The sequence below is a fragment of the Ahaetulla prasina genome, chromosome 4, assembly GCF_028640845.1.
Source record: "Ahaetulla prasina isolate Xishuangbanna chromosome 4, ASM2864084v1, whole genome shotgun sequence".
In the NCBI taxonomy this organism is placed as follows: Eukaryota; Metazoa; Chordata; class Lepidosauria; order Squamata; family Colubridae; genus Ahaetulla; species Ahaetulla prasina.
This window is the reverse complement of record NC_080542.1, coordinates 21,107,080-21,224,380: the sequence shown is the minus strand read 5'-3', so window position 1 is coordinate 21,224,380 and position 117,301 is coordinate 21,107,080. Positions and strand designations below refer to the sequence as shown.

The 117,301-nt window shown below is 41.6% G+C and overlaps 4 protein-coding genes across 13 annotated transcripts; 2 read left to right on the top strand and 2 right to left on the bottom strand.

The window, feature by feature from the left end:
* The first annotated feature begins 1,803 nt into the window (after positions 1-1,803).
* LOC131197536 (dual specificity protein phosphatase 14-like) lies at positions 1,804-15,177 on the top strand. 7 transcript variants are annotated; one of them, XR_009154977.1, is made up of 4 exons: positions 1,804-2,522; positions 4,232-4,406; positions 5,809-5,925; positions 6,279-6,293. XR_009154977.1 is itself a non-coding variant. In XM_058181723.1 (4 exons), exon 4 carries the CDS (start codon positions 6,795-6,797, stop codon positions 7,434-7,436), a length of 642 nt encoding a protein of 213 aa, XP_058037706.1. In that variant the 5' UTR covers positions 2,367-2,522; positions 4,232-4,406; positions 5,845-5,925; positions 6,790-6,794; the 3' UTR covers positions 7,437-11,548. The 7 variants fall into 7 exon arrangements, 5 of the variants coding, with proteins under 5 accessions (XP_058037706.1, XP_058037705.1, XP_058037704.1 ...); XM_058181723.1 differs by lacking the exon at positions 6,279-6,293 and adding an exon at positions 6,790-11,548 and having other exon boundaries at positions 2,367-2,522; positions 5,845-5,925; XM_058181722.1 differs by adding an exon at positions 6,790-11,548 and having other exon boundaries at positions 2,367-2,522; positions 4,232-5,925; positions 6,279-6,342.
* Positions 11,691-27,711, bottom strand: HIRIP3 (HIRA interacting protein 3). Its single transcript, XM_058181720.1, has 7 exons — positions 27,521-27,711; positions 24,686-24,806; positions 24,429-24,585; positions 18,614-20,568; positions 15,969-16,143; positions 15,186-15,284; positions 11,691-12,457 (listed from the first exon to the last, which is right to left on the bottom strand). Exons 1-7 carry the CDS (start codon positions 27,598-27,600, stop codon positions 12,312-12,314), a joined length of 2,733 nt encoding a protein of 910 aa, XP_058037703.1. The 5' UTR covers positions 27,601-27,711; the 3' UTR covers positions 11,691-12,311.
* Positions 27,712-31,429: 3,718 nt separating this feature from the next.
* Positions 31,430-52,118, top strand: INO80E (INO80 complex subunit E). 2 transcript variants are annotated; one of them, XM_058182095.1, is made up of 7 exons: positions 31,430-31,571; positions 34,560-34,630; positions 41,871-41,923; positions 45,396-45,471; positions 46,539-46,656; positions 50,512-50,640; positions 51,772-52,118. In XM_058182095.1, the coding sequence occupies exons 1-7, from the start codon at positions 31,482-31,484 to the stop codon at positions 51,973-51,975; spliced, it is 741 nt and encodes a 246-aa protein (XP_058038078.1). In that variant the 5' UTR covers positions 31,430-31,481; the 3' UTR covers positions 51,976-52,118. The 2 variants fall into 2 exon arrangements, with proteins under 2 accessions (XP_058038078.1, XP_058038079.1); XM_058182096.1 differs by lacking the exon at positions 50,512-50,640.
* A 123-nt stretch (positions 52,119-52,241) lies between these two features.
* DOC2A (double C2 domain alpha) lies at positions 52,242-84,230 on the bottom strand. Of its 3 annotated transcripts, XM_058182091.1 has the most exons (11): positions 83,967-84,230; positions 79,876-80,124; positions 73,443-73,522; positions 69,736-69,810; positions 60,690-60,799; positions 59,850-59,976; positions 58,876-58,935; positions 57,419-57,576; positions 56,863-56,944; positions 56,670-56,766; positions 52,242-55,713 (listed from the first exon to the last, which is right to left on the bottom strand). In XM_058182091.1, the coding sequence occupies exons 2-11, from the start codon at positions 80,102-80,104 to the stop codon at positions 55,574-55,576; spliced, it is 1,158 nt and encodes a 385-aa protein (XP_058038074.1). In that variant the 5' UTR covers positions 80,105-80,124; positions 83,967-84,230; the 3' UTR covers positions 52,242-55,573. The 3 variants fall into 3 exon arrangements, with proteins under 3 accessions (XP_058038074.1, XP_058038075.1, XP_058038076.1); XM_058182092.1 differs by lacking the exon at positions 58,876-58,935; XM_058182093.1 differs by lacking the exons at positions 79,876-80,124; positions 83,967-84,230 and adding an exon at positions 77,704-77,745.
* Between the last annotated feature and the right edge of the window lie 33,071 nt (positions 84,231-117,301).

The window sequence follows — 117,301 nt, the reverse complement described above, 5'->3', positions numbered from 1 at the left end:
TGTTCAGAAAGACTGGGTCAGACAGAAACTCCAGGTAAGCAACAAGCCAAAGGTTGACAAGCTTAGCTCAGACAAACACCTAGGATTTGCATTTCCCCTATTGCCTATATAGTCATGACCCCTACACAACCCCATAGAAATCAAAAAAGTATAAAAACCCACCCTACTGTCAATTCCATTTTGTCAGCTGTCCCAGAATTGCATGCTGTGTGTGTGTTCAATAAACAGAATCTTTCTTTCCAAACAGCTTCCATTTTATTCCTGGCTTGGAACTAGACTAGACTACTAGATATTTCTTCCAACACCATATTAAGGGAAGACCTTAATGGCACAGATTTTGAGCCCTCTAGATCTTTTCATCAGACATAAGGTAAAGGTTCCCCTTGCATATATGTGCTAGTTGTTCCCAACTCTAGGGGGCAGTGCTCATCTCCATTACAAAGCTGAAGAGCCAGTGCTGTCCGAAGATGTCTCTGTGATCATGTGGCCAGCATGACTCAATGCTAAAGGCACACGGAATGCTGTTACCTTCCCACCAAAGGTGGTCCCTATTTTTCTACTTGCATTTTTACATGTTTTCGAACTGCTAGATTGCCAGAAGCTGGGACAAGTAACAGGAGCTCACCCCGTCACGCGGCACTAGGGATTCAAACCACTGAACTGCTGACCTTTCTGATCAACAAGCTCAGTATATTAGCCACTGAGCCACCACGTCCTACTTTTTCATCCAACAAGATGTTGTTAAATAAGTTTCCAACAGCTAACTGCATGCTACTTTTTTAAGGGAGATTCCCCACTCTTCTTCATCCCTGAGGACGCAACTCTGAAATAGCACACTACAAAACAAGGTTATCTAGCTGTATTCACACATGGCAGTAAATCATTATGTGGTTTGTCTGGATGCAATTATGCATATCTATGCGTTATTGGTTTATTGACTAAACCAGGGGTGTCAAAGTCACGGCATTAGGGTGGCATCACATGAGATATTGTGACTTTCCCCCCTTCGCTAAACCGGGCATGGCCGTCGCCAGCGCGTGATGCATCCTGCCCCACAGCCTGTAAGTTTAACATCCCTGGACTAAACCAAAGCTCACACTATCCAAATATATTATCTTCCACCATCAGTTTAGCAAGCCAGTCTCCCCCTCACACTTTGTGATTATCTATCCAGTGATAGGTTGCTCCTGGTTCGCCCCACTTCGGATGAACTGGTAGTGAAGGCGGTGGGAGGCTCCGCCCACCCGCTCAGTCATCATCAAAAATGTTCTGCGCATGTGCAGAAGTGCTGTGCGCTCACAAAATGTGTGCGAGTGCCCGCACACTACCAATAGCAAACCGGTAGTGCCGGGATTTGAATCCCACTATTGATCCTATCCTTGTGAGTCTACATTTTAATACTTTTCATTTTATTCTCTGAAATACAGGACTGGTACTCTAGATCACACATTGCATTAAATAATTATGGTAATTCTTTGCCCCTACAGAGAATCAATTTACTTAGTTCTAGTCCAGCAAATTTTGAATCTTTCTCATGCCAGTGTTTTACAAATTATTTGCAAGGAGGCAGTTTATTTATTTATTTATTTATTCGTACTTTTATACCGCCCTATCTCCCTAGGGACTCAGGGCGGTGTACAGCCATATAAAAACACATAAATATACAAAGTAAAACATTCATCTAAAAAACTTATTATATAGGCCAAAATTTAAAATAGACATATAAACAATAAAACCCAATTTAAAACCAAATCTAAAATTTAGACATTTAAAATTTTAAAAATTTAAAAAAATCTAGTCCAGTCCTGCGCAAATAAATAGATGTGTCTTGAGCTCGCGGCGGAAGGTCCGAAGGTCAGGAAGTTGACGAAGTCCTGGGGGAAGCTCGTTCCAGAGGGTGGGAGCCCCCACAGAAAAGGCCCTTCCCCTGGGCGTCGCCAGTCGGCACTGCCTGGCCGACGGCACCCTGAGGAGTCCCTCCCTGTGAGAGCGCACGGGCCGGTTTATCCAAATAAATCTCAAATATTTTTAGGGGAGGGGATCTATGATCTGTAAAATATGGTAAAATTTTCTCCATGTAAGAAAGTGGGAGGAAAGAGGTGCTATACTCAGTCATGCTTATCATAATAAGCAAAGCTCATCTTAATTACTAACATGAGTAACATTGTACTCATGAAAACTCATCAGGCAAATTTTAAGATTTTTGAAAGGAAAACAAAAATGCAGGCAAGCTTTCTGGCTGCAGTTTTACCATATAGTATTTCTATTTATTGATAGAGTTGCAATCAGAATAGTTCAACTGCAGTTGCTTTTGGAGTTTAAGGGTGTTTACACAGTAATTACAAAGTTTGCTCAGAGAAGGTGGAGCTTAGAGACAGAAACCTAGCAGACCGTAAACAAGAAATCCACACAAGAACTAGTTGATAAACTGAGGTCTAGCTTCCTGTTTCCTGTAAAGACAGCGCGATATTTGCCTCCTCCAAGCCCACCAGCAAGGTACAAATGGAACAGTAAGCTGTCTGGTAAGCTGCCTCTAATCATAGAGGTTCAATTAAACTGTCATCTTTTTCTTGCAAAAAAAGAAAAAAGAGGAATTTATGGCTTGTGATAAGATAAACTTTAGGGCTCAGAACTACTGAATTCCCCTCCTCAGTCTTTGTTGCTTTAAACTCTGTATACACTGTTTAGTATCTTTTTAAAAATGGGTAGTTCTTACGATTCCTGTAGATAATTATGTTTCTCGGATATGGCAATTTAAGATGGCCAAACTCCTAGAATTCCAGAGCATGCTCTAGGTCATATCTTATTTATAGTATAGTACATATGGCAGTGTTTTTCAATCTTGGCAGCTTGAGGATATGTGGACTTCAATTCCCAGAATTCCCTAGCAAAGCTTACTTCTCACTGTAGCTTGCAACCCTGTGATTTCCTTTCCAGTGATTATTATTTAGAAATAATATCCACATTTATCCAGAATCAGTTTTCATTTTGAGTCCTACATTCTAGACTTGCTAGCTTTTCACTCCCATTGCATGGGGGCTGAAAAACAACTCAGCGGAAAGTGAGTGTTGGGAAGGGCCTTTTGGATAGTGTTGGGTGTTAGATTGGTTCGCTATCCTTCAGGCAGTGTTTTTCAACTTAGCAATTTGTAGATTCCCCAATCAAGGATTCTGGGAGTTGAAGTCCATACATTTTCAAGCTGGCAAGGCTGAAAAACACTGCTTCAAGGGCTGCAATCCTGTGCCTTTATTTAGGATGAGGCATAACTACTAACTTACACTTTCTTGGTGTGAGATGTGTGGGATCAAGAAGGGAGAGGTGGGTAGGTGATCACTGCCAGTGCAGGGAAGCAAAAGAGAACCTTTGGGTGTGTGTGTGTTTGAGAGGTGCTCCCAAAGGAGATCACACAGAAATTACATTCAGATGACAACCTGCCTCCTGGGATGAGGGACAGACGTGGTTTCTTTACTTTGGGGGATTCGCATCATGTGCTGGCCTAAAACGTGGTTGGTGCTGCAAAGCTAAGGATCAATTCAGTGTTGTCCATCCTGCCAGGGGATGCTTGCGCAGGAGAGCTGCAGTAGGACTGCGGTCTGGGGAAAGCCCCTATGCAGACTAGACTACCCTACGTCGTACAAAACAGAAAATGCATTGCAGATGGCTGGATGGGAGATTCCCCCTCTCCCGTTCCTCTAATGTTTCAGATATTTTCTGATGCTCCAGATTAAAACCCAGGTTTTTTTTCCTCCTATGTTTGGGCTATTTTCCTTTTTTCGTTCGTTCGTGTTTTTCTTTTGCAGCAGTCGTGCCTGCAGCTCACGCTCCCTTTTTTGCGGCCGGGGGAGGCGGAGAATCTGGGCCGGAAGCCGAGGAGGGAGGGGGAAATCCGTGGGCTTTTTTCAGTCCCGCCTGCAAAGTCGCCTCCTCCTCCTCCTCCTCCTCCTCCGCGAGCTCTGGCTTGTGTCACGGGCGCTGACGACAGCAGCCTCCTCCGCATCCCGTCGCCATGGCAACCCTTTGTTGCCTCCAACGCTCGAGTGGTCCAGCCGAGGAGGGGGGCAGCAGGGGTGGTATATAGGCAAGGCTCGGGTGGGGGGGAATCAGGGAAGGAAACTCCAGTTCCCCACCCAGAAAAGAGGAAGGCTGGAGAAATCGTGCGGGAAGGAGAGAAGCTGGGCGGGGAGGCCAGAAGAAAATAGATTTATTATATTGATTAATGTAAATTGTACAGACGCTGCTTGTACAGAGTGGTCTATTTGGAAAGAGGAGAGGAGGAAGAAAAGGCAAACCCATCTGGAAACGGAGAAATCCTCAGCCTTCTTCCCCGAGGAAGAGAGCAGATTTCTTGGCCCAGAAGAGTTGGGGGAACTGTCCTGAAAGTCTCCGTTGAAAAACAGCACTGACTGGTAATGTTTTTCATCTTTCTCCTGCAAAACTGGGCATTGAGGATTAACTGGAGTTGCTGTTTTTTTTTGTAAATTCAGAAATAATTACTTCTAAGGTGGAGCCTTGGGGAGGAGAAGGGGATATAAGGAGGGATGAGGAATTGAATATTTGGGAGTGGGGTGGCCTTTGAGACTGAAGAACATCCAATGAAGGAATTGGGGTGTGTGTGAGAGAGTGAGCTGCCCCCAAATGCTGGGAGAGGCTAAGAAGGGTGCATGCCATCATATATATATATATTTACATAAATGGGTACATCATATAAATTTAATAAACATGTTGTGATTAACTGATCAACTTGTTTTAAATTGTGACCCAACTATAATAGCTACCATGCCTTTACAAGACTTGTAGCCACGTACTGTACAAAATATGAGCAGAGAATTGCTCAGTTGCTGTTGGAGACAGCACGACAGCAGCACAACTCAATTAAATCTTGACTAGATGACTTCTGAAGGAATGAGAATTGGAGCTGAAGCATTATTTAAGGGCTATTAAAGAGAGCTCAGAACTGAAGCCAGATACAAAGATCCGTACCCTTTGAGAGGAATGGAAGGGGACTTGTGACTGGGCAAAAGTCAAAATGGAGTTGTAATGACTGCTCAAAAAGTTGTGGTAAACAAAGAAGATGGATTTTGGCAAGACTCTGTTGAGGTGAGGTTGTGTTTTCAAACTAGCATCTAGAGCACAAATCTGAAAGAGATGGGCAGTTGACATTGGGCAAGCTAACATTTATTTTGTTTTATTTCTTATAATGTTTATTGTTTGCCAGCATTGCAGGGATAGCTATATGTTAGAGAAATCATGTATAATTCAGGGGTTAAACTCAAGTATGTATATACAAGTGAGTACGGTCTGCATCTTTTAAAGTTTGCAAACTAGATAATTCAGCATCCTAGATGTATCTTTGGGGAAGAAAGTTTGAAACTGGGAGATTTTGAGGGAAATGGAAAACGAAGGAATAAAGTAGCTGGCAGCTGAAATCAGAATATCCAAAGAGTCTCTGCAGATGAAGCTAGGAGGCAAAACTAGATAAGGAAAACAAATAAGATTGGAAGTGAACATTTTAGAAGCAGCATATTTATTAGGTCACCTTATTCTACCCAAAATGCAAGCATACCTGAATTGAAAAGGGGAGACTATTTTTTAAAAATTTGGGCTGTGAGGTTTATGGTACAAGTTATAGGTTTCAATGTAAATGGGAGGACAAATTGGCTTGCTGCACTAGAGCCTACTCTTATGTAAAGAACTCATAAATAGTATCATATTCTTAAACCTACAATCCTATCCTCAAAGACCTTGGGACATTCATCTATATCCCACAAGCACACCAGATAGCAGTAGAAAACCCGATCTTCCTTTTAGGAAAGGAAGGGGTTTTTGTTTTTATTTTTAATTTAGATCTTCAATCGACAACTGGGGCAGAGAAGCAAAACCTATGGGGAACAGTGAATGCAAACTGGACTTTTCTTCTGATAAAAGGTGAGGAGAATCTCTGGTGCCAAAACTACCTCTCTTCCTTTGCACCAATCTTGAGGGAATATGAGTCACAATTTAGCATCAGAACTTTCTCCACCCTGATTTTTGAGCCCATGGCTGTGGTGGTGAAAGAGGGAGGAGTGAGAGAGGTGGCTGAGAAATGCGCATTAACAGTCCAAGCTGGGGCGAATCCTAAGGATAGTATAGAGTCCACTGCCCCTTTAAGAGGCTGTCTGCTCCCTCCCCCATTCCTCCATTTTCCCATCATCTCCATCATCCCCCCCCTCCTGCGCATTATTCCTGCAGCATCATAGTTTCTAGTTCCTTCCTCCCCCTCCCCTCCCCTCCCTGTCTAGCCTAAGAAGCGGGGTCCCCTCTGGATGTCAGCAGCTTCTGGAGAGCTCCAGAGGAATGATTGAGGTAAGATATGGAGAACTATTTAGCTTTGCGGAGAAGTAGAACTTGCTGATGTTTGTGGGTTGACCACTCTTATTTTAGGCCTTCGTGTACTTATTCCTGCCTGTTCTTTCTCCCTCCGTTCCTTCTGTTCCACTGCCAGTTTTGTCCTGCTTCAACATATCATTTGCTGACTGCAGCTGATTCATCCATTGGTTTTGTTGGCTCCAAAATCTATTTCTAACTCTCTCCCCTGCCTTATCCCGTATCTCTGCAGGTCTTATGAAAAATAACAGCAAAACAATTTGTTAGAATAAAAAAGAGAGTTAAAGTTTTGCATTTGTGGGGCAGGTCAAGTTTAAAACATGAGAAATCAGAATATTAACCTTTGATTATGAAAAGTGTACCAATTCTTAAGACTTTGCTTCTTTTCTCTCTTACTCTCTCTCACTCCCTTACCCCACCCCTTAGCTGTTATGTATGCTGAACCATCCACCATGAATTTCCGGAACCATGGGTTCTTTCGCCGTTCTCCGCCCACTTCGGTGGCGAAGCCAACTCCTGCTGCTGGGAACACATTGTCAGTCTTAGGAGGCATTGCTCAAATCTCTCCTTGTCTCTATCTCTGCTCTGGCAATGCTGCATCGAATAGACACATGGTGTACTCCCGGGCAGTGACCTGTGTGGTAAACGCTACCATGGAAATCCCCAACGCCAACTGGCCAGATATTGACTATGTGAAGGTGCCTGTTCCGGACCTCCCCCATGCTCCATTATCTTTGTACTTTGACTCCGTGGCTGATAGGATACACCAGACAGGGAAGAAGAACGGAAGAACTCTAGTCCACTGCGTGGCAGGTGTCAGCCGGTCTGCCTCCCTCTGTATTGCTTACCTAATGAAATATCATCGGTTGAGCCTCTTGGATGCTCACGAGTGGGTGAAGAGCAGGCGACCGGTTGTAAGGCCCAACGTAGGTTTCTGGAGACAGCTGATTGAATATGAACGCAAGCTGTTTGGGAAGAATACCGTCAAGATGGTGCCTTCACCCATTGGGTTGGTCCCAGATGTCTATGAAAAGGAGACCCGTGGGCTGGTCCCCTTGTGGAATTTGAGATAAAGACTATCATTGAAATGGGCTGTGGGCCACCTTGACTTAGAATGAAAAAGTTCCACCGTGTTAGGATGTTTTAACAGGATTGTTCAGTGTGGTGGATCTTAATAAGAAATTCTGTTAATGGTAGTCTTTTTCTAAGACTTGCAATATGAGTATAGTAGATCATGGAAAAGACATGAGTTGCTTGAACTTTTCAGTGTGATAGACAATGCTGTTCGTTATCATCCTATCAAACATTGCTAAGAACCTGTATCTTGCTTACAGTCTGAGAGGAGAATGGTTAAACACAAACATATAGGCAGTAAAGATTACTATCTAACGCAGAGACTCCAAGGTCTTTATAAATTAATCTTTGCATAATAAGGAGACATATCCTTCCCTTTTCTTCCCTCTTCTGCTTCAAGAGTTTCAGAAATCCTTCCTTGGGTTTGCTTTAATTTGAATAAGCACAGTACACTTTCTGAAGAATCAAGCCCTAAGGTGATGTGAAATAAAACAATGATTCATCCAAAGAGTCAGGATTTTGAGGAATGCACATACACTCTAAACAGCAGTAGCCAAGAAGCTGAGATAGCACAACTATAAACAATAGGCATAAGATGCCAACTCTACAAGGGAATGTTATTTCATACAGACATTCACTAAGCAGGTTGCAACTTGGCCATGGTATTCTACTTGTGGGGAAGATAGGAATTTTTTAACATTGGCTCAGGTTACACTCAAACAGGGTAGAGATGTAATTAGAAAGGAGTTGAAGAACAAAACGCCTGTCAAGCCTTCTTCATACCCCTTGTTAAGATTCAAGAGTATGTACCAGGAAAGCTTTCTCAACACACTGCACCTTAAAAAAGAGAGAAAAAGAAGATCTTGAAAGTTAACACTTTCACAGTCAGGTGAGAAGTGCAACTTCAAAAATGTTTAAAGCTGCACAGTGAACAATTAGTAGAGTCACAATTTGGTATGAGCAAGCAGTCCTTTAGTTTTGATTGTGTGATTTGTAGTATTTTATAACAAAGAGGATTCCTAAGTGAAGCCTTTCTAATACAAAGGTATAAAATTGGAAGGTGTATCCAGAGTTGAGCGAATATCAAGTGAGGTCTAAGTGTATTACAGTGTTTCTCAACCTTGGCAGGTTTAAGATATGTTGACTTCAATTCCCAGAATTCCTCATCCAGTATGGCTGGTTGGGGAACTCTGGGAGTTGAAGTCCACACATCTTAAGCCTGCCAAGGTTGAGAAATACTAGTGTAGTAGAGGATATCAAATAGGAGGTGGGGTGTCCAAACCGCTCAGCATATCAAAATGGTTTAAATTATTAAAGCATGTGTTTGAACAATACATCCATAATAATTATAGGAAGATATAATAAAAATGGTGAAAGAATGAATCGGATTCCCTTTAAATATGTTGAAATGGTAACTTCCAACTTTTATAGTCAGTATGGCCTTGATCAGTTGTTGTCATTCCAGCATACCGAGAGGAAGAACCATGTTTAAAGACAGCTGTCTATTAGGGACAAATTTTGGATGTCAGCCTAAATGGAAAAGGCCCAGATGTGTTTTTGTATAAACATCACATAAGCATAGTCAACTCTATAACCAACAAGTGGGTCTATGCTTATAAAAGGAATGGCTTAGCAACATTTCATAACTGTATTTCTCTGTCCAGAACAAAGAATATAGTTCATCCCCCATCTTGATTGTATTGACTTTTCAATACAATTGCTAACGGGGCTTTTCACAAAACAGTATCTTAAGTTTTATATGGAAGTTGAAGTCCACAATTTCACTGAGATTGAGAAACATTGGTATAGGCCATCTAAGCAAGCAATTCAGAAACCTATTTCATTTATGTAGATAGAAAATAGTCACTTCCCATATTTACAATAAAGAATCTGAAAGGATAGTACATTTTTTGGAAGCAAAGTTGTCTTTCTTATAGATCTTACTTTTTAATGGATATGTAACAGCTTGTATATCTGCCATGAAAAATGTCTCATTTTTCATGGGGACAGGGATATGATATATGATAATACAGGGGTGACTTTTTGTGAGGAAGAAAACTCAGGTGGATTATTTTAACTTTTTGTTTGTACACTGTTCTAGCACTTCCTGCACCATAATTATTAGTGCCTGCAAATTTGTCTAGTGAAGGACAATGGCATATAAATGCACACCGTTTTGCATAAAGTTAAAATTTTCATTTCCCCCTATATATATTTTTAGTTGTTCAAGCAGTGGTATTAACAGAAGGGTTTGGGACTGAAACCATGATTAGAAGTGATCCACCTCCCTATCAGAAGGAAACGTAAATCTCCCCAAAACTCAATCTACCTCCCTCCCTCTCATAGTATTTGCTTCATTTTATCAGAGTTTAAAGACTAAACAGGGTCAGATCTTTGTAATATTTGGATAGAAACCATTAGTGGTGTCTTAAGACATGTCGAGGAAGTCACCAGAAGACAAGCTCAACTCGAAAGAGATTACCTTTTTATCTTCCAAAATGTTCATGTCTGAATGGGTAGTTTTAAAACCCTTTTAAGACTGAATATGGCATTAGCAAATCTAAGAATTGTGCAGGTGTTCAGAGTATACCTTCCTTGCAAAGTAACTTTTGGGTTGGATCCACAAGTAGAACTTCAAGAGACTCCAAGAAAGAATTTGCTCCAGGGTTTTTCACACAAGCTGGTCTTCCTTTCAAATGGCAAATGTGTGTGTATATAATAAGTTATCTAAGGCTCTGCTTCTTAGCCTTGGCCACTTGAAGATGTATGAACTTCAATTCCCAGAATTTTGGGATTTGAAGTCCACACATCTTCAAGTTGCCATGGTTGGGAAACGTTGATCTAAGGTCTCTGTATACATTGTACATAGAAAAGAGCTGTTGATATAAAAGTTCTGATGTCTTTTGACTTCAGTGACAAAAAGGTCTATATATAAATAAAAAAAAAGAGAGAACCAGCAGCTTCTTGCAGCATTATTGCCAGTTTTACGGTGGGTGTATTATTTTATTATTTAAAACATTTATATAGGATATATAGAAAGATTTAAAGTACAGCTCAAGGGAGATAAGCTGCTTGTGCAGTAAGTTCCAGATTTAATCCTTGATCACTTCAGTTATCTCTTCCCGATTGTGGGTAGTCAGAATACATTCCTACACTGGATCACCAGTATTCTTTGAATGAGGAATAGAGATTTGCTTAACAATTGCAGTGATTCATGGCAAAAAAAAAGTTGTAAAATTAGGTTCAACTCACTTAGTAACTACCTTGCCTAGCAATGGAAATTCTGGTTCCAGTTGCGGGCATAAGTCGAGGACTACCTGTACACACTATCTTTCAGACCTAATTGAAATTGGTTAAGAATTGCCATACTCTTCTTCCTCTCTAAATATTGAGACTGTTAAGCAGAATCTGAATTAGCAAGGTCTATATAGTTCCAGCCAGAGCCCTGTAGAGATGTAACATGCATGAAAACACTGACGAAGTGGCAGCCATTTTCCTGTATGCCAACTTTTTCAAAGTTGGGACCATTAAGATGTGTGGACTCAGTTCCCAGAATTCCCCAGCCAGTATGCTAATCCCATACTATCCCATCCAGTTGCCTCTGATCATGTTTAGTGATGTTCTATTGCAACTCTGAAAATGGCTGTTACTGAGAAGACCATGAAAGTTCCATTTCCCAGGTTAGACAGCCTGCTGCATTAGACTTAGCAACTGAATCTATTTAAAATAAAACTATAGCAAGGCAGCCATTCCAGAGAGATAATTTGCTCATTATAAAGGAAATGATGCTGAATTAATCAGCAAACAGAATATAGAATAAGAGTTGGAAGAGATCTTAAAGGTCTTCTAGTCCAACCCCCTGCTCGAACAGGAGGTCCTATACCATTCCAGACAATTTCTTCTTGAAAACCTCCAGAAATGGAACATCCACAACTTCTGTAGGTAAGCTGTTTTCACTGACAGGAAATTTTTCCTTAGTTCCAGATTGGATCCTTTTTGATAAGTTTCCACCTGTTACTTCTTGTCCTGTCCTCAGATATTTTGGAGGCCGGCCCATTCTTCTTTGTGACAGCCCCTCAAGAACTTATATACAGCCATCATGTCACCCCTAGTCCTTCTCTTCATTAGACTAGAAATACCCATTTCCCTTAACCGTTCATTGTATGTTTTAGTTTCCAGTTGCCTAATCATTTTTGTTGTTTGTGTAAAAAATTTGGAAGTTAGTACATGCAGGTGAAAATACCTACTCTGAATTAGTCCAAAACATATTTTATTTAACAAATATAAACCTTTGTTTTCATAAAATGTTAAAAAAGTCACATTTAGAGATAGTGACTCAGATCACATAACAATAGGCACATGAAATCTAGCCCAGAAAAAGATTTAATCTTCAGAAAATGGGAATGCCTTATAAATGTATTAAGGAAGTGATACTCTACGTTTTTACATGGAATGAAAATGAAACAAGTCCCAATTCAAACCACAGCTTTTTATATTCCCGCTGAGGAATGTCTACACTTGAGGAAAGTGGTCACAATGTAAGTTCAAAAACGATGTAATGGCAATGTTGACAAAACTTGTTAAAAGGAGAAAAAAGAACCACCCAGATTTCCTTCTGTATCCATTTTCAGAAAATTTGCTTTCAGCTGAGGTATTTCTGTTCTTCCTTTGCTCAGGGAAAATGCAATAATGATAATAAAAAGTAAGGATAACGTATCAGAAATTTATTTTCTTTGCATTCTGAGCAGAAGAAGGGGGAAAAAAGATTAAGCATAAAAGAGGTTCCCTTGTGGCTGTTTGATTAATTAAACCCCTTTTTTCCTTCCCAAAGATCAATGAAATCAATGAATGTCGGACTCTCTTCCACCACAGAGTCAACTGCTTTCCCCATCTGAACTGATCACTCCTCGAAGCTGGGACCAGTCTGTTATGTGATGGCGAACGATCGACTCCTCTGGTGAACTGGGTGACTCCTGGGGCTTATTGTAAAGGCTCCAGACTTTGCGACGCTTTGGACGGCCTGCGTGGAGAGAAGAGAAGGGGAAAGTTTTCTAGATGTGCTAGGACATTGTCTCTATTGCATGGAAACTGCAATAGAATTAAACTCACTCACTCTCCCTCAAGCTCCAAAGGCCATGAAAGACAGATTGAGGTTCTTCTAAGCAGTTTCTTTTATTGCTTCTCACCCCTATAGAGGAATCTTGCCAATCTAAAGCAGGCTACTTGCACCACGAAGCACATACAGGTAGTCGTCAATTTAAAACAATTTATTTAATGGCCGTTCCAAGTTACGGCACAGAAAAAAGTGACATGACCAGTTTTCACACTTACATCTGCTGCAGCACATCTGTGGGTCACATGATCAAAATTTGGGCCCTTGGCAACTGGCATGTACTTATGACAGTTGCAATATTCCATGGCCATGTGATCACCCTTCCAGCCGGCTTCTGACAAATAAAGTCAATAGGGGAAGCCAGATTTGCTTTATGACACCATGATTCACCTAACTACAAGAATTCATTTTACCACTGGGGGAAAAAAGTTGTAAAATCAGGCCCAACTCAATAATGCCTTGCTTAATAATGGAAATTTTGAGCTCAACTGCGGTTGTAAACCAAGGACTGTCCATATTATTGTCTTCACCCTCTTTCTCCCACACACATATATAAACACTTCTGTCTTTTGTTCATCTTTTGCACTCCCCTCCCTCCCTCCCTCCCGGGCATCTGGACTACATTCTATCACTCTCTCCCAATGTGAAAGGCCTCAATTCAAAGTTCGCTCATGCTCTGCACCCAGGCAGAATCAGCCTCCTCTCATGTAGTCGAATGAGCCTGTTGCCTGGAGCCTGAGGGATGGTAAGAAGGCCCAGAGGAAGAAAGCTGCAGGCCATCTCCCTTTAAGATGGCCAGCTGCTTTCTGAGGCACAGCTAGCCCTCGACTGATGACCAAAATTGCTGTTGCTAAGCAAGACAGTTGTTAAGTGACCTTTGCCCATTTTACGACCTTTCTTGTCCCAGGGGCTAAGTGATTCACTACAGCTGTCGAGTTAGTAACATGGCTGTTAAGTGAATTTGGCTTCCTCATTTGACTGCTTGCCAGAAGGTTGCAAGAGGTGATCACATGACCCCAGGACACTGCAACAGTCATAAATATGAGTCAGTTGCCAAGCATCTGAATTTTGATTACGTGACCGTGGGGATGCTGCCTCGGTCATACGTATAAAAAACCGGTTATAATTCACTTTCTTCAGTGCTGTTATAATTTTAGTCCCTACACACAGGGGTCTCCAACCTTGGCAAGTTTAAGCCTGGCAGAGTTGAAGTCCGCCAGGCTTAAACTTGCCAAGTTTGGAGACTCCTGTCTAAATGAATGATGTTAAGTCAAGGATGACCTCTAATGGAAAATGCTGTTGTATCATTAGTGCCAAAAAAAACCTGAACTGTCAGTCCATTTAGTCATTTAATGACTATTCAAAGTAACAATGGCACTGAAAAAAGTGACTTATGACCCATCCCTGCACTTATGAACATTACAGCATCTCCGCAATTGCAGAATCTCAGGGTCACATGACCACCATTTGCGAACTTTTCAGGTGGCTTCTGACAAAATCAATGGGGGAAAGCCTGATTCACTTAACAATGCAATGATTCACTCAACAACTGAGGCAAAAAGCATTGTAAAATCAGATGTGACTCACTTATCAACTATCTTACTTAGCAGTGGAAGATCCCAATTGTGGTCATAAATCTGGGGCTACTTGTACATATAGGTACCCTGTTACCCCCAAAATAAGACCCAACCGGAAAATAAGGCCTAGCATGATTTTTCAGGATACTTGTAATATAAGCCCTACCCCAAAAATAAGCCCCAGCAGACAGAGGCGTTTAGTACATTTCCCCCCAAATAAGGCCTAACCAGAAAATAAGCTCTAATGTGTCTTTTGGAGCAAAAATTAATATAAGACCCAACTTTATTTTGGGGAAAACACAGTAGTCCTCGACTTACAACCACAACTGAGCCAAAATTTCTGTTAAGTGAGACATTTGTTAAGTGAATTTTTTCCCCATTTTAGAAGCTTTCTTGCCACAGTTGTTAAGTGTATCACTGCAATTGATAAGTTGGTAACATGGTTGTTAAGTGAATCTGGCTTCTCTGCTGATTTTCCTTCTCAAAAGGTTGCAAACAATGAGGACATGATGGCTTTGGGAAACAGCAACGGTCATAAGTATGAATCAGTTGCCAAGCATCTGAATTTTGATCCCATGATCATGGGGATGCTAAAAAGTCACAAGTTACATTTTTCAGTGCCCTTCTAACTTTGAACGGTCACTAAATGAACTATTGTAAGTTGAGGACTACCTATAGACCCCGCTTAACTTCTTATGCTCTTTCGATCTCCTCTCCAATTTTCTCTGAGAGAGGTTTAATAAAAGGGAATCTTTCATTAAACAAAGCAGGGTCTCAATAACAGCGTAATTATTCAAAAATGGGATGATTTGCACCTTTGGAGTTCAGAAATTGGGGGGGAAAAAAGAACAAAAGAAACACCCTGACTTCTGCATGAAAACAGAACCCAATCAATGCATTTGGATGGTGCGTGAAATTGTATTATTTGTCATTTCTCTGGGCTGTCATCTTGTGGGAGGGTATCTACCCAAACTTAGTTTCCCAGAAAGATTCCAGCATCCTAATGAAGCACCTGGACTTTTATACTAGCCAGCTCCTCCCCTCCATAGCCACTTTACCTTCTGTAGCAATAATATTGTTGATATCAAGAGAAGCTACTTCGGCTGCTTCTTCCCGCTTCTGCTTTAGTGCTTTACACTTGGCTAGAGTTGGAGTTCCTGAGGAAAGATCGGTTGGGGTGCTTTAACATGTAATTTGAAAAACCTACATTTCAATTCAAACCCAGATTGCCTTAGCACAAATATAATTTCTTTGATAACAGTTCAGTCTATTTTGTTAGCCACCCAGTGAGGCTTTCATTTATGCATTTATCGCTTAGTGTGCCATGGCAACTCAGTGAGCTGTAGCCTATTCCAGAAGCCAAGATTAAAAGAAACAATGGCTTAGCCATCTGTGATTCTAGTACCTTTTCTGATGCAGCTCCCCACAAAGAAATTCACATAGCTCAGCCTAATAGTAACGGTTGAATTATGTTATTTATTTTATTCCACCTTTACTATTTTTATAAATAATTCAAGGCAGCAAACATACCTCATACTCTTTTATCCTCCTACTGTATTTCCCCTCCGCAACAAACCTGTGAGGTGAGTTGTCTGAGAGTCAGTGACTAGCTCAGTCACCCAGCTGACTTTCATGCCTAAGGCAAGAATAGAATCCATTGTGATTGGTCCAAAATTACCCAACCGGCTTTCACGCCTAAGGTGGGACTAGAACCCATTATCTCCTGGTGATTGGTCCAAAGTCACCTGGCTAGCTTTCATGTCTAAAGTGGGACTAGAACTCGTCTCCCAGGTTCTAACTTGGTGCCTGGCTACGTCTTATATCAACTGTCATTAACTAACCTTTTATGCCAAGACTATCCAGCTCTTCTTTGAGAACCTTTATCTGAGCTTTGCGAGAGTGACAACCTGCCAGGAGCTTTTTGTAATTCTGACGCACACCACATTCCCGGATATAGCGTTTCAGACGTTGGATGGAGGGATGTTCCTCGTTCTTTCCAGAATGATGCTTTTTATCCTACAGCAGATGAGAAGATGTGTTAACAACCAAGCTCACAATAAGCTTTCCATGAACAATCTTGAACATATCAGAGAAGGGGAATCTTTATTTTTTAAAGCAATTCTGCGTTATTTCGCAACCTCGGCAGCTTTAAGATGGACAGACTTCAACTCCCAGAATTCCCCAGCCAGCTCTGCTAGCTGGGAAATTGTAGGTTCACCCATCTTAAAATTGTCAAGGTTGCAAAACACTGCTGTACAGGTAGTCCTTGACTTACAACGATTCGTATTGTGGCTTAAGTTACAAAAGTACGGGGGGAAAAGTGACTTATGAACATTTCTCACACTTATGACCATTGTACATCCCCATGGTCATGTGATCAAAACTTGGGTGCTTGACAACTGGCATGTATTTATAACAGCTGCAGTGTCCCGGGGAGTCATGAGATCACCTTTTGCAACCTTCTGACAAGCAAAGTCACTGGGGAAGCCTGGAGACGTGCTGCAACTACAATTGGAGAATTCCCTACCAGGAAGCAGCCATTCAGCAAACTTTCTTAGAATTCTGGAACCGGACATTGCATACATATGATAGGGCCCAGATTGAGTGGGACTGTACCAAGTTTGGTATGGGATTTTTTTCTCTCTCCCAGCAGTAAAGACCAGTTTGCACAACTTGTTTAAGAGGATATCAGAACGTGTGTGAATGGCTTGACGAGAAATGGCCTGGCTAACATGGTCTTTAGTGCAAAGAGATTCCCCAGTCTTCTTTTACTCTCAGTTGTGTTGCAGAGCAAATTGAAACAGAAAATGGGATACTAATGAGAAACCTCATCAAGTAGCAACAGGCCCTCAAGTACTCAGCAGCCAGGCCAATTTGACTCAGCGATATGGACTGTGTTGTCTGAAATGTTTGGAATTGCTACACAATACAAACTTTGTGGTAAAGGTAGCTCTCCACTTATGAACACAACTGAGCCGAAAACTTCTGTTGCTAAGTGAGACACTCATTAACTGAGTTTTGTCCCACTTTACGATCTTTCTTGCCACAGTTGTTAAGTGACTCACTGCAGTTGTTAAGTTAGTAACACACTTGTTAAGTCTTCCCTATTGACTTTGTCAGGTTACAAAAGGTGATCGCATGATCCTGGGACACTGCAACCATCATAAATATGAGTTGCCAAACCTCTGAATTTTTATCATGTGACTATGGGGTTGCTGCAGTGGTCGTAAGTGTGAAAAATGGGTAACTTGTATAGATAATCCTTGATTTAAAACCATAACAGGGACCAGAATTTCCATTGCTAAACATGTCATCATCATGTCCATGTGCAGGGGGTTGAAAATCAGGAAGTATCAACATCTGGGCAGGTGGGCGGAACCTTGTGCTGCTGCTAGCCAGACAGAACCAGCAAGATTTTACCACTGTTCAGTTCAGGGGTGAAATGCTACCGGAACGGACAAGTAGGTAACGGAGATTGGGGCTCGTTCAGAGAACTAGCAATCTCTGGCTGGCCACTGCAGCCCACTTGCCCCCCCCCCACATCCAGCCCATGATGGAGAACGCACCGCTTCTGTGCCGGGCCACCCACCATTGGGACCCTGAAGGTCAGGGTGTACTCTGCCGCTGCTGCCATTGGCACCACAGGAAAACTCCCTGGCGCAGCGCAGTTCCAGGATGGCGGGGGAGCCCAGGCAAGCTCTGTGCCGCGGCTGCCACCGCCATGGCTTCCGGGAGCATCCACATGGGAAAATTCCCCGGCACAGCACAGTTCCAGGATGGCAGGAGAGCCCAGGCAAGCTCTGCTGCCGCTTCCGCTGCCACTGTTGCTACTGCCAGGAGCGTCCTGGTAGGAATACTCTCCGGGAAGGGCTCTATTTATGTGCCCAGATCTGGTTATGTGTATGTGTGTGTGTGTGTTTGTTTGTTTGCGTGTGTGAGAGAGAGTGAGAGACAGAGAGAAAGAGGAAGGGGGACAGAGACAAGATAAAGAAAGAAAGGAAAGAAAGAAAGAAAGAAAGAAAGAAAGAAAGAAGCTTATGACAATTGTGCCCCAAATTTTGGTCGCTAAGCAAATTTTACCACATTTTACAAATTGGCCACACCCACCCTGTCACATGCCCACCAAGCCCTGAACCGGTAGCAAAAAAAAAAATTAGATTTCACCCCTAGTTCAGTTGTTATGTGAACACGGTTGTTATATGAATCTGGCTTCCCCCATTGACCTTTCTTGTCTAAAATCCCCTCAGAAATTTGCAAATGGCAACCTGATGACCACGGGACGTTGCAACCATTGTAAACACAAAGCAGATACCAAATGCCCTAATTTTGTTTACATGACTTTGGGGATGCTGCAACGGTTGTAACTGCGAGGACTGGTTATGTCACTTTTTTCAGTGCCTCTGTAATTTCAAATGGTCACTAAATGAATGGCTGTAAGTAACAAAACACATATTTTTTTAAGTCCTGGAGCGTGGATTTCCCTTACCTTTCCAAGATGTTGTTGTTGAGAAATAGTGGGCTCATCCTCTTCTGAGCTGGAGTCCTCTTCCTGTCTGGATTCCTCCCCTTGTTTCTCCTTGGTAGCACTCCTCCCTTGGAGCTTTTTCATTCTTCTCTGCTGCTGGTTTTGGACTTTTTTCTTTCCCTTAAACTCACTTCCCAGATCCTCAGAACCAAGCACGGAGATTTCTTTACCGATGCTCTTTCTCTGTGACTTCTGAGCTCCTCTGTTCTTCAACTTCTCCTCCCCTTGACTTGAGTCAGACCCAAAGATATCCTTGCTCTCCTTTCCCAGTGTTTTCTTTGGATCTCCATCCTCGCTTTCATCTGACTCGCTTTCTGACGGAGGCCTTATCAGAGCCTCCTTCATCAGTTGGCCTTGATTCGTCTCTCTTTGAGCTCCTCTGTTCTTCAACTTCTCCTCCCCTTGACTTGAATCAGACCCAAAGATATCTTTACTCTTCTTTCCCAGTGTCCTCCTTGGATCGCCATCCTCGCTTTCATCTGACTCACTTTCTGACGGGGGACTTATCAGAGCCTCCTTCATTGGCTGGTCTTGATTTGTCTCTCTTTGCACTCCTCTCTTCTTCAACTTCTCCTCCTCTTGACTTGAGTCAGACCCAAAGATATCCTTGCTCTCCTTTCCCAGTGTCCTTCTTGGATCGCCATCCTCGCTTTCAACTGACTCACTTTCTGACGAGGGACTTATCAGAGCCTCCTTCATTGGCTGGCCTTGATTCGTCTCTCTTTGAGCTCCTCTCTTCTTCAACTTCTCCTCCTCTTGACTTGAGTCAGACCCAAAGATATCCTTACTCTCCTTTCCCAGTGTCCTCCTTGGATCGCCATCCTCGCTTTCAACTGACTCACTTTCTGACGGGGGACTTAATAGAGCCTCCTTCATCGGCTGGCCTTGATTCGTCTCTCTTTGCGGTCCCCCTTCACTGCTAGCGGGATCCTGCGCCCATTTCTTTTCTGCCTCTGTGCTCTTATTCTCCCCTGACTCACTTTCAGATTCTTCACCGGTGGACTCCTGAATCCTTTGTGTCATCTTCACTTCCTCCAGTTTCTTCCTGCGCAAGTTCTCCCTTCCCCCTCTCTCTTTAGGCTGCCTCTTGGGTTTGGAGTGATTTCCAGTCTGCTGGCTCCCTCTTTCTCTCCTGGCCTTCTTTGCTCCCTCTTTCCTCATTGGAAGTTGACCTTCAGAATCCTCAGAACTGCTCCCCAAATCCTCTATAACTCTAGTCTTCCTTCTGCATTGGCTGTCTGCCATTTTCTTCTGCAAATTATATTTTTTATCAGAACCACTTCTTGAGGCATTCTCACTCTCATTCCCCTTCGAACCCTTCTGGGTTCCAGGCCCCATCCTCTGCTGTGCTTTATTAGTACTGAATGACTTCCTCTCTTCATTCTCACTCCATTCTCTTTCCCCCCCAGATATTTCTTCTACCACTAACAGATCAGTTCCTCCCTCTGATAGGCTCCTTTCCTCTCTTTGCTTATTCATCATCCTGTTTTTTGCTTTGCCTTTGGGATCAGTAGCTTTAGACACTTTGTCCACCTTTTTCTTGAAGTCTCTTTGCTTCAAGCTGTTCCCTTTTGTGATCTTCCTGTGTTCTTTGACCTCTTCTTCAAGGTCACTCTGTCCCGTGTTGGTGGTGGTCTCCTCAGATTCACTCACCCCCCTTTTCTGTGAGCCCCTGATCCCCTGGCCCTTTGTTGATTTCCTGCCTCGCCCTCTTGCCTCCTGAAGGGATGGTTTTCTTCTGCTCCTTGTAGTTTCCTCATCGCTTTCAGACTCAGCACTGTGATTTCCAGCTCCGGAGTCTCCTTGATCAGAAGAATCCGAGAACATCCTGAGAAGTTTTGGACTCTCGTGGTGGATCCAAGAAGACTTCCTCTTCTTGGAATCAATCCCAGAATCCTTTTCATCAGAACTGACTTCTGAGAGGCAAAAGAAAAAAAATGACAAGTGTTATTTTAAAGTTGAAGAGCCCAACCAGAAGTCCTGAATCTCAAAGCTTTGGGTGCAGCACCTGGAGAGCCCCCAAAGTTGCCATTTTAATGTGACAGATAAGGATATTGAGAACATGAGAATAAGTTCTTTTTTCTCTCAATTGTCCCAATTTTGAGTACTAGTTTGGTCTAGTGCAAAGGTGGGGAACTATGACCCCTTTATGACTTGTGGACTTCAACTCCAAGAATTCAGGAACGCAAGTCACAAAAGGGCCATAGATCCCTACCCCTGATCTAGTGGTTAAGGCACTAGGCTAGAAAGTGGAAACCATGAGCTCAGGTCCTACCTTAGCCTTGAAAGCTGGCTGGGTGACTTTGGGCCAATCACAAGATCTGAGAGTTCTAGTCCTGCCTTAATTTGAAAGCCAGCTGAGTGACTCTGGGCCAGCTACTTTCTCTCAGTGCAACTCACTTCACAGGGTTGTTATTATGGGGAAAATAGGGGGGAGAAAGAGGTTATATATGTTTACTGTACTATTTGTAAAAATAATAAAGGCAGGATACCAATAAATAATATAACAAAATACCCTCCCCTCTTTTTATCCTAGATTGGCCTACTTTTTATATTCAGTCCTTGGAATTCCAGCTAAGGCTGAAAAAGTTGCATATCCTTATGAATCTGTTGGGTTACTTGTGGCAAATAAGTTGTTGGTTGATAGGAATATATCTTCAATTTTGGAAGTTCAGCTTCAAGTTAAATATATGGCCTGCACAACGCTCTTTCTTATCATTATGCTTGGTCACTTATTTACCTACCTATAACAACTAGTGCCTAGTTTTCATTAGGCTATTTTTCCCTTTAATTTTTTCCAAACCATTTCTGTTTTACTCTTAAAATTGAAAAGCATGTACAAAAAACTTCTAAGAACAAAGAGGGATTGGAAAAACGTGCCTACCGTTCCTGTCCTATTGTTTTTCTTTTCTTCTTCCTATATATATATATATATATATATATATATATATATATATATATATATATATATATATATATATATATATATATATATATATATATATGCTTATACCTCTTTATATTTACTCATATATGTGTTTATATACTATATAATCTTTTTTGTATGATACCTACATATATTGTTGTGACAAAATAAATAAATAAATAAAATAAAATAAATAAAAGCAGGAGGTTAAAAAAATGAAAGAGTGCAATGGATTCAATAAAAGAATAGCAACATGGATAACACAAAAGCAGAGACAACAATTTATGAGAAAGGTGGAAGAAAGCAATGGCTATGATCTGGCTCCAGCAACCACTCCATCATCCAATCACCAGCCCTTCCCAGTCAGGTGCTTTGGGGTATATTGAAGTGAACTCCTGGAATGCAAGGCTCAGCCAGCGAAGAGTAGGATATTTATCCCCTCCAGATTTTCTTTAAATTCCAGAAAGCATAATCAAAGTTCAAGGCTTATAGGATTGTTGGTCCAACACATTTGAAGGACAACAGGTGGCCCATCTTTGGGTTCAATGCAGTCTGACATTTGCTGAATTGAAGTATGGCCAGAGGCTCACTAGGAGCAGATGGAGAAGGATGATAAAACAGTTAAGTGGATGGTATTATATTGATTCCAAATGCAAATGAAGATAGTTCAGCATTGCAGGATGAAATTTAGTCCACTTGCATCTCTCTGGCAATTCTGCATTCAAGGCAGAAATATTCTGCATAAATAAAGAGCAAAAAACGAACAAAACCCAAACAGAAAACAGACCCCTTTGCCCTCACATGATGTGAAGGATTTGGCGCATATATACTTAATTCACTCACTTTTCTATCTGTTGCACACTGTCATCAAGGCACAATTATGGCGTGATCCTCAAAGGAGATTAACTCTCATAGAGGGCAGGCAATTTTCAGGGAAATTATGAAAAACCAGTTTCTGATTTAATAAAAGATCTTCTCTCAGTCCAACCCACCTTACAGGGGTTATATTGTGGGGATAAAATTAGAAAAGCTCTCCATTTATGGCACCTGGGCTGTTAAGAGCTCAAACAGGCTATATATGCAATGAATACTTGATAATAATCCAATCTAGGGCTATACACTAGTCAATGAGTCTTTAGAAAAGCACGTAAGGCTGGTCTATTGCTACTTACCAGCAGTCAGAATTTTGCATGCTGGTGGTAATGCAGTAAGTATCATAGAGTTCCCAAAGCTAATAGTCTCATTCTCTATGAATCTATTTCTCCATTAAAATTATCTAAATTGGGACTTCCTGTGGTGCCGCGTCGTTGATGGCGGTCTTTTTTAGACCGCCAGCCCTGCGATCTGTAGAGCCGCTCAGACAGTGCAAATCAGCTGTCTGGCGACTCGGAAACCTCCCCCTGCCGCCCCGGGCGAAGAGGGAGGTGAGCAACCGAGCTGAGATAGAGCCCCCCGGAAAGCCTCAGGAATGATACTGGAGGCTTGAGGGCGAGGGCTCCCTCCCAAGCTTGGGGAAGCTCTGGATCCAGGACACCTCTGCAGAAAGCAGAGCAAAATGCCGTGTCCACAGCTGCTACCAATTTTAAACTTGGAATGGATTAATAAGCAGACAGAGCAAAATCAGGAGTACTGGCAGTTGCAAGTATCAATTTTTAACTCCCCAGTTATTTTATATAAATATTTTTTTTGGGGGGGTTGGAACGAGCTAAGAAGGAAGGAAGGAAATGACGTCTCCAGTGTTTGATTTGGGGTTAAATAAGGTAATGATAAAAATAGAATAAGAGATGGAGTAATAAGGATTGAAAAATGATATTATTTGTTAATAAGCGTGACAGAATTATAAATTTGGTGGATTACGTAAGACATTATTTTGAAGAATAACAAGGATTAAATTGACTTTAAATTTAATATTGGTAGTTGGACTTTTGTTATTGATATATTGGAAGATGCAGCACTGCTGATTGGACTAATTTTAATGGACTTAAGAAAGAAAACAGAAATTTTAATGTACTCAAAGAATCTACAAGAAAGATATACAAATGGAATGGAAAATTGGACTGATTACATTTAAATCAAATTTTAGATTGAAATGTTAAATAGTTTAAGAGTGATTGTAAGAATTGCATTGTATTAATGTACTTGTTAAAAAGGGAAAGGGGAGTTAAGGTTTCAAAGGGAGAGGAGAGATTATGGATTATGGTTTATTTGTGTAATTTAGTTTATGATTGATGGATGCAATAACTTGTATTCTGCTCTGGGAAGTCCTGAGGGGGGTGGGGGGAAGGGTGGAGGGGAGGGGAAAGTGAGAGGGAAGAGGATGGGGGGGGATGGGGGGGAATTAAGTGGTAATTTTTTTTGTAAAACTTTTTCAATAAAAAAAAATCATCTAAATTGAGGGTCATCACCATCTCTGATAGTAGTAAATTAATTATTCAATACAGTTTTTATTGGACCTAGATTCCCCTTGACTGAATTTTAGTGGATAACCTGAACTCTAGGTGAAGGAGGAATAAACAATATCTGCATGCCCCACACCATGCATGATACCATATATCTCTGGTGTTTTTCTTCATTTTACTTCAGTATAAGAAATCAAACCATCAACTGCTTTGGTCCTTCCTCATGGGGAAGTCCCTGCTGCCTGTTATCCTTCTGTTTCTTTTCTTTATACCACATATCATAAATTTCTTTACAGCTGCAGAAAAAGACAGGAAAACCAGTTTTCATGGACATTTACCAAAATTTGAAAATAACTGTAAACCTTAGTTTATATTTAGCTTCTACCAGTTCAAAAAACAGTGATATATTGGATAATACATGCTAAGCACCATCACATAAAAATACAATTACCTAACTTCTTTTCAATCTTTTGCCTTTTCTGCTCCTGTTCATTTTTAATCTCATCCTCCAAACTATGGGAAATATGAAGGGGTCTTTTGCAGTCTCCAGATTTGAAGGAATCCTGGGTTTCAGTCCTCAATTCTACATTGCTTGGGAATTGATCAATCTATGATGCATAACATTAAAGAAAGTTATAAACATATGGATCAATTTCATTCTTTACCAAGACATAACATGTATATTTTCTCCCCTCCTAAAATCAGCACCTTCATCTGGACCAGTTCTTCCTCTACCAGTTGTTTGAGCTGCTCCTTCTCCTGTTTGGATAGATTCTCCAGCCCAACATGGTCAAGATACTTCTTCCGAATGATGGCATGAGTGAGGATGCTGCAACAGACCATGAGTTATAACGTCAGACAGTATCTGCTAAGCAACCACGCAATATGCCTTTATATGGTACAGTAGTGGCCAAAATTGTGGAAACCTTTTGGGAAAAGTATATTTTTGAGGTTTGATGGCTAATAACACCACTTCTTTTGGAGTAGTACCATAAAATTATATATCAATGGAAAGATAATTTAATCAAGAATGTAATGGCTTTCAACCTTTATTTGAGAGATAAAAGTGTCTTTTTTCATGAAATTCTAGATTTTAGGCCAAATTCCTGCAGTTTGCGTCAAACAGTCCTTGCACTCAACTTCACATTGCATTACGCCATTTCATCTTGTATACACCCAGATGATTTTCTTCTGTCAGAGTCTGTTAATTCTTCTATCATCACTTACTATTGTGCACCTTTTCCTGGCTTTGTAGTGGCTGAGTCTCCTTATACCTCTTCAAAAACTTAGAAATGCCACCTTTGGTTAAGTTTCCACCAATTTTTCTTCTACTTTCTTTATAACTGTAGCCTTGGTCACTTAATATTATTTTGCATCACTTTCTGGGCGACTAGTCAACTCTTTGCATTATTACTTTAATTTTATTACGTTTTACAAGTTCACTAAATGAAAGAACACAAAAAAACCCAACCAACTTGATAGCAATCACATAAGACACTGACAAATGTCCTCCTATCAGCTTCAATACAGGACATCAATAACTGACTCCTCCTGTTATCTGATTGACTCATTACCAAAACAAGATGACACCTGATTGGCTCTCTAAACCAGGGGTCCCCAACCTTTCGGACCTCAGGGACCCCTAAATTCATAATTTTAAATCCCGTGGACCACTAATATGATCTGCTTAATGACCAGCTGGGTGGGTGTGGCTAGGTGGTCATGTGATTGGGTGGGCGCGACCAACTTGATGGCACTCACATTGAGGGGCACCTTGATGTCCTCTACTTGCCCTTCCCCTCCTACCCACTTCTCCCCTGCCTACCTGAGCAGCCACCACGAAAAAGAATCGGCAAAACAGCTGGCTCAGTTCAAATTGGATCTGACCAAGGAGGCTCAGCAGAAGCACCTCACTGAGGTTTACGAGCAGAGGCTTTACAAGCAGAGGCAAGACCTGCAGGAGTGCAAGGCCAGGTACCACGCCTGGAGGCTCAGCAGGCTGAGATGGTCAGCCAGTTCCAGGCCATGATGCAGTCCCACTGGAATAAGGTTCTCTGGCTCTTTGCCACCAGCAGCACTTCCCTCCAGCCTTCGCCAAAGCTCCACACCAAGAGGCTGAAGCAGACCCCAAGTTCGAATTTCTCCCCTCCCCAACCCACACAAAAAGACCCCAAAGGGGAAGACTCTCTGCAGCAACACAAATGTTCATTGCACATATCCGGTCCAGGGGCCATAGTTTGAGGATCCCTGATTTAGTGCAATATAAAAAAATGCAAATAATTTTTCTGGGGACCACCACAATTTTCTCGTGGACCACCAGTGGTCCATTGACCACCAGTTGATGACCGCTGTTCTAAACAGTTATGCTCACTGGCTACAATCAGATGAAGGAAAGCTACCTGATATCAACCTAAGCAAATTGTGCTTCCTTTTTCTGGTTATTTGGTTATAACTTTTCATAGAATACAGATAATTGAACAAACCTTGTTGCATTACATTCTTGATTAAATTATCTTTCCATTGATATATAATTTTATGGTGCTACTCAAAAAAAAAAAAGGGGGGGGGTTGTTATTAGCCATCAAACCTCAAAAATACACTTTCCCCAAAAGGTTTCCAAAATTTTAGCCACTATTGTATGTATGAAGAAGAGCAAGGATGGGGAATCTGTGATCCTCCAGATATTGCTTTATCCAGTTGTCCATAATATTGGATAGGGGGAGACTGAGTTCAGAATATCTATAGGCTACAATATGAGCCACATCCAAATCTGTCATCTAAATCCAGGATTTTTTAACCAGAATCTCCTACATCTGCTATTTAACATCTTCAGAGATGTAATTTCTTCGATTCTCTTTTTGTAAATTATCCAGAAAAACATGCTGAGAGAGAATCACAATTTCCATCCAGGAGGTTATGCTCAGTCAATATCTTCCAATTTAGGTCTTTTTTCTACCAGCACGCTGCTTTTTAATTGTTATGCCAAGGTGATACTCATCTTCCATCACTATTTGCCAAAAGGTTATTTTATTTTATTTTATTTATTTTGTATCCCTTTATTATTATTTTTACAAGCAGCTCAAGGAGGCAAATATATCCCACACGAAGTTCTTCCTCCCATTTCCCTCACAACAATAACCTGCGAAGTGGATTGGGGAGAGTGAGTGAGTGACTGGTGTAAAAAAAAGCCTAAGGCAGGATTTGAACTCGGGATCTCCTGCTTTCAAGCCTGGTGCCTTAATTATAGACCACCCCCACCCCCATTGGCTTTAGGGTGGTAGGGTCGAGACCCGAAAAAATCGCCTCCCCTCCCCGAGCTCCAAACACTACCGTACTTCCTTTTAGTCGGCATCCTCCAGCCATGCGGGACGCTACATCACCCATAATTCCCAGCCGTCAGGGAAATGATGGGCTTGCGGGCAAGCCTGCAGGGGCAAACGGTCCTGGAGGTATTGCATTCTGCACTGTAATCATCCATCTCGGCTAAGGATGCTTCAGTTCCCTCCCTTTGTCCCCAAGGACAACCCGGAGACTGAGCCGCACCTGAGATCGGGGCTTCCCTGGAATAGGCTGGAGACAAAATCCCGCATCTTTTGCCACTGTCCAGCAGCGCCTCCTGCCATCCTTTCCCGCCAAATGGCAGCTCCCGCCCAACGTAGCAGCCCTCCCCTCGGCAACGTCTCATAACAATTGTAATCCCAACGGCGCCTAAGGAGGCGAAGCCGACAACGGCAACGAACGGAACGCGCATGAGCGAGCGCTTTACCCCACGGCCTCATGGGAGATCATCTGTGAGCCAATGAGGGCGGAGGGCCTGACCTGCAGATTTCTTGGGAAATGTAGTTTTTTTTCCCCCTCCCCGGGGCAAGGCCGCAGCGGTCTCCTCCTCGCCTCGAAATAGAGCTATCTAGGTCCTTGCTGGGTCTTTCTGAGACTCGCCCCTTTGTGCGGTGGTGTGTGCAAATAAAAATTGATGTTAAAGAAAGGTTATTGGCCGAACTTTCATTTAATTGCGTGGTTTCATAACCATAGAATTAGGTCAGCCTAATTGTCTGCTACAACGTCCTACCTGTCAACGACTTCTTCAGCGTCAACCTCAGTAATACTCGGGCAAACAATAGATACAAACTCAAGATAAACCGCTCCAAACTCGATTGCAGAAAATACGACTTCAGCAACAGAGTGTCAATGCCTGGAATGCACTACCAGACTCTTTGTTACATCATCAAACCCCCATAACTTTAACCTTAGACTGCCTACTGTTGTTGTTATTCCTGAGGTCTGTAAAGGGGCCGTGCATAAGCGCACCAGCGTGCCTACCGTCCCTGTCCTACTGTCCCTATTTATTTGTACTCTTCCTATGTTCATGTCCATGTTTATACTTATACCTGTTACCTTGTACATAAATAAATTTATAAATTTAATAAATTGACAAGTAAACAAATAAACAAAAATAAATAAATAAATAATCTGTAATCCAAGTAGAACAAACTGGATTCCCCCCCCCCCAACGTGATTGTAGCGATCAAATTCTTGCATTAACTTCTTACCTGGATTCCAAAGGAAAATGAAAAATGCCTGTTTTTCTTGACCTCTCGGCAATGTATGATAACTGTCTGGAGAGGACTGCCCAAATAGACAACCTAATTGAACAGAATTAGATTGAACATGTAATTGAACAGAATTTGGTGTGAGCATTGGAAGAAATGCTTCTGCCATATATCAGTGAGGATGAAAAGATTGTTGTGGTCAGCCAGCAACCTGCAGAGCTGGCAACAGAGTTGGACAGTGATGAGGCTGAGGAAGAGTGTAGGCCAGTCCTGGAGGCTGGGGAAGGCCTGGATGAGGGCTCTGGGTCGGAGGCTGAGGTGGGGGCAGGGCCATTGGGGAGTGAGGTGCGGATTCCAGGGCTCCAGAGCCTGACAGTAGTGAGGCAGAGGAACAGGAGGAGCCTGTTCCTAATGCACACATTAGAAGAGCTGCCAGAAGGCAAGAACAGCTCAAGGAAAAAGGACAACTCGGGAGTAGGGCCAAGAGATGATTGGCCCCTCCCATAAGGCTTAAAAGACCAATAACGGCGTTTGTGCTCTTTGCCTGAAAAAAATGATTGCTTTGTCTTGTTGCATTTGCATCTGCGTCTTCTGAACTTTTGCCAAGAAAGGCCTTTGGCAGTTTGCCTAATTGGACTAAGGTTGGTGATAGGATTGAGGAATTGTGTTGGGAGGAATTTGCTTTAATTTAGTTGAACTACGCTGAGAATGAAGTAATTCTCAGCTGTTCGAATAAAGTTTGTTTTTACATTGACTGAGTTTCCTACTACCTACTTGGGCCTGGGTCACAACAAAGATTCTCCTTGTTGCAATTGTGTTGCTGCTATGCAAACTAATAAATATATTGTGCAAGATTGCCCATGATGTGCATTCTCTAGTCTAGAAAACCTACATGAAGCAATGCCAGAGGCGATTGCCCGGATAGTTGATTGGATATCCAGTTATGAGGCCACTGCCATATCCCTGTAAACGTTTTACTTATTTGGACTATGTATATATGTTTACTTCTCTTTTATCGTGTTCTCATTATACATTAAATATTAATTACTTGATAGTTGCTACCTGATTTAAAATAAGGTGATTTATTACTGCATTATTGTTGTGTTTGTATTTTACTGTGCCTGCCTGGTTTGATTTGGCTGAGCTTGTTGTTGTTGTTAGTTGCGAAGTCGTGTCCGACCCATCGCGACCCCATGGACAACGTTCCTCCAGGCCTTCCTGTCTCTACCATATTCTGGAGTCCATTTAAACTCATGCCTACTGCTTCAGTGACTCCATCCAGCCACCTCGTTCTCTGTTGTCCCTTTCTTCTTTTGCCCTCAATCTTTCCCAGCATTAGGGTCTTGTCCAGTGAGTCCTTCCTTCTCATTAGGTGGCCAAAGTATTTCAGTTTCATCTTCAGGATCTGGCCTTCTAAAGAAGGAAAAGACTCCTCCGAGTCCCTTGGACTGCAAGGCGAACAAACAAGTCAGTCCTAGAGGAGATCAACCCTCACTGCTCTTTAGAAGGCCAGATCCTGAAGATGGCTGAGCTACAAAAATGTAAAACAAATAAATGGTTACATAACAAATAAAGTGGACATCAATTCCCTTTGAGTTGGGACCAATAACACAAGCAAGATCACATCAGATACCTGTACAATTATCACAGGGGCCCCCCAAGGCTGTGTGCTCTCCCCACTTCTCTTCTCTCTGTATACCAATGACTGCATCTCCAATGATCCATCTGTTAAGCTACTGAAGTTTGCAGATGACACAACAGTGATTGGTCTCATTCGAGACAATGACGAATCCGCATATAGATGAGAGGTTGAACGACTAGCCTTGTGGTGCAACCAAAACAATCTGGAACTGAACACACTCAAAACTGTAGAAATGGTGCTAGACTTTAGGAGAAACCCTTCTATACTTCCACCTCTCACAATACTAGACAACACAATATCAACAGTAGAAACCTTTAAATTTCTAGGTTCTATCATATCGCAAGATCTAAAATGGACAGCTAACATCAAAAACATCATCAAAAAAGGACAACAAATGTTCTTTCTGCGCCAACACAGTAAGCTCAAACTGCCCAAGGAGCTGCTGATTCAGTTCTACAGAGGAATTATTGACTCTGTCATTTGCATCTCTGTAACTGTCTGGTTTTGTTCTGCAACCCAACAAGAAAGACACAGACTTCAGAGGATAATTAGAACTGCAGAAAAAATAATTGCTACCAACCTGCCTTCCATTGAGGACCTGTATACTGCACAAATCAAGAAGAGGGCCATGAAAATATTTACAGATCCCTCACATCCAGGACATAAACTGTTTCAACTCTTACCCTCAAAACGACGCTATAGAGCACTGCACAACAGAACAACTAGACATAAGAACAGTTTTTTCCCCGAAGGCCATCACTCTGCTAAACAACTAATTCCCTCAACACTATTTACTAAATCTGCACTACTATTAGTCTTCTCATAGTTCCCATCACCAATCTCTTTCCACTTATGACTGTATGACTGTAACTTTGTTGCTGGCAATCCTTATGATTTATATTGATATATTGACCATCAATTGTGTTGTAAATGTTGTACCTTGATGAAGGTATCTTTTTTTTAATGTACACTGAGAGCATATGCACCAAGACAAATTCCTTGTGTGTCCAATTTCACTTGGCCAATAAAAAATTCTATTCTATTCTATTCTATTCTATTCTATTCTATTCTATTCTATTCTATTCTATTCTATTCTATTCTATTCTATTCTAGGATAAAAAATAAAGCAGGAACGCTAAACATGCAGAAAAATGTCACTGCGACTCCTTAGTTCTTTTCCTCACAGGGCATGCTGGAAGATGTAGTTCTGAGCTCTCCACGTGCCCGCTTTCCAAAGCATGCCGGGAAATGTAGTTTTCCCACTCCAGCTTTGAACCGAGGTTCCTGTTCCACGTTACTTCTCCAGCTGGGCATGAACGGAGCAGGAGAGCCCGATCCGGGGGGTGGAGGCTACAAAAGACGTTATAGAGCCTTAAAGAGGAGGCTCAAATTCCTGATTTATGTAAGCGGCCGGGAATTTCGGGGGTAGAAGGGAATTGGTGCTGGTAGATCGAAAGGGGGTGGGTTGAAGGAGCAAAAATTTTAGGAAGATCTGGACATGGGGTGTGGGTGGGTGAGGATAATAAGGGGAGTTTTACCAGAAAGAATAAATGGTAAAAATCATATTGACCGCATGCCTCCCAAACATTTAAAGAGATTCTGACTTTTGGGGAGGAACAGAACACGTGTGGATATTGAATAAATTTAGGGGTGATGACAGGTGAGATGAGGGTGATCAGAGAGACAAGAGCTTCCATGTGAATGTTATAAAAGGATTATTGCAGAGAGGGCTGTAAAGTGGTATATAAGTCTAAGCATTATTGTTATTATTTTGCCCATGTGGCCCATAAGAAGGCATGTTACATGTTTAACTGTGAATATATATATATTGGTGTTTCTCAACCTTGAAAACTTAATGAGGGGATTTCAATTTCCAGAAGTCACATGGCTCCAGAAGCTCAGGTTCAAACTGACCTAGGTTGTTTTGTTGGGAGCAGCTCAGAAATAATTTGTCCTTGCCTTATTACAGGATGTGTTTGGAGTTGTCTGTCTCCAGACAGCCTTGGTGGTCCTCCATTCAGCAATTAGTCAGATCCAACTAATTTTAGTTTTTACAGGTCAGCGTGTAATATACACATCTACAATTTGTGACTGACTACTTTGCTGACCATACTGGTAAAACTATTACTGTTTGTTCAAGTGTCACATGTTAGGGGAACCCAGCAATTGTATTTTATTCACATCTTAAAAGTTCCTAAGGTTGAGAGACACTGAGCTAACAGGCTACAGAATTTGAGGAGACTGCAAAAAAGAGGCTTAGTCCCAGAGGATGCCCGTTTGGGCCCAGACCCTGCTTTCCAAACCACAATGACTGGATTCACATGATATGATAAGGCAACATTAAGCAAACAGTCCAGAAGAGCCTTGTCTATCAAATTCGCAGTATAAAAGGGACGATACTAATCTGCCTTGCAGGTTGCAGGGATTATCTGCTCCCCCCAAGACCCCCAAGATTTGGGGAGAATTTATCTCCATTTAATACAGCCAATTAGTACTGCCACACTAAAGAGCTATTTTCTTAAAGCAGCAATTCTGCCTATAGAGGAATAATTCACAAAACAATACAGTACTGTGAAAGATAACACAAATAATCATACTGATGATGCAATTTATGAGTGGTTGCTTAGTGACGGGTTGTCACATGAGAGTATGTTGGGGACTTGGCAATTAGCAGCACCCATGGTCATATGACCATGTTTTATTATATTTTTGCCTGACCGACATTTACTTCCAGTTTTTGGCAAAAAGTGGCCCATAATGAACAATGGATTTGCTTAATGACTGCTGCAAAAAAAGTTACAAAAACAGGCTAGTCACCTGGGTGACCTGCACTACGATTCACAATCATAGTGGGCAGGCTCCATTATTGTCATAAGTGGAGGACTACCAATAATGAACAAGGGAGCCAATTCAGGCAGGGATGCAAAATCTGATCAAGAACTGAAACTTAAACAATTAGCAATTGGCTGCTACTTGATGGCTCCGAAAAGCTGCAATTTTTCCTGTGCCTGTTTTCATGATTTTTATGGGTGGGGGGAGGATCAACCCCCAAAGAAGAAGAATGAACCAGGGGTGGCAACTGTCTGGAGTGATGCCTGGCATTCATTTAATCTTTCTAGATCCTAAAGACTCTGTGGACAAGTGAAATAAAACATATTGGAATGCTAATTGTATAGGTAATCCCCAACTTACAGCAGTTCAATTAGTGACTGTTCAAAGTTACAACAGTACAGAAAAAAGGGACTTATGACCGTTTTTCACACTTACGACCTCTGTAGTATTCCTGTGATCGTGTAATCAAAATTCAGATGCATGGCAACTGGTTCGGACTTATGACTGTTGCTGTGTCCCAAGGTCATGGGATCCCCATATGCGACCTTCTGACAAGGAAAGTCAAATGAGGAAGCCAAATTCACTTAAGAGCCATGTTACTAACTGATCAACTGCAGTGATTCACTTAACCACGGTGGCAAGAAAGGTCGTAAAATGGGGCAAAACTCACTTAACAGAAATTTTGGGCTCGATTGTGGTTGTAAGTCGAGGACTACCTGTATGTTAAACATTTATTGATCCCCATTACTTGATATGTTGGAAGTAAATGGAATTTTCTCCTACAAGCTACTATCCACTTTGTGACCCAGTGAGTTGCTTCTTTTGCAATTAAAGCAGCAAGGTTGAAAGGAGTACAGGTAGTCCTCGACTCACAACCACAACTGAGCCCAAAAAGTCTGTTGCTAAGCAACACAGTTGTTAAATGTGTTTTTCCTGTTTTACATCCTTCCTTGGCACAGTTGTTAAGTGAATCTATGCAGTTATATTGCCATAGTAACAAGGCTGTTAAGTGAATCTGGCTTCTCCATTGACTATGCTTGTCAGAACATCACAAAAGGTGATCACATGACCCTGGGACGCTGCAACCATCATAAATATGAGCCAGTTGCCAAGTGTCTGAATTTTGATCATGTGACCGTGGGGATGCTGCAACGGTCATATGCATGAAACACAGTCATCGGTCACTTTTTTCCAGTGCTGTTTTAACTTTTAATGGTCACTAAATGATTGAAAGTTGAGGACTACCTGTAGTAGATTCTTCCTGACATGAATAATTATGTCGTGCTTCTATTTCCTAGGAGTCTGACATGTTAAAAGTCCCTATTCTATTTATTTAACCATTTTAAAGTGTTATGTTACAAAGATTCAAAGATTTTAATGGTATTGTTTAGATTTTAGATTTAAATTTTAATGCTTGTAACATGTTCAGATTTTAATAATGTCTCATTTTAAAATACCTACATATTGTTATTACTCTTAGAGTATTTAAAATGATCTGGAGATTTATTTAATAAACTATTTCCTTACTTACACTTAGCCTTTTTAAATAAATTCTCAGGAGCAAGAATGTTTCCAAGAAGAACTGAGAAAAGCACAAAGAAAACTCTTGAAGGTTTCGCGGGATAAAAGGTAAGCTGATCTGATGAGGAAGGATAGGGGATATCTGAAATGTGGCAAACCAGATTGCCAAGAGTTCACTCAGAATCAGAATGTGGAGGCAGGAAGACAGAATTATCACCCTTTCTCACTTGAATCTGGAGTCTTTGATGGCTGTGTGGCAGACAGAAATCTAACTGGTCATTTTATTTTATCCAAACGTTTTTATCTTTTGGAATGTTTGCCCTTAAAATTGGCAGTTTAATATTTTAAATTAGAGGTTGAAATTGTTGGTTCAGTACAGGGGTGTCCAAACTGGACAACTCCAAGACCCATGGACTTCAACTCCCAGAATTCTCCTGCCAGCAACAAGTTTTAAAGTTGCCAAGATTGGATACCCCTGGAGGCAACGAAACGGTTGCTCACCCCGATAGCTCCGGGGTGAGTGCCGAAATCCCCCCCGAAATGGGGGTCCGTTGCGGACCATAGCTGCCTTGTAGTGGCAGCGAAGAATGGGGGAGCTGCCAGAGCGACCAGGGAGGCAGCAAACTCCCTGTAGTCCCGGTCTCCCCCCCCCCCCCCCCGACCCATCGGGAAGGAATGGCAGCTGCCATCAGCTGCTACAAAGTCAGAGACAGCCACAAGAATCGGGCAGGAAGAAGAAGCATTCTCACAGAACAGAATGTTGAAGTCGGTTGAATTGTCATCAGCTCACAGAGAAATAATGCTTTTAAAACATGCACAAGCATTGAAGAAATTTGGAACCAGCGGCTAAATTTAATGGAAATTGAAAACGGAAGGAAATAAATTAAAGGATACCCTAAATTCTGAAGGAGAGGGTTTGGAATGGAAGTCTAGAGCCCTAATTAATGGAAAGAATCAATTTAAATAATACCTAAACTTTGAAAAGAGAGGGCTTGGAACGGAAGTTAAGAGCCCTAATTAAACAAGAAAGGAAAATAAACACCCTTTAATTAAGCATGCTTTCAGAGCCCTGGAAGTTTTGATGGACTATTTAAGATAAAAAAGAAATAAGAAAAAGAAGTTAAAGGGAATCCTATTTTGACTTTAATGGAATACCTCAAATCCCTCTATCCCTCTGAAATTTGGGACTAGAGGAAAGTTAAAGAAACTATTAAAATGGGATAAGATTTGGAAAAAGGAAAACAAGTGGAGACAAAGGGAAAGCGTGGTTTATCTTTACAGAAATAAAATGGACACTGTGTTAATTGCGACTGTAATTCAAAAGATACTTAATAGAAGAAAAATGAAAGTAAGAAATTGTTTTTGAGATTTTAAGATAATTTCAGTGTGATTTTGAGATGCATTTAAGAAAAGATTCTGGACTAGAAAATTGATTTTTATGATTTAAAATACTTAAGAATAAGAAGAAACTTAATGTCACCTAAAATGGCTACTTAGTTATTTGTGGTCTGCATCTGTATTAAAGTGACATTTAGAGGCAGAGGAAGAAATGTAAGAGTCGAATAGCTTTTGTTTTAGGACTATTCCCATGAAGATTGATACATTGTTGTGATCGCATGACAGCTTTAAGAAAGGATTTTGGATGGCTGTCTTTAGATTGAAGAACTAAGCAGAGAACTTTATCATCTAAACAAGAATACAAGTGATAACAATGGAATAACAAGACTTTGGACAAGAAAGTTGGTTTCTATGATTTAAAATTTTTAAGAATATTGTTACTTATGATCTGCAACTGCATTAAACAGTGATTTCTAGAGGCAGAGGAAGAATGCAAGAATCGAATAGTCTTTGTGATTTCAGGACTATTCCTATGAAAATGGATAGGTTTATTTATTTATTTTATTTATTTATTGAATTTGTATACCGCCCTTCTCCCAAAGGACTCAGGGCGGTTCACAGCCAAGTAAAATAGACAATATATAAATACAATTAAAATGCAGCTAAAAAACTTATTAAAATTGGCCACGATTAAAATTTAGAGCTAAAACCCGTTTAAAAAACCCATAAATTTAAAAACTAACCCAGGCCAGCGCAGATGAATAAGTAGGTTTTAAGCTCGCGGCGAAAGGTTCGGAGGTCCGGAAGTTGGCGAAGTCCTGGGGGGAGTTCGTTCCAGAGGGCGGGAGCCCCCACAGAGAAGGCCCTTCCCCTGGGCGTCGCCAGACGACACTGTCGCGCCGACGGCACCCTGAGGAGTCCCTCTCTGTGAGAGCGCACGGGTCGGTGAGAGGTATTCGGTAGCAGCAGGCGGTCCCGTAAGTAACCCGGCCCTATGCCATGGAGCGCTTTAAAGACGTTCACCAAGACCTTGAAGCGCACCCGGAAGGCCACAGGCAGGTTGGTGTGATCACATGACCACTTCAAGAAAGGATCCTGAATGGCTGCTCTCAGATCTATTTTAAGGAATTTAACAGAAAATTGTATGTTTATGCAAGAATACAAGTGACAATTATAGAATAACTATTAATGATGTTTTGGGGAATGAGGGAAAGACTACAGATTAAAATGGGGAAAGAGGGAAATGAGTGTTAAAGAATTTATATCAAGGAATAGGCTATTTTTTTCCTTTTTTTAAAGAATATATAAGGGATTTAAAATGATTAGTGATAAAACTTCCACGGGAATAATCGAATATAATAAGAAACAAGAAGTACCTACCTCTTTTAATTCTAAGCTTTTTTTTTAAAATTGAGAATTGATGATATGGAAATTTTTTAAGCATATGTCATTTAGAGGCAGAGGACGTTGATAAGAGGGAATAGTCTTTGTAATTTCAGGACTAATCCTAAGTAAAATGGAAATGTCTATGTAATTGCAGGGCAGCTTTAAGAAAGGGTTTTTAGATCGTCTGACCTCTGATTAAAAGCAATACAGAAATATGTTTAAATTTGTGAAATTTAAGAAGTTAACAGAAGAATTATTAATGATGTTTTGGGGAATTAAATATGGGGACTAGACTTCACATAAACATTAGCGGGATGGAATACAATTTTTTTTTTTTTTTTTTTTTTTATTCAAAAAGTTTTTATTAGTCAAAAAAGGTTTATACAAATACATATCAGGTATGGTAAATTTTCATTTTTCTTATCTAAAATAAGAATTTTACTCAAATTTTTTAACACATACAACAGCCATAAGGCAAGCAGGTGACACGAAGTAGCTAAGTTTGCAAATTTTAAATACGTAATAAAGAAGAGTCAAGAATAAACAGAATATCGTACAAAAGAGAATAAGGAAAACCAACACAATCCCAAATATCTTTATCACTTCCTAGTTTTGGATCTCAGAACTCTGGGTTCAGCCTGACCCAACTCCAGGGCCGCAACAGCGGCAGCCGCTTCAGCCCCATGATCTATAACCTCCCCTTCTTCAATTCCTGGGTCATCTGATTCCAGGAAGGCTTTGTGTTCCTCCACATAGGCCGTAGCCTCCGCAATTGTACTGATTTTTTTCGTAATGCCCTCCCGCGAAATCATCAATCCCTCTGGCATCAGCCATCTGAAGCCCACTCCTTCTGGTACAATTTGCTTGACAAAAAATAATATTTCTTTCTTTTTTCACGTACCTGTCTGGGAATCTGCCTCAGAATGGCTATCTCCCTGCCCCTGTAAATCAGTGCCCCACTCCTATGTTTTCTAAGAATTTCATCTCTCGTCTCTCTTCTCACAAATTTGACATGAACCTCTCTGGGAACTGCATGCGTGCGTGCATATTGCGAATTAACTCTATAAACTCGATCCACATCCCAATTCATGAAATCAACACCTCTCCCAAGAAATTCTCCCAACAATTTAGTCACAACATCTCTCAAGTCTTCTTGGTCCACTTCTTCCAAATTTTGAAACCTAAGGAAATAAGACATTTTATCCATCTGTAGTCCAAGCACAGCATTGCCTGTCGTCTCCTCTCTTTTCTGCACTGCCCGCATCTCACCCTCCAAACCTTCCACTTTCTGCTTGTTTTCTGCTGAAACTTGTTGAGTATCCTTTAAATCCTTTTGGATAGTCACAATTTCTGCTCTTATTTCATCCAATTTCTTGTCCATATTAGATAACTTTTCCAAAATTCTCCATCTCTCCAGCAGTTGGTCTCTGACCTTTGCCATTAAGGAAAAAAAATACAAAATCCTCAGGCAGGCACAGTATCCTTGTAATTTCCTCCGGATCCACCAGGGGCACTCACAGGAGCAACGAGTCCAGAGTACAGTTAGTCAACCAGGAAGTCAAGGGAAGTGATGTCATCAAAATTCTCATAGTGAAGGCGGAAGCTGGACGCCACCACTGTTCCCCAGAAGGAGGGGCCTCAAACCTTCCCTCCTAAATTTCTCCATCACCTCTTCTCTCCAGAGCTCCACAAAACCGTAATCTTCTTATTTTAAGTTCTCCTCTCTCCAGAATAACTCGTGCTCCTTCCAACCGCAGGGGAGAAAACCCCCGCACCGGAGCACTCCACCACGCCACCGATATTCCCTTCCCTTCTCCTCCTCAATTCTTCTCCGTGCCCTGTTCACCACCAGGCTGCTGCAGTTATAAATCCAATGCCCCGGTGTCACCGGGCACAGCGGCCCAGGCGACGACCAAAATAATGGCCGCGGCCTGAGGCCTCCGAACCCCGCCGAGCCTAGGACGCGCCAGCATCGGTCCCCACAGTCCTGTATGTCGGCTGGGAGACCCCTGGCGAGCCGTCCGTGCGGCAGGTGTCCTTTTCGGAACACCTGGCCCCTGAGGGCCTCGGCGGCGGCCGGATTCGGGCGCTGGAGGCAGGAGAAGCCTTCCAGACGTCCGTTGCCGCTGGATACCGGAAGTCGTCTCTGAAATACAATTTTTTATTAGATATGTGCAAATAACTATTAATTTTAAGAAGGAGAAGAAAATACATTGTATAGAATACGATGGGAAATGAAATTTGAAATACGCTTAAGAATGTACCTGACTGATAATCTGTTCACAATGATTTTTTTTTACTATTATGTTTATAAAAAATAAAAAACTTTTTGTGCAAAAAAGAAGAAGATTGGACACCCCTGGTGTAGTAGTTAAACCCACCAGATTAGAAATGGGAAGGATGGGAGTTCTAGTCCAGCTTTACAGTGCAAAGCTATCTGGGTAGCCAGTCATTCAGATGACAGTTACAAACCACTTCTGAAAGATGCTGCCAAAAATCCCTTGCCTGGAGTGGTCCAGGTGGCTAGCAGGAGTCAAAACAGGCTTAAAAAGTAAAGGTAAAGGTTCCCCCTCGCACATATGTGCTAATTGTTCCCGACTCTAAGAGGCGGTGCTCATCTCCATTTCTAGGCCAGCCCTGTCCGAAGACATCATGTCATGTGGCTGGCATGACTAAATGCCAAAGGCGCACGGAACACTGTTACCTTCCCACCAAAGGTGGTCCCTATTTTTTGACTTGCATTTTTTACATGCTTTTGAACTGCTAGGTTGGCAGAACCTGGGACAAGTAACGGGAGCTCACCCTATTACAGGATAATAGAGATTCGAACTGCTGAACTGACAACTTTTCGACCGACAAGCTCAGCATCTTAGCCACTGAGCCACCACATCCCTATATAAAACAGGCTTACAGAGACTAAAAAAACGAAGTAAGAACATCTCAGTTGTAGGGACAACATCTCTTTGAGATATATGTGGCCACTTAGTCTGGGCTTGGAAACAAAGTATGATTAAATCTTGTTAATATTTGCAGCGTAGATTATAATGTCTTAGTAGCAAGCAAAGGGCCTGGGGCCAGATTGATCCATTACAGTATTACTGGACAGAGGTCAACTACTTCCTCTGTTGAGAAGTGAATGGTTCTCAGACTGTTGCGATGCCTGGATGGGGGTAAAAGTGGATTTGAACCTTGGATCTGCCATATAGAGCAGGGGTCCCCAACCCCTGGTCTATGGATTGGCACTGGGCCATGGCATGTCAGAAACTGGGCCACACAAACCAGTGAAGCCCCATCTGTGGGATGCAGGCAGCACTTGAAAACACTTCCCCTCCGATCCACGGAAAAACTTCTTGGAACCAGACCCTGATACTCAGAAGGTTGGGGGGTGCTGATATAGAGGGTATAACTTAAAATTTACAGATTGCAGTTGCTGGTTTTCTTCACATTAATGGCTTTGCTAGTGCAGGTAATCCTCGACTTTTAACCATTTGTTTAACGACTGTCAAATAGCACTGAAATAGTGATTGACAGCTGGCCTTCGCACTTATGACTAATGCAGCATCCCTACGATTACATTATCAAAATGTAGCTGCTTGGCAACCGGCAGGTGTTTATGATGGCTGCAGCATCCCTAGGTCAAGTGACCATCATTTGTGACCTTCTCAGCCTGCTTCTGACCAGCAAAGTCAGCAGAGAAAGTGGTGATTTCCCTTCAACCACCTTACAATTCATTTCACAGGTGCAATGATTTGCTTAACAACTGTGGTAAAATCGTTGCAAAATCAGTCATGAATCATTTAACAACGGCCTTGTTTGCAATGGAAATTCTGGACCCAGTTTGGGTTGTAAATCAAGAATTACCTGCATCTGTCAAAAACCTCTCTTTATCAAGAGGTGGGAAGCTGCCAATCTATAAGCCACTAGAGGTAGTCCTCGACTTATGACCACAAATTGAGCCCAACATTTTTGTTGTTAAGCAAGGCACTTGTTAAGTGAGCTTTGCCCCATTTTACGACCTTTCTTGCCTCAGTTGTTAAGTGAATCGCTGCAGTTGATAAGTTAGTAACTCGGATTTTAAGTGAATCTGGCTTCCCTGTTGACTTTGCTTGTCAGAAGGTCGCAAAAGAGAATCACGTGAGCCCAGGATGCTGCAATGTTCATAGATATAAAGCAGGGGTCTCCAACCTTGGCAACTTTAAGCCTGGAGGACTTCAACTCCCAGAATTCCCCAGCCAGCTTTGCTGGGAGTTGAAGTCCTCCAGGCTTAAAGTTGCCAAGGTTGGAGACCCCTGATATAAAGCAATTGCCGAGCATCTGAATTTTGATCATGTGACCATGGGGATGCTGCAATGGTTGTAAGTATGAAAAATGGTCCAAAATGTCTCATTTTTCAGTGCCATTGTAACTTTGAATAGTCACTAAACAAATTGTGGTAAATTGAGGACTATATGTGCAAAGATGTTTCTCTTGCCAAGGAATAATTGCAGCCCGATCCTGGAATAGAGGATGGCCCAGGAAAACGGCAAGTCTTTGGAGCCAACTTAAGGCCTCGGTCTCTTCCTAACATCAGGCCCTAACATCAGGTCTGAGCCATTGCTTTTTCCTACCTGTTTCCTCTTTCTAGTTTCCTGCTTGATCGCCTGCTCCAGTATGAAAATGTGGATGAAGACTCCTCAGGTAAAGTGAGGCTCACAACCTCCATTTGATGGTGCCCACTTTCTTTATAAAGGGGCTTAATAATATTAATTTAGCTGCTGTGAATATAACATCAAATATTCAGACTGGAAGGGAATAAAACAACGACATGGCAGGTTAAAGGATTTCTCATCAAATATATAAATCTTAACCGAATCTGACATCCTTCTAATCATTTGTAGTTTATCTTTTAAAGATAAAAGTGGCACATATTCCACAAAAGGTACCAAAGTACCTTTTATCTGCTGTTAAATATTATGGAATCAAACCAGGGCAAATCCACAGTGGTAGATTTTCTGATTCTGGCTGACGAGAATGGCCTTGGTTAATAGTTAGATATTGCAGAAAACATCCTTGAATATAGGTAGACCTCGGCTTACAACAACAATTGAGCTCAAAATTTCTTTTGCTAAGCGAGACAGTTGCTAAGTGAGTTTTGCCCTATTTTATGACTTTCTTGACGCAGTTGTTAATCATTGTAGTGCTTGACTTAGTAAGTGAATCTGGCTTCCCCATTGACTTTGCTTGTCAGAAGGTCACAAAAAGGTGATCATGTGATCCCAGGACACTGCAACCATCATAAATTTGAGACAGTTGCCAAGCATCCGAATTTCGATCCAACGGTCGTAAGTGAAAAGCTGTCATAAGTCACTCTTTTTAGTGTCATTACTTTGAACAGTCGCTGAATGAACTGTTGTAAGTTGAGGATTACTTGAGTAGTTATTATGAATGCTTGGCATTTAAAAATTGTCTCCAGGTGGACTAGAATCATTGTTCCAACAAGCACTTGTGTTTCTAAAAATTGTGCAAGTGTGTACAGGCAGTCCTCACTTAACAACATCAATTGTGATAAAAAACCTGGTCATTAAGTGACATAGCTGTAAATCAAAAATACCCATATGATTGTGCTGCTTAGTGATGGTAGTTTTAGCAGTCCTGGTTGCTGTCATAAAGTGAGGACCGCATAGGTCATTAAGCAAGGACCTCACGTGATGAGACTTCTTACCTCCTGCTGCCTTCCTCATCAACTTTGATTGTGAGAAGCTGCAGAGGAGGTTGCAAATCATGTGACTGGATGCCACAAAATTGTACTTGTGAATTGGCTACCAGGTGCCTGGATTGATCACAGGGACATGCAGTGGTTGTAAATATGAGGACCAGTCGTAACTACTTCTTGTTGTGCTTTTGTATATTTCGAATGGTTGTTGAACAAGTCGTCATTAAATGGCATATAAGCAAGCATACAAATCAGTATCCATTGTTGAGGTTTAATCCTGAGCCTTTCCCTAAACCAGTGGTTCTCAACCTTTATAGAGCTGCGACCCCTTTAATATAATTCCCCATGATGTGGCGACCCCTTTAATGCAATTCCCCACGATGTGGCGACCCCAACCATAAAATTATTTTCATTTTGAATTTATCGTGCCTGAAGTCGTATTGGCTAGCAATCTGAACTGCTTGCAATTGCCTTGAGGACGGAAGTATTAAAGCGGAGACTCCTCCCCTATTAAGTTTATTGTGCCTGAAGCCAGATTAGGCTAGCGATTGGGAGTGATTGCAGCTTGCTTGAGAGGGAGACATCAGAGCAAAGATTTCTCTCTTTTTTAATTCATTGCGCCTGAAGCTGAATTCGGCTAGCAATTTGAAGAGCCTGCAGCTGGCTTGTGGAGTCAATCATTGGAGCACGATTCTTCAACTCGCAAGTATACTTCCCATATTTCCGATGATCTTAGGCGACCCTTGGCAAATCGTCATTCGACCCCCAATGGGGTCCCGACCCACAGGTTGAGAACCACTGCCCTAAACTGATCCCTTCCCTACCGTATGGACTGCAACAGTGTTTCTCACCCTTACCAACTTTAAGAGGAAGGGACTGTAGTTCTGGGAGTTAAAGTCTCCTGCTCTTAAAGATAGAGAAACCCTGGACTACAGCTTCCAAAACTACTAGCCCTATTAACTAGGGAAAACTAAATTCTAGCCTAGGAGAGAACTTTGAAGCTGCTATCTCTCTTCATTCAGGAGGAAATTTATTTACCATATGTACAGATACATGAACATAGATTATGTTGTTAAATTTTCTGGCTTGTTTTCCTCTTCTTTGAGTTGGTGTGAGTGGTGCCCCTTTTCCAGTTCTCCTGCACATTAGCATCTTTTTATATTGGTGCTTGTAAAAATTAAAATTTAATTGCTATATTCCTTGAGGATCTGGGCTGCTGATTACTTGTTAATATTTGATTCCTCCAGGACATGTTATTCTTAAGCACTTTTATTTCTCTATTATATTTTATATTTGGCTGACATTGGCCTTTTATTTTAATATCCAATTGCCGGGGGAGTTTTTAGCTGCTCAGTGAAGCCTCCCTATTATACTAATTTATCTATATTTTTCTTGCTGCTCAGTCCCATTGGTGATTTTGACTAGATTGGATAAATGACCCATGACGTTCTTTATTTGAAATCTGTCTCTTTAAAGATGAATGGCTAGAAATTGAATGTTGATGTTGTTTTGGAGATGTCTTCATTTTGTTGGAAATGGGTCTGTTGCAGTATCTCTGATAACCTCAGTTAGGAGAGCAAGCTTGCTGGCAAAAAGTGAGATATAAATAAATTGGATGAGTGACTTCTTCCAAAACATACTTTGACTCTTCAGAATTATGCAAAATTAGAACTGTAACTAAATGCAGTTACAGGTATCCGAGAATTCAGCCAGTGTCATGGTATACTTAGGATGGTGTATAGTTCAGTAAACGTGGCTTATAGAAGTGTTTACTTCACAGGATAGTTTGCAGAGCCAAGCTGAGAAAAAATGGATTTCTATGCAAAGGGAGCTATATTTAGTGTCTGAAAAGGGAGTCAATGCAATATAATTGGTCCTCGACTTACAACTATTCATTTAGTGACCGTTCAAAAGTTACAATAGCAATGAAAAAGGTGACTTACAACCAACTAGTCCTTGCTCTTAAAACTGGCACAGCATTCCCTGTGGTCACCTGATCAAAATTTGGTTGCTTGGCATCTGACACATACAGCATGCTCAACAGTTGCAGCGTCCTGGGGTCCTGTGATCACCATTTATGAGCTTCCCAGATGGCATCCAGCAAACAAAGTCAATAGGGAAAGCCGGATTTGTTTAATGTCCTCATCATTCATTTAACAACAGCAGAGATTTCCTTAACCACTGTGACAAAAGTCATAAAATTGGGTGCAACTCATTTGCCTAACAATGGAACTTCTGGCTTCAATTGTTGTCGTAAATCGAGGACTACCTGTATTTTGACCTTGCAGCCAGAAAATTCGAGCGCTTCTCTCTCAGTCATGAAAATCGCTGGATGAGATCACCTAACAAACATCACCAGGAAATGATGCAAATGTACATGGCAGTGTTATGTGAAGTCTATAACGCTGGCAGAAGGAGGTGGAATGACTGTGTCTGATTTTATTTTTCCGGAATCAGATTCGGAAGCAACAGCCTCCTCCGACAACAGTGATGGAGAGATGCCGAAAGGGGCAGAGCCTCAGTCCCTCAAGAGGTGAGTATGTGGTGGGTTTCAGGATAGAGAGAATATGCAAAAATACAAGGTAATAAAGGACTACCTGAGGCTAACGGGGCTGTTCTCTTTAGCAGGGAAAAGAGATAGAATTCTTGGACATTTTCAACCCACGTCCACAGTGACTTTCATTAAATAATGTTCTAGTGGTGGGTGAAGGAGATGGTCTTGTGAGGCCAGACTAGGATCCTGGGAGTTGAAATCTGCCCATCTTCAAGTTGCCAAAGTTGAGAAAAACTGGGCTAGATAAGATTGTTGTCATATATACAGTGTGTGTATATATATATATATGTATGTATGTATGTATGTATGTATGTATGTATGTATGTATGTATGTATATATGTTTTCTGAGGTTTTCACGGGTGTTTGTATGTAGGTCTTTGGCCATTTGGGTTTTCTCCCGCGTAAAATTTTATGCGGGAGAAAACCCAAATGGCCAAAGACCTACATATATCGTAAAATTGGAAGTGTCTTGGCGACGTTTCGACGAAGTCTCATTCGTCATCTTCAGGCTTCAGCTTCATGCTTCTGGGACCAATGTGTGATTGCAGCTGTTTCTTCCTTTTTAACTGCTAGTGGGGGTTTGAACTGATTGGGTGGGAGCTTGGCTGTGCTCTGATTGGATGGGGGTTGTTTTGTGCTCTGATTGGATGGGTGTGTGTCCTGTTTGGGTGGGGGCTTGGTTGTGCTCAGATCTTACTCAATTTTACACGGGAGAAAACCCGAATAACCAAAGACCTACATATATATATATATATATATATATCCATATACTGTATATATATGTATACATATGTATGTGTGTGCGCACACACACACACACACTCTCATACATATGTAAAAATAAATATCATGGTCCATTTTGAAAACATCCGTGCAAAAAAGAGTCTTGAGAGTTCACAAGGTTAATACCATATGGAACAAAGCTGTGACTGAATCTAAATGTCTGTTCTGTTTCATGGGTCATTTCCATGTATTCAAGACAGGCTATTTCTATGGAGCACATTTTTGGCAGCTGTTCATCCATGACATCTCTTTCTACTCACAGAAAACACAGCCCCCAGCTTGGCAGTGCCTCATCACCATCCTCCTCAGGTCTTTCTCTGCAGCCAACATCTGGTTTTGGGCTTCCAGCTTCAGGGACATCATCGCCCTACTTAGCCTCAGTGAGTAATCCTGCCTCCATTTGGGAAATAAGGCTGAGTAGATAGTTATCCAAAATGGTCCCCATTGACTTTGCTTGTCAGAAGGTCACAAAAGGTGATCACATGACCCTGGGACACCGCAGCCATCATAAATACATGCCAATTTCCAGGTTTCTAGATTTTGACCACATGACCATGGGGGGGATGCTGCAACGGTCATAAATGTGAAATCCTGCCTCCATCTGGGTAATAAGGCTGAGTCGATAGTTGTCCAAAATGGACCCCGAAGCTGGGAAAAGACTTAACAGAGATGGATGGTTCCCCAGCCTGATTTCCTTCACATTTGTTGGGATCAGATCTCTTTTTGCTTTGACTCTGATGGTTTGAAATGTTGAAAGCTCTACTCTGTTACAGGTAGTCCACAACTTACAACCAAAATTGAGACCCAAATTTCCATTGCTAAGCGACACTAAATTTCTGTTGCTAAGTGAGATGGTTGTTAAATGAGTTTTGTCCCTTTTTACGACCTTTCTAGCCAAGAGCTGTTAAAGGAATCGTTGCAATTGTTAAGGTAGTAATAGTTGTTAAGTGAATCTGGCTTCTCCATTAACTTTGCTTGTCAGAAGGCTGCAAAATGTGATCGCATGACCTTGGGACACCAAAACTGTCATAAACACATGCCAGTTTCCAAGCTTCTAAATTTTGATCACATGACTATGGGGATGCTGCAAAGGTCGTAACTGTGAAAACAATAGTTAGTCACTTTTTTCAGTGCTGTTGTAACTTTGAATGGTAAGCCGAAGGCTACCTGTATAAGAAATCAACTCAGAAAACCTTGATTTTCAGTGACTTTAGACAAACTTCCAACCAAATTACCTCAGGAATAAGAGAGTATAGCCTGGAATCAGCAAGGAGAATTCTAAGCCATTATTTACTTCAATTTTCCTAAACTAAGATACCAAATTTGAAATAAAGGAGATTTTTGTGTGCGTACAATGCTCTCAGCATGGTTGTATTGGAGTGGAACTGTTGATTGCTGCTAAAAAAAACTAAACCCAAACACTACACACCTAATAGTCCTGGTCCATAATATATGTCCCCAAAGGGCACCTTAATATCAAAATTGAGTGAATGCTTGAGTTTGCCCAGTGTGCTTCCTTCCCTTAGCTATTTCATTAATTCATGTGTTGATTTGTACAAATCATTGAAATGGAAGAACTCCAACATGGATTGAGTTCACAAATAGCACTCTAAGCCAGAATCCCACTTCCCACAACCAAGATTAACATGTTTTACAACTGCGGGTGCTGGAACTCTATTAGTTCTACTTGTCCTGCTAACCCAACTAATATTTATATCACAAGGCTTTGGCTTCATCCCATTTTTTCCTCTTTAGCTTGGTTTCCATGTCACTTCCATTTCACCTTATTATTTCCAAGTGCTTAGCGCTGAACATAAGCATAAAAATTAGGCCTCCATTTATCTTAGTCAATGGTAATTGGATGCCTGGAAGAACATGGCACATGATTCTAATACGTTTGGATATAAACTGCTTTTTAAAAAAAAGCCTAAATGAAAAGCTGTAAATTTTTTCTGCATCCCTGGTTCCCTTCCCAAGCATTGGGAAGATTTAAATTTTGCATTTTTTTTGGACTGAGGGCATTTCATGTTTCTGCTGTCCCAGATTATCTGGAGGCTGCAGGGAGGCATCTAAGCTTAAATGGGGAGAATGACACAATGATGATTTTTCTCACACAAAAGACCTGAGATATGTTGCGGTGTTTCAATCATATTTTACCTGGTTTTTCAAATTTGGCAACCTTGTCATGCTGGCTGGGGAATTTTGGGAGTTGGAGTGCACACAATTTTTGCCACCTTGGGAATTCTAGGAATTGAAGTCCATACAACTTAAGTTGAAAAACACTGTTTTGCACTAAAGGGATGTCACAACTCTGCTACACCCAAGTATTCTGACAGGTTCTGGCGAACCGGTAGCGGAAATTTTGAGCAGTTCAGAGAACTGGTAAATGCCTCCTCTGGCTGGCCGCAGAGTGGGGTGGGAATGGAGATTTTGCAATATCCTTCCCCAGGAGTGGGGTGGGAATGGGGATTTTGCAGTATCCTTCTGCCACGCCCACCAAGCCATGCCCACAGAATCGGTAGTAAAAAAAATGGATTTCACCACTGCCAAGTATACTTAGAGCATAGTTGTTATATGATGTCCAGTTAGGCCCATGTAGTTCCTAAACTTCTTTAGAAAGAGTCCATATTAAATTTCTCAGAAACATTTTCCAAACTCCTTGCTGTGTCTCAAATGCAGTTCTTCCACTGTAGGCCAGCCTGAGTTAGATCAAGACCAATATTTGGCTGTATTTTTATACACACATATGATTTGCCCGTATATAGATTTTAGGAATAATTTTGTTTCATCCTGGCCCAAAGGAATAGATTAAAAAAAATGGAATTGTTTGGACTTTCTTTAACTCTCTGCACTTGATCAAATGTGTGCAACAAAGACTTTGATGGATTTACGATTTTAATATTTGGTTAGGCCTGGATCTCTTCCAAGGATCTATTTTGGATTAGCTCCTTCACCTTCCTTAACCAAATTAGAATCCTTAAATGTAGAAGGGCATTTAATCTCCCTGGTACAATTGAAAGTCCATCCTAAGTGGTCTTAGGTGAATACAAGGGCATTTCTTTTAAATTAAAAGTTTGCTCATGCACAGAAGGGGTCTTTTAAAACCATGAAATATATCCTCTTATATTCCCTATTTTATGCTGGTACATCTTGAGGCTGATAACCTCAAATCTCAGTAATTTTCCTGGTCAATCTGACTGGTTGTATTTACAGTTTTTAACTTTCAAATCCATATAATTCTGTTAAGTGTAGCTGATACGTCCAGTTAATTTTATGATCTGTTTTGACCCCTATTCATGTAGCCTGTTTTACATTGCTAAATTATATTATGTATTGGTCATTAGCTGAGATCCAGTCACTTCATCATCTTGGGTAGGGATTTGGAAGCCCTGGGTGGCCCACATAATATAAATCGGATGTAAACATGTAGAGAATGAATGTCTGACCAAGATGCTGGTGTTAATCTGTCTTGCGGGATATATTTGTGGATGTATAACTTCTCAGAAAAAAAAGATGATTCTGGAGAACTATTTCCACAAGTGGTTAAAAAGAGGGCGCTAAAGAACCCAAGCATTTGAAAGGATTTCCATACTGTTGAGGGGAAAAAATAATTAAGGAACCAGATTTGAGGTCTGTTTAGTATTTATTTATTTATTTTTTTCCAACTCTGGAACATCCTACATTAAAAAGAGAAAATATGATACTTAAAATTAGTATAATAATCTAAATAAAGAAAACTTTGAATAACTATATAAGGAATATAAAAATTAAAACACAGAAGGAATTTATAATACTTATGAGACATTATAGAGCATCTGAGGCCCAGAAAATAGTGGTATGAATAACTTATCATTGGCCGACAATAAATTGTCCATTGTACATGATCCATCAAAATTGTGACATATCAGTAAATGTTCATGAGTGTAAAGGAGGAAAAAAGATGGGTTACATCAGATTTTTGCAACTTGGCACTATCCAAATGTTATCATGCTCATCATCTTCACCAACACACATGTTGGCTGGTTGTGGAGAGAATGTTAACCATCTGAAGGGGCCCAATTGGACTGCCACTAGATTGGTGAAGACAATGACTTGGCATTCTCTAGCTTGATGTCCTCCAGATGTGTTCAGATCAGTTTTAATTCAACCCTCCCCAATTGGGGAGAATCACCTGCTCATCATTCATATTTTTTTTTATTCCATCTCTTCCCTCTCGCCATTCCTTTCCCACCCAGCTGAATTCACCCACTTATGCTCCCTTCCCCTCTGACTACTTGGCACTGGGGCCCGAACCTGTTCCCCCCCAGCCTGACAGCAACGCTACTCGCTCTGCCCGGCGACCAGCAAGGCCCCACACGCTAAAGGTACCTCAAGGAAGGTGGTGGGGGTGGATGGAGACAAGGGCTATACATATGCAGTCTTCCTTTAAGGGCATGCTGGATGTGGAATCTACAGCGTTGGATTAAATTCACAACTGCATTCACACTTGGGTGGGCGGGGGTGAGATGAATGTGCAAGGTCAGATGTGTTTCAGCTTACAAACACTGAAAAACTTTTTATTTGTTAGAGAAGTTGCCTTGATTGAAGGGTGAATAAGAGCTACGGTAAAAGAAATGAGATCCATCTATGCTTCAACTTCAAATTAACTTTGAACCCTGGTGCTGTCGTGGCTTGAGGCTTCTATGAAATGTTCTGTGAATAATACTGCACGCCTACAGCAGATATTCACTCATCCAAACTTGCTTTTGATTCTCGTGCTTTGGGCTATAGTCATAAAAAGTTTCTAGATGAAAGCAGAGCTGTTGCTGGGTTTCAGGAGTTTATAAGACGTTCAGCATTACGTTGTGAGAAAAGAATCTTATTGATTTATGGAATTTTTTACAGTGCCTTCCATCTTCATGACTGGGCTGAGAAATAGCAGGATACGTTTGTATAATATGGTATATTAAACCTGCATTAAGTGGCCCATAGAGTAAACTAAGGCAGGGAACTCAGGGCGAAGCCAGGAGCTGTAGAGGTGTTGCTAGTAGTAATATGGTCACTCAGATTACTGGGCGCACCACTGTTCTGCCTCTTAGGGAAGGTTTCTGGGGCATATGGCCCTGAGGCACCTATTTTACCCCTTAAGCCAATAGCTGTTGAAAAATGGTGGGAGAATTGTTGGCACTGCACATTCTTGGAGTGCTCTTGAGGGATATCTCATGTGGTTTGGGGGTTGTGAATGACTTAACCATATCTGGCTGGGGAATTCTGGGAGTTGAAGTCCACATGTCTTAAAAGTGCCAGATTTGGACTTTATGGCTTAAGCCATAAACCACACTTAACAAATGCCAGTGGTTGGATTTGGACAAAGAACCAAAGCATCATTATGGGTCAGGATGATGTGAAAAGCCAGATCTCCATGGGACCTTGAAAGAAAGTGAGGAGCAGGAGGGAAAAAAAGCCACAAGATCCGACATCCATCTCAGTTTTTTTCTCTTTCTTCTCGTCTGCAGCTCCCGCTGCCCCCAGCGTCACATTCAGACTGTTCTTCCGTCGTGGTGGGATTACCTTTTCCTTCACCCAGAGGGACTCCCAAGCTGCCACCCCCTACAATCCTCAGCACGGTGCCCCATCAGATGTTCAGTGATGCAGGAGAGGGAAGCGGCGAAGATCCCCTGGATGGTGACGATGAGCTGGTCATCGACATCCCTGAGTGACAACGGCAAAGCCGGCGCGTCATTTTAAAGGACACAGGCCTCTCGGTTGTGTGTGAGGGGGATGATGCCCCTCCATTTTATTTTTTTTATTTGTTTACAGACTTGGGGGGGGGGGAAACATGCAAAACAGTCAATAAAGGGGATTTTGTTTTTTGTATTAAAAGCATCCGGTTGCGATTTCTACACTCTTGTATTCCTTTTCTTCCCTGAAATCCCTGGGCTATTAACAGTTTGGTGAGATGTTCCCTGACCCTGTTGGGTGAAGTGCCATCATTTTACACACTGGTAAAGAAAAATCTACTTGAAATAATTAACATCAGTTGACGAGGTAGAGCTAAAATCTCTTGCTGCAAAACAAAGTTCCCGAGAATTCAAGGGATTGTAAAAAAAACCTGCTTCAGATCTACAGGCGGTCCTCGACTTAACAACCATTTGTTTATTGACCATTCAAAAGTTACTACGGTGTTGAAAAAAAATTACTTACAACGGGTCCTTCCACTTAAAACCATCACAGTCACATGATCAAAATTTGGGCACTTGGCAACTGGCAGGTATTTATGACAGTTCGTGTCCCAGAGTCACGTGACCACTGTTTGCAACTTTTTTGGTTAGTTTGCAACAAGCAATAGGGAAGCCAGATTCACTTAACAACTATGTAATTCACTTAATGACCACAGTGATTTGTTTTAATGCCTGCTTAACAACTACTTCACTTAGTGACAGATGTTCCGGGCTGAATTGTGGTTGTAAATTGAGGACCACCCATAGTCCATATGGGAAGAGAGCAATAACCAGGAGTTTTTCTACTACACATACAAATTGGACATCTATCACTTCTCACCCAACTTAAATGCAGTTAAACCCTCAAAATGCTTGCAACAGTTCTAGCTGTGCTGAAAACATCCCATATTTTGTAATTGCATTTTTAGTTTATTTTACCAGATGGTTTCTCCACAAGTTGCTACTTGTTGCAGTGCTTCATTATTTTTGCTACAGATATATATATATTTAATGCTGGTGGGAATACAGTAAGAAAGAGTCCTCTAGTAAAAATTGTAAGGAAAAAAAGAATAATCTTTTTATCAGTTGAAAGAAGAGAATATTTCTCAGGCCACATGGGTGAATCAGCTTTAAGAGAAACGAAAGCGCTCACTTTACTTGGCTGTGAAACAATTGTGTATAAACACAGATGGAAGATACTACCTCTCTTTCAGTTGATTCACATCTTACAAAGCAAACAGATTTGTCACTTGAGGACAGTGTGTCTCTTGGTGAACAGCTAGGCTGTTCCAGAGAGGAAGTGAGTGGTTTTAATTGAGGGGGTCCAAGATATTTTGGTCCCCGGGAAGAAAACTCAAGTGGTAATTCTCCCCCACCCTCCCCCTCATATAGTGATTAAAATAAGAATAAGCTAAATGGTAATTTCTGCATTTAACATTAATTTCTGCCTTGAATCATCAGCTTGGTTGCCTATGATAGACCACTTCAGGATAAAAGGAAGGCAGAATGTACTCTGTACATACGTCAGACCCTACAACTCTTGCTAATTTTAACAAACTCCTTCCCCAAACCAGGTTAGGATTGCCCCAAGCCTGTTCTGTAAACATATCATAGCCAATCTAGCTGTGTTTACATTCTAAACAAGGAACATCTAAAAAGGCACAATTGCAAGCAATTCCAGAGAGAGAAAAGTAGCAGATATTGAGAAAACCAGGTGGCTACGTGGAAAATGGCATTGAAGAAATTGCTGAACATTTTAGGAAGAAATACAGAATTACGGAAAGGCTCTAAGAAGAATAGTAGATAGTCAAAAAATGTAAGTGAATTGTAGAGATTATATTAGGGGAAGGAGAAAGAAATATTGGGCTTGCCACTTGATCGGTTAGAAAATACCTGCCCAATCCATTTGTATGAAGCAAAGTTACAGAAAACTTGATACAGAGGATGAGAGCATTTCTAGCGTGATTCTGTGGGCTGAATGAAGTGCCTGTTGACAGGTGTTCTCTAAACTGTTTTGAGAAAACATGGGGGGTGATTGTGGTGTCAGGAGATCCATAGGAGAAAAAAAGGGGAAAAAAACCAGTTTGCTGGAACAATATCAGGAACTCACTAAAACAATGAGAGAGTCCCCCGGCCTCCTGAGATGTGGCACATTGAAACCAGCAAGTCAAATTTGAGACTGATTCATACTAATTTTAATTATTTCCCCCAGTTTACTACCTTAATGGCACTTGGGAATTCTGTGATTGCTCCCCTATTGTGTTTAGATTGGCAAACGTGTTCAGTGTGGGTGAGCTCCCGCTGTTTGGTGCATTCAGGGCTGGGAAACTTCAAAAATCTCTCTGTAAAGCAGACATGAGATATGATGCTGCCAATTCTAACCATGTTTATTAATGGGAATGATAAAGTGATAAAATCCTTAATAAACTTGCAAGTTCTATAAAGTCTTCTGAATGATACGATTAAAACAGGGAAAACTTCCCTGAAACTACGAAGATGAAATTCAAAGAGACTAATGGTATAAATATAAGTAAGAAATACATGTTATCGATCACCAATTAAGCCTGAGGCAGCACTGTAATGGGGGCGCAAGAAAAGGTCATGTGAATTTCAAATGTGTTGGTAGACTTATACTTCACCCAAAACTGCAGTTCTTTATTCTGCGTTCCTCCATGTGCTATTCTAAACCTCTATCTCTACCCTCCTTTCAGGCTTGACATTTTTGGTCTCCCCCTCCCCAACTCTCAATGTGCCCAGAATCTTTTCAGATTTGAATAGCTTGCCAACATGAAGGAAAAAGCAGAGCGCTGAACTAAAAGCAAATAAAGAGGACAGTGTTGTTTTCTCTGACCCTCTTTTAGAAACAATAGAATGGACTGGGTGAAAGAGGATTGCTTGACACAGAAATAAAAAATAGATGCATAGCTTGAGCCAGCATGCATCTGAAGACAGCAACTTAATTAGAAGAACTGAGCCATATGGAAAATCAATGCAGACGCTTATTACTTTTTTTTATGGTGCAGAAATACTACAGTTAATTGCTTCTGACATTTCTAAGTTAAGAGGAACAAGAGCCCATGTGGAAAAAATAAGGGGAAAAAACCCAATATGGGGGACTTTAAAATAAAATTACTTCATCCTTTTGACCGGCTTGTTCCTTTCGAAAGGTTAAAAAAATATGTTTTGCAGCCAGCAATGATTTGTACAAAAGTAGAAGCGTTTCACAACCACTATTAGGCTACAAGGTGAGAGCAAAGAGCAGGGGGGAGAAAAAGACCGGAAGGGCAGAGGGATTATTTTTGATTTCACCCATTTGATGCTTGCTTGGGATATGTAGCAATTCCAATGGTTGCCCGTTGGGTGCCTCCTGCTCTCCAGCCCTTCTGCATCTGCCCCCAATCCCCCACACGTGGCCTTCCATCTACAGTAAGTGCCTCTCTAGAGCATAGCATAAATGGTTCCCCACGACAAGTAGTTTTGAAACGTGCAAACATCCTCGTGCAAAAGAGGGGCCTCTGGGTGCTGGGCCCCTCCGGTGGGTTTTTTTTGGCAGGCAGGCAAGATAGAAGGGTGATGTTCTATGGGGATCACGGGGGCCTCAAGGGCCAAAGGTGGAGGATTCTGGGAGCTCGTTGGTGAGGGTGTGCCAATGTTCCAGGCGGCAGTCAGAAGTCTGGAGGCACGAGAGCCAGTGTTGCCGGCACTCCCCACTGGCCCCTAATCCCAGGGTCACCCCACCTGCAACGAGACAAGAGGTTCTTGCAGTTTCTGAGCTGCTGGTTATGGAGTTGCCTTTTTCCTAGTCCTGTCATTGGGCAGGATCTCAGGGATATTGCAGTCCACCCCCACCCGGTGCAATCAATTAAAAATGTTTGTATAAAATGGAAGAGGAAGCTATGAAGTTTGGAAATCTCACCCTCAAATTCTCTTGAGAGATTCTGAGTATACATTAAAAACAATTTTTTTGTCTGAGTCTGCAAATACAGTCTCTGATTAACTGTTGGTTCTCCTGTTGGCTGGTGAAACATCCAGTAAAAAAAAATATTTTTAGCTCAAGCTGGAGCTGTGGAATTCTTGGTGACCTCTGAGCTTGGTTGTTTGCTTACAGTCGTGTTGTTACCCAACTAGGCAACATCATCGGATGAAATTTTACCCAACTGTCATCTGATGTTACCTAGTTTGGTAATGAAATATCTGCAAGCAAACAGCCAAGCTCAGAGAGCACCAAGGTCTCTACTGCACAATATCCTTTCTGTGACATTCTCCTGCCTTACTATCAGTGTAACTGTTAGGACTTCCCTTTTAACATCTTGAGAAGAATGCTGAGAACTTCCTGAATGAGCAAGAGACTCCTGGCTATCCCTGTAGACCAATAAAGGAGAATATCTGTAGCTCAGGTTTGAAATGAGGAGTCCTTGGTACTCTCTGAGCTTAGTTATTTTCTTGCAGACGTTTCATTACCCAAAGTAGGTAGCCTCATCAGTACTACCCATCATCAGCATCATTAGGTAACACCAGTGATGTTTGGGTAATGAAAGGTCTACAAGAAAACAACCAGGCTCAAGAAGCATCAAGGACCCTTCATGTCCTTGTAGAATTAAGGCTCAGGCTTTCAATCCAGATTAACACACCCAGTGTCTCCTAGACTACATGACCCTTCCCTAAAACTAGGTGATCTTCTTCCATCTTCTCACCAATGAAGTCATTTGATTTCCCAATATCGTAATCCCAAACGGTGATTTCCAAGGATTTATGGCCAAGTTCTGACTGTTCAATCTCATAGAAAAAGTCCTGCAATGGGGCAGATAAGTATTAAAAGTTAGGAAAGTTAGGGATTGCCTCATTCCCCCAATCACACAGTACTTTACTTGGCTCTCCTTTATTTACCTCATTGTACTCCGGGTTTAGAGTTTTCTTTTTCACAGTTGTTTTATGCTTTGATTTTTTCTCTTCATCCGGCTTCAGGTAGCTGCCGGAAGAGAGAAGAAGAGGGAACGGGAGAGTGGGAGATTAAGCCCGTACATAAAGATAGTTGTCCTCCTTCTTAGGAAAACAACCAGCCTGTGCAAGCGCTAAAGCACCACCATAAAAACTCAACAAGAAGTCATAAATCCAAAGCACCGAGAGAAAATGTGAAATGACTACAGCAAATGGGACATCTTCCGAACATTAATTCCAGGGTTATTAAAGTGAGTCTCTAAAAGCTTTCCTAAATGGGAACATTACACATGGTCTCTTGATCGACTGGAGGCTAAAGAAAAGAGCCTCTCTTGAGCCTAGGGCTTTCACGTCGGTAGCAGACACGGGAGAGACTAAATTACATCTCTTCCTTCCCTCCCCAAAACTCTAGACTTCTTCCCCCCCCCCCACCATCCTTAAGCATGGTTGATCTTAACCAAGGATTAGAACCCCTCTCTTCCCTTTGTATGTGTGCATTTCTCACGTTTTTACATAAGGGTCCGAGTAGCCGCATACATCCATAGCAGCTAAGTGGGCGCAGCGGAGAATAGACACCAGTAATCCATGACGTTCGGAGATGTATGTGAGGGCGAGCAGGATGCGACCCCTTTCTTCCAGGGCCCAGCCAGCTGGGGGTTCCAACTATGCAGTGGGGGAAAGGAAAGGCTATTGAATGCTTTTGTGTCAAATGCCCACCCTCCGGCCTTCCCAAACAAACTTTTGCAACTGGGTTCACATATCAGTATTTATTTTTTTAACCATGCCTTCCTGAATAAGCCACAATGGCCTAGCTTTGCATAAAGTGCTAGGTCACAATCCATGGTTTATGAAGCATCACAACTAAGTTCACAAACCAAGTAAAGCATTGTATGGGTTACTGCAGGGGTCCCACAGACACCACGACCTTCAAGGTGAGCAGAATGGTAAAACAAACTTTTATCAATAATTACATTTAATTTGTTATGATTCTTTTCATTTTCAAAATGATAATTTTGGTGGTGTCTATTGCTTGAAATATTTGCTGACCCCTGGCTTAGCTGGCTGTGTGAATTAGGCCTTAGTTAGGCCTTGGACATTTTGAGACCCAGGTGAAACGTTTAGAAGGCCTTGCATTCAGCCTTGGGCTTTTGAATTCCTTGAGCCCAGGGCAGCCTTCCCCATCTTAGCGTCTTCCAGCTGCTCTGAACTACATGCCACAGTGAGATATGGTTATGGTCTTGGACTAAGAGCAGGGAGACCCAGATTCCACCTCAACTACAGAAGCTCAGTGGATGACCCCAAGGTACCCCAAAGGTTTGTTGGAGGGGGGAACTGGGCAAGGGCATTCTGCATATACCCCTTGAACTCCTGAATAAAAATAGGTGGGAGATACATCTAAGGAATATTCCAGCCAGCAGAGTCAATAGTGATCCTAGCTGGGAACTGTAGTTCCCCCCACAGCTGGAAGGCATCAGATTTGGAAAACTGGACCTGGGATATCATCTCAACAGTGGGCTTTCTTTTGCCAATTATTGCTACAGTCTCTTCCTAACTTCTTGCTAGCCTTTTGCCCTTCTCAGGGACAGCCACCTCCAGCCCTCATCCTAATTTCATGTTGGGGGAGGGCCTGCTAGGGAAGAGGGTTGGGAGGGGAAATTGGGTGAGGGCCATCACATCGAGTACTTGGGTGTTGGAGGACCTGGGAGGAACTCTTGAGCAAGTGACAAGCTCAGATCGCTTCCATGGATGAGCTGTTTCTTTGCCAGTTGGCAAGGGAAGGAGAAGGGGAAAAAACAGACCAGTTTGGGGTCTGGTCCAGTCCTGCTACTTAGCAGGTAGTTTCCCCCAATGGAGCAACAACCCTTGGCAGGGAGTAGGTGGTCCATCCCCGACCTATCCTTCTGCTGAGGAATTTCAGGCGCTGTCTTTGGGGCAGGAGTAAGATGGGAGAAAAACTCTCACCTCTCTCAGATAGCAGGAGATTCCACGCAGGGCGGCAGTCATAGAAGAAGGGGATGCCAGCTGTTGTGATAGGAGAGAATTTAGCGAACTTTTAAACAAGGGCCCCAGAAAAGTCAAGGGGTGTAAAGGCCCCTTGGAGAAGTGCGGAAGAATGGGACAAATTGATGAAGAAATTTAATGGCAGGCCAAGTGAACCGATGTGTGTTTTGTATATGTGGCTCTCTATGGTGGTGGAAAAATTAGCCTACATTAATTTGCCCCTAGGAAAGCTGAATTCTATGAATGGCACTGAGTCTATAATGCAGATTTCCCTGATCTGATATGGAATGATGGTTTGCAGGACAACACATCTGGCTATGAAAGAGAAGTGTATGTGGTTTGGGTTGCTTGCCTATTTTTCTTTAGCCATTGGCAAGGGCTTGAGGTGATTTGTCTCCCAAAGAGTAAAAACCTGATTAATCATCTCTCTCACCCACCAGTTTTTGATTTTAAACCAGGCACAGTTATTCGTTTATGAAATAAATTGGCTCATAGATTGCTACGTGTGAGTCTCTTCTTGCCTTTGCATTGTTCTACTAGGAATATTTGATCATTTTAACTGGTGAAAAGGTAGAAATAATTGTGAAATGGAAATAAAAAGTAGGAGATTTGGGTTGGGGGAATGGGTGGGCAGGGGGAAATCTCACACAAGTTCTAGAGAAAGGCAGGATTTTAAGAGGGAGGGTAGCAGACAGCCAAAGTGACCAGCAAAGAAAAGTAACTATAGGTGTCTCTGAACTTCCAAGCCTCATTAATGAATCAAATGCAAAGAAAGTAACTATAGGTGTCTCTGAACTTCCAAGCCTCATTAATGAATCAAATGCAAAGAAAGTAACTATAGGTGTCTCTGAACTTCCAAGCTTCACTAATGAATCAAATACAAATAATTACCGAGTCATCGCAGGTTATACAACCTTCTTTGACTGAGCTCTCACCGGTTGTTGCCGTTCTAAACACAGGTTGAAGTGTCTCTTTTGGCCAGGGCGCAGGCGTCTCAGTGGCACCCGCGTCTCTCCGATGAACTCATTGTGGGTCAGTTTATCCTCATCACAGACAGTGATTCTGGAAGGCAGAAGCAGAGAGCAAGAATGGAGAATCACTTTGAGGGAAGAGAGCACAGGAGGGAAAGGGGGCAGTGGCATGAGATTTGAAGATATTCCAAGTGGTAAGGCCACACTTGGAATATTGCATTCAGTTTTGGTTGCCACGATGTAAAAAGGATGTTGAGACTCTAGAAAGAGTGCAGAGAAGAGCAACAAAGATGATTAGGGGACTGGAGGCTAAAACATATGAAGAACAGTTGCAGGAACTTGGTATGCCTAGTTTAATGAAAAGAAGAACTAGGGGAGACATGACAACAGTGTTCCAATATCTCAGGGGTTGCCACAAAGAAGAGGGAGTCAAACTATTCTCCAAAACACCTGAGGATAGAACAAGAAGCAATGGGTGGAAACTAATCAAGGAGAGAAGCAACCTAGAACTAAGGAGAAATTTCCTGACAGTTAGAACAATTAATCAGTGGAATGACTTGCCTGCAGAAGTTGTAAATGCTCCAACACTGGAAATTTTCAAGAAAATGTTGGATAGCCATTTGTCTGAAATGGTGTAGGGTTTCCTGCCTGGGCAGGGGGTTGGACTAGAAGACCTCCAAGGTCCCTTCCAACTCTGATATTATTATTATTATTATTATTATTATTATTATTATTATTATTATTATTATTATTATTATTATTATTATTATTATTATTAAGCAAGAAAGGTGGGGATTATCTTACCGCAGGGTTTTCCGAGCCATGTCCTCTGCGGTTATCCCATTGTAGATGAGGACCTCGTTCCACACAGGGTTCAGAGTGTTGTGCTGAGTGCGGGTCTTCAGTTTGTTGGCCTGAACAGAAAAAGGAATTGAAAGGGAAGAACAGAACTTTTGAGAAGTGCTACAGGTCGTCCTTGATTTACGACCATAACTGAGCCCAAAATTTCTGTTGCTAAGCAAGACAGTTGTCATGTGAATTTTGCCCCCGTTTATGGGATTTCTTGCCAGATCTGTTAAGTGAATCACTACATTTGTAGTTAGTAACCCGGTCATTAAGTGAATCTGGCTTCCCTATTGTCTTTCCTTGTCAGAAGATTGCAAATGATGATCATGTGACCACCCCCCAGGACTCTGCAACCATCATACATATGAACAGTCTCCAAGCATCTGAATTTTAATCATGTGACCATGAGGATGCTGCAACAGTCGTAAGCGTGAAAAAAAATTTTCAGCGCCCTTGTAACACTGAACAGTTACTAAATGGATGGTGATAAGTCGAGGACTAGTTGTACAGTAAAGCCTGAATCTGTTCCCTGTCTTGAGTATTGGGAAACCAGGATATAAATGGATTTGCAATGCTTTTCTGTCTTCATCCTACTAAACTGTTAAGACTCAGGTAGTTCTTGACTTACAGTTGTAATGGAGCTGGTCCATCACAGTCATAAGTTGTGATAGTCAAAAAATATGACTGACACAATTTCACAAACTTTTTTGTGTTAGTCGGTAAGTGAATGTAGCAATCATAAAGTGTCTGCTGTAGTTAAACTGCAGCTTTTAAACAAACCAATGGCTCACTATGGACACAGTTTTGTCAAAAAACGAAAGTTTTCAGCAAAACCATCAGAAAATGTGGTCCCATGATTGAATGATGCTGCAAATGGCTGTTAAGTGCAGTTGGGTTGCTGAGCTCTCTCATGTTATGTCATCCTTTCAGAAATATTTCCTTACCAGATTGTTGACTGGCAGAGCTCCCAATGTTCTAGAAAAGTTACTAAAAATTCAGGGAGAAATTCAGAAATATATCTGCCTTGAAAGTAGCTCATGTTAAGGACAGTACTTTGTATCACCTGTGCTAAACATTTGAGAAGATAAAAAAAATAATTACAGGTTTCGTTTAGAAAATTTTAAAAGTTGATTTATTCTGCAAACTTTTTTTTTTTAAGGACTACAGGTAGTCCTCAACTTAAAACCACAATTGAGTCCAAAAGGACTCAGAAAGTTGCAAAAAGTAATCACATGACCCTGGGACACTGCAACCATCATAAATATGAATCAGTTGCCAAGCATTGAATTTTGATCACATGATCATGGGGATGCTGTAAAGGTTGTAACTGTGAAAAACAGTAAGTCACATTTTTCAGTGCTGTTGTAACTTTGAATGGTCACGAAATGAACTGTTGTAAGTCAAGAACTGCCTGTATTAGATAAAGAAATGGGGGGAAATGGAACTTTGTTGCTATACATGTTGACGGCTGCAAGAATTTTATACATCCAGAAATGGAAAGAAGTGTTAACTCCCTCTTTAGTGGAATGGATTGAAAAGATGATGGAACAGGTGGAGATGGCGAAGTTGACTGTGCTAATTAGGGATAAGAATGTAAATAGTTTTGTGGTTACTTGGAAACCGTTTTTGGACTTTCTGTGTGAAAGAGGAAAATAAAATAAAATGTTGGCTTTGGGGTTTTGACAATCAAGTGGGTTATTGCTATAGAAATGGCTACTTATGACTGTATGACTGTAACTTTGTTGCTGGCAATCCTTATGATTTATATTGATATATTGACCATCAATTGTGTTGTAAATGTTGTACTTTGATGAACGTATCTTTTCTTTTATGTACACTGAGAGAATATGCACCAAGACAAATTCCTTGTGTGTCCAATCACACTTGGCCAATAAAAAAATCTATTCTATTCTAATAGTTACTATTTGGTTTAGTTAAATGTTGATATTATCACTTACTAACTGGATACCTGGGGAAAAAGTGACCATTTTTCACACTTATGACCATTGTAGCATCCCCATGGTCTTGACAGACTCTCATTGTCATCATCACCAACAAAGTATATCTGGAGAAACGAAGGCTGCTGCTGAGGCCCTGCCATAACACTCCGTATCCTGTGGTAGACCTGCCCCTGCACTTTGAATTGTTGGCATAAAATTTCCCTCCTTCACCTCTCTGGCTCCAAAAGACGTCATTTGGAAGCATCCATTGTACTTCCGGGCAGCAGAAAGACAGTCTTTCCCCTTTAACTGGTGTTACAGTAGAAGGAACAGATTTGTCTGAACTGAGGAGGTCGGGGTAAGAAGTGAGTTGGGGCTGGGACACTATGCAGGAGAAATTCAGTTCACAATCCAGTTCACAATCCAGTTCACAATTAGTGGTGGTCGGTGATTGAAACATATAAGGGGATATCTCTCCCGCCACCTTGAGTCCGGAAGCAGTTCCATAGGTGGAAGGCATTATGGTGAGGTAGCGACGTTTAGTACTGTAAGGAGCCCCAGACCTTCCCTGAGTGAAGGAGTGGAACGTCTGCCCGTTTGAACGGAGGGAACGGAATGTGAGGCAAGTGGCAGTTGGAACTTTTCAGTTGGGGAGGGGGAGTAGAACGTCTAACTCCTTAGCATCAGAGCTTATTAATATACTCTAGATGAATATACTCTAGATGAAATACTAGTGATCTGATGGTCATTTCGAAAAATCCTTTGTTAGCGAGCATCTAGAAGCCAAGAGGAACATCCATGCCAAATTTCAAGTTAGTAGGCTTTACCATACTGGAGATTTCGTGACGAGTGAGTGGATTATATATATATATATGTATGTATGTATGTATGTATATATATATATATATATGTGTGTGTGTGTATGTATGTGTGTGTGTGTGTGTGTGTGTGTGTGTGTGTATATATATGTTTTCTGAGGTTTTCGCGGGTGTTTGTATGTAGGTCTTTGGTTATTCAGGTTTTCTCCCGCCTAAAATTGGAAGTGTCTTGGCGACGTTTCGACGAAGTCTCATTCGTCATCTTCAGGCTTCAGCTTCGTGCTTCTGGGAGCAAAACAGCTCCCAGAAGCACGAAGCTGAAGCCTGAAGATGACGACGAGATTGTCGAAACGTCGCCAAGACACTTCCAATTTTACGCGGGAGAAAACCCAAATAACCAAAGACCTACATATATATATATATATATTCGTAGGTTTTCATGGGTATAGGTATATAGGTCTTGGCATTTTCGGGTCTTTTCCTGTGTAAGGTTGAGAGTATCTTGGCGACGTTTCGACGAGGTCTCACTCATCATCTTCAGGCTAGTGTCTTCGGCTTCATGCTTCTCGAGCTCGAGATATATATTGTATATATTATATTATGCATCTTATTGTACCAAAAAAAAAGTCATAAGTTACTGCTTCTTGTTTCTTTTTTCATTTCTTTTCTCCCTCTCTCAATCTCCTCTATCCCTTTCCTTTTCCTTTCCCCCCATTGTAAATATTTCCTTGTCCACTGGGCACAGTTCTCATCTCTATTTCTCAGCCGAGGGAGCCAGCGTTGTCTGAATTTTTTTCCATGTTCATGTGGCCAGCGTGACTATTTGCCAAAGGCACACAGAATGCTGTTTAACCTCCCACCAAAGTTGTATCTATTAATCTACTCACATTTGCATGCTTTCGAACTGCTAAGGGAGCAGGAGCTGTGTAAGGAATGGACCAGGGGTGGGTTTTACTTATCTATACTACTGGTTCGCATTGTGCCATTTTTGGATGCATTTTGTAATTTAGCCCATTTGAGATACCTTGGTTCAACAATTGTTTCTGTAAGATGCATCATTCACATAGTTAAAGGTTATGAAAATCAGAGTTTTAGTAGTATGTACATAAATAGAAGGTTTTTGGTTTAGTGTGTTAGCTAAACCTAAGTCTATTGTTCCTTGTACAACCATAGCTCTAAACCAGAGGTGGGGAACGATAAAGCCTCTTTATGACTTGTGAACTTCAATTCCTAGAATTGGCTGGCCCAGGAATTCTGGGAGTTGAAGTCCACAAGTCATAAAAGGGACATCGTTCCCCACCCCTGCTCTAAACGATTTGAATCCTGTCACTGGAGAATCAGAGTGTCTGCACAAACTGCTGTTTTTATTCAAATGACCAGAATAACTTTGCACATTGTAATGCAAGCTCTGCACCTACATGCATGCCACATCAGGTCTCCTGTTTAGAAGAGGTGCTTATGCTGTGTTGCTAAAATGCTGCATTTGTTATTTTATTTTCTTGCTCCCCCTGTGCACATGATATTGTCAGGTACAAAGAATTGGGAGCATAGGTTCGGTTAAGCTGATTTATTGCTCAAGCCTATTCACAAGAATCTAGTTAATTAAGGGTCAGCACTAAATTGGTGCTAGAAAGGGGGCTAAACTTGCAGCATTTGTGGACATATAAAGATTCTGGGCTGAATGCTCTCTTAACTCAGCCCCCAGGCTCTGCCTCTTGTTCTCATATAGCTAGTAGGGATTCATAACTTCTGAATTTCTTTCCCTTCCCCAATTGATTACATGTTGTCCTTGGCATGAGTAAAACAGCTGCACCCAGGTGTAGCAACTCCTGAGAGAAGGCTCTAGTTTTGACCAGGACTGTGATATGGATTGCACTGTGATTTTGATTTTATGGAAAAGTGTTAATTTTATTTGGTCAACTAGAGATAGAAAAGTACACACAAGATGTCTATTCCAACGCTGGTGTTACCCTCATGGAGGGAAGACGATCAGAAATACCTAGACCAGCTCTCCGTTTCCCCCAGCTTGGCTAATAATTGCTTCAAGATAAGTGGGTGGGTTTAGACTGGGAAAACAACACAGGCAAAAACTTATAGCACCTGCTCCTCCCAGCTGCTTCCTACCATCAGGCCTACACTGCTAGTTTTTGAGCGTACATAAATAATCATAAATATTAATTTGGAAGATCTGGTCACATATTCCCTGGTCACATCTTTTTTGGCCCTGAGATAATGTAATTTCGGCAATCAGAGGTTTCTTGTTCCAAACATCCAATTACAGCTGGTTTAAAAGCCTCTTATTATCTAATAAGTTATGCAAAATTTGTGCGTGCTAAACTTCAGCATCAGAGGGAATTCCCGGTAGGATGCTGTGGAGAACATGCGGGGGATGAGCTTTTTCTTCACAAGATGATCCTCAGTGTTCTCCTCACTCATAGTCCAAGGACAGTTTGAAGAAAAGATATTTTTCATAATCTATGAATTGTCATTGTTATTCTTAGCAGCAATTAGCAATAGCAATAGCAGTTAGATTTATATACCACTTCATAGTGCTTTACAGCCCTCTCTAAGCAGTTTACAGAAACACTGTATTGCCCCCAACAATCTGGGTCCACATTTTACTAACCTCAGAACGATGGAAGGCTGAGTCAACCTTGAGCCTTTTGAGATTTGAATTGCCAAATTGCAGTCAGCTGGCAGTCAGCAGAAGTAGCCTGCAGTACTGCATTCTAACTACCACGGCTCTTAAATTAATTGCTATTGTTAGTCGAAGTCGTGTCCGACCCATCGCGAACCCGTGGACAACATTCCTCCAGACCTTCCTGTCCTCTATCATCCTCTGGAGTCCATTTAAGCTCATGCCTACTGCTTCAGTGACTCCATCCAGCCACCTTGTTCTCTGTCGTCCCATTCTTCTTTTTCTGTCAATCTTTCCCAGCATTAGGCTCTTCTCCAGTGAGTCCTTCTTTCTCATTAGGTGGCCAAAGCATTTGAGTTTCATCTTCAGGATCTGGCCTTCTAAAGAGCAGTCAGGGTTGATCTCCTCTAGGACTGACTTGTTTGTTTGCCTTGCAGTCCAAGGGACTCGCAGGAGTCTTCTCCAGCACCAGAGTTCAAAGGCCTCAATTCTTTGGCACTCAGCCTTCCTTATGGTCCAACTTTCACAGCCAGACATTGCAACTTGGAAACCCATAGCCTTAACTATATGCTTAACTATAACTTTTGTTGGCAGGGTGATGTCTCTGCTTTTTAATATGCTGTCTAGATTTGCCATAGCTTTCCTCTCCAGGAACAAGTGTCTTTTAATTTCTTGGCTCTAGTCCCCATCTGCGGTGATCTTGGAGCCCAGGAAAATAAAATCTATTACTACCTCTATTTCTTCCTCATCTATTTGCCAGGAATTGAGAGGGCTGGATGCTATGATCTTAGTTTTCTTAATGTGAGTTTCAAGCCAACTTTTGCACTCTCCTCCTTCACCTGCATCAAGAGGCTGTTTAGTTCTTCTTCACTTTCTGCCATTAGAATGATATCATCTGCATATCTGAGGTTGTTGATGTCTTCCCCAGCAATCTTAATTCCAATTTGTGATTCATCTAGCCCTGCCTTTCTCATGATGTGCTCTGCATATAAGTTAAATAGGCAGGGCGACAGTATACAGCCTTGCCAAACTCCTTTCTCAATTTTGAACCAATCAGTGGTTGTGCCTCAGAAAGCATTTTACCAGCTTAAAGGGAGATGGCCTGCAGCTTTCTTCCTCCGGGGCCTTGTTACCATCCCTCAGGCTCCAGGCAATAACCTACTAACTTCACAATTGCAGTGATTCATTTAACAACGGTGGCAAGAAATTTGGGCAAAACTTACTTAACAATTTTTTCACTTAGCAATGGAAATTTTGGGCTCAATTGTGGTTGCAAGTCGAGGACTACCTGTACACTAGGAATAAGCTGAGAATTTTAGGTGCCAAATGCACCCCAAAAATTGAATTTGACTTATCCATGGATGGAGTGTATCTGTGACTCTACCTTTTACATGTACTTTTTAAAAGTACCTGTATCTCCTGTTTGTAAAGTGTACTTCTGCATTCCATATATAGTACGGGACAAAAGTATGCATATATCCTGTATATAGGGTCATTTTTCTTGAGATGAGAAGCTATATAAATTTGATTAATAAATATATTTTCTTGATATTTTGTATTTTTAAATGCTTGTTTTTATTGACATTTAAAAAATAATAATAATTGTACACTGCCCAGGGTCACATTTTGTGAAATGTGCAGCTATATAAATTTGATAAATAAATAAATATGCTCACGGATAAGCCCATCCACAGATAACATGAACCTTGAAATTTTTAATCAGAATACCTTGAGAAATGGATAATCTGTGGATTATCCATGGATAAGCCAATTGTGAAAATTAATACATATAAACATTTTGAGCATCCGTTTATCCACAGGTGGCACATTTTTCCTGGTGTTTTTGTTAAAAATTGAAGGATCAGCTTATCTTCAGATAGGTTTATAAACAGGTATACATGGTAAATTATATTTCTCCTTCAGAATGTTTAATGTGCGAGATAAAGTTTATCCTCACCAGCTTCTATGCCAATGTCACACACACACACACACACACACACACACACCCCGCTAGATGGCTGCACCTATTATACTTTAGCTGGTTTTGAAAACTTAAGCAGGATGAGTAGTTCGGGTCAGATGGGAGATGGTGAGAAGATTTCTAAGGTTCAGGCGGATCTGCAGTGAGGAGTTCAAAAATTCCAGATGGCAGCTACTTCCTTGCAACTGAAGTTCTGCCTTTTTAAAATGTCTGTGAGACATCTAAAGAAGGGATGGGGCTTCAGCTGCGTGGTTATTGCTGCAGTTTTAGCTTTTCTGGTCCTGCAGCTGAGTTCTAAACTCTCTAAGTTAAAATCCTAGCAATGGAGAAGACTTTTGTGAAGTCTTCTTTAATTGGATTTCCTGCCTGGGCAGGTTTCCTGCCTGGGCAGGGGATTGGACTAGAAGGCCTCCAAGGTCCCTTCCAACTCTGATGTTATGTTATGTTATGTTATGTTATGGATTTATTGAAAGAAAAGGGAATTAGATTACAGCAGTGTTTCATAGCTTTAGCAACTTGAAAAAGTATGGATTTCAACTTCCAGAATTCTCCAGTCAGCAAAGCTGACTGGGGAATTCGGAAGTTGAAGTCCATACCTCTTCAAATTGTGAGGATTGAGAAATATTGGATTACAGAAATCCTAACCACTAGAGACTTTTTCTTCAGTTTCCATTTAATTTCTAAATGCACTAAATCAAGATCTTCTTAATTCTCTTTCTAGAGCTGTGTGACAGGCAGGGGAGGTGAGCGCTTTTTTGACAGCAAGAAGAATGGGCAAATGTGCTGGATTAGTAATTTTGAAATATTTATTTATTTAAATCCTGCCTTTATTATTTTTATCAATAACTCAAGGAGGCAAGTATACCTAATACTCCTTCTTGTTCCTATATTCTCCAGGACAACAATCCTGTGAGATTAGCTGTGCTGGGACAGAGTAATTGGCCCAAAGTCACCCACCCAGCTGGCTTTCATCCTTAAGGCAGGACTAAAAACTAAACCTGGTGATTCGCCAGGCAGCTTTCATGCCTAAGGCAGGACTAGAACCCACAGTCTACTGATAATTGGCCCAAAGTCAATCAGATGGCTTTCATCTCTAAAATGGGACTAGAACTTAGAGAATGCTTGTGATTGGCCCAAAGTCACCCAGCCAGCTTTCATGTCTAAGGTGGAAGTAGAATTCCCTGTCCCTTGATTTCTAGCCTGGTGCCTTCCCCACTAGACCAAACCATCGTCCACACTTTCAGACTCCAAGAAGCCTGCAGCATCTGGGAAATTGGACAAGCATCCCAAGAGAAGGACAAGACCGCTTCCATATTGTTCCCCCCAAAACCAACATGTAATGCATATGTAAGGAGTCAAGCTCGCATGGAAGGAGCCTTGATATTATATACTTGCATAAGGTTTTGTGGCTGTGTGGGACCAAAATTGAGACACAATAACAGGGATGTAAATTTGAGACTGTGCTTACCAAAAGTATCCACACAAGAGTAAAAATAAAAAATCAAATTGGTGACTGTTTTAGGTCATGTTGGATATGAATGAGGGTCAGGGCTTCAATCACATGCTTGTAACCACTTGACCTGTTATGACATCCTTCTGGCAGACCCCCCACCCACCCAGGGCTTACCTTACAAGCACCTGGAAGGAGATGTAGTTTGACATAAGGGTCAGCCAGGCCATTAAAATCCATTGGCTTCAGTCCCTGGGAAAAAAACATGGGCATTAATTCCACTCTATTTATCCTTCATAAAAGTCTGTAGAGATTCTCAGTCATCCAGGTTATGGTTGTCCCAAAGGTGCTTTTCCTGGAGACTACTGGACTTTGTTTTTTCTTTGAAGACGTTTCGCTTCTGATCCAAGAAGCTTCTTCAGCTCTGACTGGATTGTGGGGAATGGAAGGATTTATATTCCTTGTAGACAGCTGGTCATTTGCATCCTTTTAGAGGGTCGTTGAAGCAAAAGGATGCAAATGACCAGCTGTCTTTCCATTCCTCATTATCCTGTCAGAACTGAAGAAGCTTTTTGGATGAAAAGCAAAATGTCTTCAAGGAAAAACAAGAAAGTCCAGTTGCCTTCAGAAAAAGTACCTTCGGGTTATCCTTCGTCATTCTTTCAGCATATCCACATATTTGGAGGCCTGTAGAAAGTTCTCCTCTCTTCTCAAAATTTCAAAATTCCAGCTCAAAAATAGAAATTTGTGTTCCCACTCCACTTTATGGATGTGATACTCTGGGCTAATTTCATTTCAGCATTTAAGTGTTGTAAGCAGTACAGTCAGCTTGATCCTTTCCTCGAAATTACTTGCTGATTAAAGGGGAGGGTGGCAGGATTTATTTATTAAAATCCTTCTGCAAGGGATTGGCTCAGGTTTCCGGTGAAGAGTATGTTTGTCTTTTCTCCACAGGCAGCCATTTTTTTTGGAGAAAGGAGTTCGTTGCCATTCGTTTTTTCACTAAGACAATCTGCAATTTATGAGGGAGAAGAAAAGAATAATAGAGAAAAAAAGATTGAGAAAGAAAAAGTGTGTGTGTGTGTGAGAGAGAGAGAGAGAGAGAGAAGTTGATATCTGCATGTAGTGGGGTCTGATGGCTGACCTAGTACAGGTAGTCCTTGACTTGCAACCATTCATTTAGCAACTGTTCAAAGGTACAATGGCACTGGAAAAAATGAAAATCATTCCTCACACTTATGACCACTGCAGCATCCCCACAGTCATGTGATCAAAATTCAGGTGTTGGCAACCGGCATGTATTTATGACATTTGCTGCACGAGGGATCACATGATCACCATTTGTGAGCTTTCAACATGCAAAGCCAATGGGGGTGGGGGGTGGGAAGCTGGACTCAATGTGTGGCAAAAAAAGGTTGTAAAATGAGGTGCAACTCATTTCATAATTGCCTTGCTTAGCAATGGAAATTTTGATCTCAATTGTCGTCATACTTTGAGGACTACCTGTACTGTCTTCAGCTCTGCCCTGGAGGAGGAGGGCTCTTCGTAGGCAAAAGCAAAAATTGCATAGTCTGTTAAGAGTCTGAATGATTAAGACTCCCACCCTGGAATAGGTCTAGGGGGCTTAGAGCATAGAATCATAGTCCTGGAAGGGACCCAAAGGTCTTCTAATGTAACCCCCTGCTCTAGGCAGGAGACCTTACACCATCCAGGTCAAAGGGTTGTCTTGAAAACCTCCAGTGATGGATCTTCTACAACTTCCGGAAGTAAGCTGTTCTATTGAATAACCGTTCTCACTGTGAGGAAATTTCTCTTTACTTCTATGTTAGATCTCTCTTTAACAAGTTTCCAAACATTGCTTCTTGTCTTGCTGTCTGGAGCTTTGGAGAATAAATCTATCCCCTCTTCTTTGTGACAGCTCCTTGAGTACCGGAAGACAACTATCATATCCCCACTAATCCTTCTCTTCTAGACTAGACATACATAGTTCCCTTAACTGTTCCTTGTATGAATAGAATAGAATAGAATAGAATAGAATAGAATAGAATAGAATAGAATAGAATAGCACAGAACAGAACAGAACAGAACAAAATAATAGAGTTGGAAGGGACCTTGGAGGTTTTCTAGTCCAACCCCCTGCTTAGGCAGGAAACCATCATCCAATTTCAGACAAATGGTTATTCAATCTCTTCTTAAAAACTTGCAGTGTTGGAGTATTCACTTCTTCTGGAGGCAAGTCATTCCACTGATTAATTGTTCTGTCAGAAAATTTATCCTTAGTTCCATATTGCTTCTCTCCTTGATTAGTTTCCATCCATTGCTTCTTGTCCTACCTTCAGGTGCTTTGGAGAATTGGTTGACTCCCTCTTCTTGGTGGCAACCCCTAAGATATTGGAACACTGCTGTCATGTCTCCTCTAGTCCTTCTTTTCATTAAACTAGACATAACCAGTTCCTGCAACCATTTTTTATATGTTTTATCCTCCAGACTCTTTATCATCCTTGTTGCTCTTCTCTGCACTCTTTCTAGGGTCTCAGCATTTTTTGGTATCATGGTGACCAAACCGGTATATAATATTCCAAGTGTGACTTCACCAGCGTGGTATAAATCCATCTTCAACATCCATAATGTATCTTCATTCTACATACTGACTAGTAGCAATTTCCAGGTGTTTCCCAATTGCAATCAATTATCCATCCAATAATTAATTTGTTGGATTATTCCAGAATTACAAACAGTGAGATCTCTGCCATAAAGAACAGAGAACCAAGCAGGATAGTTTAATTAACTTTCACTGCAGATGTGGGGAATTCATATCTAAACTGTGGTTGGACTTTTCGAAGCCTCATTATGGAAGCCTTAATTTACCTAGGAATTATGCTAGGAAGGCGACCTTTATGCTATTGGTGGCCTAAAGATGTCACTTCAAATCCCAGAACTACCAGTGCCGTGCATTTTAATCCTGTTCAGAGCCATTGCAGAAATTCCAGCTAAATTACCCTCATTGGGGAATTGCCACAGGGAAAATGATAGACCAGTCAGAAAAATATTTTTAAAGCCTCACTCATGTAAACATACCCTCTAAATAGTTTGCACACGATCTCTAGAGATGCAGAGGGTGACGCCAAGGAAACAGAAACCTGCCAGTTGGGAATAAGAATCATCTACTTTTTTCGAAGTGGCCGGTTCTGGGTTAGTTTTGCTGTGGTTCTGAACTGCCGCAGTATTTCCCATGCTCCCCCCCCTTGCCCTCTTCTGTTGCCACAGCAACGCCAGATGCCTGCGGATACCCGGTTGCCTGGCGCGTCGCCGCCGAGATGCTTGAAGATGCTGCAAGCCCACCAGCTGGGAAGGAAGAAAGGGAGGTGGGGATGTTGTATATTGCTGATGTGTGAGTTGAGGGTCAGGATTGCAGGAAAGCGGCTGGGTGAAGACCCCGGAGATTTGGTTTGACACTTGAAGGGCACTTGCCTTACTTCTAAAGGCTTTGTAGATGGGGTAGAGAGAAGGGGCTGAGTGGGGCAGGAGAAAAGAGAAGCTAAAATGAGCATTGCTGGTTCCATAATGAGATTTCCCACCCCGGTGTGGCCTCTTTTATTAAATCAAGGCCGTTTATTGTGAAAACGCAACATGTGATGCAGAAAGGCTGAATACAAAGGCATGGAGAGTGCTAGAAAAGCAACAGTGTCTTTTCATCAAACCTTCCACAGCCTTCTGTTCTCTAAGTAAGTTGAGTAGCAGCCCTTATAATCCCCCATCGCCAATATAGGCTGTGTCTCCATTAACAAAAAATTACAGGAGTTGTCCAACCCCACCAATTTGGAGAAGCTGTTTTGGAAGAGATTTTTGAGGACCAGTAAAGGAACGAATGTCAGAATGATTACCTTGGCTCGTAGGATGGTGCAATCAAGGGTGCAGCTTTCTGGATCATAGAGAATATCAAATTCAAGAGTCCCAAGTGATGCTAGAAAAAGGCCAGGCAGTAAGGAAAACAAATGTTAAAAAGAGATCCATTTTATCAGTGTTTTCCTTCAAGCTTTCTTTCCAATCCCACTCACAATCTGCAAATTCAGCTCCATCCATCTGTCCAGATCAGTGTTTCTCCACCTTGGCAACTTTAAGACATGTGGACTTCAACTCCCAGAATTCCCCTGCCAGTCATGATCCAAACAAATCTTCCTGACCCAACCTTGCTTCAGATAAACTGACTAAAAGTCCCATCAGGCTTGGCCAACATAGCCATATATGAACTGGTTTATATCTCTACATTTGTCCATTTGCATACACTTGCACAAAGATTGGCTAGTGCGCTTATGATTTTGGCTGGCCAACACTGTCTGTCAAAATGATCCCCTATCCCAAATTATGTACATCTCTATGTAAATGTTCTCTGTCCATGAGCTATGCATAGGAGTGCACACTTTCATCTTGAATATCTCAAGTGCCCCACTTCCCTTTCCCTCTGATAATCTAATTTAGACACCAAAAAAACTGAATGTGATGTCCTGAATTAATTGGCGAAATAAAGTAGACTAGTTTGAAGATGCATAATAATTGAGCTTCTGTTCCCCATGGGACAAAGCAAAGAAATATGATACATGTTTCTGAATCAGCCATCACTAGACACATAGAAATAAAACGTATCTACACACCATTCAAAAGACAGGAAGGAAACAAAAGGACAAGAATACACCTTCTCCAGTAGTCAACACCCAGATAAGCAAGACAAGACAAACCATCAAGCAGAAAACAAAATCCTAATTAAGGAACTATAAGGAGTAAACCAGGGGATCCCCTTACACTGATGATGTTACCTAGTTGGGTAATGAAATGTCTGAAAACAAACAACCAAGCTCAAAGAGCACCAAGGAGTCCACAAAGGTAAGTGTATTTTCTTTAACACTGCCTCTTTTTTCCTGCAAATTAAACTTCCTAGAATACTATGTCTTCTCTCTGGACAGTTGCCCAGTTGTGAATTATTCAGGAGCCACAGGGATGTCTGCAAGGATTGTTAAAAAAGCAATCAAGAGGGCAGCTGTGACAGTGCAATTCAAGATCTGTTTGTTTTTTAAGTGTGTTGCATATGTGACACACCTAAAAACCAGGCAGAGCTATGATGACATTGTTTCTGCCACCTTGACTTTTTGATCATACTTTGGGGACTCACTATTTACTTCTGCTCCTGTTTTTCTCTGGGCCTGGAGAACTCATTGGCCTTTGTGAATTAGAGCCTTTCCCTTGTTCCTGTCTTCATAAATGTATTTACACATTTGGGTGACATTTATGAGCAAATAAATCCATCCAACCAACCAACCCACCCAGCCATCTCTAGAAGTCCCATCTTTTAAAGCTAGAAGACTTAATCTGAGCCATGTAGGATCTATTTGTAGTACCTCAATGGCAAGAACAAAGCATTCTCTCCTTTATGTGTTCCAAGACATTGTGATTGATCTATAAATTGTATGGATCAATAGTCTGCCACAGTAAAAAGGTTTCTTGGCCTGGGTCATGGACTGCATTTTGTCAATTTTGGCAGGAAATTCACTTCCACTTGCTTAGCCTTTGGCCTATCATTATTGCCCCATTTCACAAATAGGGCTTGTTCACCAAATATGCTAAGTCATAATTCTTTCCGGCTTGGCTGTGTTATATAAGCACAGCCACTGCGTCCTGTTTATGGCACTTAATGGCTCAGCAGGTAGTGTGCACCCCTACCAATTCTTCAATAAACCATGGTTTAGTTATTGATAGGAAGGAATTAGTCCTGAGTCCATAAAACTCAACTGGAAGAGAAGAAAGAGGATGGGCTTCCTCTCCTCACTCATCAATTCTAGGCATTTCTTGCTAGCTGGGAGCTAGTGGTCAGTGGTTAGGCTCCCTTTCTCTGCCTGAGAAAAGCCAGATCCCAGAGCGCATGGCAAGCATGCACAAACTGCTGATGAATGATGCATGGAGATCAGAGCAAAAACCGTGATGCATTCTTCCTTTCTCCCCACACTCACCCCCTGGCCTTCAGCCAGGCTGCATAATTTTAAAGCCCACATAAAACGTGGGCTTTACATGTCCCTACACATGTGTGATCAGACCGTACTTCTTCTCTTTGTATTGGGATACATTTATTTGTAAGGTTTTCTGGATAGCTTTCTGTTTGGGTGCATGCCTCTGTCTAGTAACATAGATCTCTCTCTCTCCCTTGTGATCCATTCATCCACAGTTTTCAGTCCTATTCTTGACCCGGAATCTGGGAAAAGCCTAGAAGACGTGTATGTACAGATGGCACCATTATCTCTAGATACCTGCAGGTCTGTGGAAAGTCCCCAGGGAAACACCCAATGTCCTGAGATGCCACGGACCACCCAGGGTCTCTAAAGAACCTCCCTATGTACTAAGAACATCTTGATATCTTATCTACTGTGTGCCAGACTTTCTGGGTGATTCCTATATCTCTTATGTGCCAGCCTTGCTGGGTGGAGTGTAAGAAAAAGGTATAAATACAAGAATCTTTGTGGGTTTGGGGCTTCCTCTCTGTTAGAGGGGCCATCTTTGTTCAGCTGAATACCTGATATTTGTCTCTATTTTACCAAGCCACACCTCAAATTCGGCACAACACTATGTTGGCTTCCTTTTCCCCCCTTCTCTTGCTCTGTACCTATCATTCATTTAAGCCTCCTTCCTTCCTGCTTCCCTCCCTCCTGTCTTACGGGAGTCGGTGTCTGTATGTGTGCGTGCGTACATGCACCTGTGGGAGAGCATATAAATGTAATGTCTCTTTTATGCTGGGCTATGTTAACAGTAGAGGTGTGGGTTGTGAGGTTGTTTTTGTTAGAGAAGATGCTTGGGAGAACATTTGCATGCATGGGTTGTCCCAGAAACATGGGTTATGGGGCTTCAATAACTCTTCTGATGCAGGTCCAAGGGGAAAAACCGACATCCTGAGTTTATAGTGCCATGGCATTTTTGAGGACTACTGATACCTGTAGTTCATGTAACTCTCTGCACAGGAATAGTAGATATGTGCTTGCGCTGAGACAAATAAATGTGCACAGACTTTACCAAATCTTTTCAGGCTTTGAATTTGGTAAAGCCTGTGCTTATTTATTTGTCTCAGCACAAGCACAAGCACAAGAATGTGAGAACAGGGCATGTTTCCAAAAGATTTGGTTATCCAATGGCTATCTAGTATTTTTCCTAGTCCTAAAAATAAATGTGTGCGGGAACCAATTCTTTCCTTCATCTATGCCTCTCCCACTACAATGCCAGTTGCAGCAGGTCACTTCGTCCCACCCATTCGTCCTGTGAGAAGAACAATACATGCATGAAAGCTACAGTTACCAGATCCAGGCTGCAGGGATTCAGAGTACTACTTAGAGGTCAGCACAGAGTTTTCTGTAACTTTTTACTGCCACCTAATGATTAGGCAGATTTTTGCAACCCAGATTTGCTAGTTGCATTCTTGTTCAGAATCTGTTTGCCAACCAAGGTCTCCGGAAAATTCACAAGCAGCCCAAGTAGTCTTTCCCCTCGTTTGCCCCAGTAGTGGTTTCCACTTACCTTCGCTACCAGTCGGAACTGGAAGTGTGCATGTGCGCAAGCACAGAATGTCCATGATGATGTCTGGGCGGGTGGATGGAGCCTCCCACCGCCACCAATACTGATTCGCCCGAACTGGGGCGAACCGGTAGAAACCCACCATTGGTTTGCTCCCCAAGCAGCAAATGATAATCCCATGAAGCCTTGGAGCCATTTTGACTACTTAAGCCAACCCCAAAATCCACAAAGTCCCAACTATTCTGGTCTGTGCTTGAGTGACTGCGTATCACTGTTTTGTACCCGTATTGAGAAAGCTGTGATGCAGGGCCTATTGATGCAAGATTAGCATTTCCTTTGTAAGGAGACAGGAGGCATTGGCACTCCTTAAGGTTTGACATGCTAAGCCAGTGCCTACTCAATTTTAGCCTAAAGTTAGCTCTGCTCTGATAGGTAGCAGAGTCAGAGAATAAATTCACCATACTTTGTGATCTAATATAGTGAGAAGGTGGGTCCCCAGGAGGGAGGGGGTGCATGCCAGAGGAGTAAGAGGCAACTCAGCCCAGATGCCAAGTGTGAGAGAAAGAGGGTGAAGACCGACCCTCCCTAATACCTCACCGAGTATACTGTAGATGCAGAGGCAGAGATGTAGAGTCCTCAGTTGGATACAATTTTGTCTATAGTGGTGAAACAATAAAGAACTCAGCTTGAAATGATTGCCTTGTATCATTCTTGATTTTGGGTCCAACAATCTAGAGACTGTTTAATCACAATAGATTATAAGTAACGAAACAAATATTGGAGAACTTGGCCATACAAGAATTGCTTATGAGAAAGATAAACATAAATTTGTGCATGTGCCTGTTTCAAATTCTGGGTCCAAAAAGAGCCCAGATGATTGAACAAGTTGCTTTCATGTGTCCCTCCAGATGTGAACCCTGTTACCTGAGTCTCTTAAATCTTGCCTGATACTAAATAGCTTGATTTGTGAGTGGGGAGGAGACTCATATATATTATTCATATTATAAAAAATATATACCGGTAATATTTTTATAAGATCTTCTAAATAAGTTCGCTCAAAAGTGCGACTTTCCCCATTCCAGTTGTGCTTTAAAGAAGAGAAATTACCAAATCATGTTCTGCAGACCTTTTAAGTTTATCTTTTACTATGTGCATGTATTATTTTATTGTGTACTGAGTGTGGCTATTTACAATTAAGTACGACTGCCTCGGGGCAAAGATAGGATTCTGTTTTCTAGTTTTGCCTGAATTCACTTAGCCTAAAACCTCAGGAGATTCACTAGATTTTATTTCCAGATCAGTGTGCAAATGATAGGGGAGAGGAGATGTTGTGAAGGATATTTTATAGCATATATGACAAAGAATGAGCAAGATTCAGAACAACATGATGGTTACACTTAAATATCATAATGGCAGACCTGTTCACAAAACTCTCCTTAGAACATTGGCTATAAATGTGACAAGGGTTCATACAAACACCACTTTTAAGTGAACCGTGTATGTGGATGAATGTTTTGAAGGAAATGATACTGAGGAATATACCTCTCCAGAAGAGAGGTATTTCACTTTGGGCAGGTCATGAAAGTGAGGGTGGATTTAGATAAAGTACTCCAGGTAAGATTGAGAAACAAAGAAGAAAGGGAAAGCAATAAAATGGTTGGACGGGCAGCAAGGATATACAGAATAACAGGGTTGGAAGGTACCTTGGAGATTTTCTAGTCGAACCCCATGGTGGATCCTATACCAGGGGTCTCCAAGTATAGTTGGCTGGGGAATTCTGGGAGTTGAAGTCCACAAATCTTAAAGTTGCCAAGTTTGGAGACCCCGCCCTATACCATTCCAAACAAATGGCTGTCCAATCTCCTCTTAAAAACCTCCAGTGAATATTCCTCGAGGAATTGTGAGCTTCTGTTAGAGATAAGTTGAGAAGATGAACGTTTTTTTCCTGTGACAGGAACTACTGCTGAGTCAGTGGCACCTAATCAATCAGTGAAGATTCAATTGTCCATATTTTTGTAAGACAGACTTGTTTACGACAAACATATTGTTTGGATAAGAGAGCATATGAGAAAATATGGATGTCAGTGTGGTTATAAGTTGACATTAAGGTGAAGGATGAGCCTCTAGATGGCCATTCACAAAACTTTAATATGCCTTTGTAGGTGTGTGGGAAAAAAATCTAGATATGAGTGAGTAGATGGGTGTAATATGAGGCAGACCTGCTGGTTCTAATTGCACATCATTCTTAGCTTTGCTAAATTATAAACCATGGTTGACAATCCACAATGGTTGTATTCACATTGATTGAATGTGTGAGTTAATTCACACATTCTGCTACGTCAAAATCAAACGTATTGTTTGATTTTTATTATTGTGCATAAGAACACAAAAGTGCCTACCGTTCCTGTCCTATTGTTCCCTTTCATTATATCAAATTAATATAGTTGTTGAATACTTTTGCTTATATATATATATATGATGTGTTATTGTTTTATATCAATATTTGCGTATACTGTTGTGACATATATATATATAAAATAAATTGTATGGCACATAAATGTGTGCAAATCCAACTGCCAGCTGTCAAGCATCTATATGTGGGATTTGCAATTTCAAAATATAGGAAAAGAAGAAGTTGATACGTCAAGTGACAGTCAATGAAAGAGAATCTTCATGGAATGTGTGATGTAGCCAACTGCTTTCTCTTGAATTAAAATATAGTTTGATCAAAGCTCATGTCTTCTCTACAGACAGGGGAATTATACTTACTGTTCTCATCTGAATCATATCCTTCAGTAGAGTCTCCTTCCCCAGTTCCTGGGGGTACAGTTGTTCCTTCACCCCTCATCCTATCTTGTGTCGTCAGCACTCCTTCCAGCCCAGGATGCGGAAAATAAGCTGAGATTTGGGCAATGGGCCGTATCGGTCCTGGGGACACATCGATGGCCATGTGCTCTCGGATAGGAACTGATGCACGATCTCCACGGCGGACAGTCATTGGAGGAATAGTCGGCTGTGCTGAAAGGGGAGAAAAATTCACTCATTAATTTTCATCCTCTATTTCTATGCTCAGCTGTACGTTGGTATGCAAAGCTGCCTTAGGCAAACTTGCTTGAATTGGGCTTGATTCTCAAGGAAATATGTGTCTGGATATGTTCTTAATAAGTGGCATTCAGTTTCTCCAGAAATGGGAAAGTTTAAAATGCAGCCTGATGTTTCAGTTATTGTATGTAAACTTTTCAAGATTCACCCATGTGGTGACAATAAAGTTGAAATCATCTCACACATTCTCCCTCCCTCCCTCCCTCCCTCCCTCCCTCCCTCCCTCCCTCCCTCTCATCTCTCTCTCATCTATACATTTTTAAGCTGCGTATCTCCCTTATGGAGCCCTTATTATATTATAAATTTTATGGAGACATCAGGTCAATCTACCCTGTACTCCTAATTCATAAATTCCCTCTAAGACCAGATAAATTTTACATGAAACTTCTCATGATTTAAAACCATTCATTACATGGGCAGTAGCAAAATTTTATGTTACTTGTTACTTACTGCAATGAAAGCAAGAAATAATTACTAAAGACATAATTACCTTTGTTTTAAGTAATACTTCGGGTTTGAAATATCTTAACTGATATTTACATCCCGTCTTTATTATTTTTACAAATAATTCAATGTGGCAAACATATCCAACACACCTTCCTCCTCCTATTTTCCACACAACAACAACCTTGTGAAGTGGATTGGGCTGAGAGAGAGTGACAAGGTCAGAGTCACCCATCTGGCTTTCATGGCTAAGGCAGGACTAGAACTCCCTGTCTCCTGGTGATTAGTCGAAAGTCACCCAGCTGGCTTTCAGGGCTAAGGTAAGACTTGAACTCATGGTCTTCCACTTTCTAGCCTAGAGCCTTAACCAAAAATATATATGATTTATTATCTGGATAACAACTGTATTAACATAGTAATAGAGGAGTGAATGTTATACCATACTATGTGATTTATTTTGCTACTTGTTAATATATTATTGTATTCATTTCCTTCACACTGTTTTTGTACTTTTAAATTTTGCTTTTCATTGACCAAATAAATATTATTGATTCGTTCTATCTCTAAACTAGAATGATTGACAGCTCAAATTTGCTACTTTGCAGGGAGGCAAAAGGCAACGCAAATAAATATTTCTTTGTTGTTGGAAAAATTGAGAAATTCAACCAGGCATTATCTTTAAAGGAAACCAAAATAATTCCTTTGTGTGAGCAAGTATTTCTGTTTATGATGGTGAACTATGATTTGTATTACGTAAGAAATATCTATTACCGTTTGTGTTGAGGAGAAATAACCAATGTTTAAGCTTTGAGCTGAACATTTCATTATTTTCTTTATAGGTATCTCAGGTAGGTTTCAGGGGGGTGGGGAAACTCTGGCAGAAAAAAATGATACTTTCTAGGCAAGAAATGCACTTCTCTTAATCATGGTAACCTTGATGTTAGACTGGGTTTCTCAATCTTAGCTGCTTTCAGATGTTTGTACTTCCAACTAGATGGGGAATTCTGGGAGTTGGAGTCTACACATCTGAAAGCGGTCAAAGTTGAGAAACATGACTAAACCATAGGAAATTGGCTATATCAAGCAGCCTAACAGCCTAAGGCTATTTAGTCTATGTTGACTATGTTTGATGATAACCCCTTGTATTCAGAAACAGATGTGCAGAAAATGGTTGGTTAGGCATATAGAGTTTGAATGATGACTGAGAATTCATTTAGTAGAACTGTGGACTTCCTTAAAGACCTGTCCAGCCTTATTGCAATGTTTTTAAGCACGCTTGGGCTTGTTCATTTGCTTGTTTTGTGTTTCGACATTTTAGGATTCTTCCCAGCCTACTAAAAGATAGCATTTAGTCTTTAGTAACTTACTTTAGCTTGAGTCCTCTCAGTAACCCCTCACTTACATTTACTACTAAAGAAGAGGTCTCCCCAAAAGTGTGTTATCTCACAACATTGCTATATGTATCCCAAATCATCACTACATTCTGTATCAGTCAATTCCATCAGTTAAGTAGATGTCACATGTAACATTAAAAATCACCTTTATTTTTCTATTCTGAATGATGACTTTAGGAAAAGAAGATGTTTTCATTTTTTCTATTGCAAATGTAAATCTAAAATCTACAGACCTTTATCTATCGGAAAAATCTAATACATCAATGCATGTAGGAAATGTTACATAAAAAATTGAACAAATGAGGAGACCAACCTAGTGATTCTATCTCCACTTGTCTTTTTATGTTTTACATAACCTTACTATACCCGTTTGCCAATTTTTGTAGGGAAGGGACCCAAACCCTTTTCTTTTTTTTGGTTATATTTTTCTGAACCAAACTCCAGGGTTTTTCACAGATTTATTTCTCCTCATCCCAGTTTCTCATGATCCACTCTGTGAGTCACTTCTTCACGTCCCAAAATTTGGGCTGAGGACCCTTTTCTGGCTGTTTCCAAATTTGCCCAAACTTTCCCTGTTTGGGTGAATGAAGTGAATGATTATTTTATAGAGAGATTTCCTTTGATTTCTTTCTCCTAGCAGAAAACATTTCAACAGATATTGTTGCTGAAATACTGTTAATACTGTCAAACCCATCTTTTCAAAATCATGGTTCCCATTTCCTTTGTGGCAAGCAGGTTAAAAGTTAGGATGTTGGTGCAGTGAATAAACCTGACGACAGATTTTTTTTTTTAGAAAAAATTCTAAACATCCGAACTGTACTGTTTGAAATAGCCTGATGCGCTACAGGACTGCAGTGGTCTAGCCACTTTATAGGAATCAAGTTCCACTGAATTCACTGAGCTGAGGTTTATTTCTGAGTAGACAGAACTGCATTTAAATAAAAACAAGTAGAAAAAGAGCAAAACAGGCATGAAATCAAAGGTTATTAGATCAATGCAACATGATAAATGAAATGTCAGTCAACAAAATTTCAAACTCCAATTAGAGCATGTTTTGCAGCACTGGCCCCTCTCTATTTCGCCACCCCTCCCCAATTTTTAGGGATGCTGAGATGATTATAAGTGAATTAGGAATTTCTTTCTGTTGGACACTTAATGACATTTTAATAGAGCAGTATATTCTGAAATTAGTATTGGCCCTAGGCTTATTTTATATGAATTACATAAATTTGTTTTCTTAAACAATAGTCATAGGATGAATTTGCTGAATTGAATTGTGGTAGGTTTTTTTTTTTTTAAGAGAGGGAGGGGGAGAGGGAGAAGTCTGCATAAAGGTATTTTCTTGAACCAACCTTGCCTCAGTCCACCAGTTCTCCAGCAGTTTCATAGCTTCCCAGAATTGCTCTCTGCATCATTTCCCATCCCAAGAATCAATTTAGCCATCTCTGATTCTTGACACCTTTGATTTCACCCCAACTTTTCCCCTGAATATCCCACCTCTGTGCAACTGATGTCCCTCTGTGTTCTAGATTACACCATGGATGCACCTCTTATCCTTTGAAGAAGCACGTTTGAATTGCTTTCTACCCTGCTATCTTCCAATCTTCACTCCCCTCACCGCTACATTCCAGCCACTGCCCCCCAAATTCCCTTTTCGGCCCCATAGCAGCCTCCCCCCAACTTGTCTCAGCCTTTTCCCCATCTCCCGAATATCACCTGCCGAACAACTCTGCCAAGTCTCTGCCGTCTTGGAAACTCTGCCAGATTGTGACCCCACATTTTTGTCTCTCCCCAAGTTGCACCCCGCAACTATCTTCACGTACCCCCCTCTTCCAAAGCCTGCATGCTCACCCCTTTCTCCCACTCGGACCTACGGGACTCCCCCCCTCTCTTCCCCTCCCCCCCCCGGCTCCCTCTTACCTGGGTGCAGATCCCGTCAACAGGTTCCAGTGAGGAGAAGGCAATGCAAGGAATGAGCGGAGGGGATCGATTGGGGATCCCACGGACTTCGAGAGAGCGAGCGAGCGAGCTAGCAAGAGCGAGCGAGAGAGAGAAAGAGAGAGCGCACAAGGGAAGGGGGGGTTGCAGTCGAGAGGTGGAGACTATTGTTTCTATTGAGAATGGGAGGGGGACGGTGCAGAGATCTGATATGGAATACATAGATTAGATTAGAGGATAATAGGCGGAACTATTAGACTTTGTGTGTGTACTCAGCCGTAGCAAAAAAGAAAAAGAAAAGAAAAGAAAAAAAGAGAGAGAGAAGTAACCAGAGGCTAGCATGGGTAAATCAACTACCAAGATTGAGGCGAGATAAACTAGGTGTGTGCGTGTGTGCCTTGGGGGAATAATGATTAAAAAAAATCTCCTCTACAGTTTTAATCGGATAGAGACGTATATATTTTAAGCTTTGCTCATTCTTTCTCCTAAAGAGAGCTGGAGAAAGATGAGAGTATAAAGAACGATGAATTATTAAATACTTCTGCCACATCCCTTGGGCTTAAGGTGGGTGCATTTCCTTAATGAAATAAATAAATAAATAAATAAATAAATAAATAAATAAATAAATAAATAAATAAATAAATAAGAAGCTGCACTCAAAACATGGTCGAAGGCATATCTATAAACTCAAGGGATAATACAGGGCAGAATAAGGGAATAGAATAGAATAGAATAAAATAGAATGCATTTCTATAATTATGAAGTTACATAATATAACAATTGTATTACACTGATTGTATAATGTGATACTATTAATAAGGAGGTTTTTTAAAAAAGGAGGAAAAAGAGACTGGAACACGCTATAGGTGGGGAGGGGTGAAGTGGGGAGTGAGTATTCCCAAAGAGGTCTATAGGGGGAAATAAGTTTAAACGTGCAGAGCGCCAGAGAGAGAGAGAGAGAGAGAGAGAGAGAGTGTATAGAGAGGAAGGGAGGGAGGGAGGTAGAGAGAGAGAGAAGTTTAAGTGAGAAGGACTTGGGCAGAAACTGATCAAAAGTAAATCACTTGGTTTCTTACAAAAGGAAATTGTTATTTTTACTTCTGCTGGAGTGCAGGTTTATCTAGAAATGCTACTTTGTGGGTACAAATTCTTCCTGTTTCTAATGTGTTTTGCAGTCTGTACTTAAACTGGATTTTTTAAAGAGATGCCAGGTTTGAAGATGGCCAGAAGAGTGTTATGATAAGCCCAAGAGGCTTATCATAACACTCCCCTTGAGGGTTACATGGGGCTCCCCTTGAGGGGCATCCGGAGGCTTCAGTTAGTCCAGAATGCAGCTGCGCGGGTGATAGAGGGAGCCCCTCGTGGCTCCCGCGTGACACCTATCCTGCGCAGGCTGCACTGGCTACCTGTGGCCTTCCGGGTGTGCTTCAAGGTGTTGGTGAACGTCTTCAAAGCGCTCCATGGCATAGGGCCGGGCTATCTACGGGACCGCCTGCTGCTACCGAATACCTCTCACCGACCCGTGCGCTCTCACAGAGAGGGACTCCTCAGGGTGCCGTCGGCGCGACAGTGTCGTCTGGCGACGCCCAGGGGAAGGGCCTTCTCTGTGGGGGCTCCCGCCCTCTGGAACGAACTCCCCCCAGGACTCCGTCAACTTCCGGACCTCCGAACCTTTCGTCGCGAGCTTAAAACTCACCTATTCATCTGCGCTGGATTGGGTTAGTTTTTAAACTTATGGGTTTTTAATGGGTTTTTATTCTAAATTTTAACCGTGGCCAATTTAATAAGTTTTAAAATTATATTTTAATCGTATTTATATTGTATTATTTTGTATTTTTTATCAGGCTGTGAACCGCCCTGAGTCCTTCGGGAGAAGGGCGGTATAAAAATTTAAATAATAAATAATAAATAATAAGAGAGCCCAAGGAACCCTATTTCTATTCCAGTAAGTGGCTCTCCAGGAGTTAGTATACACTCCATGCATTTGGCAAGACTGATAGATTAGGGTTGACAACTCACCCTGAAGCCTTTCCTGAAGGCTCCAGCTAGGGTTCCCCAGTCATAAAGGGTCATAATTGTTCCCTACTGGCCATCATTTCTTCCATTTGCTATGAAGGAGCATTTCCAGAATCAAAACAAAAACATTTGAAGCTGCACAGTAGCATCACTTCCCTTGAGTGTGGGGCATTGAAGTTTTTCCACTCTGCCCCCCCTCTCCGGTTACTATGGCAACACTGTCCTGGACCTACTCCAAACCAGGAAATGTTTGTGATGCTGCATGTGCTATTGAATGACATTTCAAGTGTTAGTCAAACATATAAACCTGCCTTGGGCCTGGCAGAGTGGACTGGAATCCACCCCCTCAAGTTGGTAGATAAGTAAGGCTTAATTAGAGCCCAAGGTTTGAATTTGCTCTTAGGCCTGGATTCTGAAATAAGTGGGCTACAGGCCCCAAACCTCCCAAAGTTTATGACAGTTGAGCAAAGGAAAATAGACTTCCATATCCTCAATAAGGTGCTGGTCTAGAAACTAGGAGAGTTCTGGTTTAGGCATGAAAATTTCTTTTATGTACACTGAGAGCATATGCACCAAGACAAATTCCTGGTGTGTCCAATCACACTTGGCCAATAAAAAATTCTATTCTATTCTAAAAAAAGAAACCGAGCTGGGTAACTTTGGGTCAGTCACCAGGCGACTGAATTCGTCCCACCGTAGGCACAAAAACCAATTGAGCCAATCACCAAGTGACAGTAAATTCTAGTCCTACCTTAGACAAGAAAGCCACCTAGATGACTTCGTGCCAATCACCAGGAGGCTGTGAGTTCTAGTTCTACCTTAGGCATAAAAGCCAGTTTGATGACATGGGCCCAATCCCTCTCTCTTAGCCCAACCCATCTCACAGGGTTGTTGTGAGGAAAATAGGAAAAAGCAATATTAATATGCACGTTCACCACCTTGAGTTACTTATAAAGTAATAAAGAGGGGATAAAAATCTAATAATTATTATTACAAAAAATAAAAATGGATATATAGGATAGGCAGATACGTTTTATATATCAGTGAACATTGGGGGCCCTCACAATATTTAGTTTTGACTAAGGGTGCATTCTTTAGACAACTAGCAGAGCATTAATGAACGGAAGCTTTTAATAACTTTTTTTAAAGCAACAATATAAATTAATCCGTATATATCAATCAACTCCTTAGACATCGTATGGCTGGATTGTGACACTCATAATCCCAGTAAGACAATAATGGGACCTGCTACTTAGGCAGTGTTTCTCAACCTTAATACTTGAAGATTTATGGATTTCAACTCCCAGAATTCCTTAGCCAGCATATTTGGCTAGGGAATTCTGGGAGTTGAAGTCCACACATCTTCAAGCTGCCAAGGTTGAGAAACACTGACTTAGAATAATTAGATATGGAGATCATCTCAGAGTATAAAGAGCTGAATAAACAAACCTTGGAAATTGTGATCTTTTTGCGCATGGATGCCAGCAACTGTTTTGTATATATATGTGTGAGTTTAATGATACAATTCTTTGTATCATTACATCCCCCAGGAAATTCTTCAGCTCATTTCTGGAACAAGTCCGTGCATGTATATTTGTTTCTGTAGCCAAATCAACGGTTCCTCCAACAGACTGAATCAACAGAAGTTAAAGTATTGCTTGGCTGAAGTCCTTATCTCTGAGGAAGCAGCATGCTATTTTCGTATAGTTGGACATTTTTTAAAAAGTAAGAACTGCAAAAGTGATAAAAGAATGACTTCACACTGCACACACTCAAATGATGACACTTAGTTCCACAAGACTGAATTTCGGCTGCCCACTTAGACAAAGAGGTTTCGATCCATTTATGGAGCATAATTATTTACTGCATTTATTTACAGAGAGCCAGTTTGACCTAATGGTTAAGATCTAGAAACCAGGAGACTATGAGTTCTAATGCCGCTTTAGGCGTGAAAGCTGAGTGGGTGGCTTTGGATCAGTCCATCTCAGCCCAAACCTCACAGGGTTTTTATTGTGGGGGAGGAAGGAGCATTATGTATGTTCAATGTCTTGTGATACTTAGAAAGTAATAAAGGTGGGAAAATCTAATAAAAAATAATCGTAGTTATGATAGCTACTTATTAATAGTGTGTTTATGTGTGCACTGCATATGTGGTTAATTACATGTCCTGCTTGGGAGCTTAACAAAAAAAGCTGAATGACCCCATTTCCCTAAACTTAAATGCTTTTGTCTATCCAATAAAGCTCATACTTTTTCTATGATACATTAAAAAATTATAATTGTGGATTAAAAAAAAAAGTAAATGAAAAATATTGCTTGACTCTTCTGAACATTGCACCCCCTTTTGTTCAGATAGAAGCTTGCATTAACTACATTTACACCGGCACTCCTGGAGGGACGAAAAGGGACCCTAGACATGTGTGAAAAAGCAGTGACAAAGTAAGATTTGGGGGTCTTCCCCTCTAGGGGGCACTGGATCATTTCACTCCCAGCCCCCTTGTCTGGCGGTGGCTGCAATGATCTCTAACATCGCAGACAGACAACTCTGGAATCTATGGGTGGATTTGTCACCCAGCCATAGTGAGAAAAAGGATCAATCTAATTCCCTCTCCAGCCATTAATTTTCTCTGCTATCTGTCAAGTTGTGAAGGAAGAGGGGGGAATCAGGCACTGGAGTGCCGTGAGTTTAATTAAGCAGACAAGCAGTTGAAGCGATGGGGAGAGGGGTCTCATCATGTCAGTGGTCTTGAACCCCAACTTTTATCCCCTACTCAAACTGAGACACCCCCCCAAGTGCTGCTGTAGATGGCAGGCGGAAGTGGGAAGAAAGGACAATCTTGAGATGTCTCTTTCATATTATTAGTAGCCTGATTAAAATGCAGCTGCCGGTTAAGTGGCAAGTGACATTTTGTTTCTGTCCCAGCCGCTCCACACGACATACCTGGCATTTGGAAGTGTAGCAGGCTGATGGGGAGGGAGCAATAGGGAATCTCTCAAAATGATGATTTCATGTCCAACTTTGCCAAACCTGCTCCCTTCTGGCCTCCCCTCTCTTGAGTCCCTGTTTAGCCACGCACCGACTGTCCACATGTGAAATTTTCATGGCACATTTCTGTCTTTGGCTGCTATTCCTGGAAGCATTTTCACACCCGCCTCCGGGGCTGTTTATTGTGGGGAAGCAGGAGCAGGGTAGGTTTTTGGTGGGAAGCATCTTGCACAGAAGCTGGTGTGTGTTTGGGTACGTGCCTATGTGTGAGTGTGATATTTTGGTTCGAGGATCTGGATGCTGACACCTGTTTCTGGAGGCGTTGAGGGAACTGAGCAAAGGGAGCATCTGAAACTCAAATCTCCACCAGAATCTTGTCCTTTAGCCTCCCTTTGGGTAAACTTAAAATGCCCCAAGAAAAGGTAAAGATTTTCTCCAGTTCATCTTGGCAGCCATTAATTTTCTCAGCAGAAAATGCAAGAGATTTGTTTTTGTGTTCTCCAGAATATTTTTTCAACTTCTCATCTAGCATATGACCTGAGGTTTTCTGGTGATCTTCCTCCATATATTATCCAGGTCTGATCCTACTTAGATTTTTTTTTTTAAAGTTCAGGTAAGGCCAACCTCATGCTGCCATTCATTAGCTGGTGCTTTCCAAACATTTTCCCTCCAAAAATTTAGGGGTTTCCTCTGGTCTAATCCAGTTTGGGTTGCAATTTTAGTTTCAGTCCTTGTATGAGGGCTACAAATTTTGGTATTGTCAGAAGAATAATTTGGGATTGCACAAGAATAAATAAAAATGAGATCCAAATATCTGTGAGGAAAGAAATATAGGGGCAGGCTGCAGAGAAATGGGATACAGCAGCAGATTTTTTATTGGAGAAGCTTGTCCAGGGTGTGAAAGTGTGCTGGTTCAGGGTGACACTTGAGGTGTGTGTGTGTGTGTGTGTGTGTAGGTATGTTTATTCTTGGCAACATGCAGTTCCTCTGAGACACCTAATTTAATTAATTCTGGTTGTGTTTGCAGACCTTATTCTTTGATATGTGGATTAGGGCTGGGTACCTTATTGCAGGGTTTGAAGAAGTTTGCTAAATTGATTAACTTGGAGACACTGATTCTCAGACCAACATAGCAGAGATCTTATTTCGAATCCACTCCAACCCTTTGTTTTCCAAGATGACCTACTCATTCTGCCAAATCAGGGGGAGTTAGAGGATTAGATTTGCCAATGACATAGGGGTTCAAATCCATAGCTGTTTGTCAATGTAAAGTATCTCATGAAGGTATTATGGGGACTTGGGAAGAAGGATACTTTTTTGAGGCTGTGTAGCTCTCTGAGAGTTCCCAGGGAAGATTCCAGGCTGAGATAACTCAAGTTGCACTAACACATAAATAAGTCTGGGGGTTTCTGAGAATCTTGACTTGGTTACAGGCAAAGGGCTTACTGATCACTAGATTGGAAACCTACATGCTAAGGAATGAATGGAGATATTCTGGCCAATTACCAGAAACCTCATCCAGATGGGGTTTTGCAGTGTATTTATAGTTAATGGAAGTTGGGTAGGGTGGGGAACCTAGCTAGATGTTCACTGACACCATTCCTCATGGACTTCTCCAAAGTCTCATATGAAAGGATCTTTTGCTTAGGGACTCTGGGACTCTGTGATACAGCCTTTGAGATGTCAATCTGCCCTTCCAGGAAGTTACAAGGAAACAGGGCTACTAATGGCTGATTTTCAAATGTTCTTTTGCTGTTTCCTTTTAACACTTCTGTGCTAATGGACTTGCTGAAGCAAACTGGAAAAGAAAGGTCTCATTGCAAATCCGGCACATGAGCTGTCTAGCCGTTGTCTGCCACCTGTGATTAGCTGGGTTTCTGGAGTCCGCTGCTACTTTAATTTTTCTTTAATCAGACCCCTATCTAGGTGAAACCTCTGTAATGGCTTTGCGGAAATGCATTTACTGTAATCCCTTATGGGACAGAATCTATAAGTAGCAGGAGGCAAGCGAGCAACGTGTGTTTCTGCATGCATGTGGATATCTGTTTTCGTTTGGCCAGCCTAACCAAAGAGTGGGGAAATTGGCAGAAGAGCAAATGCAATTTATAGACCACAGGTAAAGCAGATCCCTGGAAAATAATTTGTGACCCCTGTCATCTCTGAAATGAGCTTCACCAGCTTTCCAACAGACAGGTTCAGATTCTGACATTGATTTATAAGGAGACAGACCTGCTTGTATGGCAAGACGAGTTATTACTGGAGGGGTGGACGTGTCAATTGGTACAGTGGTAGGAAAAGCAAAGCCCCTTCCTTCTTGCTGTGCAGAAAAGGCAGGCTCGCTATTGCTGCAACATGCTTGATATTGCTAAGACAATATTAATTGCAGGAGATGGGAGGATAGCCAAGACGAGGGGAAAACTCTAGTTTGACGAGAGGAATGCCACTGAGGTGGTGTGTACTGGTGGGTGGGTAGAATCTGGTTTGATGCAGGATCAACTGAACTGGAAACATCCAGTTGCTGCTATGAATTGTTTAATAGGGATGGGTAGTTGTGTGGTAGAATAATTGCTTGAGATAGGAAGGACTGGATATACTGAGAGGGAGGGAGGAAGGGAAAGAGAGAGAGAGAAAAAGAGAGAGAGAGGTTTTTTCCAATTCATTTAGTGACTATTGAAAGTTATAACAGCATTGAAAAAGTGACTTACAACTGGTCCTTACACTTATAGCATCCCCATATCACATGATCAAAATTAAGGCACTTGACAATCGGCAAGAACTTATGATGGTTTCAGGGTTTTGTGGTCACGTGATCGCCATTTGTGACCTTCCCAGTTGGCTTCCAACAGGCAGTTTCAATGGGGAAACCAATTTTGCTTAATGACTATATGCTTCAATTAACAATTGCAATGATTTATTTAACCATGGCAAAAAGGCGATAAACTCGGGTGTGCGACTCACTTAAAAAAACGCACTTTATTTAGCAATCGAAATTATGGTCCCAGTTGTGGTTATAAGTAGAGGGCTACCTGTATTCTACAACAAGTTCCCCCCTCCCAGAAAACCCCAAAAACCTAGAGCAAAAGTTAGTTAAATGTGCCCAGAGGAAGAATTACATTCAAAATATGTCTGGCTTTTTCTCTCCACCCAATTCCTCCTCTGCTTTTTCCCTTGCACGCGCTCTCTCTCTCTCTCTCTCTCTTCCTACAGAGATTTCCTACCGCCAATACTTATTCTCAGGACAATCCTGTTAAGACAGAGAATATCAAACACTTAATTTATGAAAGGAAAGGACTGAAGTCAGCTGTAGGAACTTGGTGTGTTGGTGGCAACTCTTTTAGAAGGGCACACACATCCTCTGTTCCTGTTTTACTCCCTTCAAACAGTCCCCTGACTTAGATGCCATCTGCTTCTACGTGCTCCCTCTCCTACTTTTCTAAAGAAAATCTGGATTGCTCTGCTCGCACTAAAGCCTTATTGTCTGCTTCCAAACCCAGGATTCTCATCACAGAGCAGACACAGAAGTAATGAGTGACACATCTGGCTGTCTCTGTCCCAGTGGAGACCTAATTAAGTAGCGGGTTCCATGGTGAGACAGCAAGTCACACTGTGCTAATGAGACCCTAAAACATCTCCTTGTTAATTCTCCCTCCACCTTGGAGGCTGATGTTTCTCCTTTGTCCCCACCTGTCACCCACCCAAGCCACCACCAATGTTTTTTGGGTGGATGCCAGAGGCCTTCTGAAAAAGTAGAAAAGCTCATTCCAGCAGGTTTCTCTTCTCCCCATAAAGACCCACTGCTTATGACCTTGTTTGTTTGCACAGCATACTTTTTTGGGCGGGGGTGGGGGAGAAGGTGAAGCCTCTGGGACTTCAGAATGACAGTTGTCACTTCTGTCTCACCTCACCAGCTGTGCCCCATCTTTTCAATTATATGGGATGGTGGGGAGGGCATTTGACAGACAGTGGGGGAATTTTATTAGGTGCTCAGGAGATTAGAGAAACTTTAAAGCCATAGCCTCGTTTTCAGCTTTCATGCTGGCCCAATTAGTCTTGCCTTTTCTACCTCTCTGTCCTGTTGCTTTTCATTTCCTTCATCGTCTTGATCTGTTCTTCGATCAATGACAGCTTGGTCTAAACCTCCAGATTCCTAAAACACTTTCTTGTAATGCTTGCCAGCCTGCTGATAAATTCTTTTTGCTTTGTTACAATAGGCCCATTGTATCAAAAAACCCCATCCTTCATCTAAAGTACGGATAAGTTGGGAATTAGTTCCATTTTGACTAACAAGGATTGCTGTGAATCCATGAAGTTCATGTCCGTTTGCCTCATTTATAAATTATTTTTCCTCACCCATTGTACAGAATGGAACACTGGAGTGTCATCTGAATAGCTAAGTGTCCAGAAAGCATTCAGCATATTGTAATTTTTAAATAGAGAGATTATTCAATTCATGCCTACACAGTACTTAATGTTAATTAAATGTAAAGGAAACATTTCAGGTCAAATCCTAGAGTTGGAAAAAGTTATTTAGGCTAGTGAATTCAACTCCCTGCTAAACCCAAATCTAGACTGAATTATTCCAGATAGACAGCTGTCCATCTTCCACCTGAATATCTCCAGGAAAAGAGAACCAAGGTTATTGGTTTCTCCATCCTAATTTAAATTCCTTTAAAAAGTTCCCTCACCTTATATTAAATCAGAATCTGTCTTCCTGTAAGGCACTAGTTCTCAGTCTTGACAACTTTAAAATATCTAGACTTCAACTCCCAGAATTCCCTAGACAGCAAATTTAAAAAATGCTGCTATAAGGGAAATCCATTAGTCGTCAATTTATGACCATTTGTTTAGTGACCATTCAAAGTTAGAACAGCACTGAAAAAAGGGACTTGTGACTTATCGCCTCCAATCGTTACAGCATCCTCATGGTGACATGTTCAAAATTTGGGTGCTTGGCAACTGGCTCTTATTTAGGTCCTTTCCAGCTGGCTTCTAACAAGCAAAATCAACGGAAAAAGCCAGATTTGCTTAAGTTAAGTGAAGTGCATGGTTTGCTTAACAACTGAAGTGATTTGCTTAACAACTATGGTAATAAAATGGGGTACAACTCACTTAACAACTTTCATGGCTAGCAACAGACTATTTGGGCTCAATTGTGGTTGTAAGTTGAGTATTATTTGGAAGGAGATAGAAGTCTTTACTCAAATTTAGTTCTCCAACTGACTCTGCATTAGACTCTCTTAAACTCTGAAATTTTATTTTCATTCTTGCCCCTACTTACAGTTTCCTAGAAGTGTGACCCAGGTAATCTACTACAGACAAAAATGCAACCCTGCCATAGACATGCAGATTTCCCTATCAGGGTGTCCTCTGCAATGGATAATATTTCTAGATAAAAATGACTTTTGCCCCTCACAGCCCCAGTTCTCAGCCTGTGAGGCTTTTTGGTCAGGTTGGGCAGGATTCCATAACTGAAAATGAAGTGCAGACACTAAGAGAATGCTGATTGTGTTTATGTGTGTGTGTGTGACTGAGTGACTTGAAGTTAGTAATTCATATTTATTGAGGGCTTTACTGATCCCCTCTTGCCACATCTGGGGGCAAAAGGAGGCTTTGTGAAAATACCCTTTTGGCAGCACAAAACTACAGGCATTTCCATCTCTAACCTTTTCCCACCCTTTGTCTGGCTGCTGCAGAGATGCCTTTTATTCTCCTGTTTTAATGATAAGTCATTGTTATGGGTCTTCCCTGCAGTTTTCAGGGAAAGTGAAACTCTGGGGCCATCTTTTAGCTTGTTAGTGTCAGTCAGTCAGCCGGCCATCCATTTTCTTTGTCTGTCTCCTACACACAACTCTTTCTCTATTTATTTATTAAATTTTTATTCTGCCTTTAATGTTCTATAAGTAACTCAGGGTGGTAAGCAATCATAATGCTATGTGCTCCTCCTCTGTTTTCTCCAACCTGTCAGGTGAATTGGGTGAAGTGAAGTGAATTGTGAGGTGAATGACTGGCTCCAAATCACCCAGTCAGTTTTCATGCTTAAGGCAGGACTAGAACTCAGTCTCTTGATGATTGGCCCAAAGTCACCTACCTGATTTTCATGCCTAAAGTGGGACTAGAATTTACCATTTCCATGATTGTTCCAAAGTCACCCAGCTGGCTTTCATGCCTAAAATGGGACTAGAACTCATAATCTTCTGGTTTCTAGGCCAGCACCTTAATCACTAACCCGTGGCTCTCCTATATATATATATATATATATATATATATATATTTGAGAATATACTATGTACCTGAATAGGTGAAGTTTGTGTACTGCTACTTCTGTATGTTCATAATACTGTTTGGGGTGATTGTTCTTTTCTATACCATACCTATTCCCATTGCGTGCTGTTGTATAATGATTTTTGCTTTTGTGATGCATGCTTCTAAAGCCAGTTGTAGTTATTGACAGCGTACATGTGTGTGTTAAGACAGCAAGAAACAGAGAGAAAGATTGTGCGTGTGTGTGTGTGTGTGTGTGTGTAGTGGCTTCATGTTACATAATTCCTTCCTTCCTCCCTCCCTCCCTCCCTTCCTATGCCCTCCCTTTTGCCTACCAGTGTGCCTACATACTTCCTTTTCATTAGTCTTTTGTGCATAGATAGATTTTAATCTACGTGCCACTGATGGTTGCCAAAACCCTCAATGATACTTTTAGAAGGATTGTGTGAGCTATTAGATGTCAGATACAGTATGTTTTTTCTGGTCTGTACATTGTTGATTTGTATATTAGAGAAAGAGGGGGAGATGGTGTAATGACCCACACATTGTGTGTGCATCACCCCATAATATTCTGCTTTGAGAAGTGTGAATGCTAACAGCCATATCTTTTATGTGCGCGTGGATAGCACATAATGCATTTGAGATGTTAATGAACTTCTTTGTACAGTGATGGTTTCATTGCATACCTACAAAGACTGTAATTACTTTTCTATGCCTGGATATAACTTCCCCGCATCAGAAAACCTCATTGCGCAGAGCAATAAAATATGTGTACTTGGATTTAACTAAGGCTCAGTTGAGTTTTATTATTCTTTTGCCAGTTTTATTAGAGCGTAGTGCTTTTTAAATGCACAGTGTGAGGTTGGAAGGGCACTATTTCTCCCATTTTGTACATTAGGAAATTGAGGTTAAACCCCCAGTGATCTGCCCTACATCAGCCTTCTGAACCTAACCTTCTCTAGATGTTCTGGTCTACAACTAGTATTTTCAAGGTTTATAATATCTAGGGATGTTATTAGTTCTAACCCAATGTATCAAGGGATGTAGAGAGGGGAACCAATTTTAAGAAGGCTCCTCTGCTGCCTGCCTGTGAGCCAACATTACAATTCAAAATTATGTTCTAATATTTAAATCCAGAGCATCCCTTGACCTCACTGTCATTGCTAAGGATGTTTGTTTAATAAAAATGAGATCAATACATCAGGGAATATACAAAATATTTTCCTCTCATCAGTCAGGAACCACAAAAAAAACCTGGGTTGTCCCCTGCCCGAAATTACACAAAATAACCTCCAGTTGGAGTAGTCCATTAATCTGTTTGTTTTTTTTTGATGGAGCCTCTTTATTGTTTTGATTGATTTGAGTGCTGTGCTGTGGAGGTTTTTTTTCTTAAATTTGAGGGATATTAAATGTGGAGGAACTAAGCTCTTTCCCTTGGTTTGCTCACATTGCTCACATTGGGGAGAGTAAAGGATACGGGGTGGGGCGGGGGAGATCAGAATTGGTACCAAACTGCTTCAAGCCAGTTTACAGAACATCTTTCAGCAATAAATTTGCAATTGCATTAAGAATTCTGGTGGTACTGCAGAATATCCATCTGTCCATCTGTCCAGAAGGCATTCCATTCTATTCCACTCTATTTTCTACATGGGGTGCACCTAGATCAATGTTTCTCAACCTGGCCAGATTGAAGATATGTGGACTTCAACTCACAGAATCCCCCAGCCAGCTATGGTAAACATGGGTGGGCCCAGTCAATATTTAGATGCAGATCCATCAGAAATTCCAGGGCTGCAGACTAACTTGGGAAGTTGAAACATGTCCAAAGAAGGATATGGCAAACCACTTCCATTGATAGTCCATCTCTACCTGAAATGCATCTGTCCAGGTGGTCATCTGAAGTCCAGTTCAAAACAGCTTTTACCGCCTGGTGAAATTTCCATTTGTATCAAAAAGTTATTTTGAAGCAAATAATGTCGAGGTTGCCAAAAATAAAGTTTCCACCTAGATTCCACCTAGGAATCCAGTCCATATTTAACCATGCAAATTCAGTGCATCACTTGGGGGTGGTCATCTTCTTCCATTCCAACCAGTGGTGGGATTCAGCCGGTTCTGTCCGATTCAGGCGAACCGATAGTGGCGACTGTGGGAGGCTCCACCCACCTGCCTGGACATAATGTGCGGGCAAAGAACATGCACGGAAGGCCATGCACATGTGCAGAGGAGACATGTGCACTCACATTTGCAAACCAGTAGGGAAGGTAAGTGAATCCCACTTCTGATTCCAACTTATCTCACATGATCGCTTCTGTGGGAAAACCATGGAAGAGGGAATGCTGGGTGTTATAGCTTGAAAAAACAAATATATTTGGAGGCAGGCAGGGTTTGGTGAGTTGGACCTGGGGGAAAAAATTTTTCTGCATAAGATCTAAGGGACTCCTCTATTTTCCTATTTACTTAACATTTCTCTGATCTGAGGCCTATCACATGTAAAATGAATTCTGGGATGAATCCCCAGATCAAATGAAGTCATGGAAACAAGACTACAAAGAGGAAGGGAGTAATTAAAATTTAACATCCAGGGCCCCTCATTTTGAACGTCCTCATTTTAAGGAATATGTTCAATTTTAGACACATTCTAGAGATATAACCTTATTAGCCTGCTTTACCCAAAGGAAGGAAAGAGAGATTTGTGACATCTGGCAAATTAAATGATTTATGCAGAATGGGACTGAAGTCTAGAAAACATGACGTCACAAGCAAACTCTTGTCAAACGGTCACACAATTTTAGTTCCTGTAATGTCTGACAGAAATGTCCCACAGTGCTATTGATAAGACCTGATGGGGTTATCATGGTTTTCTTCTGCAACTGATGTAACTGGCTCAACTTTGCTCTTAAATGATGAAAATATAGTTTTGTTGTGTTAATCTTGGACCTATGAGGTGGTGGTGGTGGGTATCTCTTGCCTTGTCCTTCCTCTTGGCCATCAGTTCTTTCCATTCCCTGCTGAAGTCAAGAGCATCAAACTGCCCATCATTTCATCAATCTTTTTAAGCTTAAGAATATGCACCCCTTCTTTTTCTTACCCACAAAATTGTACAACAAGGATGAGACTGGCTAGATGCCAATTCTAGACACCCCCACTGATCAGTGGAAGGGAGCACTGGTTGGCTCATGCAACAAGGCAATTCAGAGATGGCACAAAAGTTCTTGGAGCAGGGGTCTCCAACCTTGGCAATTTTAAGCCTGGAGGACTTCAACTCCCAGAACTCCCCAGCCAGTTTTGTGGGCTAGCAAATTCTGGGAGTTGAAGTCCACTAGGCTTAAAATTGCCAAGGTTGGAGACCCCTGCTTTGGAGGATTTGATGGATTGACTTGCTTCTTGAGTGAATCTTGAAAGCCCAGAGGAGGATTTCCAGCCTGATATCCTGATATCCTGAACTTATAATCATCAGGTTGCAGAAGATTTGGGTAGAAAATGACCCTTGGAAATTTGTAGAAATACTGTTGATGTAATTATAAAATCTTTCCTCATCTATCTTTGCTGCTTTCGCAGTTAGTCTTTCTTGAATCAATTCTCACTTAAGCAAAGTTTTACATTAAACCTCAAGGTTAACATTGTTTATTTCCTTTGTCATTTCAACTGCTGCAATTATAGATTTTTTTATTATTATAGGTGGTCTTCGACTTATATCTGGTTGCTTAGCAACCATTTGAAGTTACAATGGACCTCCCCAAATAGCTATTTATAATCCAATGTTGAAGGTACAACAACCATACCACCTTCCTGCCCATGTGATAGCATTTTCGGGCACTTGGCAATTGGCTCATCTTTGTGGCTATTTACTACATTCTGTGATCACATAACTACAATTTTGGATATTTTTGTCAGTTTTCACCATTTATTTTTATTTTATTTATTTATTTTATTTTTCACATTTATATACCGCCCTATCTCCCTAGGGACTCAGGGCGGTTCACAGGCAAGTAAAAAGTACATATAAATACAGACTAAAATAACAATTAAAAAACTTATTCTACATAGCCGAATTATTAAAAACTATATAAATAATAAAACCCATTTAAAACCAGTAAATTTAAAATCTAATCCAGTCCTGCGCAGATGAATAAGTGTGTTTTAAGCTCGCGATGGAAGGTTCGGAGGTCCGGAAGTTGACGAAGTCCTGGAGGGAGTTCGTTCCAGAGGGAGGGAGCCCCCACAGAGAAGGCCCTTCCCCTGGGTGTCGCCAGACGGCACTGCCTAGCTGACGGCACCCTGAGGAGTCCCTCTCTGTGAGAGCGCACGGGTCGGTGAGAGGTATTCGGTAGCAGTAGGCGGTCCCGTAAATAGCCCGGCCCTATGCCATGGAGCGCTTTAAAGATTGTTACCAAAACCTTGAAGTGCACCTGGAAGGCCACAGGTAGCCAGTGCAGTCTGCGCAGGATAGGTGTCACACGGGAGCCACGAGGGGCTCCCTCTATCACCCGCGCAGCCGCATTCTGGACTAACTGAAGCCTCCGGATGCCCTCAAGGGCAGCCCCATGTAGAGAGCATTGCAGTAATCCAGACGAGACGTCACGAGGGCGTGAGTGACCGTGCATAAGGCATCCCGGTCTAGAAAGGGGCGCAACTGGCGCACCAGGCGAACCTGGTGGAAAGCTCTCCTGGAGACGGCCGTCAAATGATGTTCAAAAGACAGCCGTTCATCCAGGAGGACGCCCAAGTTGCGCACCCTCTCCATCGGGGCCAATGACTCGCCCCCAATAGTCAGCCGTGGACTCAGCTGACTGTACCGGGATGCCGGCATCCACAGCCACTCTGTCTTGGAGGGATTGAGCTTGAGCCTGTTTCTCCCCATCCAGACCAGTACGGCTTCCAAACACCGGGACAGCACTTCGATACTTCGTTGGGGTGGCCCGGTGTGGAAAAGTACAGCTGGGTGTCATCAGCGTACAGCTGGTACCTCACACCGAAGCCACTGATGATCTCACCCAGCGGCTTCATATAGATGTTGAACAGAAGGGGTGAGAGAATCGACCCCTGCGGCACCCCACAAGTGAGGCGCCTCGGGGCTGACCTCTGCCCCCCTGTCAACACCGTCTGCGACCGGTCGGAGAGATAGGAGGAGAACCACCGATAAACGGTGCCTTCCACTCCCAATCCCTCTAACCGGCTCAGCAGGATACCATGGTCGATGGTATCCGCTGAGAGGTCTAATAGGACCAGGGCAGAGGAACAACCCCTATCCCTGGCCCTCCAGAGATCATCCACCAACGCGACCAAAGCTGTCTCAGTGCTGTAACCAGTCCGGAAACCGGACTGGAACGGGTCTAGATAGACAGTTTCATCCAGGTGCAGGGGAAACTGATATGCCACCATACTCTCTACAACCTTCGCCGCGAAGCGAAGGTTGGAGACCGGACGATAATTACCTAAAACAGCCGGGTCCAGGGAAGGCTTCTTGAGGAGGGGCTCACCACCGCCTCTTTCAAGGCGGCTGGAAAGACTCCCTCCAACAAGGAAGCGCTCGTAATCACCTGGAGCCAGCCTCGTGTCACCTCCTGAGTGGCCAGCACCAACCAGGAGGGGCACGGGTCCAGTAAACACGTGGTGGCATTCAACCTACCCAACAACCTGTCCATGTCCTCGGGAGCCACAGGGTCGAACTCATCCCAGACAATATCACCAAGACCACCCTCAGACGCCCCATCTGAATCGCCGCAATTTTGGTCCAGACCGTCCCGAAGCTGAACAATTTTATCGTATAGATAACCGTTAAACTCCTCAGCACGTCCCTGCAACGGGTCATCCCGCTCCCCCTGGTGAAGGAGGGAACGGGTCACCCGAAACAGGGCGGCTGGGCGGTTATCTGCCGACGCAATGAGGGAGGAGGCGTAGCAACGCCTCGCTTCCCTCAGTGCCACTAGGTAGGTCCTAGTATAGGACCTAACTAGTGTCCGATCAGCCTCTGAACGGCTAGACCTCCAGGAGCTCTCTAGGCGTCTTCTCCGGCGTTTCATCCCCCTCAGCTCCTCGGAGAACCAAGGAGCCAGTTGGGATCTACGCCGGGTCAGAGGCCGCAGAGGCACGACACGGTCTAAAGCCCCAGCCGCAGCCCGTTCCCAGGCTGCGGCTAGTTCCTCTGCCGTGCCGTGAGCCAGACCCTCAGGAAATGGCCCAAGCTCCGTCCGGAACCTCTCCGGGTCCATCAGGCGCCTGGGACGGAACCAACGTAGTGGTTCCGTCTCCCTGCGGTGTTGAGTAGCGGTCAGAAAGTCCAGGCGAAGGAGAGAGTGATCTGACCATGACAAAGGTTCTGTGACTACATCTCTCAAGTCCAGATCCTTCAACCACTGACCAGAGATAAAAATCAGGTCCAGTGTGCCTCCCCCGATGTGAGTGGGGCCATCCACTACTTGAGTCAGGTCCAAGGCCGTCATGGAAGCCATGAACTCCCGAGCCACTGTTGATGACGAGCCGGCATTTTTGGTTTCCAGAGGGAAAAAAAAACATTAGGGAAAATGGATTTGCTTAACAACTGCAGAGTTCACTTAATGACCACTGGAAAAATGCTGAAAAATTAAGTTCAGTCACGTGATGCTTTGATTTATGATCGCAACAACTTACAACTGTAATTCCAGGCTTGATTATGGCCATAAGTCAAGGACAAACTATGCCTTATGAAGTGCATTTTAAATAGCACACTATCCCAAAGGACCTATAGAAATACACCTGAGATTACCAAGGTTTATTTCTAATGATTTATTTGCAGTTGGAAGGCAACTTTTAATAAAGGAAGAGCTGCAAGGGACATGGTAGTGATGCCATGGCTGAAGGACAGGCTGAGTTATGGGCCCTGTTAATTATTTAGCATTCTATAGCATCTTTATAAGTTTATGATTAAATGAAAGTGCTGATAATGTTAACGGTCCTTCTAACCTAATGCTCTTGACCTGACTGCTGAGTAAACCCAAAGTTGCCAATTCCATCAATATGACTCTAATGCTTTTTGCAAATTAGTGAGGTAATAGTATCATTAGCACAGTTTGCCCAAAAAGAGAAAACAACTTAATTTTTGCAAATTAGGTTTACAAAATAAAAAGCAGAAAGCAGAATCAAATGTTATTACAATATTTGATTTGGTACAATATCTGATTTGGTTTTTTTTAATCCAAAAATCCAAAACAGAGAATCCTAATCAAACCCTTGTTCATTGTGATATTTTTGAGGAAGCTTGTAAAGTCAAAGAATGTTCAGCAACATTCCTATTTCTGAAAATTTCCTTGAATATAAAATTTCTGATAAGATAGCAAATATTCTGATATGGGGAATAGATTAGCATCTTTTTTGAGGAGGATATATATGCAACCAGCATTAAAAGTTGTATAAGTGAAACCTGATGAAGAAAAAGGAATAACAAAGTGATTTTTGTCTTCCTCTTATGTTTCAGAAAAACCCTGGAGCTGTGAAAGAGAGCCTCCTATATCTATAAATTTTTAAAAAATATAAATCTACTAAATCAGTCAACATAAAAAAAATAGAAAAACACAGAGAACAGAATTCTTATTTATCATGACATAGATCTGAATCATAGGAAAAAAGAATTCTGGCATATTATTCATTCATTAGACTCCATTTCAATTATTACGCCCAGTTCTGGATCCCAGGATTTTTAAAAGGGCTCAGAGTCTCAGACAACCTGGAACAGCTTTGGAGAAAAAGAAGCAGGACGATCAGAGAATTTAAAAAGCTGGGCACAATTAGTTTTAAGATCAGAAATTGTAGAGGGAACTATCACACATTCTTCACAACTTGAAGGGATGTTATACCAAAGTGACCATGACCTATTCTATGTTCTGTGCAGGAGGCAGAATAATGAGCTTAAATAACAGAAAAACAGATTCTTGGTGAAAAATTGATAGTGGAGCTAATTACCTGGATTTGTGCAAGTGGAGGCTAGATGGCTATCTACTGGGGAAGCTTTAATGTGAGATCCTGCCCTGAGCTGAGAGTAGCTTGAATAGCCGACATTGTCTCTTCCAATTCTAAGATTCTGTGAAAATTACTGTGAATAAGCCTAAATAAAATGACATTGCTGCTATATCTAGCAGGCTATTTCAGCTTTTTCCAACAATGCCAATAGACACTGGCTGGTATTATGGACAGCTATTTGAAAGATTTCAAGTTATGGAAGGCTTGTTTATTGGTGGAAAAAGTGAAATAGTTAAGTAAAACCATCATAGATTGTTACTTACATTTCAGAATGTCCTAGGATGGGGCAAAAAAATAGATAGCTATCCTGTCTGTGGAGATTCTCAGTTATTCAGATGATACTTGTCTCAAAGATGCTTTTTCAAAAGGCAACTGGATTCTTTTAGAAGGAGGAGGAGGAGGAGGAGGAGGAGGAGGAGGAGGAGAAGAAGAGGAAGATCTGAAAAGCGGGAATATTTGAAAAGCTGAGGAGAATTTTCAAACAACACAACAGAAATGTTCATTTCAAACCCAAGAATATACTAAGGGAGAAGCTTGTCCACCCCAAGGATAAAATATCGAGACACAAACTGAGCAATGTGATATATGCAGTACAATGCAATGAGCCATGTGCAGATTGGTGAAGCAAAACTACCATTTCACAAGCACACAGGGCACAAAATAGGTGATCAAACCATTAGGACAAGATTCAGCAGTCCATCTGCATTTTGAAAGACAAAGGTCATCCTTTTGAAGACAGCAAAATCCATATTTTGGATAGAGAGGTTTAAGAAGGAATGGGTGGAAACTAATCAAAGAGAGAAGCAACCTAGAACTAAGGAGAAAATTCCTGACAGAACAATTCATCAGTGGAACAATTTGCCTCCAGAAGTTGTGAATGCTCCAATACTGGAAGTTTTCAAGAAGAGATTGGATAACCATTGTCTGAAATGGTATAGGGTTTTCTGCCTGAGCAGCGGCTAGAACTAGAACACCTCCAAGTTCCCTTCCAACTGTTATTCTATTCTATTGGTTTGAAAGAAGGTAAAAGAGACCATTTATGTTAATACTGGATGAGAAACAGAACGTTTTGTTGTTCTTCCTCAAAGAGGAAAAAAAAACCCAGTCCAATTGCCTTTTGAAAAAATACCTTTGAGGTAACTACTCTGTTTATAGAAGTCCAGGAGCTTCAAAATAGCCCCTGTTGGAAACCCAAATGGAGCTTGAACTGACCCAGCTTCTCATCAGATGGTGCTTCCTCCCAACCTAGCATCTTCAGCTAAAGCCAAGTGACCTCACCTGTGGCACTTCCATTCCTTATTAACCTCAGACCACCAATGTTCCCTTCATGTTCCCCTTGCTGCAATACATGTCTTGGCTCCAACAGCTTGCACAGAGTAAGAGAAGTTAATAAATTTGGTGCTTTCAACTGGTCTGTCTCATTCATTGATGTTAAGGGATGTGCAGACGTTGCTATGTTTCCATGTGTAGCACTTCCCTATTTTTTTCACTACCTCTTCCATCTGTTTTTCCTCCTCTAAACAATGAAAAAGAACAGTTATGAAGGCAAAATTGCTGCATAATGCATTTCAAGTTGGCAACGTTAGGTAACTGTTTATTTTTTAAAAATATGCGTTTGTTCTTGACTCCAAAGAATGTATTTTTATAGTTTTCCAGGAGATTGTAACCAAGAAGTGTGTTGTTTTGCTGATTGCATGAACATACACACAATGGTGGAAAACTCACAATTTATCCCTCTTCTTTGGATTGTTCCTGAGTTAGAATCTGAGTCTGTTCTTTTCTTATTGTACCATAGCATTTATTAGTTTTATTTGTCAATTTGCTGGCTTTTCTTGACAGCCACATTATAAGACTATCCACCAGTCCTTGAACCAGCAGAGAAATATGGTAGCATTATTTGTGTTGCTGATCCTTCTTTTGCCACAGTAGTGAGGGCAGCAAAGGGTTGTTGCTTACTGACATATCCATTTCGACGAAGTCTCATTCGTCATCTTCAGGCTTCAGCTTCGTGCTTCTGGGAGCAATGTGTGACTGCAGCTGTTTCTTCCTTTTTAACTGCTAGCAAGTGCTCCCAGAAGCACGAAGCTGTAAACACCTAGCCTGAAGATGACGAATGAGACTTCGTCGAAACGTCGCCAAGACACTTCCAATTTTACGCGGGAGAAAACCCGAATAACCAAAGACCTACATACAAACACCCGCGAAAACCTCAGAAAACAAATATATATATATATCCATACAAAACTCCTTATCAGAATTAGCAGTGGGAAAACTTGCCATTTGCACCAAGATGACAGAACTAGCAGGACTTTGCTCTCTTTCCTAGTTTAAAACAACTTTCTCTCCAGCATAGGTCTAGAATTGTCTCAAGAGAACTGTCAAACACTGGCAGCCTCCCTCCACCAAAATGAGATAGGCATCTTTTAACAAGATTTCTTCAAGGGAACAAGACAAAGTTACCGAAATATCAACAACATTCATTTTTAGAATCCAATTGATCTTCTAGCTAGTTAAAGCAGAGACTTTCACTTGGCATAAACTGACAAGGAGGCTATTTGATTAACTGATAAGAGAAAAACTACTTATGTAATATGTTCAGAGAAAGGGTAATATCTATATCTACCTGTCTCTGTCTCTGTGTCTGTGTCTGTCTGTCTGTCTGCCTGCCTGCCTGCCTATCTATCTATCTATCTATCTATCTATCTATCTATCTATCTATCTATCTATCTATCTATCTATCTATCTGTCTGTATCTATCTGTATCTCTCTCCCCCCCACCTACCTCCTTTCTTTCTTTCTTTCTTTCTTTCTTTCTTTCTTTCTTTCTTTCTTTCTTTCTTTCTTTCTTTCTTTCTTTCTTTCTTTCTTTCTTTCTTTCCCTCTCTCTCTCTCTCTCTCTCTCTCTCTCTCTCTCTGTATCTCTCTCCCCACCCCCCCCCATCTACCTACCAGTGGTGGGATTCAAATTTTTTTACTACCGGTTCTGTGGTTGCTGCTTAATGGGTGTGGCGTGGCTTGGTGGTTTGGTTTGGTGGGCGTAGCAGGGGAAGGTTACTGCAAAATCCCTATTTCTTCCCAATCAGCTGGGAGGCAGACAATAGATGGGGGCGAGGCCAGTCAGAGATAGTATTTACCGGTTCTCTGAACTACTCAAAATTTCCGCTACTGGTTCTCCAGAACTGATCAGAACCTGTTGAAACCCACCTCCGCTACCTACCTACCTACCTACCTATCTATTGTAGTTTATTAAAATAAAAAATAGATACAAAGAAAAAGGAAAATAATGGGAAAAGCACAAGCTTCCAACTCTCTTTAGGGCAGTATAATGAGGTAATACAACCTCAACTTTTTACTTTTACATAACACTATATACTAGATATTTCTATAACAACCTATTTAATCAGCACAACCCAAAATCAAAGTTTCATTTTTTTTCACCTCAAGCACAAAGTCCAAAAACAGTTTACAAGTAGAAATGAAATTAATTGGATTCTTTTATGAACACCTTTAACATGCCATTAAGAAAAGGAATGGTTTTTTCCAAAAGATTGTCAAATTGGCATTTATAAGGAATCTGCACAGGTAGTCCTTGACATACAACTGTACTGAGAATTATGGTCGTACTTATGATGGATGTTAAGTGGTCACCACATGACCACACCTGGTTTTATGATTCTTTTTTTTGTGGTCGTTAAAAAAAATGTGAGGGTCATAAAGTGGACTCAAGGAATGGGCCACTGCAATGGGTTTTTTTCTTTTTACCAGAAATCGGAAGTAAGCATCAGTTTTCACCAAAAAATGTAAATTGTGGTCACATGACCACAGGGTGCTGCAAACAGCTGAAAAATGTAGGTTGCCGAGTCCTCAAAATGCCATCACATGACCATGGGGAGGGCTGCCATTGGAACTTCAAATCCGAGTTGTAAGTAGCTCTGGGAAAGTCGATCATAATTTTGAATGGTTGCTAAGTGACTGTGGTAAGTCAAAGACCATCAATACAAGGCTTGACAAGCATTTCAGGAATAGATCCTTTCAAGGAAGCCAGTCAGAATAACAGAATAATAGAGTTGGAAGGAACCTTAAGAGGTCTTCTAGTCCAACCCCCTGTACCATGTCAGATAAAAAATTCTTGTTTAAAACGTCCTTTCCTGTACCTTAAGTCAACATCAATGGTGGGATTCAAGAACTTTAACTGGTTCTCTGCCCTAATGAGTGGGTGTAGCTGGGTGGGTGTAACCATAGTGGGCATGGCCAGAGGATGTGACAGGCAGCACTCAGCCTCCTGCACCCTCCTGAGAACAAAAAATAGGCCTGGGGGGGGACGTGCTGCCCCGTCATGCCCCATTTTGGGCCTAGGAGGCCTCTCTGCACTTACCTGGGAGCCAAAATGGGGCACGTGGGGACTCCTAGAAGGAGTGGGGCGGGGCCAGCCAGCAATTTAACTACCGGTTTGCCCAAACCAGCTGAATCCCACCACTGGTCAAGATGGCTATTGAGGGCTACGCATCCAGTCCAAGGGCAGCATGCCTGCAGATGTGTCAATTTTGCGAGGTAGTCTAGACAAGAAGCACATCTAAAAGTAATAATAATAATAATATTTTAATTTGTATACCGCCCTTCTCCCAAAGGACTCAGGGCGGTGAACAGGCAGATAAAATATAAATACACACAATAATTAAAAACATCCCTTAAAAAACTAATTTAAATGCCCAAAATGTTAAAAAACGTACTCCCCCGTAAAATCACAAAATTTCAAAAACCCATCCAATAAAAATAAAAATCAGGCTGGTCCAGCCATACGAAATAAATAAGTTTTAAGTTCGCGGCGAAAGGTCCTAAGGTCAGGTAATTGTCGAAGTCCGAGGGGAAGTTCGTTCCACAGGGTCGGAGCTCCCACAGAGAAGGCCCTCCCCCTGGGGGCCGCCAGTCGACACTGTTTGGCTGACGGCACCCTGAGGAGTCCCTCTCTGTGGGAGCGTACCGGACGATGGGAGATAGAAGCCGGCAGTAGACGGTCCCGTAGATAGCCCGGTCCTAAGCCATGGAGCGCTTTAAAGGTGGTAACCAATACCTTGAAGCGCACCCGGAAAACAACAGGTAGCCAGTGCAGTCTGCACAGGATAGGTGTTATGTGGGAGCTCCGAGATGCTCCCTCAATAATCCGCGCAGCCGCGTTCTGAACTAGCTGAAGTCTCCGGGTGCTCTTCAAGGGGAGCCCCATGTAGAGAGCATTACAGTAGTCCAGGCGAAACCACTGTGCCTCAGATAGCTGGGTGTGAATCCCTCTTCTTGAAGTGGCCTCTCCGGGTCCATCAGGCGCCTGGGACGGAACCAGCGCATTGGTTCTGTCTCCCTGCGGTGGTGGGTAGCGGTCAGAAAGTCTAGACGAAGGAGAAAATGATCTGACCATGACAAAGGTTCAACAACTAAATCATTTAAAACTAGTCGAAGATTACAATAACAGAATCTTGCAAATTTGAAAGTACATCTCTCCCCCTTCCCCTTTACTGTCCAAGAAAATAGGGAGGGTCCCTTCTGAGATGTTTGCCATGTCCCCATTCCTTGGTCTCAGACCAAGGTAACTAACTACATAACAGTAGTAACTGGAAGGCAGATCAACATTAGAGATCATGAAGCTTTGTTTGGCTGCTCCTATTTTTCATTGGCTTCTGAGCCATTTGTAGGGGGTCATCATAACCCTCTGTCTTTAATTCCTCCCAAACAAAAAATACTTTTTTTCTCTCTTTTCAAAACATTATTTTGTTGCTAAGAAGCTAAAATCTAGGTTACGGTAACAGTGGCGCATCAAAAGAGTTTTCCAGCTTGTTTTTGTCTTTTTAAATTATATCAGTTGTTCGATGTATACACAACCTTGGGGAAATTTTTCTTCTCCTTCTCCTTTCTGCTTTGCTTTATATTCGTGATTGTGTTTTTAATTCTACAGCTCACTTAGATTTCAGTCTCTTTTATTCCCTGGTGTGCTCTTGGACATTTTTTCCCTTCATATTTCTTTCCTTAGGACGATGGATGCCTATGGAACGATTTATAGTGGAAATTGAAAAATTGGCTCTATTTTGACCAGGTTGTTTTTGCAGATATTATTAGTCTCAAAAGAGTGATCAAAATGCAATCTAAACCAGAGCATTGCATCTTCCATCAGAACCAGGTAATTCCAAAACAGCAATTCCCAGAATTTCAGCCTGCATGACAGAATTTTGGGAATTGTAGTTCTAGCCTATCAGAAGGGCATCAGTTTGGGGCAATTGTTCTCACACTTTAACCCAAAAGAGTCATTAGCAGGACCCAAGGATTTGGTGAACATTAGAAACTACTCCACATACAGATAGCAATAGCAGCAGCACTTATATACCACTTTATAGTGCTTTAAAGCCCCCTCTAAGCAGTTTACAGAATCAGCGTATTGCCTCCAGCAACCTGGGCCGTCATTTTACTCACCTCAGAAGGATGGAAGGCTGAGTCAACCTTACCTGAGTCAAAGGTAGTCTTTGAGTCACACTCATTTAGTGACCTTTCAAAGTTACAGTGGCCCCGAGAAAAATGACTTGCAGCTGGTGCTTGCACCTACAACCGACAGAGCATCCCCATGGTCACATGATCAAAATTTTGGTGCTTGGCAACCGCCAGGTATTTACAATAATTGCAATATTTTGGAGTCATGGGGTTGCCTTTTGTGAACCTTCTCAGCTGGCTTCCAGCAAGCAAAGTCAATGGGGGAAGCTGGATTTATTTAATGACCGCATGACACACTTAACAATTATGGCAATTCGCTTAACAATCATGACAAAAAAGGTAGCAAAATTGCTCACAAAGCAAATGCCTTAACAGCAGAAATTCTGCTTTTAGCTGCGGTTGTAAATTGAGGGCTACCTGTGCCGGGAGACATCCAGTCAAAAAGACTTTCATGAAGGCCAAAAAGGTTTAAGGTTAGGTCTCCATTCTCACTTCCACTCTCCCAATTTTTAGGAGGTGACAAGAGAGTAATGAAATATGAATTACACCTAAGCGCTGACATGTAATTCTCCTCTGAATAAATTGAATCTTAGATCAACTCTGCCCAGGTTCTCTGCTGAATCAGCTGAATTTAACAAAATACTGACCTAAACTGACCTGCTGTTTCATTACTTCTGTTGCTGCTCCATACTAGGTGCTCTTCCAAATTGTCTTCCAGCATTGGACATGAACCAGGTTAAATTAATTTTAGTTCTCAATCCCAGGACTGACTGCTATACAGTTAGCAGGCAGTTTTGGAATATACTTACCCTGTTCTGTAATCAGAGGACCAGCCAAAATAAGTCTTCAGCTTCATAACCGACTTGTGACCCCACATTAGATCTTCCTTTGCCGCATACACATTAATTCTTTCTTATTTCAGAGATCACCAGTTATTAATCCAAGCAAGCTGCTCTGGCAATTGTTGACTACATGTCAACTCAAATTTTCGCACCACAAATCTGTGACCAACAGTGCTTATCAATAAAACTTTTGGAACACAGGCTGCCAGAATCCTATTTTTCCAGATCTGCCAACAATGGAGGATGGTATTTACACTATCTGAGTTTGCGGTTGGTAATTTTCTCTTTTCTATTTGAATCTCGTATTGCCATCTTCAGAGATGGCAATTTGTAATTTGGCACAGTTTGGCCTTTCCCCAGAGGGTCCCTCTCCCCTTTGAGTAATCTTTTCTGTGTGCCCTGCATCATGGCTGCTTGTTTGTATATAATAATTCTTGTCTGGTCCACTGGGAAATTTGTTATATCTTTTAAATCATGACTGATTGAAAGCACATCTGTTTCAGAGGCTGCTGTCCTCCATCTTGAGAGGGTGAGTGTCATATTGAACCTCCAAATTCTGCTGTTCATAAATTTTCACTTACCATGAGGTAAGTGCAATACGTAAATCCTACAGTATGTAAATCTCAGATTTTAGATGTCAAAATGTAGTTCACTCATCCTCCTAAGACTTAGTTTGTACAATCATGATTTATTGGGTGGGGAATCATTTGGCAGGTTAAAATAAGAAAGGATAGGCTTTTCCTCCACTTCCTTGCATACACATTAATTCTTTCTTATTTCAGAGATCACCAGTTATTAATCCAAGCAAGCTGCTCTGGCAATTGTTGACTACATGTCAACTCAAATTTTCGCACCACAAATCTGTGACCAACAGTGCTTATCAATAAAACTTTTGGAACACAGGCTGCCAGAATCCTATTTTTCCAGATCTGCCAACAATGGAGGATGGTATTTACACTATCTGAGTTTGCGGTTGGTAATTTTCTCTTTTCTATTTGAATCTCGTATTGCCATCTTCAGAGATGGCAATTTGTAATTTGGCACAGTTTGGCCTTTCCCCAGAGGGTCCCTCTCCCCTTTGAGTAATCTTTTCTGTGTGCCCTGCATCATGGCTGCTTGTTTGTATATAATAATTCTTGTCTGGTCCACTGGGAAATTTGTTATATCTTTTAAATCATGACTGATTGAAAGCACATCTGTTTCAGAGGCTGCTGTCCTCCATCTTGAGAGGGTGAGTGTCATATTGAACCTCCAAATTCTGCTGTTCATAAATTTTCACTTACCATGAGGTAAGTGCAATACGGTAAATCCTACAGTATGTAAATCTCAGATTTTAGATGTCAAAAATGTAGTTCACTCATCCTCCTAAGACTTAGTTTGTACAATCATGATTTATTGGGTGGGGGAATCATTTGGCAGGTTAAAATAAGAAAGGATAGGCTTTTTCCTCCACTTCCCTTGCATTCTCCATGCAGCCTTGATTCAGAAGAAAACTACAGGTAATTCTCAACTCACAATTACTCACAATTACATTTGTGGCCACACCAGAAGCAGTTAGATATCAAATTATAACATCTATCCTACTGTGACTCTGGTGTGATCTAATGGTGATTTTTATCACAATTTTATCTTAATTTAATATTTTATCTTGTATATTGTTCCGTCCCTATTTATTTATACATACAACACAAATATGTTTAAGTTGAGCATCAGCAAATATGTATATGTATATTTGCTGATGCTCAGCTTAAACTTATATTTGTGTTATATATATATAAAGTGTTTTATTAGTGCTGTATATCAGTGATTGTATGACCTCTGTAAATGTCATATCCCATACAAAATAAACAACCATTCATTTAGTGACCATTCAAAGTTACAATGACACTGAAAAAACTGACTTATGATCAATTTTCACATGACTATTGCAGCATCCCCATGGTCAAAATTCTGATGCTTGGCAACTGGCATGTATTTATGACAGTTGCACTGTTCCAGGGTCATGTGATCACTATTTGTAACTTTCTTAGTTGGCTTCCAATGAGCAAAATCAGCACTTAACAACTGTGGCTTTTAAAAAAGTTCATAACATGGGGCAAAACTCAACTGCCTTGCTTAGCAATGGAAATTCTGGGCTCAGTTGTTATCCTGAATCAAGGACTATTTGTCTATCAGTGTGAAGTCAGCTGCCCCTATTGCCGATCCTCACTGCCTCTAGGTAGTCCTTGACTCACCTGTAGAGTAAGGGAGCTCTACAGATAAGTTGGTGACAGTTTGAAATTACACCACCACTGAAAAAAGTGACATATGACCATTTTTCACACTTATGACCATTGCAGCATCCCCATGGTCACTTGGTTTACTTGATTCATTTACAAGATGCTTGACAATATGCTCATATTTATGACAGTTGCAGTATCCCGGGCTCATGTGATCACCTTTTGCAACCTTTTGACAAGCAAAGTCAAGGGAAAAACCAGATCCACTTAACAATTGTGTTACTAATTTAATTTAACTGCAGTGATTCACTTATCAAATGTGGCAAGAAAAGTCATAAAATTTGTTAAACTCACTTAACAAATTTCTCACTTAGCAACATAAATTTTGGGCTCAGTTGTGGACCTAAGTAAAGGACTACCTGTATTATCTTTCCCCCCCTAGTTATTGCAATCATCTGACTTTCCTATTAAGTATTCAGTAAAAAAGCCTAAAAGATTTTGCAAATTTGAGGCTGTCCCTGGATGATGTCAGAATAAGGGGCAAAAATATTGCCTTGACACAGATACATTTGAGGTAGTGGTGGATTGCTACCGTTTCGCCCTGGATTGGGCAAACTGGGGGTGGCAGCAGCGGGAGGATACGCCCACCTACCCAGATGCTTCTGCGCATGTGCAGAAGTGTCGCATGTGCGCCCATGAGCAAACCGGTAGTGACGGGTTTTGAAACCGGCCTCTGGTTTGAGGGCCACTTATGTCTGTTTCACTCATGAACAAGGTCGAGACAACATCATGAGGATGCAACAGAAAAAAATACATTGCCAGGGAATTTTTCTTAGGAGCAAATAAGAAAATGATAGTGTAATGGACAGCCATCCAACCGTCTCTCTCTAGAAATCAACTTTAAAAAAGAAAAGAAAAAGGAAAACAGAAGCAGAGCAATGGTGTACTGGAATGGCAATCAGCTATACCCTTTCCCCTTGTTCAATGTCCTTTTTGTAAGGGCCATGACCAAAATTTACATCTTAGATTTCTCTAGTGATGTTATACCAGAGATGGGTTTCAGCAAGTTCTGACCAGTTCTGGAGAACCAGTAGCAGAAATTTTGAGTAGTTCAGAGAACCAGTAAATACCACCTCTCATTGGCCCCACCGCCATCTATTCTCTGCCTCCTGGGTCCCAGCTGATCGGGAGGAAATAGGGATTTTGAAGCAACCTTCCCCTGGAGTGGGGAGGGAATAGAGATTTTACAGTATCCTTCCCCTGCCACACCCACCAAGCCACGCCTACCAAGCCACACCCACAGAACTGGTAGTAAAAAGTTTTGAAATACACCACTGCCTTATACCCTTGACAATTCCTACTGTTTTTCCTAATGAATCTTTTTCTGTACATTTATAACTTAGTGGGACATTTTCACCACGTCTCCAAGACCCTTTCCCTGATCAGTTGCTACTGCCAACTCAGGCCACATCAATGTACATATGAATTTAGGATCTCTCTCCCTCGTGTGTGATTTCAGATGCATTTCCATTCAATTGCCTTTACTATTTGGGTTTTCTCCCATAAACAAAAAACAAACAAACAAACAAACAAAAAGAGCCACCCACAAATCTGGTCGAAATTTAGCCACCTTCCTGCTCACACCTAACCCTGAATAATGTATAAAGTTTAAAAGCAATAAATATCATCTAAGAGAAAGTTATGTGACATCTCAATAAGCTCCTCTTCTCCAATCAGTATCAAGTTGATTACAGTCAAAAGTCAGAACAAATGAAAACAATCAAGGAATATCCAGTTAAAAATTCTACAATAAAATAATAAATAACAGATAAAATCTATATTAAAATCATAATCTGGCATCCAGCCAGCAGCCATGTGCAGCAGCAGCCAAAAAGGCTAATGCAATCCTGGATTGTATAAACAGAGGCATAAAATGAGGATCATGTGAAATATTAGTACCACTTTACAAAACCCTAGTAAGACCACACCTGGTATACTGCGACCAATTTTGGTCGCCATACTACAAAAAAGATGTTGAGACTTTGGAAAAAGTTCAGAGAAGAGCAACTAAGATGATCAAAGGCCTGGAGACTAAACCATATGAAGAATGGCTGCAGATGTTGGGTCTGGCTAGTCTAAAGAAAAGAAGAAATCAGTGTGACATGATAGTAGTATTCCAGTATTTGAGGGGCTGCCACAAAGAAGAGAGGGACAAATTATTCTCCAAAACACTGGAGGGCAGGACAAGAAATAATGGTTGGAAACTGATCAGAGAAGCAACCTGGAGTTAAGGAGAAACTTTCTAACAGTAAGGACAATTAACAAATTAAACTGCTTGCCTTCAGAAACTGTGAGTGTTCCATCACTGGAGGTTTTTAAGAAGAGACTGGACATCATTTGTCTGAGTTTGTATAGGTTCTCCTGCTTGAGCAGGGGGCCGGACTAGAAGACCTCCAAGGTCCCTTCCAGCTCTATTGTATTTTGTTCTGCTCTATTAACTATACCATACCATACCATACCATACCATACTATGCTATCAATCCTTAAACTGTGAGGCCCATAGTGATTAAATACTAAAGTGCAAAAAAGTAGTAATGCAAACGAGTTCGCTACATTAGTTGTGTAAAATAGCTATGGTGGATTATGACAGGTTTCTCATGAATCCCTGGCGCTGCTGCACGGAATCTAGCCACCTGAGCTGTAATCACAGTCTGTTTGTCCTTAAGCAGCCACTGTCTCCAATCAGTAGATGATGCTTTCGTTTTGGAAGCCCTAAAGCTGGTGTCTGCAACCTTGTTTCAGCTGTGATATATATATATATATAGGTCTTTGGTTGTTCGGGTTTTCTCCCGTGTAAAATTAGAAGTGTCTTGGCGACGTTTCGACGAAGTCTCATTCGTCATCTTCAGGCTTCAGCTTCGTGCTTCTGGGAGCAATGTGTGATTGCAGCTGTTTCTTCCTTTTTAACTGCTAGTGGGGGTTTGAACTGATTGGGTGGGAGCTTGGCTGTGCTCTGATTGGATGGAGGTTTTTTTGTGCTCTGATTGGCTGGGGGTGTGTCCTGTTTGGGTGGGGGTTTGGTTGTGCTCAGATTAGTCTGAGTTGCAGGGGGATTTGAGCTGGTGAGCTGCATTGGTGAGCTGCAATCCAAAAAGAACCCCCCACTAAAATCCAAGACAGAGAACAAGAAAACGGCACAGCCCTCCTCCCATATATAAAAGGCACCACAGACAGAATCAGCAAGATCCTCCACAAACATAACATCAAGACAGCATTCTGCACAAACCAAAAAATATCCACCATCCTAAGAAACCCCAAAGACAAAATTGAGTTAGAAAATCAAGGAGTATATGAAATCCCATGCACCGCCTGCCCCACCACATACATCGGACAAACCAACAGAAGAATAAGTGCACGCATTGAAGAACACAAGAACTCAGTCAAAAAAGAGGAACCAACTTCTTCCCTGGTCCAACACCTTAAAGCCACAGGACACGATATAGACTTTAAAAAGACCAGAACTATCGCCAAAACTGAACACTTTAACAACAGAATAATCAGAGAAGCCATCGAGATAGAAAAACGCCCACACAGCATGAACAAACGAGATGATACCTCCCGCCTACCAGCCATTTGGAAACCCGCCCTTATTGACAAACGAGTCCCTAACACGAGGAATGACACCAGACCCACACTCACGAGGTCCACACAGGATGTCACCACCACACATCCACCCAGAAAGCAGACCCAAACCCACACTGATCAGGAAGCACGACCAAGGACCAGAAGCCAGACCGCAGCTGCAACATTAGCCATTTCAAACCCCTCCAATCCATACATGCAGCAGACTGACACCCACTATGAAGATGTAGCACGACCACAAACATGAAGCCAAACAACAGCAATGCAGCTCACCAGCTCAAATCCCCCTGCAACTCAGACTAATCTGAGCACAACCAAGCCCCCACCCAAACAGGACACACCCCCAGCCAATCAGAGCACAAAAAAACCCCATCCAATCAGAGCACAGCCAAGCTCCCACCCAATCAGTTCAAACCCCCACTAGCAGTTAAAAAGGAAGAAACAGCTGCAATCACACATTGCTCCCAGAAGCACGAAGCTGAAGCCTGAAGATGACGAATGAGACTTCGTCGAAACGTCGCCAAGACACTTCTAATTTTACATGGGAGAAAACCCGAACAACCAAAGACCTACATACAAACACCCGTGAAAACCTCAGAAAACAAATATATATACACACACACACACACACACACACACACACACACACCTTGTTACATGTAATTTCTGACTTAACAACCCTTTGTTTAGCAACGGTTCAGAGTTGAACCGAAAAAAGTGACTTGCAATCTTTCCTTGGACTGATCCCTGTCGCACCACTCTTACGATTAGCTGATTAAAATTCAGGTGCTTGGCAATTGGCATGTATTTACTACTGTTGCAGCATCCACAGTCATGTGATCACACCATTTGTCATTTTCCCAGCCAGCTTCCAACAACCAAATC

Excerpts from the sequence above, each read along its gene's own strand:
- INO80E (XM_058182095.1), top strand. The coding sequence starts at position 31,482 with ATGAACGGAGCAGGAGAGCCCGATCCGGGGGGTGGAGGCTACAAAAGA. Across the intron at positions 34,631-41,870 it reads AAGGTTTCGCGGGATAAAAG|TTTCCTGCTTGATCGCCTGC; the intron begins GTAAGCTGATCT and ends TCCTCTTTCTAG. Across the intron at positions 46,657-50,511 it reads CATCGCCCTACTTAGCCTCA|CTGAATTCACCCACTTATGC; the intron begins GTGAGTAATCCT and ends TTTCCCACCCAG.
- LOC131197536 (XM_058181721.1), top strand. The coding sequence starts at position 6,795 with ATGTATGCTGAACCATCCACCATGAATTTCCGGAACCATGGGTTCTTT.
- DOC2A (XM_058182091.1), bottom strand. The coding sequence starts at position 80,104 with ATGACTGTCCGCCGTGGAGATCGTGCATCAGTTCCTATCCGAGAGCAC. Across the intron at positions 58,936-59,849 it reads GTTTAGAACGGCAACAACCG|CTGGCATCCCCTTCTTCTAT; the intron begins GTGAGAGCTCAG and ends CTATCACAACAG. Across the intron at positions 56,767-56,862 it reads TAAACCCGGAGTACAATGAG|GACTTTTTCTATGAGATTGA; the intron begins GTAAATAAAGGA and ends GCCCCATTGCAG.
- HIRIP3 (XM_058181720.1), bottom strand. The coding sequence starts at position 27,600 with ATGGCAGGAGGCGCTGCTGGACAGTGGCAAAAGATGCGGGATTTTGTC. Across the intron at positions 16,144-18,613 it reads AACAACAACATCTTGGAAAG|GATAAAAAGCATCATTCTGG; the intron begins GTAAGGGAAATC and ends CATCTGCTGTAG. Across the intron at positions 12,458-15,185 it reads CAATATTATTGCTACAGAAG|GCCGTCCAAAGCGTCGCAAA; the intron begins GTAAAGTGGCTA and ends CTCTCCACGCAG.